At 35.1% G+C, this 144,179-nt stretch overlaps 13 protein-coding genes, 1 long non-coding RNA gene, 2 other non-coding genes and 2 pseudogenes across 23 annotated transcripts in view; 12 read left to right on the top strand and 6 right to left on the bottom strand.

The window, feature by feature from the left end:
- The first annotated feature begins 4,833 nt into the window (after nt 1–4,833).
- LOC109153100 (chaperone protein DnaJ) lies at nt 4,834–7,998 on the top strand. The gene is made up of 5 exons (XM_019300870.1): nt 4,834–5,262; nt 5,449–5,526; nt 6,235–6,310; nt 7,380–7,453; nt 7,568–7,998. The coding sequence occupies exons 1-5, from the start codon at nt 5,110–5,112 to the stop codon at nt 7,637–7,639; spliced, it is 453 nt and encodes a 150-aa protein (XP_019156415.1). The 5' UTR covers nt 4,834–5,109; the 3' UTR covers nt 7,640–7,998.
- Nucleotides 7,999–8,385: 387 nt separating this feature from the next.
- LOC109153098 (pentatricopeptide repeat-containing protein At5g18475) lies at nt 8,386–11,913 on the bottom strand. Of its 5 annotated transcripts, XM_019300869.1 has the most exons (4): nt 11,644–11,913; nt 10,431–10,664; nt 9,887–10,341; nt 8,386–9,628 (listed from the first exon to the last, which is right to left on the bottom strand). In XM_019300869.1, exons 3-4 carry the CDS (start codon nt 10,269–10,271, stop codon nt 8,721–8,723), a joined length of 1,293 nt encoding a protein of 430 aa, XP_019156414.1. In that variant the 5' UTR covers nt 10,272–10,341; nt 10,431–10,664; nt 11,644–11,913; the 3' UTR covers nt 8,386–8,720. The 5 variants fall into 5 exon arrangements, with proteins under 5 accessions (XP_019156414.1, XP_019156412.1, XP_019156411.1 ...); XM_019300867.1 differs by having other exon boundaries at nt 8,386–10,341; nt 10,431–10,599; XM_019300866.1 differs by having other exon boundaries at nt 8,386–10,341; nt 10,431–10,604.
- A 695-nt stretch (nt 11,914–12,608) lies between these two features.
- On the bottom strand, nt 12,609–14,970 carry LOC109152654 (protein CutA, chloroplastic). Its single transcript, XM_019300297.1, has 6 exons — nt 14,703–14,970; nt 14,504–14,601; nt 13,719–13,781; nt 13,097–13,128; nt 12,909–13,003; nt 12,609–12,824 (listed from the first exon to the last, which is right to left on the bottom strand). The coding sequence occupies exons 1-6, from the start codon at nt 14,861–14,863 to the stop codon at nt 12,740–12,742; spliced, it is 534 nt and encodes a 177-aa protein (XP_019155842.1). The 5' UTR covers nt 14,864–14,970; the 3' UTR covers nt 12,609–12,739.
- A 1,167-nt stretch (nt 14,971–16,137) lies between these two features.
- On the top strand, nt 16,138–19,271 carry LOC109152776. The gene is made up of 5 exons (XM_019300422.1): nt 16,138–16,986; nt 17,380–18,158; nt 18,410–18,607; nt 18,688–18,862; nt 19,200–19,271. Exons 1-5 carry the CDS (start codon nt 16,138–16,140, stop codon nt 19,269–19,271), a joined length of 2,073 nt encoding a protein of 690 aa, XP_019155967.1.
- Nucleotides 19,272–20,667: 1,396 nt separating this feature from the next.
- LOC109152777 (protein FAR1-RELATED SEQUENCE 7-like) lies at nt 20,668–30,995 on the bottom strand. Its single transcript, XM_019300423.1, has 4 exons — nt 30,320–30,995; nt 23,317–23,373; nt 22,160–23,225; nt 20,668–21,775 (listed from the first exon to the last, which is right to left on the bottom strand). Exons 1-4 carry the CDS (start codon nt 30,993–30,995, stop codon nt 20,668–20,670), a joined length of 2,907 nt encoding a protein of 968 aa, XP_019155968.1.
- A 3,065-nt stretch (nt 30,996–34,060) lies between these two features.
- TRNAL-UAA lies at nt 34,061–34,143 on the top strand. The gene has a single exon. It is a non-coding gene; the product is annotated as a tRNA-Leu (tRNA).
- A 9,458-nt stretch (nt 34,144–43,601) lies between these two features.
- On the top strand, nt 43,602–43,684 carry TRNAL-UAA. The gene has a single exon. It is a non-coding gene; the product is annotated as a tRNA-Leu (tRNA).
- Nucleotides 43,685–46,706: 3,022 nt separating this feature from the next.
- LOC109153240 (WD and tetratricopeptide repeats protein 1-like) lies at nt 46,707–58,146 on the top strand. 2 transcript variants are annotated; one of them, XM_019301094.1, is made up of 20 exons: nt 46,707–47,012; nt 47,136–47,204; nt 47,940–48,017; nt 51,723–51,857; nt 51,976–52,083; nt 52,180–52,308; nt 52,934–53,049; nt 53,131–53,248; nt 53,688–53,793; nt 54,137–54,279; nt 54,376–54,546; nt 54,634–54,744; nt 54,926–55,037; nt 55,427–55,767; nt 56,321–56,411; nt 56,500–56,595; nt 56,710–56,780; nt 57,133–57,201; nt 57,235–57,293; nt 57,614–58,146. In XM_019301094.1, exons 1-20 carry the CDS (start codon nt 46,926–46,928, stop codon nt 57,693–57,695), a joined length of 2,292 nt encoding a protein of 763 aa, XP_019156639.1. In that variant the 5' UTR covers nt 46,707–46,925; the 3' UTR covers nt 57,696–58,146. The 2 variants fall into 2 exon arrangements, with proteins under 2 accessions (XP_019156639.1, XP_019156640.1); XM_019301095.1 differs by having other exon boundaries at nt 54,926–54,929.
- LOC109153242 lies at nt 47,077–47,682 on the bottom strand. Its single transcript, XR_002049477.1, has 3 exons — nt 47,632–47,682; nt 47,265–47,381; nt 47,077–47,166 (listed from the first exon to the last, which is right to left on the bottom strand). It is a non-coding gene; the product is annotated as an uncharacterized LOC109153242 (long non-coding RNA).
- A 2,546-nt stretch (nt 58,147–60,692) lies between the features above and the next one.
- LOC109153241 lies at nt 60,693–61,742 on the top strand. Of its 2 annotated transcripts, none has more exons than XM_019301097.1 (2): nt 60,693–61,038; nt 61,239–61,742. In XM_019301097.1, the coding sequence occupies exons 1-2, from the start codon at nt 60,899–60,901 to the stop codon at nt 61,666–61,668; spliced, it is 570 nt and encodes a 189-aa protein (XP_019156642.1). In that variant the 5' UTR covers nt 60,693–60,898; the 3' UTR covers nt 61,669–61,742. The 2 variants fall into 2 exon arrangements, with proteins under 2 accessions (XP_019156642.1, XP_019156641.1); XM_019301096.1 differs by having other exon boundaries at nt 60,694–61,022.
- Nucleotides 61,743–90,613: 28,871 nt separating this feature from the next.
- LOC109153183 lies at nt 90,614–92,065 on the top strand (annotated as a pseudogene).
- A 12,336-nt stretch (nt 92,066–104,401) lies between these two features.
- On the top strand, nt 104,402–106,163 carry LOC109153184 (purine permease 3-like). Its single transcript, XM_019301007.1, has 2 exons — nt 104,402–105,123; nt 105,521–106,163. The coding sequence occupies exons 1-2, from the start codon at nt 104,413–104,415 to the stop codon at nt 105,881–105,883; spliced, it is 1,074 nt and encodes a 357-aa protein (XP_019156552.1). The 5' UTR covers nt 104,402–104,412; the 3' UTR covers nt 105,884–106,163.
- Nucleotides 106,164–109,942: 3,779 nt separating this feature from the next.
- LOC109152778 lies at nt 109,943–122,068 on the bottom strand (annotated as a pseudogene).
- On the top strand, nt 110,888–114,735 carry LOC109153182 (transport inhibitor response 1-like protein). The gene is made up of 3 exons (XM_019301006.1): nt 110,888–111,898; nt 112,917–113,418; nt 113,505–114,735. Exons 1-3 carry the CDS (start codon nt 111,318–111,320, stop codon nt 114,264–114,266), a joined length of 1,845 nt encoding a protein of 614 aa, XP_019156551.1. The 5' UTR covers nt 110,888–111,317; the 3' UTR covers nt 114,267–114,735.
- A 3,868-nt stretch (nt 122,069–125,936) lies between the features above and the next one.
- LOC109153186 (bet1-like protein At4g14600) lies at nt 125,937–129,391 on the top strand. The gene is made up of 4 exons (XM_019301008.1): nt 125,937–126,195; nt 126,360–126,483; nt 127,771–127,827; nt 128,992–129,391. Exons 1-4 carry the CDS (start codon nt 126,137–126,139, stop codon nt 129,151–129,153), a joined length of 402 nt encoding a protein of 133 aa, XP_019156553.1. The 5' UTR covers nt 125,937–126,136; the 3' UTR covers nt 129,154–129,391.
- An 8,924-nt stretch (nt 129,392–138,315) lies between these two features.
- On the top strand, nt 138,316–140,557 carry LOC109152622 (putative pentatricopeptide repeat-containing protein At1g02420). The gene is made up of 3 exons (XM_019300261.1): nt 138,316–138,358; nt 138,569–138,587; nt 138,789–140,557. Exon 3 carries the CDS (start codon nt 138,839–138,841, stop codon nt 140,429–140,431), a length of 1,593 nt encoding a protein of 530 aa, XP_019155806.1. The 5' UTR covers nt 138,316–138,358; nt 138,569–138,587; nt 138,789–138,838; the 3' UTR covers nt 140,432–140,557.
- Nucleotides 140,558–142,268: 1,711 nt separating this feature from the next.
- Nucleotides 142,269–143,922, top strand: LOC109153264 (probable glutathione S-transferase). The gene is made up of 2 exons (XM_019301130.1): nt 142,269–143,123; nt 143,420–143,922. The coding sequence occupies exons 1-2, from the start codon at nt 142,812–142,814 to the stop codon at nt 143,777–143,779; spliced, it is 672 nt and encodes a 223-aa protein (XP_019156675.1). The 5' UTR covers nt 142,269–142,811; the 3' UTR covers nt 143,780–143,922.
- The window catches only part of LOC109153261 (pentatricopeptide repeat-containing protein At5g27460), a 2,651-nt gene continuing 2,145 nt past the window's right edge, over nt 143,674–144,179 (bottom strand). For both annotated transcript variants that reach the window (XM_019301127.1, XM_019301126.1), the window contains exon 5: nt 143,674–143,775. The gene's annotated coding sequence lies outside the window, so the exon portion shown is untranslated. The remainder of the gene's footprint in view (nt 143,776–144,179) is intronic.

Here is a 144,179-nt window from a genome sequence, read left to right on the forward strand (position 1 = left end):
ATATCTTATTATGTGCATATTCAAATAAACTTATAGAGAGAATTTACATAATTACATTGATTTATTCTTAATTGTATTTCATCTATATTATAATTTTCACAATACGAATAATAACTAAGATAATTACATTTGAAAAGCAAATTTCAGATTTTGTATGAGTAAATTTAAACTCTAATTGAACACATTTTTTATATGATTATATAATATATAGCTATTTTATTTTTCAAAAATACATTTTTTATATAATTATATAATATATAAATATTTTATTTTTCAAATGTTGTGTTTTTTTTTATATAATAAAGGATGTTGTGGCATTAATTGTAACATTAATTACTTCCCAAACCATTTAGCTTTATTATAGTTAAGATTACATTGATATTTTCATTTTGTATAAAATTAATCTAATCAATATTTATTATTGATTTTTTTTTTAAAGAAACATCATATCGGTTGAGTTTTTTATGCATAATATTTCTATTGTGATTTGCATAATATTTATTATTAATTTTTTAATATTATGGTCCAATGGTACCAAGTTGCTCTCTTATATGAGAGGTTATGGTTTGAGTTTCGGTATGAAATTTTTTGTGCTTCAATAGGTTGAAAAAGTAATTATGAACAGATATTGTATTGTAACAGAATTACTAGTACTTGAATAAAAAATAAAAAATAAAAAAATTAAATTTATATAGGGTATATATTCAAATAAGGGGAAATGACACTTTTTCCCCCTGTATTATATGCTTATAGCACTTTTTCCCCCTGAGTTATTCATGCATTCACATTTGCCCCCTCAATTATTATAGAAGTGGCGGTTTTTCCCCCTGATAATATTAAATGGACATTTCTACCCTTAAAATAAATATTTTATTTATTTATCTTCTTCAACAAATTATTGCTTATACGTAGGGATGACCACGGTTCGGTTCGAACTGAACCAAACACTATAGCAATCAAATTAAAAAATTTCGGTTATGATTCATAACATAACCCAATATTTGGGTTTCCGTTTATTAAAATCGTGAACTGGAAAAAAATGGATCCTAAACCGTGAACCGGAGGTTCAAATCGGAACAATTACTAGCAATAGCTTAAATTAGAATTATAATTAGAATTATAATATTTACAAATAGTGTATGTTTTTTTCCGCATTTATATTGACTCTCACATATAAGTATATATAATCGCTGTTTGAGTTTTATTTTGAACTGTCGGTTCACGATTTTGGATTCAATTTGAATGGTTGGTTCAAACTTTCTTTTAAAATTTTATTTTTTTATTTTTAAAATATTCTAAATTCAACACTTAATATATTTTATTTTTTCAAATCGTGGTTATAATTTGTTGGAGAAGAAAAATAAATGAAATATTTATTTTAAAGGTAAATATGTCCATTTAATATATCAGGGGGAAAAACTGCCACTTAAATAATTTAGGGGGAAAAAGTACTATAAGTATATAACAAAGGGGGAAAAAGTGTCATTTTCCCTTCAAATAATGATTGTGAGTTATTGAGTTTCTAGTCATTAAAAAAATAAAATTTAAAAAATGTGAGTGAAAAGACAATGAGGTACGGTGGGGCCGAATTGGGGTATGGTATTTGATGAGAAATTGAGAATCACAGGCATGGCAAGATTTTAGATAGGGAGTTTATTGTATTTTCCCTTGGGTACTTCAACACTAGGATATTCTTTCTCCCCTTTGATTCCAAATCCATCTCCGTCACAACTCACAAATGCACAACACATTTTTCATATTAGTTTACAATCTACCCGAGAAATGTAATTTAACGATAATAAAATCGTACTTAACAATTACTTTTTTTATTCTTGAAATCTTTGAATTTTTGTTATGAATTATTCTTTATTAGAGATGGATTCATCCGTCCTCACACCAACAAAAAGTTTAGATATTGTAGTAGTTAAATGATAGCTAAATGCCTAAATCTTCTCTTTTGTAGTAGTTAAATGATAGCTAAATGCCTAAATCCTTTCTTTTGTTTCCTCAGTTGACGACCGCAACCGCGGTGATCGGCCCCCCGCACCAATAAATCCCGTCTCCGCCCCTGCTCCTAGCACCCCTTCCTCCTGGGCCTTGTCTTGCATTGCCTTGCATCCTACCTTGCACACCAGTCGCCACCCCCATGTAGGGAAGCCAGTCGCCACCCCCTAGTTGCCATGCATGCACACAGTTGCCACTCCTAGTCGCCATGCACATGTAGGGCTTCAATACTGCGCCCCACTTTCAGGGGGGCGACGGCGCCCCTATGGGACACCCCCAGCCCGCCTGGGTTCGATTCTATTTGGTTACTTCTCCCTTTAGCCTTTTGCTCCAAGCAATCCTGTTTGGGCTACCATGCCCTTCTAGCCTAACAAGATTTGGACCAACCTCTTTAACCTCTTTCCCTCACCACCTCCATTTGGGTTAAGACTTTCTCAAAAGAAAAGGGAGTCCCATGGCCTCATCAACTGTTAATCCAATTATCAAATCAAAACTTTAATTTTTGCGAAAAGTTGTATACAATATATATATATATATATATATATATATATATATATATATATATATATATATATATTACATAGTTCAAATAATAAATTTATGATACATGAAAAAAAATACTTATTATTTCTCAATAATAAATTTCAGAGGATATTATTGTTTGACCCCCAATATTAGAAAAATTCTTACAGTTCCCCATACCCAAGTTGACGAGAATATTTTTCTTTTTGCAGTTACAAAGCCTCCACATGTCTTACTCATGCTCGAGATGCAATGCTATGCATCAACACACCAAGCATAACAACTTGCTAAAAATCAACACAGGTGTGTCGTCAACATGTCACGACCGTGTCAACATTCCAAAAGGGAACACGTCCATGACACGACTGTATCGCCAATCTCCCCCCACCACGACAATTTTTCCTCCTAATCACTCTCTAACTGTTCTTTCCATGCTTGAGTGACTTCAACCACCACCCTCAACTCAACATACATCTTATGGTCCTCCGACACATGACTCGTGACTCCACAAGTAACAAAGCTCTAATGGCATACATTGATGACTCCGAACCTATATGTCACTCCCAAGCTGTAAATAGTCTTGAGTGACAAACAACAATTTACGAAGGATTCAATGCTCTCCTACACAATAAACTTGAAAGCTGGTTCCACATGAACAAGATATGAATGTCGTTGGATGCAAATGAGTTTTTCGAATCAAGAGACAAATTGATGGGATAATTGAACGATACAAATCCATACTTGTTGCAAAATGATTAAATCAAATTGAAGGAGATGTTATTTTGATGCTTTCAGCCCAATGGTTAAACCAACTACACTATGATTTTTCTTATCTCTTGCTAACCACTAGGGTATATTTACAACAATTTTTATACTCATGTCTGCAAATTACAAAAGTCTCTATATGATTTGAATCAAACACCACATGCATGGTTTAAGCGTTTTCATGACTATCTCCTCTCAATTTGTTTTGATATATCTAAAACTAATGTATCATTGTTTATCTATTATGCTGCTAATGTTTAAATTTATGTACTTGTCTATGTCGATACCATTCTAATAATGAGTAGCAACGAAAGTCTATTGGCTTCCATAACAAGCATATTAGTTTGAAATTTTAAAATTCAAGATATGAGAACTCCAAGTTTCTTATTAGGAATCGAAACAGATTACAACAAGGGGGCGATGGTCTTGTCACAACGAAGGAACATGCTTGAAATACTCAAAAGATATGGAATATAACAATGCAGGTCAATCCCTACTCCGATTCCAATAAACAACAAATTAAGTGCAACAAACTCATATAAGCCATATGACAATCCCACACAATACCACGACTTATAAAAGACCCAACTAACAAACATTTTCACAAAGTCACTAACCACAATAAGGTTCAATGATCTAAGCGACATGCTCAATGTTCTCTCTAGAGAACATTAAGCTTGAGCGGGCGTATTAGGACTTTGTATTCTAGTTACATTAGAATTCCTTCTCATTTTCTCAATATTATTGTGAAGTTACCTTTTATTATCCCTAACTTGAGTAATACTCTTTGCATTTTTATAAATATATATGTTCTTATACTTTATAGATTGAACTGATTAATAATAATTTTTTTTTTTTCAGAATTATTGTTTGCCTCAACTACTACCTTTTTTCATTATTGAAAGGAGAGAATAAGTTTTCAAACAAAAAAAAAAAAAACAAGAAAATACTAAATATTCACTTTTAGTCCTAGACTATTGTACATGTCTCAAATTTAACCACTGACTATTAATATTTTCAAATTAAGTGAATGACTATGTAATTTGTATCTATCACATTTGATCCTTAACTCTTATTATTTTAAAATTAGGTGCATGCTTATGTAATTTGTAACACATTTAATCATACTGTTTAATTTTTTGGCCAAGTTTATGGACAAATATTGCAGGAATTTCAACGATAAAAATAATATATTCTAATTAAAAGAATATTTTCAATCAAATATTGTCAAAAAATTATTTTTCTCGTTGAAATTTTAACAATAATTAACCAAAAAATTAGATAACATGATCAAATTTAATACCAATTATATAGTCATGCACCTAACTTAAAAATATTAATAATTAATAACCAAATTTGATACATACACAATAATCCGGAAATAAAAAGTGATATTCTTTTCAAAAGAAAAAGAAAAAAAGAGAGAAGATAAGCACTACGGAATAGACAAGTGTCCTGACCAAACAGTACATTCGTGGTAACACATCAATCTCATTTCTTCGAAAAAATACAAAATACCCAAAAAAGGAAAAAAAAAAAAAAAAAAAAAAAACCCTTGAAAAGCCAGAATCCGAATCCACAAACATCTCCAATTTTGTGTTTCCTCGTCATCCCTAATTACTCGCTGCATTATCCTGGAATACAACATTCCATAATTCTCCCAGCATTAAAATCAACAAATTTTCACCATTCTCTTGTTTACAAATTACGATTAATAATCGGATAAACCCATCCCCTCCACCCTGCTTCGCCGCCGCCGCCGACGGCCGAGACGCACGCCTCTTTCCGAACTGATTTTTTTTGGGTGGGGGGGAAGACATGATGTGGGATGAATGGGCAGAAGGTATCCAGGAACAGAAAAACATAGAAGAGTACGAATACGATGCTCAAGAACAACGACAAGACAGGGAGGAAGGCTCTTCTTCCTCTAACCTCAACTTCGATTTCTTATCTCTTGTTTCTCAGCCTAAGGTATTTTTTGTTTTATATAATAAAGATGGAATTTTTTCAGTTCTTGTTGGCTATTTCCTACGGATTGTTAAATGGTTTTTACTCTATTGTCTTCTTTACTTCAAAATTTGTTCCATTTCCGTGGGTTGTGAGTGATTGTTATGAGTATCTGTGGGTTTTGAAAATGGTGAATGTGTTTGGTTTTAGGATTATTATCGGATATTGGAAGTGGACTATGATGCTACGGAGGAGGTTATACGATCCAATTTTATTCGTCTTGCTTTGGTTTGTACATTCTCTTTGTTCTCAGTTCTGTTTCTGGTTTCATTTTTCCTTTTTTTGGATGACGATGGAAGACCCCAGTGGCAAAAGATCCAAGGAGATAAACCAGGTTATCCATAACTGACCAGCTAGCAGGAGTTAGACCCGCCTAGGTTGTCCATAACTAACCGACTCAAAGGAGTTAAACTAGTCTAGGTTGTCCATAGATGACCGGCTCACAGGAGTTAAACCAGTCTAGGTTGTCCATAGCTGACCGACTCAAAGGAGTTAAACTAGTCTAGGTTGTCCATAGCTGACCGGCTCGCAGGAGTTAAACCAGTCTAGGTTGTCCATAGCTGACCGAGTCAAAGGAGTTAAACCATTCTAGGTTGTCCATAGCTGACCGGTTCGCAGGAGTTAAACCAGTCTAGGTCGGTACAAAGGAGTTAAACTAGTCTAGGTTGTCCATAGCTGACCGGCACAAAGAGTTAAACCAGTCTAGGTTGTCCATAGCTGCCCGGCTCAAAGGAGTTAAACCAGTCTAGGTTGTACATAATTGACCAGCTCAAAGTAAGAGTAGCCTATTGGTGACCGGCTCAAAGCAAGAAGGCCAATGGGCTGATCTTGCTGGGAGTCGAATTTGTAACATTGTGGTTTCATTTTTCTTTGATTTTGCATTGGGCAGTTGTCATCTACTTTTAGTCTTTTGACGTTTGTTGTTTCCTTGTACAGAAATGGCACCCGGATAAGCTAAAAGGTCAGGACAGTGCTACTTCAAGGTTTCAGGAAATAAACGAGGCATACCAAGGTGAACTTCTGTTTCCATTTGCTTGTAGTTATGGCATCTGTTCCTTCAATTTGGTTCTGAGTTGCGATTGTTATATCTGGTTGGCTCGTTCTCGATTTGGGATTATGCATTGTACTTGAATCTAGTGGCTGAGGTTCTTTCTTGTTTGTCTAAAACTTAATGGATGAAGGTTTGCTTGAAGGAAGTTAGTTATTGACATTGCAACGAATAAGTGGTCTGTGAGTAGTATGGGTTCTACCCTCGACAGAGAGCAAGGTCGGGAATATAATGTGTATAGGGTGTGGACATGACTTAGAAGTGTAAATTCTTTGGGAAGTAGCCATGGAAGGAATAGGTATAGCTCTAATTGAAGGCTAAAGCTCGGGGGAAAAGGGCCTGTTTAATATCCAAGGGTCTAAAGAGAATTTCCGGGTTCATGGCAGAATTAGAATGTTGTGCATAGTTGCCTTTGAAGTTTCGAAGGAACTGTGTTTTGTATGAAAACTATAGTTTTGGCGTAAACAGGAGATTGGTTGGTAATGTACTTATGTACTATGCACAAAACTAAGGTTTCTATTTTGGTCCCTCACTCCCCCTCATAGGCTCTGTCGCTCTGATAATAAATGTTTAGTGAGAACATGAAAACCGGGGTAACCCTAGTCCCTAGCCGAGTTGGTCAGACTGTTGACTTATAACCACAAGGTTACAAATTCAACTCCATGCGGGAGCCGCATATCGGCCTTATTGGTTTGAGCAAGTCAATTGGGTTTGTTATGGAATATAGATATAGTATTTGGAATCTCTATAGATTAGACAGTCTTAGGGATTTAAGTAGGTAGGCATATGGAAACTTGTTTCCTATTCGAAGTCTTCTAGCACCTCTTTATAGGGCTTTGTATTCTCTTTTCTATAAGACAGTTTACGACAACATATTTAGAAATCCTTTCTTACTTTCGTAACAGGATTTACCCAGGCACATCCACAGGTTGACCTTTGATATATTCTAACGCGATGTTAACTGAATGGAAGGTTGTCCTTCTAGATTTGCGTTTATTTCTTCCACTGATATTTATCCGATTGTGTGATACAGTTTTAAGTGATCCACTGAAGCGTCAAGAATATGACAAGACAGCAGTATTACGTGCCTATGACTACAATATAGTGGTATGTTTTTTTTCGTTTTTGCTCCATATCTTTCTCACATGTCTGCCTGCATTAAAATCTTATCCAATTTATCGTCATTTTCTATTCTTAATCTTTCTACTGCTGTGATTGCAGGAATATCTTGACCGGTATAAGGGGCTTATTTTAACATGCAATGGTCTCGGGATGAAGCACACGATATGGTAAAACCAGGATAAGCACGTTCTCGTTGTCCGTAGATTCTTCTACCGGAGTGATCATAGTCCAGTGAATCTCGAGTTCATGATCGGATTCCTAGTAGTTCTTAGCTACTAAGTATAAATACAGGCTATTGCAGATTTGCATCATCTTCTGTTCAAATACAGAACAAAAATTGTAAGGGATGTGATATTTAGCATGCTGTCTATATGATTTTTACCATTTTACAGTGTCAACAGTGTTGATACCAGAACCACTGAACCAGTAGCCTGTTGTTTTTTTTTTTTTTTTTTTATCAGCAACATCTGGCATGTAATTGACTTGGGAAATTTTTATCAGCTTCATGATATTCCATGTGATTATTTCAATCCTTTGTTTTTTGTATCTCCAATTTTTCATTCTCCATCATGTTCTATTATCTAAAGTTATATGCTAATTACATGTAGGGGTGTAAATGAGCCGGTGCAAGTCGCTCAGGCTCGAGCTCGGTCAAGTTTGAGCTCGAGCTGATTCATTTCGTAATCGAACAGAGCTCAAACTCATGTTTTAGGCTTGTGACTCGTCGAGCTACTCGATCAAAGCTCAGCTTGAGCTCGAGTCTACTTGTATCATAACTAGCCGAGTTTGAGATTCTATTTTCGAGCTCAATCGAGCTTGAGCCTATTTATTATTTATTGAGTTCAAGCCAACTCCGGCTCGAGCTCGGCCCGGCTCGTTTACACCCCTACCCCTACTGATAAAATCTAAAAATAAGATTTTTCAGGAAGCGAAAAATTATTATGCTCAACATACAAACATTTTGAGGAACCTGTAAACCATTAAGTCAAATTTCACGATTTACTTTTTTCACTAAATCTTTGAGAAACTTGTAAACCGTTTGTAAACGGTTTACTTTTTCCACTAAATCTTCGAGAAATTTGTAAACCGTTGGAAACGTTTCACGATTTACTTCTTCTACTAAGGCTTCAAGGGAAGGGTAATGAAGGTTCTTGGGATTGAAATGCAATCCTTTTGTTCTCTGGCCTCAGTAAAGACAGATTAGTAACAATAGAGGGCAGAAAACCAATATGAGAAGTTCAGTCTAGAGAACTCAAAGATGTTGGGTTTCTGTGCTGATAGCTAACTCATCAAGTAGTTGAAATGCAGGCAATAGTTTTCTCTCTCGGCAACTCGAGTCAATTAATAGGCTCCATGTATGAGGCTCTGGCTTGAATCCCACATTCACCAGTCCAAACAATGCAATTGCTGCATCAGCTGCTTTTCCGGCTTCACAGAAACGAATTAATAGTTCGTTTGATGTGGCAATGTGAGGCCAAAACCCCTTGCTCAGCATCCGGCCCAGCAACTCCATGGCTTTGTCCAGTTCACCTTCCTTGCACAATATATTCAGTACAATACGGTAGCATTCCTTGTTAAGGTAAACACCATCGTTGGATAGCTTCCCGAGTAAACTTAAAGCTTCATCCACCCTGCACTCCCTGCACAATGCTGTTAGTATAACCTTAATTGCAACATCATCAGCTATGCAACCATTTTCTTTCATCTCGTCGAGCAACTTGATGGCTTCATCAATTCTACCACCCTTACACAAGCAACTTATATATGCTGTATAGCCAACCGTATCCAGTTTAAAAGCTTCCTTCATTTCACCAAAAACCTCCTCGGCCTCTTTTAATCTTCCTTGTTTACAATACCCATCCATCAAGGTTGTGTAGTTAAATGCATTTGGTTGGCACCCATTTTCTCGCATGAAGTCCATTATTTTCCTACCTTTATCAACTTCCCCTCCATGAGAAAACCATTTTATTAGGATATTATAAGTTAAAACATCAGGCAATATTTGATCTTTTGAAACCATTTCTTCAAGCACGGCAATTGCTTCTTGCAATCTTCCACATCGGCACAGGCCATCCATGAGTGTTGAGTAAGTAATCAAATTAGGATAAGAAACTTGGGACTTCCTCATCTCTTTAACCACTTCAAAAGCAGCCTCAAGGTCTGCATTCATACAATGATGCTTGACTAGGATGTTGAAAATGCATGTATTAGGCTCCAAATGGAGATTTTTCTGAACATGCAATAGAAATGCCTTTGCCATATCAATCTGGTTGACTTCAACCAGGAGATTGAGGCATGTGCTAATGGCTTTAAGAGATGGCTTCTCACGTACAATTGGCTCAATTGCATAAAACATTTCCAGTACCTTCTCATGAAGAGAGAACTTAGAGAAATGCTTCATGAGGTTAATGAATATACCTTCATGAAATTTGCAAGTCTCATAGGTCATCTGATGGAGGACAGCATCAACCATCTGGAATCTTCTGCATGCAGCAAGTTTGTGGAGAATAATAGCATAAGTGGAATTGTTGTGATTAAAACCCTTTTGAGCAGAAACCATGTTAAAAATTTCCAGTGCATGCTGTGGGTCCTTCTCGCGCTTTATTAATCTAATTGCCACTTCATGAGATATAAACTTCCATTTCTTCGGCACTTCATTGATGGTGACAGAGGTTTTTGTTGAGGCATTTCGTTTTCGGCAGGTCACTTCATGGTGTTGAAAATGAGAAATACATTGAAATGAAGATGATGACAATGTAGACAAAGAGGAGAAACATCGATTCTTAGTCGTGAAAACTTGCATCTGATTTGCATAGAATTCTTGAATAGAAAACTAATATTCGTCTGGTTCACATTTGCCACCCCCAACTGTTCTGAAATGGACCCACTAAGCAAGTGAGACAAAGGAAATGATGGGACATAGTGAAATATTATTATTGAAAGGAGATAAAAGATGTGCTACCTGTCAATGGAAGAGCAGAATCAGCAGCCTGTCTTACTCAGCACCTTCCCTGCCTTCTCTTCCTAAAAGCTTAGTTTATCTCTGAGATTGGCATATGGCAGGAGGTTCTTCAATGAGAGCTTGAGATTGCATCCAAATTCTTCAGTTCTTCACTGCTTGACAACGAAATCTGGTCTGGGATTATGGGCATCAGATTGAAATTGTTGATAACTTCAATCCAAAAAAGAAAATTTCCTAAACATATAGCAAAAACATTCTAATCTGACTTAGACAAAGCATTCCAAACAAATAACTTTCCCCTGATCAAAACATTCTAGCAAAACAGTCCATTAAATGTGAATCATCAAGAAATATACACCAGGAAAAGTCTCCAAATGGCCAAGCATTGATTGATGTCTACAGCCAGCACACAACACAGATAAATCAAGAGTCATTGAAATAGAACACAACAGCTTTGATGCAAAAGATCCTTTGCAATACTTAAACATGTCTGGGTTCAACAAATTAGAACTAGTCACAATCTCTTTGTTTTAGAATCATAACAAATTTAAAAAATTAGTACTCCCATATAAACTATGTGCTTTCTCTAAAACTAGTAGCTAGGACATACACCATGCTTCTACTTTTCTACATAAACCACATCATTGTTGAACAATCACTTCAATTTCTTCTTGTCTCTCCCACTCCATCCACTATCCATCCTTTCTCATTCTAAAGTTCCATTGCCCTCATTAGTGAGAGAACCATTTGTGTAAACATGCTCTAAATTATATTTTGAGCTTTCTCCTCTGCATAAAAAATAATTATCCTCACTAAAAAGAATATGTCATTTTGAGCAAATAATTTCACCATTTAACCAACTCGATTTTAATCCAAGAATCACTGCAAATAAACTCTCTAAGCTAAATTGTCCATAATCCAGATAGTAAAAGACAAAATTACAAAGCAGCATCCAGGATTCCAGCAAGTCATTTCATTTGAACGTTTCATTGAACACTTGGCAACACCATTGGAAACCAAAGCGAACCGAACTGATATTACAATCCCTATTGAAATTGATTGTATAATAAAGAAAATTTGCATTCTTCTTTTCTATTATGGAAGAGAACAGTTACATAATCACATAAGCAATAAAAAAGAAATGAACAAAGTAGCAGCCGCCATTGCCGGCGTGAGGGAACAACTGGAGTGTAAAGCGATTAACTTAAAATACCTAAAGAAGAAGCCAACGCCGGCGCAGCGAGGCAAGTATGACGCACGACGGAACAGCTGTAAGCAGCGTCGTATTGGAGACGTGAGGACGCTCCGACAGTGGCGATTCGGAAGAGATGGTGGCGGCCGCCGCGACGGTGGCTCAATTAGAGATGGTGGCACAAAGTGATGCGAGAGATGAATTTCAGAGTACAATTTCAGGATGTAATTTTGCCATTGAAGTTCCGCACATTTCTTCAAAGAGCTTTAGCTCAAATACTCAAATTTAGAGTTTTCACTTTCATAAACCGTTCTTTAGGGAAATTTTTTGCATAGTTTGCAATAATAATGATAGGGAGAATGGGCATTTTAATCCCACCATAAATATATTAAGGAGTAGAACTTTTTTGTTTTGTTTTTGGAAACAATAAAAACATTTCATTAACTTAAATAAGAAATCAACATCAACATGTTACAAATGATAGAAAGAGGGTTGTAGAACCACTCGATTAATCAGATACAGAACTAGACTGCCTAACAAGTACATGGGCCGTCTAGTTCGCTGATCTTCTAACAACGGAAATAAACACATTACAAAAAAGTCCTTTTAATATTACAAAAGTCCTTTTAGTATGGGTGACCACGGTTCCGTACGATTTTGGTTCCGATTTAGCCTATTTCACCCTTTTTCTTTTTATTTTAATTTTTTTTTCACTAGTTTGGATGTCATTATATTAAAATCAATTGCTTTAATTTTTTATTTTTATATTTTTAAAACCTTTATTGAGAGGGTAATCAAATCTCATAGTTGTGTTTTAAAAAATCATCAACCAAACACGGACAAATTTTGATTCTCATTCTTAATGTATAAACCCATGAACCAAATTCACCCTTATACTATGAGACCTTTGGATGGCTATCATTTTATAGAATGTTATTATACTCCATGTCTATTCTACGAACCAAACACCACGCAATAATCACATATGGGGAACTGAGAAATTTTCTGCCACTTTATTAATCCACCGTAGTACTAGTAACCAGTTCAAAGGCAGAAAATAGCATTACAGGAAGTAAATTTGTACAATGACTGAAAGACAATCTTATTTAAAGCAAAATCATTTCTCTCTTGTAGTGTTCTTGATCCATTCCAGGTACTGGGGGCTGCCACCAACTATGGGCAAGGCAATCACTTCAGGAACACTGCAGAAACAAGCAAAAACGATAATCATAATCCCAGATAAAACGACTATTTCGGGCAAAGAGGATTATGGAACAGAGTCTTACTCGTATTCATGGTTGGCATTCACATGTGCGGTGAGAGCTTCCAAGAGAGATTCCCGAGTTTTGATAATAAGCAGCTCTTCAGAATCGCTCTGTATCTGTTATCGACAATTTAGAAATATTTCTTAGAAACCAATGCCATATATTGAAGGTAGTGCCTTGTGATGATTCACAACGGGAATGAATATTACCTTTCCATCCCATTCATAAACTGACTCGACGCCTGCAGAGATTAAACCGTTAATACTTCCCACGGTTTTACTCATCAATAATATCAGAGTATTAATTTAAGACACTCTTTGTTGATCATATGCTGCAATGGTTACAAGTTCGATCCCAACGGGAGCGGCCTATTCGCCTTTTTGGTTTGAGGCAGTCAGTTATGTGCAACCTAGGTTAGTTTACCTCTTTCTGATCCTTTGTTGGTTAGGGTAACAAGGCGGGATTTACTCATTTACCCAGTGCACACCCTTGGATAGCGGTTGCGGGTTTCCCTCATCACCCAAAAAAAAAGAGAAAAGATCTATACGCCTAAAATTGTGTCAAGTTCATTATTGAACCATTTCGGTGCCATGTATTTCCAACTGATGAGAAAAGAAATTGAACGAAAAAACAAAAATTTGGAGGTCCAATTCAAGTTCTAGCTACAAAAGTAAAGAACTAGCATGATCCACATATGACTAAACGACCTATTTTAAACTCGTCTCTACCAAATGTGACGCATAAGATATGCTAACTTGCTAAAGGATTAACAGAATGTCTCTAAGCTACGTTTCATTTGCGTAATGAAGTAATACGGAAGAGTGCACTTGCCTGGAACTCGATTAACACATGCCGCAAGTTTTTCCTTGACTATGCTTTCAGCCAATTTCTTACCTACAAAGGAAGAGGCATTGCAATTTAAACATCGGCCAAAAACATAGAGATAGTAGAAGCAGCAGCAGAAAACCACGGGACATTATATTGTATGTAAGCACAGAATGGGTGAACTTCGATATGAATATACGAGTATAACTACTTTTACTAATCAAAATACATTCAAAAGGATTACATATCTTTAAATTGTTAATGCAACTAGTAAAAGTTTGTTCAAGAAAGGAAGGCGCATCTGAGACATGTAGGGAAACATTCCATCAAAAAGTTAACCCTGTTTGGTAAAAAATTGGCCTATAGGCCAATTTTGGCTTATTTAACCACTATTAATTGTTTGATTTAGTTAAAATATCAATATAAGTGTTTGGTTAATTAACTTTTTGCAACTCCAAAATGCTAAAATTCAAAAAACTACTCCAAACAACTTTTTCAATTAGCTTTTCCATAAAAGAAATTATACCAAATAACTATCAGCTACCAGCTAATTTACCAAACATTTTTCTACAACAGCCAATGTTATACCCATTAACACAATCAACTAACACGTTTGCAATGCATTTTGATTCAATTTGTTAAGAATCTGACAATTTTCAAGAAAAAAAAGGGAGAAGCTTAGTACAATTATAACTAGCAAATACAAATATACAATCAATTCTAAGGGTTTAATATCACTGCAGACCAAAATGATCAAAAGATAGGGATTTAAGACATAATTGAAGACTAACCAGCTTCTTTGTTAGGAACAGTGACATAGACTACGATACTGGGCACAGTCTTATCGCTAGCTTCCATTCTCACACTATGAACACTTCTACTCTTTGATCTGAAACACCAAAATCATCGCAAGATTAGCAAAATCCAGACCGCAATTTCACCATCAAACACAAATGGTTCAATGTGAAGCGGAGAAATGAAAGAATTTACCTGAAGAGAGGGGCAAAGGGGAGGGATTGAGCACAACCCGTTTTGGAGAAAGGGACAGAGAGATTGGAGAGGCCGAAAGTTAGCACACAGAAGGCTCCGACTAGAGGCAAACGGCGACGTATGAGTGTCGATGAAGCTATGGCCGAGAGTCGCAGTGCCATTTGGCGATGAAAATTGTTGTGGTTTTATAAGGTTTGATTTCTTGGTTCCATGATTATTCTAAACCCAAGAAAAAGCAAGGAATTGGCATGGCGTTTTGGGGTGAAAATAAGTTGCTAGTTTTGGGCTTTGTTTTTTCTTCAAGAATATTACAATCGTTATGCTGTGCATCCGGTTGCACCGTACTTGGTGCATCCGGATCCACACGACGTCGTTTAGGGAGTAACGGTGCCGTTAGTGGCACCGTTTCACTCCACCAATCAGATATTTTTTTTTTTTAAAAAAATAAAACAATGCTCCTTCGTTTCTTCTCCACTGCATTTCACTTCCCGCACTCCATTCCTTCTCCAACACGATACCCTCCGTAAACGCTTCAATCATCTCCATTTCCTTACCATTTCTTTAGAATTTTCTAGCTTTCAAACACACTCGTCGTCGCTATTGTCGCCGGCGTCCGATCATTGCGAATTCAACAGCGTTTTCTCTGTAAACCAGAGCTCATCATCATCCTATAACAGGTATAAATGCATTTTACGTTGATACATAATGCATTTACACAAAACAAGCATTCATTTTGAGTATATATTTATGAAATTTTAAACTAGGGTTTTATACTGTTTAATCTTGTATGAATGTATAGTTATTTGATTATTAACGTGCATGGTTATGATTATGGGTTTATGAGTATATTTATAAGTTTATGGAACTGTAGTTTTACAATTTTGGAAGTATAGTTGTACATTTATGGAATTGTAGACATACAGTTTTGGGTGTAGTACTCTGTTAACCTTACTCTGTGCACCAAACTGCATTCATGCCTTCTTAACATAATTTGCTTTGTGCGTATACTTATGGAATTGTAGTTTTACAATTTTGGAAATATAGTTGTGCGTTTATGGAATTGTAGTTATAGAGTTTTGGATGTAGTACTCTGTGAACCTTACTCTGTGCACCAAACTGCATCAATGCCTTTTTAGCATAATTTGCCTTGTAGGTATGCTTATGGAATTGTAATTGTACAATTTTGGAAGTATAATTATGCGTTTATGGAATTATAGTTATACAGTTTTGGATGTATTACTCTGTGAACCTTACTCTGTGCACCAAATTGCATTCAAATCCTTTTTAGCATAACTTGCCTTGTGGTATGCTTATGAGATTATGGAATTGTAGTTTTACAATTCTGGAAGTATAGTTGTGTGTTTATGGAATTGTAGTTATGAAGTTTTGGATATAGTACTCTGTTAACCTCACTTGATGTTTTTTATTTGCAGAAATGGATCAGTCAGGTGTGGCAGATGATTCTACACTTGGTCAATTTGTGAAGTCTGTAAAAAAGAGAACAACCAGAGCAGTATTGAGCTCACAAGCTGCTGAACTCACCCCTGCCCAGGAAGATCAAGCAGAGCCTTCGACAAGGCAACAACCAGCAGCTGTAAAAAGAAAGAGGGCACCACCACAAAAGCAAGAGAGAGTACGGGACCCTGATGTGAACTACTTCAGTACACGAATGGGTCCCAAGCAAATGTATGACCTTGTCCAGCGTCTAACACATGACCAAAAGGATGCTGTGATTGATATGGGTTTTGGAGGGCTGCTGCACCTACAATTTTCAAGCAATTACTCACAACTTGTTGAGTATCTCCTGCAAAGGTTTGATGTTTTCAAATCAGACTTCATATTGGATGGTGACCATCTACATGTTGGTGAAGAGGATGTTGAATACATCTTGGGACTCCCCCGGGGGAAGAGAGATGTTGAGGAAGGTACAAAGAGTGAGGAAAATTCTACAGCTGCATATAATAAGGTCCTGACTGAGTGGAGGAAAAGATGGAATGTCAGGTCAGGGTCACCCATAACAACAAAGATGCCTGATGAAATAATCAGGAGAGGTGACCATGGAGATGCCTTCAAGAGAGACTTTGTGGTGTTTGCTGTCTCATCTCTGCTCCGGGGAAATACAGGAAGATATGCCAACTATCGAGTTATCAAGTCATTGCTCAACATCCGGTCAATCTCAAGACTTAATTGGTGCAAGTACACGTACAATTCTTTAATTGATTCGTATGACATTTACAAAGACTCTCCTACCAGATCCTTTGGAGGTCCAATGGTATTCATCCTGGTAATATCCCATTATACATAAAATGTTCTAATTATGTAATTATATTCATGCAATTATGGAATCATAGATATGCAATTCTGTATGTGTGGTTATGCCCTTATGGATGTGTAGTTTTGTAATTGTGGAATTGTGGTTTTCCAATTATGGAATAATAGTTTTACAATTATGGAATTATAGTTAATCAATTATAGATGTGTACTTTATGGATTATGGAATTATAGTCATCCAATTATGGAATTATAGTTATGCAATTATGGAATTATAGATATGCAATTCTGGATATCTAGTTTTATAATTATGGAATTATAGTTATGCAATTATGGAATTATAGATATGCAATTCTGAATATGTAGTTATTCAATTCCTTAACATACTCTTCTGTACTTCTTGAAGCTCTTCTACTTTGACCGAGTACAGTTCAGAGGCATGACCGTCAACCGCACATTCCCAGCAATAAAAGCTTGGACAAAAAGCCTTGTACGCAAGCGAGTATCGGCTGAGATAAAATCAGGGGGTTTTGGTAAGGGCAAAGTTATCCCTCGATTTCAGAGACCTACTGCCATTGCATCTACATCATCACCCCGACCTGCACCTCCTCCTGCTGCAATACCAAGGCCAGTGTCCAGCCCTGCTGCTACACCAACTATTCCAGCTCCATCTGTGCCTCTGACAAATGTTGACCGAGTAACAAATGTGCTTCAACGGCTTACAGCAGATGTCCTTGAGTTCGGTCAGGTCATGTCTGACATTGGCAAGCAAGGGGCCCCGGTTGAAATCATGAAGAGGGCTTTTTCAGGAATATCAACAATGCTGAGTGCTGCAAGCACAATTCAACCGACTCCTAGCCCAACTGCCTCGCAATTGGATGACATCTTCTTTGGAAGTGAGAGCTTCACATCAGCAGTTGATTCTCTGGTAGCAGCTTTTGAAAAAACAAGAAAGGAAATGGAAATAGAAGTCCCATCATTTGAGCTACTTGGACGCTCTACACCAACCCCACCACCATCTCAACAGCAGCCTTTGGACACCTTGGTGGATAACATTGTGAGGAGTGCAGGAGTATCAACAGAGAAGGAAGCAACTCCATTGCTAATCAGAGTGCCATTCGAAAAGTCCACCACTCCTACTACCCCTGCTGCCCAAACTGCTGCTGAGATTGATGAATTTGATAAGTAGGTTACTGCTTTCTTATGCAGATTTAGACTATAAATATGGTTTTCAATTCATCAATAATTATGAATATTAAGTTTGATTAATATGAATATATTCTTATTCAACTAGTGACGTTGATTTCTTTACAATTATGGATATGTATTTCTCAAATTATGGACATATAGTTTATAGATTATAGAAATGTAGTTATACAATTCTGGAATTATACTTGTGGGGTTATGAACTGCCTCTGTTTTTTTCTGGACAACAGGGCTATGGATGAAAGTGAATCTGATGTTGAGGATGTTACTGTGAGAAAGAGACCTGTGCGCAAATTCAGGAACATCCCGCTTCATTTGAGGTCACCATATTGGAATAAGAACAAAGGCTCCATCAATAATGCAACTCCCAAAGAAAAGGTTTTTTCAAACTACGCATTTTTGGAAGCCTCAAGTGAGCACCCGGGAGGGTATGTTTCCATCCACCAATTTTACTTAAATTTTATTCATTAATTTATGTTCTTATATTTATTTATTTACTGTATTGTAGAGAGACATTGTTCAAATATGGTGATTACTACTTCACAAGGGATGATTTTGCAACTATGTGCAACGGTGAGCTACTGAGCAGCTTCCTAGATGTCTGGTCCCTACGTTTTACATTGCTGAACATGCCCCGTGCGGTTGGGGAGACAAAGCGGGTCTACTTCTCCACCCTAGTACATGTAAGTGTTCACAAATTATGAATATATAGTTTTTAGATTATGGATATGTAGTTATTCAGTTCTGGATGTGTACCTGTGAACCCTTGGTTTTATAATTTTGTAATTCTGGAATTATAGTTATGCAATTATAGAACTATACTTATGCAATTATGGAATTGGTTATATGCAATTATGGAATTATTGATATGAAATTATGGAATTATAGTTATCCAATTATGGAACTATAGTTGTACAATTCTGGAAATGTATATATATATAACTCTGTATGTATAACTTTAACATTTTCAACAAATATTATTTGGATTATGACTACCCATTCCTGCATTTGTATGTGCAGCTTCAAATTGATCCCAATGATCAGTGGATGAAGGATCTCCCAACTCACATAAAAAAAGAAGAATTTCAATGAGAGATTGAGCTATGAAATAACCAGCTTCGGGAACCTAGACATCAGTGATGCAGATCTGGTAAGTTCTATTACCCATGTCCAATTTGACTTTATCATGTCCAAAAAAATACTAACATTGCTTTAACTTTGAATTGGAATTAGATATTTTTCGCAGTTCATCGCCATGGTCACTACTTCTTGGTCTGCTTCAATGTGAAAGAACATAAAGTACAGGTCATTGACAACAAGGAGTTATCAGCTGGTGTTTCGGAGAAGGACAAATATGGCAACTGCCCACACTTATTGGTAATTTTGATAAAAAAAACTTGACATTCTTACCATTACCTATCTATTGACATAAAAGCATTATCAACACTAAACTAACTTTTCTGACCAGATTGAAGCATTCAGTGGTTACCTTAAGGCCGAGTGCCACTCCTTGTATGTGAAATTGCAAAAAGTTGATATAAAGTACCTTAAGTTGGACTGGGCAAACACTGAAAACGTCACTGATTGCGGGATCTATGTACTCCGTCATATGGAGACATTCCGAGGGACTCTACAAGACTGGCAGCCAGGATTCAAGAAAAATATGCGCTTGAATGTAAGACTACCATACATATTATAGTTTCAAAATACATTAAAAAATAAATAAAACTGCGAATGACTAATTACTTAATGTTATTTGTTTATAGGCAAGCTTCATGTGTGAATTGCGAGCGAAATATGCTGCGAACCTCATAAAGTGGAGAATGAATGAAGTCAGGGGGGAGGTTCTGCAAGCGGCCAAAAGAGTTTCGAAGAAGAATTGAATGAATATTCTTCAACATGTTGACTGAATTCTAAACAATTAGAAAGTTTTTGTGAACTACATTGACAATGTGACTTGTATTTTGTGAATGTAGATGCATGATGTTAATAGCTAAATAACAATTTACATCTGATCTATGCACCTCTTTCTCTTTTCTCTTCTTTTCTTTTCTTTACTTTTTTTGTTTTTTTTTTTGTTTTTGTTTTCATGTATCAAATCTATAATTGCATGACTACTATAAATCCAGAATTGCAAAACTATAGTTCCATAATTGCATAACTATAATTCCATAATTTCATAATTATAATTCCATAATTGTATATAAACAATTCCACAATTGCATAACTATAGTTCCATAATTGCGTAACAATAATACCATAATTGCAAAACTATACATCCATACTTGCATAACTAAACACCACAATTTCATAACTACAAATTCATAATTGCATACCTTTCATAATTGCATGACTACAATTCCATAATTGTATAACTATAATTCCATAATTTCATAACTACAGTTCCAAAATTGCAAAACTACATATCCAGAATTACAAAACTAAAACTGTATAATTGCATAAAATCAATGATAACAACTTGTATTTCTCAATCTACACCTACATTGTCATCTAAACCCTTACTAAACTGAACAAAATCTGAACTTGAAGAACTTGGATGTACAAGGTATCCATCCCCAGCAAGCTTGGATATGTTTTCCAACACCAAAGACTGAACAGCACCCTTTGTACTCAATGCAGCTTTATTTGCAGCACTCCTTCTCCCCCTTGCAAGACTGTACTTCTTTTCAATAACACCACTCCTCCTTTTGTTACGCTCACCTTTCAATCTCCGACTTGAAGGATTTTGAACACCACCACTTGAAGATGAAACACCACACTCTTCAATATGCACATGCCCAACCTCGGCTTCAACCTTTTTCTTTACATCATCAACAGCCTCGTCACACAGTTTCCTCGCTACGCTGCTATCTTGACTAGACACAACTAATCTTTGAAATTTTCTACTAATATCGAACACCCAAATTGATGGAGGAACACCAACATTATAAACCATAGAATCAATGTTGACATTCCTACCATCAATAACCTTTTTAGTCCATCTTTTAAGTATATATTTGTCGGGAATACTAGAAACACAATGTACGTGAAGAATGCGTATACAATGACAACATAGAATTCCCAACTCAGACATCAACTTGCAACTACAAGAAATGTCCAAGTTGGCTGCGTTAAAACTAACCTCATGCCTTATAATATCTATATCTGGCCGCCACACGTGATACTTCTGTTGACGGCCATCATTCAACACCATCTCTTGATGACACGCACTGCCTTTCATGAATTGTTCCTCAAACAGAAAATATATCTCAATCGTGTATACCTCTCTAGCATGTGAAAGAAGTTTCACATGCTCCATCATCATAGCGGGTACCCCTTGAGCACACCGAAAGTCTTCACCGTTCTCTTTACTTCTCCATTCAGAAATTACGCTTACAAACGATGAATAGAAATCACAAAGACCCGCTGTCTTGGACAACCTTCTAGAAATCGAATGATTTGTAGTTTCACTCCTTTGTGATGATAGAATGCCCCCAGAAAAATAGTCCTTGTTAAATGCTGGACACCACTTCTCCCTACAGTCATATAGCTTTTCTAACCAAGTATTCTTGTGACATTTATAGTCAGTCACCAACCTGAAAATGGTAAGACAAAATCCCAAATGATTATGAAGCAGAATATTAACAAGCAGCATCACCACATCTAACACATACTCAGAATTTCTATTGCTCTATATACATAATTGGAATACTATATGTCCATAATTGATAGACTATATATCCATAATCCATACTACTACATTTCCAGACACCACCAGTAAGTTCAACTGCTATATATCCATAATCGGTATACTATATATCCATAATCGGAATACTATATATCCATAATCCATATACTACATTTCCAGACACCACCACTGCTATATATCCATAATCGAAATACTATATATCCATAATTGATGCACTATACATCCATAATTACAAACGTAATGCAATAAAAACGATTAATTACTAACATACCTTGTCCAATAGAATTGAAATTCAGCTTCGGTCTCTGTGTATTTCAACACGTAGTTAAACATATCCAAGAAATCCTTATTGCTCCTTAACGTCTTGATATGCTTCTTTGAATTCTCACCGATATGCCATATGCAAAGACGATGACGTGATGTTGGAAACACTTTAGATATAGCAGCAGCCATAGCTGCACATTGATCTGTCATAATAGTCTGTGGAGACTTGCCACCCATTGATCTTGAAAACACTTTAAACAACCACAAAAACGATTCTATCCTCTCGTTCATCAAAAACCCGCATCCAAACATTACATTCATGCAATGGTGATTCATCCCTACGAAAGGGGCACAAATCATATCGTATTTGTTTGTGCGATATGTCGTATCATGCACTAACAAGTCCCCAAACACCTCGTAATCTCGTCTCATTTGACCATCCCTCCAAAAAAAACTGCACAACCTTGCATCCAAGTCAAGTTCAAAATCAAAGAAAAAATCAGTCTCGGTAGACTGCCTCCTCCTAAAAATTTCAATTAAAGAGTTAGAATCCGTTCCATCCAATCGCTTGACAGTATCCGCAGCCATTGAATTATAAGCATCTCTACTGGTGAAACCAACTAAAGGGGACCCCCCCGATTGGTGTTTTAGGAACCTAATACCATCTGCCAATGCAACACCACTGTCCTTCAAACCTTGTAAATATAAGAGCTGATTATCTCCGACACTCCTATGTGAACGAAGTAGATGACTCTTGTTGAACACACATAACTCGTGATTGTGCACTTTCTCGTGTTTCGTAACTGTCCACAACCCATCATCACCCACGTCAAATTGAACAAACGCTCCACACCCTGTCCTTGTGTCAATTTTGGAATAAGCCTTAACCCCACTGTTAGCCTTGTAACCAGCCTTAGAACAACAAAATTTCTTCATTTGAATTGTGTTCGAAGATCCCTTGTATCGTTGATGACCCTTCCTCACACTAAAACCAAGTGTATATGCATAACTGTTATACACCTCAAAAGCCTCATCAGCATTACTTACTACCAAACCAACCAAATCTTGATCAACTGCAAATATAACACAATAATAACCATTTCCATTAACACATAATTCCTAACCATAATTTGCTAATTAAAAGGTAAACCACTATGAATAAACCTGTAATTGATGAAGATCCATCAACATCTACTGAACCATCCACAATGCCTTCACTAACTACATTATATAGACATGGTGAACATTAATTCAAACAGTTCATCAAACAGAAAAAACAGAGTGTCTACAGATTCTGTATATATAGTTATATGATTATGGAAATATAGTTATACAATTCTGGATACACAGTCGCAACAAACTGCCAAAACAGAGTACCCCTAATTCTGAATATATAGACATGCAATTCTGGAAATATAGTTATGAAATTATGGAATTATTGTTTTCAAATTCTGAAATTGTTGTTACACAATTATGGAAATTACTTACGTGATTTTGCACAACTATTTGCAGATTCTAGACACAAACATCACTGCTAATCACATAATCATATAAAAAACCAAAAGGAACGATTGCAAAAACAATAACAAGATCACCTTGAATCGAATGCTAATCATCAACTGCGGAATTCGTCTGCTCTGTTCCATCCTCCATCTATCAATCACTTTGTAATTCCCGATTTCGATTTGCGATTGCGATTTGCGAATGCGATTGAGATTGCGATCGCGATTCCGGTGATATCGAATGCCAATACCACAGCGAACAACTGCCAACGATCGAGTTTGAAACTTGGAAACAAACTCAAAAGGAATTTGGAAGTAAACGCCGTTAACGGAATTTTTTTTTTTTTTTATAAAACCCCGCGTCATTAGGCTAAAACGACGTCGTGTGGATCTGTATGCACCATGCATGGTGCATACAGATCCACAGCATAATTTGCCAGAATATTATTCAAACTTTGTTGGGCTACCATGTAAATAATATTCTTAAAGAAAAACAATAGCCCAACAAAGTTTGAATACTATTCTAAGGAAGAAAACAACGCATCTTACGAAGGCAAATTATATCGTGCACCGCAATGCATAATCAATTATGCACCGCGCATCAAAACGACATCGTTTTATTTAATGAAAAGAAATAGAATTTTCGTAAAAAATAACTCTGTTCTTCAACTTCATTTTGTATACACTGCAGTTTCAGTTCAACACAACTACAGTTTCATTTCGATATAACTACAGTTTCATTCAATATTTATACACACAAATATGTGAAAATGTTATTTAATTTTATTTTATATACACTATAGTTTCATTAAAACACAACTACATGACCATTTCAATATAATTACAGCTTCATTATACAATATATACTCAAATATGTGAAATGTTATTCAGTTTCATTTTATATATACTGTAGTTTCATTTAACCACAACTACAATATCATTTTGATATAACTGCAGTTTCATTTGATAATATAAAAACAATACGTGAGACAATGTCGATTTAGACACACTGTAGTGTCACTCCATTATAACTGCAGAAACGGTGCCGTTTTGACGCGTGGTGCACGATATAAAGACTGTCTTACGAAGGAAAATAAAGCACCTTAAGGAAAACAATGCACCTTAAGAAGAAAACTCACGCACCTAAAGCTTTAGACCCCTTAAGAAGAAAAATCACACACATTAAGAAGGAAAACCACGCACCTAAAGTTTCAACAACTGACGCACCTTAAGCACACAAACCACGCACCTTAAGAAGGAAAACCATGCACCTAAAGCTTTAGAACGACACTTAAGTTTTCAACCATTGACGCACCTTAAACACACAACACAAAACCCACTCACTTTAAACACAAAAAACACGCACCTTAAATTTGATCTAGATGTAAATTAAAATTACCAAATTGTCACCATATTTTAAAAAAAAAAAAAAATTGTTAATCCTAGACGTTGATCTTGACAAGATCAATGGCTCTCATCTCACCCCACAATCGCACCGGACACACACAACTGCACGGGAATCCATATATATATATATATATATATATATATATATATATATATATATATATATATATATATATATATATATATATATATATATATATATATAGTTACACTTTTAGTCCTATGACTATTGGGGTCTTGTTAATTTCATTACTCGACTTTAAAAACTAACAATTTAGTCTCGTAACTATATATGCAATTTTTAACACATTTGGTCCACCCAACCAAAACACCGGCCAAATGTTGCGGAAAGTTGTAAAATCATTTTAATTTGTTTAATTCGAGGGCAATATGATCATTTCAAGGTTCATCCTTTTCTTTCATTATCCATTTCCAGTGGAAGCAAGAAATTTAAACGTTAAATGACTGTTTTGCCCCATGAATAAAAATTTAAAAAGTTTACGTTTCCCGGCGATATTTGGTCGGGTGGACCAAATTAAATGTTTTAAAAATTGCATAGTTACTGGACTAAATTGTTAGTTTTTAAAGTCGAGTACTGAAATTAACAAGATCACAATAGTCACAAGATCAAAGGTCCATAATGAATATAATATTAAAAAAATGTGATAACATTATGATAATTTTGTCTAATTAAACATTTTTTTTAAGAAACCCAAACATCATTAATCCACCAAAGCAAATACAAAGAAAGAGACGGGACCAAACCACTATTCAAAATGTACATTTCGATGCCCTGTGACTTTAGTTGACAAAAGACTACAATAAGATAAATCAATCTCGGTTTCATAACCAACCAGGTCGAACTGATTTTGTATTACATATTTAGTGCATGAATCTAAGGGGGAAATAGTTCTTTTGTGGCTTATATTGAGTGAAGCCACAAATGTATGAATGGAATTAATATATAAACAAATTTTTTATGGCACATTTCATAAATGGAAAATTTTTCATTTTCTAAATGGAAAACGCAAATTAGCAATACACGGAAGTTGGGTTAAGTTTCTTGTTTCTTAAAATTGTATATCAACTGTCAAACACCTTGTACTCAGATGTTATGTAGTCGACTCTCCTATGCACATAGGAGGTTATGAGATCAAGCCTCAGTGAAGGCGGTGTTGACTCTTTGTGCTTCAACAGGTTGAGAAAGTATAGATGAACAGATACTACAATGTAATAGCGTCATGGTGAATTTTAATAAACACATTATTTAATGATGTGTTGGGAATATTTGGTAAAATTAGTTGTCTATGATAAACAATTAACATGTAAAGAAAAACATATAAGAACATACCTATATTTTATTAAACAAATATTAATTACATAATTATTATTTATTATTAATATAAAATAATTCTATTTAATAAATAATAAAATGATTTTTTTGTAGATATTTAAACAAATAATTAAAAATAACTGTTAATTATCAATTATTTTAATTTTAAATAATAAATTATTATTATTTATATAATTAATATTTTTTTTGAATACTACTTACTCTATTACAATATAGTATCTATCCATACATATTTTCTACTATGAAAAGAATGCATGTATAATGGTTCTACAATCATTGCTAGCAATACCAACGTATGATCGGAGCTCAAACAAAGAGCTTGTTAAATTTCGATGTAGTGGTTAAGAGTTACTTGGCAACTTAATATAATTATAAAATGTAAAATAGCATACCAAACTAGCAAACTTATTTTTTTGAATGCTACTAACTCTATTACAATGTAGTATCTGTTCATATACTTTCTCAGAGCCAATAACGCCTCTACTGAGGCTCAAACTCACAACTTTCCAAATGAAAGTCCAACCCAGATACCATTAGATCACATAGTCTTGATATGAACAAACTTAGTATAGCAGACCATCAAAGTAATATTCAGATTAGCACCGAAAATGCTAGATACGTACTCTTATACTTACCAGTGGGGATCAAATTCATAACTTTTTATTTGAGAGAATCATCACTTGTTGGAGTTGTTGAGATTTGTAGTTCGAAAACTAGCAATAAGAGAACAAATTCAGTGTTGCTAGATACGTACTCTTATACTTACCAGTGGGGATCAAATTCATAACTTTTTATTTGAGAGAATCATCACTTGTTGGAGTTGTTGGGATTTGTAGTTCGAAAACTAGCAATAAGAGAACAATATCGTACGAATACTGTTAATGTAGGCTGGAAAATACGGAAGAAGAGGGAAAATAATTCTTGCGACGTGTTATAAGTAACACTGCATTAAAAGCATTTCACGACCAGGGTATCGTAGACTTTCGACTTGCAAATGCAAATTAAATAGCTAAATTAATTAGCTAAAAAAACTAATTAAATAGCTAAATTAAAGTCGGTCAAACATTTAAAAGCTAATCCAAAAATGTATTTACCCCCAATCTTAGGTTTTTTTATTTGAAAACGGAAAATTGGAAAATAAGAGAGCCTTTTCCACTTTGAAGAGAGAAACAAATTGGATATCATGCGTTTATCCATTTTTTTTTTTTAAATGCAAAAACACCCAAGATTTATTGCATGAATTCAAGAATATATACACAAATTGAAGATAATACTCTTGACTAGTGCGTATAGTACGCTCAAACTGAGAGAAAGTTGTCTTACCGAATCACATAAAGCTTGAACAAGAGACACACACTCTTCTAAAATACTACCAACATAGGATGAGTTAGCTAAACTACCATTAATATAATGCTATTTTCACTACGGGAAATTATATGCAATTTCGATAACTTGAAAGTGATATTAAATCAAAGTTGAAAATAAAAAGTGGTCGGAAATAGCAACAAAAATTTTTCCGGATACCAAAAGTGGTCGGAACAAGACTTTTGACTTGATTTAAGATCACTTTCAGGTGGTCGGAAATTCCATAATTTCCAGTAGTGTTTTTTTGTTTGAGTACTAAACAATTTAAAAAAGTATCATATCGTCTGTCTGCTCGGTACGTTTCTTGTGTCTAATATATATGTTATAAGGGGTAATTAGTTGTGAGTGTGGGATGGTGGAGAGAAGTGATATATGTTGAGATAAGGCAATTAATTAGGTAAAGCTCATTGTGTAATGTGTATTACTGGCCAAAGCATATATCCTTTCTTATTGGAAATGTTCACTAAAATAAAGTCTCCATCTCATATATGCATGCATCTACAACAAGTGATCCTTGGAGAGTTGCGTGCACTGGTTGCTCATATACACTTTTTGATTGATTATTTTCTTGGAGTGTTTGTTTTACATGTCTATCATTAAGCTAGCTAACTCTTAATTAGCGAGATTGCATCAAATGTTTATGGCGTGTTTAGTAACATAATTAGCTTATCAGTCAATTGTGACTTATTTAATTACTATTAACCGTTTCACGTACTTAGTTAAACAATTAATATAAGTGTTTGATTAATTAACTTTTTGTAACAGTTTATTGCTCAAAAACGTTAAAACTCAAAAAGCTGTTCAAACTAACTTTTTCGATCAGTTTTTTGAGAAAGTCATTTTGCATATAATCAGCTATCAGCTAACAACTAATTTACCAAACAACTTTCTATAATCAACTAATCCTATCAACTAGTCAAACTTACTAGTCACTAACACAATCAGCTAACGGTTATTGATCAAAAACCCTTGGAGAAACATTTTGTTACATGCAGATTGAATGTCAATGTACATTCTCGTTAAAGTTTATAAATTTGTGAGAGGTCGCCAAAGGGTTTATGCATGACTCTTTTTTCTGATGTTGTAAGCATGATTATACACAATTTTGTCTATATATATATATATATATATATATATATATATATATATATATATAATCACGTTCAGTTACGAACTGGCCTTTTCATGCGAATTGAAGGAATGCACTGCAACTACTCCAGTTCCGCGACTACTACATGAATGCACTGCAATTACTGTACGAATGCACCTCGCGCATGCATCCTCCATACATTTCTGTGAGTAATTGATGTACATTCGTGTAATAATTACAATGCATTCTTTTAACAATTTGCAAGTTCATATAAAAAGATTGATTCGCATTTGAGCACACACCTTCATTTTGTTGTACCACTTTTATGTGTGTGCATGCTTTAATAAGTTTTGATTAGATTATATCACTGTATGACCTTAATTAATTAGTTGAGAAAATTTGTGGTTTGACAAAAAATAAAATAAAATTTCACTAGATTTGCTTAGGAAAAAAATAGTCATCTCATCTTGACATCTTCAAAAGGATTGGAGGATGAAATCAACAATTCTGGTAAATTATATTGTGAATCATGGTACATATTGAAAGGTGAAATAAAGATAAATATTTATTTTTTGTATACTGAATTTTTATTTTTAATATACTATATGTCCATTTTTGATAATATATATATATATATATATATATATATATATATATATATACTAAAATGAACTTGTAGACACTAAAATGAGCATTCAAAAAATAAACATATATTTTTGGCCACTGAACTTATTATTATTATTTTTTACTATTTTAAATATTTTAAATTTGGGTGACCGGTTAGAAATATGAAAAACCTGTAAATTAGATTAATGACATGAAATGGGTTAGTTTAGAAATTCAATTGTAGTCTTTTTTTTTTTTTTTTTTAGGTTCAGTGACCTAATTGCATGTGACCTATTTAACAATTATTCCTATTAAAAATGAATATGCATGTTAGTGACGTGATTCACCTTCGAATATGGATTATGGTCAACCGTATAATGATTGAAAAATTCTTAGGAAGGATTACTGAATTGGTTGGGTTCACCAAAAAAAGAAACATCTTTCTTTAGATTTGTACAAAGTAGAAGCAAGAGATTGGAGAGGTAGTGGCAAAATTGCGGCTACTGCTAGTGTAGAAACAACCAATACATATACGATACAAACATCAATTAAATTGACACCAATATTAGAAACCACGTACATTATATTTTTCCCTAAAAACACATAATCACTTACTTTGTTTATATAGTATTTTCTATTTTTGTCTTATTTTCCTGGGTACATTTTTTATGACGGGGAGATCAGAGGATTGAGTTCAAATATTAATTCACATAAATGGATTCAATCTTTGATATTGCATATTTAGTATGATATATCTTTATAGGACTTATGTAGGCTTTTGAAAGAACTCCGCATAGCGTCCAACATGGTGCGAAGAAGGTCTAGATTGTGAGGAGATGTAACTTCCATCATGTCCCGCGCCTCGTGGGGAAGGTCCAGATTGCGCTACTTCTATGAAACTGTAACTTGGAACGTGTCTGGTGTTATGCGAATAAGAAGGTCCAGATGATGTCACCTTTGTGAGAGTAGTGTAACTTTGATCGTCATGTCCAGGACCACATGGGGAAGGCTCAGATTGTGCCACATTTGTGAAAGTGTAACCTTGATCATGTCCCGCGCCACGTGGAGAAGGCCCCGATTGCGCCACCTTAGCAAAAGTGTAACCTTGACCATGCCCAAGACCGCGTGGCGGAGAAGGCACAGATTGTGCCACATTTGTTAAAGTATAACCTTGATCATATCTAGCTGGTTGGAACTGGACATCCTTTATGAAATTGTAACCTTCATCATGTCTAGCATCTGGCGAAGAAGGCTTAGATTGTGCCACCTCTACAAAAGAGTTGCAAGCATGTCCAGGACCACATGGAGAAGGTCCAGATCGTGCCACCTTTACAAAAGAGTACTTCCCTTCATTATTACGATGGGTTAACGACCCATAGCTACTTCGAAAATTCTTCAACAATGGCCTAACATCCCTAGCTTCTATGGTGTTAAGCACAATAGAGCTCAAGAAAAGATGGAGAAAAGCAACAATAGCTAAATATTGATGAGCACCAATAATTGCCTTATTCACCACCATACTTGAGCTACTAGATTGAATTGTTTGAGAAGATGTATATATTTATGGAAGTATAACCAAGCTAGGGGTTTTGAAGTTGATATGCAATGAAAGGGTCCATGCACACATGCATTTATATAGACTTTAAGGACATATGGTGCATGCATCCTTAACAAGTTTGAGTTGAAGAGAATTACATTTGACTTTAATTTGGGAGGTTAGATTCTAGTACACACTCCACAATTAGATAAAGTGGGAGGATTGAACAGGTGGATTTAGTTAATATAAGTCAACTAAGTGATCACTTGAATTTGACAATTTTTTAAACCCTTTTTTTTTGGGGTTAATTTTGCATGCTAATAACTCATGACGGGTATATAAACAATGCACATGTATCACCAGCTTGGTTGACGTGAGTGACCGTGCACTCTCATTCCTTAAGAGAGGTCGGGAGTTTGAACTTCCTCTCGTATAGAAAAATGAATCTGTTTGTCCCTTAATTGGGCCAGCCCAGTGCAAATAGGGATTAGTCTGAGTCCTCATATAATTAGGATATGCTCAGAATATCTAAGTGAAGTATGATTTTTGTACATAAAAGTCATGTATGTCTTCTTAGTGCGGTTTACATCTCATATATAATTTATGAACTATTTAAATAGAATTCAGATCTATCAAATGTAAATTCTCAAATAGTAACTATAGATGTTTTCATCAATCAATCGAAAAAGTATATGTGTGGGGTCTGATTATGGTTGGCTATGCAGTCAAATTAAAGGTTATTGTTAGTCATTTTCCTCCACTTATTCATTCCTTTTGTCTTTCGTTTATTGGAGAAGTTCCAAGTTCCAAACAATATGGGACTTCCAAGTTCGATGTTTTTGACAAGGTTGCTACAAGTCATTGTCATTAAGGATAGTTTCTTTTAAGTAACAGCTTTAGATTGCACCTGCCCGCACTTTAAACAATTGTCATTTGATCGTCCACGTACAACAACGCCGTCCCAAAAAAATTAAAAATCGAAAGTAATGACCGAGTAGATAGAGCATGATTCTCATATTAAAAGATCACGAGTTTGATTCTTGTTAACACTATTTCGGTTGAGCTCATCTCATGGATATCTTAGTATGATTTATACACATTCGGATAGTGACTGCAAATTTCATTCATCACTCAAAAAGAAAAAAAGACTCATTAATTTTTCTTTTAAAAATGTTACTCCGTATTTATGTAAAAGAAATTATACTCCAAAATAAATGTTACTCGGTATGACATTTAAAGAAGTGTTAGGATCAAGCGTATGCTAAAAGGTATAGCTATTAGTGAAGATAAGACGCAACTTATTTCCTTATAGACCATCACCACATTGTTCGAGAGGTTGGACTTGGCCCTTCACGGCTTTATCGACCTCCGCCTAACAATCTCCCCTACCCCCCCCCCCCCCTCCCCCCGTCACCAGGTACTAGACATGACCCCTTTATCGGGCCCTACCCAACAGAAAGTTTATGGCGTCAATCAGTATAGTAGTAAAGAAATTTTGAAGAAAGTTTTAGGTTTTTGGGTACAAATTTAAAACCTTATCCATTCACTTTTGAGTTATACTTGATATAAGGGGCATCCTTTTGTAGTCAGAATACGGTCGGGGGAAGACTATCACTGACCGAGCTTCTCGCGACAGAAGTTTTTTTTGAGAATTTAAGAGAAGGTCACAGCGAGACGAGCCTCTGTTTTTTCTAGAACCTTGCCCACACGATTTTTTTTTTTAATTAAAAAAATTCTAAAAAATGACCGTACCCGATGCATATTACAATTTTCCTAACATTCTATATTCAAATTATTCATAATTGCCTATAAATTAATCAAAATTATGGTAGTTATATATTGGTGCACCGTGCAAGTAATATTATTTCTTAAAAGTATTGATTGACTTCTCATTATTGTTTGGCAAATCTCCGTTTCATGTGGCTTACAAGTGTACTAGTTTTCTCCAGAATCTTGTAATTAAGATTACGTTAGGCCTGTAGTAGTGTGGCCATGGCCATGGCCATCCAGATTGGCTCCTCAGCAAAACCTTTGAATATTTGTATCACAATATTTGTCTCCATCTCCAAAAAGGTTTTGACTTTTGTTAGCAGCCCCCACTCAAAGTCATAAGGTTGTATATATCGCACATGTTCTAATCACAAACAAGAATGATATGATACGCCAGAGCTTAACTCACTAATTCAATAGGTAATATTTAAAAGAAGAATTGAAGAATGATATGATATATAAGTAACGTAACAATAATAATAAAATATAGCGAGAACTTTTCTTAGCCAAAGATCGATGTTATGAATCTGCTTCATTTTGTGGGAATTGAAGCCATGTCCTGTTTGGTAAATGGTTGTTAGCTGTTAGCTGATTGGGTTAATTAGAGGGTATAATTAGTTGATAACATTACCTGATTGTAGAAAGATGTTTGGTAAAATTAGCTGTTAGGTATAATTTTCTTTATCAAAAGGCTAATTGAAAAATGTGCTTTGAGCAGCTTTTTGAATGTTAGCATTTTGAAGTTACAAAAAGCTAATTAACCAAAACACTTGTATTAATTTTTTAACCAAATCAAAAAGCTAATAGTGATCAAATAAGTCAAAATTGGCCTATACGCTAACTATTTTACCAAACAAGGCCTAATTTGTATTGAGTATATAATCATTAATGTGCAATTCAACTATCAGCTTAGGTTTTTAGTTGAGATGGAGAACATGCTTCAATTTGGTATCAGAGCCATACCAAAGGTAATGGGTTGTAGAATCTCTACGTCACCCGATAAGCGAATACATAATAGTATTTTGTAATGAACCTACATATTATATGTGGTGTGGTTTTTTTTTTTTTTTTTTTTTTTTTTGGGTGCATTTTTTGACATTTCATTATGGTGTATTCTAAAACAATGTATGGTGCATTTATGCATACCTAGTGGTATATGCCGCACTGACACATGGGAAGACTTGTTCTCACAGGAACAAATATATATATATATATATATATCCTTAGCAGAAACGTCTTGAAGTATAGAATTTAACAAACACAACTTTTAATTGATTGCTAGTTTGCCCGAGAGGTTAAGGGGGAAGACTTAAGATCTTCTGCACATAAGTGCGCATGGGCTCAAACCCCATAGCTAGCATCATCTTCATTTAAATGACTAGGACTAGTTACAAAATGAAGGGGTATGGGATGTTAAATCATGATTATGATACTAATAGTTCTCATTTTTAATATATAAACAAACCTATTTAAATTTGATGAAGATAGTTCTTTTTAATCTTTTTACTTTTATCAGCTTATCAAAAAGCTAATTTTACCAAACACTTTTAAACATAATCAACTAGTTTAGCAGTTCTTCAATTTTGGTAATTAAATTTATTTATTAGTTAGTGGTGCGTTATCAAACTCATTCGCACCCAATAAATGTATGCCACATTATGAGGAAAAGTTTAGAGGTAAAAATTACGAGGGAAAATGAGCATTTTCATTTTAAAAAGAAGGAATAAGGGTCAAATAGGCCATCGAACTGCACACGATAAAACAATTAGGTCACTGAACTTAAAAAACCAACAATTAGGTCCCTAAACTAATCAATTTTAAACAATTCTTCCAATTTGAAGGTTTCCAACAGGTCATGTTTCTAAATTAATTATTTTTTAAAATTTAAATTTTTAAAATTAATTATTTAAATTTAAAAAAAAATTTTAAAAAAACTGGTTCCGACCGGAGACGACCATCTTCGGCATGTTTCTTCGTCTCCACGGCCGGAGACGAAGAGTTTCTTCGTCTCCGGCCATGGAGACGAAGAGTTTCTCCAGCCATGGAGAATGAAACTTTCTTCGTCTCCGGCAGTGGAGACGAAGAGTTTCTTCGTCTTCGGCCATGGAGACGAAGAGTTTCTTCGTCTCCGGCCATGGAGACGAAGAAAGCCTGGATTCCAGTTTTTTTTTTTTTTTTTTTTTTTTTTTAATTTAATTTAAAATTAATTAATTTTTAAAATTTATTTTTTTTTAAAAAATAATTAATTTGGGAGATGACCTGTTGACCTGTTGGAAACCTTCAAATTGGAAGAATTGTTTGAAATTGATTAGTTTAGGGACCTAATTGTTGATTTTTTAGGTTCAGTGGCCTAATTGTTTTATCGTGTGCAGTTCGATGGCCTATTTGACCCTTATTCCTAAAAAGAAATTTTGTAATGAGTAACCACTATATAAAATAATTATAATAGTAATATCAATTCATAAAGAAACATACATATTTTCATAGTGTACAAAATACTATATATATATATATATATATATATATATATATATATATATATATATATATATATATATATATATATATATATATATATATATATATAGGCGGGTTCAGGTGCGGCAGTGTCTTACGGTGCGGTTATTTCTTACAGTGCGGCAACACCAATAGTTCACCAAATATGCACCATCAACGTTAGGAAATACACCACACAAAACAGAGTAAACAGAGCCCTGCATCACCAAACACACACCATTAGGTGTGAGTGAAAACACCATACACTGTTCGGAAATACACCATTGGGGGTGGTGAGTTATATGGTGTGTTTTTTTTGAGTCTGTGGTGTATTTTGTGATGTTTTATTACATTTCATTGGGGTGTGTTTTTATTACACTGTTGGTGCATATTGTTAACACTGTTGGTGTATTCTGGAATTTGACCGCACCGCCGCACCGTAAGACCCCGCCGCATATGAGCGCTCTTATATATATATATATATATATATATATATATATATATATATATATATATATATATATATATATATATATATATATATATATATATATATATATATATATATATATATATATATATATATATATATATATATATATCTACTATCTACTATACTAATAAGAGCCCAAGAGAGTTAGGCCTATAATGGGTAGAAAAAATGGCGGTCACAGATTTTAATCAAATGAATGGCTCAGATTGATTAAAAGATTGATAAGATTTAAATTTTACATTAAAATTTCTTAAAATACCCACACACCGTTACTAATTCCGTTAAAATTTTAAGAATTGCCGTTAGTTCACCATTAACTTATTCATTGATTTCAATAAAAAAAAAAAAGTCTTAGGTTCGAACCTCATCCCAAACAAAGTTGGCATAATTAGTACTCTATTTTACTCTTATTAAATTATATAAATAATAATTTAGTAGCTACAACAAAAAATTATAGATATGCATTTCTTTAATTTAGAATTATGTGTCCACAATGCTTTTATTCAAAAAAAAATATTCATTATCAATAAATTAAATAAGAGAAATAATTTTATTAGTTATATTGTCTTTATTTTTCTACAATATAAAAATTCTTTATATTCAAATTTATTAATTGATTATATTCGCTACATTGTCATTATAATGTCTTATTTCAGTGAAAAAAATTATTCATTATCAACAAATTAATTAAGAGAAATATTTTCATTAGTTATATTGTCCTTATTTTTCTCAAATGTAAAATTTTTTACATTCAAATTCATCAATTGATTATATTCACTACATTGTCTATTATCTTTTTTGTGCACTATTTTTCTAATTAAATATTAAAGTTATAATACAAAATAATGCTATATATTTATGTACCAAGTATTTTATTAATACCATGAAAAAATTAAAAAAAAATATAATTAATAAAGCCAACCATATTAACTACTTTGAGAGATTTTGTGACAAAGAGAGTATTCAAATCACACAACAAATTGAAGTGAGAACTACCTTATAATGTCCTTGTTTGACAATCAGCAGTTAGCGGTTAGCGTTAGCGGATTATATTAGCGGATTTGACCAACGAATTTATTTAATTATTAACATTGGGTAGAAAAAATGACCCCCAAATTATTAAATCAAATGAATGGTTCAGATTGTTCAGGCTTTAATTTTTTTCTTTTAAGTTTTTCTAATTTATCCTTAATTATATGATTATCCATTTAACTTTTCCGTTAAATACCGTTAATTCACCGTTAGTCTAATTCTAATATTAAAGTCTAATATAGAATTATAACTACACCATCAATCTAATTCTAATATTAAAGTCTTAATAAAACTTAACCACAAATCATAATGTCGAAATCTCCTCAAACAATATTAGTATATATTTAATATTTTATGCCCTAATTTTTATTTGTTCTCCCTTATGTCCCGTATTTGGTTTCAACCATACCTATACAATTATTTTATTGACAATTATAATCAATCTTGACTATATTAATTATCTTGCATTTGTAAACTTAGAACTACCTATTTAACCCGCACGGGCTTAGCTCAATGGTTAATTTAGCGGGCAGTATTTGGGAGAAGAGACCAAGGTTTGAACCTCGGCGGCGACAGTGCGGGAATTATGTCCAAAGTGGGCAGATTGCTTGTGCGCACCGACATTTGGTCCTGTCTGCTAAATCATTGAGTCACCGTGATTTACAACTTTCCACAATGCTCTGTCGGGTCGGAGTGTGGGGACCCTTGGGGTTGGGGACTCAACCTTTGGGAGAAGAATTACCTATTTAAATACGCAAATTCAACCTTCGAAAATAGTACAATCAATTGAATAAATCCCCACCAGAACATATTAACAATTTCAAATAATCTTGCCTTAATATACTTTAAAGTACTTATTATTTTTTTTTTTTTAAAAAAAACAAACATTGGACATTATCTCAATCGCGCAATGCGCGTAAAAAACTAGTATACTAATAAGAGCCCAAGAGAGTTAGGCCTATAATGGGTAGAAAAAATGGCGGTCAATTTTTTTAATCAAATGAATAGCTCAGATTGATCAGATTTTAATTTTTCCTTGAGATTTCCTAATTTATCCTTAATGAATATGATTATCCGTTAACTTTTCCGTTAAATATTATCTTTTCCGTTAATTTCTGTTAGTTCACCGTTAACTTACTCATTGATTTCAATAAGAAAGGTCTTAGGTTCGAATCTCATCCCAATCAAAGTTAGCATAATTACTACTCTATTTTAATCTTATTAAATTAAATAATGATTTAGTACCAGGACTATGTGGTCTAATGGTATCCGGGTTGGACTTTCATTTGGAAGATTATGAGTTCAAGCCTCAGTGGAGGCGTTATTGGTTCTTTGTGTTTCAATAGGTTGAGAAAGTATATGAACAGATACTACAATGTAATAGAGCCAGTAACTTTAAAAAAAAAAATAATGATTTAGTAGATACAACAAAAAATAATACATATGCATTTCTTTCATTTATGTGTCTACAATGTCTTTATTAAAAAAAAAATTATTCATTATCAATAAATTAAATAAGAGAAATAATTTCATTAGTTATATTGTCTTTATTTTTCTCCAATATAAAAATTCTTACATTCAAAATTGAAATTCATCAATTGATTATATTCGCTACATTTTTCCTAAACTGTCTTTATTAAAAAAATTATTCAATATCAATAAATTAATTAAGAGAAATAATTTCATTATTTATATTATCTTTATTTTTCTCCAATGTAAAAATTCTTTACATTCAAATTCATCAATTGATTATATTTATTACATTGTCTATAGTTAGAGCCAGTAACTTTAAAAAAAAATAATGATTTAGTAGATACAACAAAAAATAATACATATGCATTTCTTTCATTTATGTGTCTACAATGTCTTTATTAAAAAAAAAATTATTCATTATCAATAAATTAAATAAGAGAAATAATTTCATTAGTTATATTGTCTTTATTTTTCTCCAATATAAAAATTCTTACATTCAAAATTGAAATTCATCAATTGATTATATTCGCTACATTTTTCCTAAACTGTCTTTATTAAAAAAATTATTCAATATCAATAAATTAATTAAGAGAAATAATTTCATTATTTATATTATCTTTATTTTTCTCCAATGTAAAAATTCTTTACATTCAAATTCATCAATTGATTATATTTATTACATTGTCTATTATCTTTTTTTGTGCACTATTTTTTTAAAAATAAATATCAAATTTATAATACAAAATAATGTTATATATTTATTTACCAAGTATTTTATTAATACCATGAAAAAAATTTAAATTAATAAAGTCAATCATATTAACTACTTGAGAGATTTGTTGACAAATAGAGTATTCAAATCACACAACAAATTGAAGTGAGAAACTACAATGCAATGTCCTTGTTTGAAAATCAGCAGTTAGCGGATGATATTAACGGATTTGACCAGCGAATTATATCAACCGTTAGTAAAAAAATATTTGAAAAAATGAACTGTTTAAATTAACATTTAAAATGACCTAAGGGTATACATATAATAATAATAATAATAATAATAATAATAATAATAATAATTGTTTTAATAATAAATTTTTAAAAAATATAGATTTGTTTTTGGGAAATCATTCTAAAAAACGTTAAGTGAAAATATTGTAAATTGCAATGTTTGTATTTTCAGTGGTTTGGAACAAATTGTTGCTTCAAACTGTTGAATAACCAAAACACTTTCTTTAGCAATTTGATCTTTGGGTTACATCATATTTACCAATCACCCAATATCTTTGGGTTACATTTTAATTAAAAAATTTAAATTTTTACTACATCTAAATTCCTTAAATTAAGAATTTCTTTATCCATAATAATTTATTCAACAATAATGATTGAACTAAATGAGCACTGAGCAAAACACCTAAAGGACTGGTACTGTTGATTCATTCATTGATCTTGTATATATGTGTATTCATTAAATATATTTGAAGCCTTTGCAACAAAAATACTTGGTTACTATTTAAAAAAGTTTAGTAACAACTATAATGAATCTCATATATTACATTGTATTCATATACTATGAATTACATATTTAAATAAACAAATTAGACATTAAATTACTTATGTTAAACTTCTCATATATAATCTTGCATTTATATACTTTCAAATATTTATTTAATTATAAACATTGGGTTGCCCTTAGGGTTGGGGTTCAGCCTTTTGGAAGAATTATAAACATTGGGTAGAAAAAAATTACCGTCAAATTATTAAAGAAAATGAATAGTTCAAATTGTTCAGATTTTAATTTTCCTTAATTGAGATTTTCTAATTTATCCTTAATTATAGGAATAAGGATCAAATAGGCCATTGAACTGCACACAATAATGCAATTAGGCCACTGAACTTTAAAAAACAACAATTAGGCCACTAAACTAACAAATTTCTTTCAATTAGTCTAATTTACAGGTTTTGTAGGTTAGTAACAGGTCACCCAAAAAATTTAAAATACTTTTTAAAAAATTATTATTTAAAAATAATAAATTAAAAATTAAAAAAAAAAATGTTTCTCCGCTCGGCCGGAAACTGCTCGGTCAGAATCCGAAGTGTACTTGCTGAGACATTGTAGCTAGAATTCATGCATGGATACGCTAGTGTTATGATTGCTATCTGATGTATTCTGTCCCAATGGTTTTTACGAGGATCCCATACTGAAAATCCAAGCTCAAAATCCTCTATTTCACAAAGCATCAAGGGATTTGACCATCTCCACAGAGTATAAACCCGGTAGAACCGAGAAACGAGCATACTAGGAGATGCATTGGGATACAGTTGACACACTCGAGCAACAAGAAGAGCTCAATTTATAACTCCAAGAAATCAAATCATCTGAATGACCATAAGCACCCAACACCCAAGACCCAACAAGAAAAGTAAATTTGTATTAAGAAAACGAGAGACAGAAAATGGCAAAAGGAATGATGTCAATACTCAAAATAAAAGCAGGGGAAAAGATAATATGAAAAAGACTCACATTTGAATAAATGCCACGTTTATTAGCCCAAAACTTCACACATTGTAGAGTTGTCCTGAAATTCTAGAGTTCAGAAGTTCGAGATTAGTTCTATGGACATTTTTTAAAAAAATTACTCATTGTTTTATTTCCCATTTCAGGTTCAACATTCATATTTATAGAAAATTACCTCAACATTTGGAACAAGCTTGAGAATTTTATCAGCAACCCTGCATCCATTAAGGCTCCGTGCAGTTGGCTCATCAACATTGTACAACACAGACACATTGGATATGTCCAAATTCTGTTAACAATTAAGAACCACATAGCATAAGTAGAAACATAACAGGCTGCAAAGTGCAATTCATATTGAAAGAAATTCTATAATGCATGAAACTCTTCGTTTCCATGGCCGGAGACGAAGAAACTCTTCGTCTCCATGGCCGGAGACGAAGAAACTCTTCGTCTCCATGGTCGGAGACGGAGAGTCTCTTCGTCTTCGGCCATGGAGACGAAGAGTCTCTTCGTCTTTGGTTCTCTTCGTCTCTAGCCGGGGACGGAGAGTTTCTTCGTCTCCGGCCATGGAGACGAAGAATCTTTCTTCGTCTCTAGCCGGGACGAAGGAACTCGTCTCCGGTTAAACTTTTTTTTTTTTTTAATTATTGTTTTTAAATAATAATTTAAAAATATATAATATTTTAAAATTTGGATGACCTGTTACTAACTTGCAAAACCTGTAAATTGGTTTAATTGCATGAAAATGGTTAGTTTAGGGATCCAATTGTTGTTTTTTTAAGTTCAGTGGCCTAATTGCATTATTGTGTGCAGTTCGATGACCTATTTGACCCTTATTCCTTAATTATATGATTATCCAATCCGTTAACTTTTAAGTGCCGTTAATTCACCGTTAGTCTAATTCTAATATTAAAGTCTAATATAGAATTATAACTACAACATTAATCTAATTCTAATATTAAAGTCTTAATAGAACTCTAACCACAAATCCTACTGCCGGAATCTCCTCAAACAATATTAGTATATATATTTAATATTTTATGCTCTAATTTTTATTTTCTCTCCGAGTTTTTACCCATTTTGATCCCTTGACTATGGCTCATTCTCAATTTTGCATTCTGACTTTTAATTGCACCCAATGTGGTCCCTTGACTTTTAAAAATTACCCCAATTTGGTCCTCCGTTACATTTTCCATCAATTAGGCGTTAAGTTGGGGGTATTTTTGGTCCATTCATATGCTGCACGCCCACTCTTCTTTTCTCTCTGAGCTACACCCACTTCGATCTCTCTCCAAACAGCATACCCAGTAATAATCCTAGGAGGGAGATGAAACTAGATTTTGTTTTGGGTTTGGAGTAGAGAACATTAAAACAGGAATTCTTGTGTTGTATTTCTGGTTTTGTTTTTTGTTTTGTTTTGTTTTTTTTTTGTTTTTGTTTTTGTTTTTGTTTTTGTTTTTGTTTTTTTTTTGTGTTTTTGATTTTTTTGGGTGTGCTTTAATGACTGACAACAGCTATGATGACCCTGTAGCTTCAAGCATACTCTGTGCAGAGACGAATAGCCCGTGGTTTAATCATTCTGATTCTCCGGCAAAGGATGAGGTTGCAGCAGCAGCCCAAGAATCCAATGGTGATAAATGCTTGATCTTTGAGGTGGAAGATCAGAGCCATTGATGGAGGTGCCCAGTTTGAGTGAGGAAAGCTTTAGTTTCATGGTGGAAAGGGAGAGGCAGCATTTGCCTAGAGAGGGGTATCTGAAGAGATTGAGAGGTGGGGACTTAGAGTTGAGTTTGAGAACAGAGGCCATTGACTGGATTTGGAAGGTGATCTGAGTTCATTAAATTAAATGTATTTCATTTTCACTGTGTGTTATTTGAAGATTGAATAAACTAATCATTCTTATTATGTTTTTTACATTTGACGACATTCAGGTTCATTCCCATTGTGGGTTTGGAGACACTAGTCTGTGCCTAGCAATAAGTTACTTGAGTCAGCGTCATCTAATTGGGAGAGCTTCAGAAGCGCTTCGGCTCTTCAAGCAAATAGCTGCAAATTCAATTTAACAAAATCAGATAGTGCTGAAAACCTTTCCATGAATCATGTTTACCGAAAATGCTACGCTTTGAGCAACGCCCTTACTTGAGGAGATGCATCGACTCTGACGGAGGAAAAGGCAGTTGGTTTCTAATTTATGATTTGAGGCTTTTCTCTAATACTCAACGCAGTGTAATACGATGGACGGAGGAAAACGCAGTTGGTGAAGGCGCGCAGCATATGAATGGACCAAAATACCCCCAACTTAACGCCTAATTGATGGAAAATGTAACGGAGGACCAAATTGGGGTAATTTTTAAAAGTCAAGGGATCACATTGGGTGCAATTAAAAGTCAGAATGCAAAATTGAGAATGAGTCATAGTCAAGGGACCAAAATGGGTAAAAACTCTTTTCTCTCCCTTATGTCCTGTATTTGGTTTCAACCATACTCATACAATTATTTTATTGACAATTATAATCAATCTTGACTATATTATCTTGCATTTGTAAACTTAGAATTACCAATTTAAATACACAAATTCAACATTATTCAATTATCTATGCATTAACAATTCCAATATAATCTTACCTTGATATACTTTAAAATACTTATTTAAGAAAAACATTGGGCATTATCCCAATCGCGCAATGCGCGTAAAAAACTAGTATATATATATATATATATATATATATATATATATATATATATATATATATATATCCTTAACAGAAACATCTTGAAGTATAGAATTTAACAAACACAACTTTTAAATGATTGCTAGTTTGCCCGAGAGGTTAAGGGGGAAGACTTAAGATCTTCTGCGCATAAGTGCGCATGGGTTCAAACCCCATAGCTAGCATTATCTTCATTTAACCGACTGGGACTAGTTACAAAATGAACGGTGGATCTTTTTTGTTAGTTAAATAACATATGTATTAATTCCTTCCTTGTTAGTTTACATAAGTCTTTTTTAGCTCAGGTAAGAACACATTTGTAACGAACATAATCAATGATTGAGAACAAACAAAATCACATAGAGGAATATGTGAAATGAGAAAAAATGAATGAAAAAATCAAAAAGAGTTTATTATATTTTTTGTCCTTTATCTATGGTGACATTTTAATTTGTTCAACTTTAATCCTTATTTTTAAAAAATAAAGTAAAAATATTATGAACTAAGAATGAACCTCTTTTGAAAACCGATGTATCTTTGGATCAAAGCACTAATATTTTGGATTTTGGATGGTCCTTAGGGATGATAATGGGATTTCCTTAGCAGCCAAGAATATGAGTTTGTATGGTACGTGTGGTGCGAAGAAAGCAGAAGCTATGTGTATAAGAGAGGCTTTAAGTTGGTTTAAAGATACTGGCTTGGGTAATGTGGATATGGAGACGTACTTTCAGCTGATTTTCAAAGCTATTTCTAGTACTTCTTTTCTTTTTGCTTTTGGTTTGATTGTTGATGATATTAAAAATCTAGCATCTATGATTGATGGTGTTGATTTCTGTCTTGCTAAGCGATCTACGAATCGCACCGCCCACATTCTTGCTCCGGAGGTCGTTTCTAAGGGGGGTGTATTCAATCATGACTTTTGTAGAGTTTTAAAGACTTTTAAAATGATAGATTTTAATAAACTTTGATTGACTTTCATAGAGTCGTTCAAAACTTTTTAAAACTTTATAAGACTCTATAAAAGTCTATATAAAAAACATTCATAGACTTTTATCAACTTTTTATTTTAAAAAGTCTACAAAAGTCATTGAAATTCTAAATTGAATACATCCTTACAAACTTTCAGATTTTGATTCTTATCATTTATATAATTTTCTTACAAAACATTTATAATATATCATAAAATTTTCTTATTATATAGTTCTTCACCCACATCAACATTATTATTTATCTCCATAGTATGTAGGTTGAGACTTATATGCTAATTACTTATATATATTATTAATAAACATAAAAAAATTTTATTTCATTACAAATTCATAACAATATTGAATAATAAAATTTATAATAAAAGAATTGATCAAATAAAATATTTAAAAATATAATTACAAGTTGCATAAAATAAAAAAATAAAAATTTAATATATATATATATATATATATATATATATATATATATATATATATATATATATATATATATATATATATAATTATACTTGATATATTGCTAGGCACACGCAAAGAACTATTATTCGCAATAAGAGACTCCGAACAACAGGAAGGTGCTACTGTTTGCAACCCCAAATTGTTGTTGCGAACAGTAGTTCGCTATTCGTAGTAACTTGTTAAAAGAAAAAATATATATTACGAATATAAACATAATAAGAATAAAAATCAAAATATATAAGTATTTATATGAATATTATGAAATATATACTAAAATTTGATGATGAAAAATTTGCTTTGTTCATGTATTTAGAGAGAATTAGAGAAAGTTAGGGATAAAAAATTTATTGAAAAAATAAAAATCAATATAAACAAGAAATAATGAAGTAAAAATAATATTATTTCGAATTTTTAGAGGAAGATTGTAAAGTTTAGGAGAGAGAAAAAAAATTGGTAGAGTTTTAGGTATGAGGAAAATATGGGATAATGAAGAAAAAAATAATTTTATTAAATTTAGATAGGTTTATAAAGTTTAAATAGGGAGAAAAATAGAGTTTAAGTAGAGAGAGAAAACATTCAAAGTTGTTAGAAAGAAAAATTTGAAATCTTGGGGTTGATGGTTGGATTTCAACTATTTATATTTGAGAATGAAAAGTCTACAAAAGTCTTAAAATTAAAAAGTCTACAAAAGTTCATAACTTTTTGAATACCACATAACTTTCAAAGACTCTATAAAAGTCTTAATCGAATACTACACGACTTTTAAAGACTCTTTAAAAATCTTGATTGAATACCGCTTGACTTTTAAAGACTCTCTAAAAGTTTGAATTGAATACCCCCAAACTTTTAAAGTTCATAAAAGTCTTTAAAACTCTAGGAAAGTCATGATTGAATACACCCCCTTAAGTCAGGTTGCGGAGAGTGGTTTGATACCCCTCATTCTTTCCTTGTTGATTGTATTTTTGATGATTTAATGAATTAATCCTTTATTTTCAAAAAAAATAAAAATGAACCACTTTTTAAAATCGAGTAATAAAAGTCAAATAAATCAAAATTAATAAATATAAGTAACATACACAAAAAAAAAAAAAAAAAAAAAAAAACATTATTAGATTATCTCCCTAAGTTCATTGCAAAATATTCCAATTGAGTCACTTAATAACTAAAATAAACTTCAATGAAATACCCTAAATCAATAAAATAGTATACTTAGACCATAATATTATATATTCAATTGTTATTGTTTATGTGACACTAACTAAATTAACACGTGACAATACTCATGTGAACTTTAAGTGTATAGTTTTTTATTTTTAAATTTGTTAAACAACCACTAGTCGCCATTCAATGGTTGGTGGTTGTTTATTTAAAAGACAACCATTGGTTGTCAATCAACTGAAACCGCCATCGGCTATTGTTTGATGCCTGTTATATATATATATATAACACTTAAGATTTATGTGGGCATTAAAATGACACGTATTAGCCTAATCAACATCGAGTCAATGATAATCTACATAATATGTAATGTTATAATCTAATTATACTATTTTATCAATGTAAGTTATTTTATTTAATTCTTTTCAATTAAATGATCAAATTGTATTATCAGTTAAATTTATGACAACTTTAACGTTACTTCTTTAAAGGAGTTTTGCCTTTTAATGTGTAAATCCATGAACTAAACAGATTCTTAATATTGTTTATTTTCAAGTAAAAATGTGACCAAATAAAGTCGAGTAGGAATCAGAAGAAGACCCTCGTGACCAAAATGTGACCACTATAAGCAGGTGGCTTTATCTCTATAGGCCGACGTATTGGCGGTATTGCCCAACCGCCTTTCTAGTGCAACATCTGTTTTGATGATCGCACGCACGCAGATACACGCACCGATCTTCCTCATCACCGATTTGCCGGCGTTGTAGTCGTCTTGATCGAGCTAGGTTTCTCTACTCCCTATCTCTGAGCCGGTCACTCGATGATTCTCGGCGAAATGGAGTCCCTGTGCTTCCGCGATGGCAACATTACGGACTTCATCAATGGTCGCTCTCTTGACGTCCACCATGTATGTTCGATTGTCAGTTTTAATCCCCTTTTTGGTTTTAGTGAGTTAGACCATTATTATTTTATTGATTTTGTTCTATTTGTCTGTTACTTTCTGAACTCTTGAAATTTCTCTTGCAAACAGGACATTGATCACAGATTACAAATGCACTCATCTTTGGTACAAAGGCTGTCTTTAGAAAGAGAACTAGAGGTGAGTAGCCTAACAAGACCTCAACCTGTAACTGGTGTTAAATCAAATTATATGATTCACTTTTTTATAGTTCATAATAGACTTGCATAGGCTGTTCTTGAACCAGACAAGGAAAAATATTTAGATTCCAATGTAGGTTGAGGGATAAAATTTATATCCATACTCATGGGCTCGTGGCTATTCTGAGATGCATCTACCTTCACTGAACTCTAGACTAGGGGGGGAAACAGAATGGTATTTTGATATTCAGGTTAATAGCTAGGATTTTGAGATGATAAATGTAGTTGAATCCATGGATTTTCAACCTAGTTTTTCATTTTCTAGCTAAGTTTTTTACCCACTTCTTCATTCTGAAGTACCTATGGGTTGTCCAAAACTTCCATCGGACTGTCAGGCTTCTCCAGACTCCAGCAATCTTTGAATATACCTGTTCCATTAATTTTTCGGAGAACAGTGCTGTCAACTTTACTGGAAGAATGCTCAAAAAGAATAAAGATTATATACATGAATGTATTTAAAAAAAATATTTATAACTGGTACATTTTGGAACACATTGGTTGGTTGCACTTCTTAGATGATGATAATAATAATGATACAAGTAATTTTCTTCTATTAGGATAAGATTCTTCATGTGGTGAATACAATTATTTGGTTTCTGCTTTATGCATTTTCCCCAAATTACCTTGTTGGAATATTTAGTCATTTTGTCTCAAGCTGCTGTTTGATATCTTTCAGGATCATCAGGGTTGTGTGAATACTATTGCTTGGAATTCAAGAGGGTCACTTCTGATATCTGGATCTGATGATATGAGAGTATGATTATTTACATGAATATATTGCAGACTCATATATCTTCTGTTGACCTACACCCTATCCTCCTAAAGATAAAGAATAAACAGGGCCATGCTGTGAGAAATATGACTTCGTTGATACTAGGAATGTTTTGTCTGCAATATTCAATTGGCTTGAGGACTTTGATCATGCTAGAAGTTAGTCTACAATAGCAGTCTTTTGAATGCACTATGTTCTTGGTTTAAAGCAATTTGCCGATGAAAGAATAGGCATACTGTGATATTGTTAAAAAACATAACTGCATTGCTTGTTACCTTATGTGATTTGTTTTGATTCTTTAGAGGAAGCCTTCACTTTCAGCCTTTAATATGGCTTTTGTGCCTCCCCCCCCCCCCCCCCCCCCCCACCCCCAACACAACAAGATTTAGGATTTAGGGTATAGGTTAAATGCCTCCCTTTTTCAACACAGACAAATTTAGATTTGAAGGATGAAGCTAGAATTTTCTTATCTAGTGCTTGTTTGGTTGGGTTGGACTGTTGGACTTTTCTAGAAAGATCTACTTTGACAAAAGCAGTCTGGTGGAAGAACAAGTCAAGTAACCATGAACAGTTAAAGGCAAAGAGATTATTTATACTAAATTGTTGTTTAGAACCTGGAGGGATAATTTTTTAAGTCTGATACTCAGATATTCTCATTAACATTGTCTTTTTTTCCAGAGAGCTTTTTGGAAAAGCCTCTATTTGAGGCTTCAGAGGGACAAGCATAAACTCTTCTTATCTACTTTAAAGTTTTTTTTTTTTTTGAAAAAAAAATAATAATAAACAAAGCAGATAAGCCCCAAAATACTCCTTTAGCTTTTGGTTGAAGAAAATATAGCGCAGAACTTTCCGGTTTATTTTGGTTAAAGCATAAATGTTCCTCTGGTATTTTTCACTTTGAGTTTGCATGGAGAAGCACCTTACTGTTGCTAATGTTATTTGTTGAAATTGAGGGATTGATAGGTCTGGCGGGTGGAGAAAACCCACCACCCGCCAGTTAGGCGGAAGCAAAATATGTGAGAACCAAAGAACCAAGGTTTAAAAAGGCGGAGGCGTGCCTTGAGGCGTTTTCTATTTTGAGTCGAGGCGTAAGCCTCGAGGCGTATTGAGGCGTAAGCCTCAATTTTTAGCCTCAGAATATATTAGTAAGCTGTAAGCCTGTAAACATTAATATACTACTGCCAAAAATCCTATCACAAATATTAGTTATATTACTTATATACTTATATACATTATACATATATATAATACTCTAACAACACCTACTCAGCTTATTAGTTTAACCCAAAAAAAAAAAAAGAAATAAAATGAGAAATGACGCATCAGTGCATCACCTGTCGTTGGAGGGTTGGAGGTCGCCGGAACTTGGAGGTCACCGGATGGGGGAGGTCGCCAGATGGGGGAGGTCGCCGGAACTTGGAGGTCGCCGGAGGGGGGAGGTCGCGTCGCACAGTGAGTTCGCACTTCGCAGTCTTCCGCTATTCGCAAATCGCACTTCCCGTTTCTTTTCTTTGAATCTTTTCTTTGAATTATTACACTGACTTCTAAATTCTAATTTTAGTCTAGGGTTGATTGGGTCATTGGGTTGGTTTTTATTTTTTGTATTGGGCTTAAACAAATAATAGTTAGACTTTCTAACAAAAGGCCTTCACGCCTCACTTCACGCCTCAGACACGCCCTAAGGCGTGCCTGAGGCGTCCGCCTCTAACATTGCCTGAGAGGCGGACGCCTCAGGGCTATATCGGACTGCCTCGCCCTGAGGCGTACTGAGGCGCGCCTTTTTAAACCATGCAAAGAACAAGAGAATATAGAGAATATATTATAATGAAAGAGTACAATAGATTGTCTCTCTTAATGTCTATTCTATACTTTTATGGACCTCTATATATACTAAACTAGATACTAAATTAGTCTTAATAGGAATAGGAAACTACTAATAAGAATAGGAAACTAAGACAATTTTCCTATTATTCAACACTCCCCCTCAAGCTGGAACATCTGAAGTTCCAAGCTTGGATTAAAACAAGCACTCTACATCACTCAAAATTACAAGTGAAAATTAAATGCAACTAGAGGATAACAATGCGAGATGGCTTCGGAGGGACAATGCAACCCATGGGAATGAACACACCAGGGGCAAAGCTTGTCACGAACATCCTTGGGAATGGAGGCACCAAGGGAAAACACGAACACCATCACAACAATATAAGCACTCTGAGGATGGATGACTTCAAAAGAGATTGCGCTATGTCTGACCCTTCCTTGGGAATGAAGACGAAGGCACCAAGAACGGAGCTGAACACAATCCTTGGGAATAAAGACGAAGACACTAAGGACCCTTGGGAATAAAGACGAAGACACCAAGGACGAAGCTAAACACGATCTTGGGAATGAACACACCGAGGATAGAATTGAACATGAACCTCGGGAATGAAGATGAACACACCAAGGATAGAGTTAAACATGAACAACCTCCCGATAACACAAGAGAGCGGTAGAGGCAGAAAGGGAGCAAAGAATAGCAAAGGGAGCCCATAGTAGATAAAATAGCAAATAATAGTAAATGATAGCACACCAATTGTAGATAGTCACACTCCCCCTTACTTGAAACATGGGAAATAATCAAAGGCCTTTATAGTAGTGCTGAAACTGACCATCCATGGGATAAGGCATACCGGAGATAAAGAAACAAACACGGTTATACCAAAACACAAACACCATGGGAAAATGTTCGGCAACAAACCCAAAGAAGCCTTCAAATTTTACCAAAAAGTTGAAAGAAGGGCAAAACAACCATCTGAAAAATCTCGCCGGAGGCAGACTCACGTGCCGGCGCGTGACGGCGGCGGTGGCGCGTGAGGACGACGGCGGTGGAGGAAAGCGATGAAATTTTCCAGATAAGGTCGCAAGAGGGAGAGGAATCCATTGGTGTAGGAGGTGAGATCACAAAATCACTGGAGAAGAGGAGATCTGGCCGGAAAAGCGAAAGCACTCCCGACGACGGTGGTGGCGCGTGCGACGGTGAATGGCGACCGGATTTCAAGCGACGGCTCGCGACAAGGTTCCGAGTAAGGCTGTGGTGTTAGTTGCTTTGAACAACTAGAAGTGCGTCGGAACGAGAGAAAACAGTGGCGGCAGTGGTTACCCTCCGGTGGCGGGCAGCGGCGGCGGAAAGCTAGGGTTAATATTAGGGTTTTAATATTTGAAGAAAAACAGCCTAGGAAAGTTGGCTCTGATACCATGTTGAAATTGAGGGATTGATAGGTCTGGCGGGTGGAGAAAACCCACCACCCGCCAGTTAGGCGGAAGCAAAATATGTGAGAACCAAAGAACAAGAGAATATAGAGAATATATTATAATGAAAGAGTACAATAGATTGTCTCTCTTAATGTCTATTCTATACTTCTATGGACCTCTATATATACTAAACTAGATACTAAATTAGTCCTAATAGGAATAGGAAACTACTAATAAGAATAGGAAACTAAGACAACTTTCCTATTATTCAACATTATTATCCAATCTGAGATGAATAATTTGATTGATAGCCCTTATGGAAATGTATTTAATTATCACTTTGCATGGCTTCTCCTTGTTTGTATGATATAATGTGGTGTTTTCTCTTAGCTTTTGAATAAACTGCATTTAAAAATTTGTTCTGTTAGCTGACTTCATCATTTGCCACAGATGAATATATGGAGCTATTCAAACTGCAAATTACTTCACACTATTGAGACAGGCCACACTGCAAATATATTCTGCACAAAATTTGTTCCTGAAACTTCAGATGAACTAGTTGTTTCTGGAGCGGGAGATGCTGAAGTAATTTCTTGATGGGTCGATCATACATGTATAGCAGCACATGCAGATATAACTGTGCTGTCAATGTCCAGTAACTGGTTCTGTAAACTCATACTCTCCGGTGCTTTCTATATGACAGGTTCGCGTTTTTCATTTGTCTCATTTGAGCGGAAGAGGACGGGATGTGAATGTTGTCAGCCCATCAGCACTGTTTCAATGCCATACCAGGAGGGTCAAAAAATTAGCTGTAGGATCTTATTAGTTACTCCGTATTACAATTCCATTACCATCAATAAAATTAACTGATGTTCATTTGTTTGCTATACGGTGCTTACTCTTTTAGGTAGAAGTTGGAAATCCAAATGTGGTATGGAGTGCAAGTGAGGATGGAACTTTGAGGCAACATGATTTTCGAGAGCGTGCTTCTTGCCCCCCAGCTGGTTCTTCTCATCAAGAATGCCGCAATATTCTTGTACATTCTTCTAAACCATTTTCTCCTTTGGATTCTGTTTGGGGTGTTGCTGAAATGTTAAAGAATCCCATATCTGTTTAGTTTGAAAAATCTGAGAGTATTGATTTTCATGTTGCATGTGATGATTGCTCTCTAACCATGATTTGTGTGCATATTTATTTGCTTACTTGGTAAAACATGTTCTTAAGTGCTTGCTTTAAATTAATTGCCTTTATTTAGCTGGCTTTTTCTGATCCTTTGGACTGTGTTTGTTTGTTTCATTATTAACATGGAACCTTTGTTAAATTGTCAAACTAAGGGTACCTAGGTGGTGAGGTGTTGGTACCCATTTGTGGAAGTAAAATTACTGACTGATATGTATGATAGCATCTTTTGAGGTGGGAAAGCTTTCTTTACAAAGAGCATAAAAAATGTTCCTTTTTTATTTGTATTGTTTTGGGATCTTCTTCTACCCTTTGATCCTTGTGATTGTGCATGTTATGTTTGACAAATTAATAATGAACCTGCCAATAGAAAGGACCACCAGGATGTTTGGACTTTAATCCACTATATGTTCTCTTAAATAAGATATTTGTGATTGAACACTATATCTCATAATTTGATTTAATTTGATGTTTGATGTAAGCTTGACTTGCGCTGTGGAGCTAAGAAGTCATTGGCAGATCCTCCTAAGCAGTTTTTTTCTCTGAAGTCATGTGATATCAGCTCAACGAGGCCCCATTTGCTACTTGTTGGAGGGAGGTATGTTTCAGTACTGTCTTTCCTAGAAAAATGCTATTTATTTGTGTCAACATTCTGCTAATTTTAAATTAATCCTTGCAGTGATGCTTTTGCTCGTTTGTATGATAGACGAATGCTGCCACCATTATCTTCTAGTCAGAAAAAGTTTCCACCGCCTCCTTGTGTCAATTATTTCTGCCCAATGCATCTCTCTGACCATGTTAGTTTCAAACGTTCCAGCCTGCATTATTTGTTCTTGACCTTGTGAATTATATTGGTAGCGACATACTTCAGATTTCATACCTAACCTCTTCAATTTGAAGTTGTGATCTTTTAAGGCTTCTATATCCATGGTTGTTTATCTTGCATGTTCCCGAGACCTGAACCATAAAATTGCTTACTCCCGTCTATAGATCTCTCTTCTCTGTACTTTTTTGAGCACATATTTAATGGGAAATTCTTGCAAACTTATGTACACTATTCATATATAATAGTGAGCATGTTTATTCGCTTTTATTGAATATTTGTATGATTCAAAACAAGTGATTATATTACCATAAGCAGAAAATATACCTAGGAGCTACACATGTATGTATGTATCTATAATTATAAAAAGTGGAGCAACCTATTCAGATTCTTTTTTGTTTCCATCTCTTCAGAATCGTTCCAGTTTGCATCTTACTCATGTTGCATTCAGTCCCAATGGTGAAGAAGTTTTACTTAGCTACAGTGGGGAGCACGTTTATTTGATGGATGTGATCCCTGGTATGTTGCTTGGTTTGGAAGAAATATTAATTGTCGTGCAATATAAGCTATCTACTTAATTCTTGTTTTGCCTGGCCTTTCTGTGAGCTGATCTTCTCAAAATAGCTCTATTTTACTCTTTCAAAGTTATTTAGAAATTTGGGTTGCACGCCCTTGATGCTCTTTTAATACATTTATTTACTTATGAGAAGAAAAATTTATTTTCAAAAGACTCATGTTTGAAATGGTTAATAGTATTCTAACTATTTGATACACCTCTTGGTTCATTTCCATGCCAATCCATTTACTGAGCTGTGATTGAATTCAAAATATATCCGTATAATGTATGTATATGTGGGTGCAGCACGCGGAAGTTCTATTTGCTATTCCTATGAAGATGCTGCTAAGCTTTTGAACTTCAATCCTACAAACAATGGAGTGGAATTGCAATCATCAGTTACTGGGGACTTATTAAATGGATCATTAACAAGGCAATCTGCTGCCAAGGTGACTAAATTTTGGAGCCAATTACAAATTTTGATGACTGAAATTATCACTATTGTATTGGCTTGCATCAAACTAATTTCACACAGCTTTTTACAGCTTGATTCGTGCAGAAAGTTAATTCAAGCGGCAGAAAAAATATTGAAAGAAGAAACAAGTTTTTATTATGGCATTGAAGCTTGTAATGAAGTCTTAGATGGTTATGGGGATGAGATTGGACCTAAGCTAATTTCTGAGTGTTTATGTATTCGAGCAGCCTTATTGCTCAAGGTTTCTGCAGAATGCTTCTATTTTCATGGTTTCTATTTAGCTATTTATTTGTGGAAGCTATACCAAAACGTTTTTCTCTAATCACAGAGGAGGTGGAAAAATGATGCACATATGGCTATACGAGACTGTCATAGAGCTCGAAAGATCAATCCAACTTCGTTTAGAGCATTGCTGTTGATAGCTGAAGCTTTGTCCCAGGTAAATAAATAATTGCAGTGCATTTCATTCTTAACTAGTTTTGGAAAATTTAATTATAGATCTAATGATTGTGTACGGCATATACCTAACAAATTTATAGACATTCATAGATGCATATTTACTCTCGCAGAAACCTTGTCTTTTGAGATCTTAATACATTGACACTCGAGTTTGGCTGCAGATAGGTAAGTACGAAAAAGCTATGGAGTTTGCTATTGGTGCTCAATCCTTGGCTCCATATGAGACTGAAGTTGTAGATATGGTGGACAATTTAAGAAAACATATTGCTGTAGGTTAGTGTTCATACTGTTGATTTAACGGTGTTGAGATTTATATTCCTGGTTCTCTGGTGAACTTCATCCTTAATACACTGGTTCTTTCTTTCCTCCCTTCTTCAGAGCCAATGGCTATTTGTACTGCTGAAGTCCTTTGGTTATTTTCATGTTTACTGTAGATTGTTTTTTTCCCTACCTCTTGATTCACCAAGGTCATAAACACAAATAGAATTTTTTTCTTGATTTTATTCTTTGTAGAATTTATGCATTGAATTTTATTTTGTTTGTCTGACAGTACAAAAGCTCTTTTATATTAAAATCCTCTATCAAGGATTTTAATTCTCTATGTTGGATTACTATCTCATGAATTGATCTCATTGTTGATGCTTGGTTTCTTGGATGAGCAGCTGAAACAGAGAAAACTAAGAAGGAAAATGGAGAATCTAAATCTGAACATCCGCAAGGACGGCCTGTGTCATTAAGTGACATTATCTACCGTTCAGATGCAAATAGTGATGCATCACAGGATGGTCCCAGATCTGATAGAGGAGATTCTGATGATGAGGAGCTAGAATTGGCTTTTGAGACATTATCTGGGGACGAAGGTCATGAAATTAGGCCTAATGTTTTTCATGGAAGTTTAAATTTAAGAATCCATCGCAGAGGTGATACAAATTCAACAGGAAGAGTGAATGGCACTTGTGGATCACCAACATCATCATTCCAAGATGAGAAAGCATCGTATAAGGTTTTGCTTCTGATTGTTTAGTAAAAATTATTTCTTTGTATATCTTTTGGGTCTTCTGTAATGATCCAGGTGCTATTCTTTCAAAGAAAATGATGCTGCTCTAAGGTTTTGATCATACTATTTTATTATTATTATTATTATTATTATTATTATTATTATTATTATTATTATTATTATTATTATTATTATTATTATTATTATTATTATTATTATTATTATTTTCCTGGTCATCTTCTACACACCTCGTTATGCTGGGACCTTTGTGTAGGATAAATATGTAGGTGCCATATATATCACTCTTATAAAACATTCAGTTTTCTCCATAGAGGAATAATCAACAGCAAAAATGATTCTTTGCAGTTATGATTTGATTTGTAAAAGAATGTTGAATGCTATGACAAGCTAAGAAGTTTTGTATCATACCACTAGATAATTGTTATCATCCACCCTTGATTTCTCCTATAGCTGTGTGTTGAGAACTTACTGTTTTGGTAGTGTCTTAAAACGGTTCTCAAATTTTCATACTCTCAACATGTTCGTGTTCATCTTGCAGCCTGAGATGGCAGTAGATATGAAAAGGAGATATGTCGGCCACTGTAATATAGGCACTGATATAAAGCAAGTGAGTTTCCTAGGCCAAAGAGGTACTCCTTTTCCTCTTTGCTATGTTGTGCTCTTCTTCTAGTGTACTCCTCAGTCGAGTTGAAGCTCTTCTCAAAATGTTTTATGCAGGTCAGTATATTGCTAGTGGGAGTGATGATGGTAGATGGTTTATCTGGGAAAAGAAGACTGGTAGATTAATAAAAATGCTTCATGGGGATGAATCTGGTAGTTAATTTATTTTCTTAGTTCTCTGTTATGACTCTCTTTCGGAAAACCAAAAAAGTAGTGATTTCTACCGATTCCCTGGTTGTCTAACTTAGCTTTTCACCCATGCTTCAGTTGTAAATTGTATACAGTCCCATCCATATGACTGTGTTGTAGCTACAAGTGGGATTGATAATGCCATAAAGGTGAGAGACTGATGGTCAAATACTTCGATTTACGAGTTTATCGCACTTTTGGTCCCACGACTATAGTGGCATTATTAGGATTGATCCACGACTTTCAAACCTTGCAATCTCGGTCCACGACTATTGTTTTTTTTACAAAAATGGTCCTTCCGGCCTATTTTCCGTCAATTTCTCACCGGAGTAAGAACCATTTCCGACAGAAACAGACCGGAAAATTGAAGGACCATTTTTGCAAAAAAAACAATAGTCGTGGATCGAGATTGCAAGGTTCGAAAGTTGTAGATCAATCCTGATTTACTATATAAGATGCACTTTTTATAAAAGGAACTCACATACTTATTTATGCTTCCAGATTTGGACCCCAAGTGCATCAGCCCCTTCCATTGTAGCCGGTGGAGCAGCAGGACCTGAGACTTCAAAGGTTCTAGATGCTATGGGACCTGAGACTTCAAAGGTTCTAGATGCTATGGAAAACAATCAGCGCAGAATGAGTCGAACTCGCGAAGCGATTTTGTAAGACCTATGATCCCACTCTCTTCACTGGACTATAGTATGCTTAAAATGTTTTCCATGCTAACTTAAATAATAAATACAGCCTCCATCATATATTTCTCTTCACCATCTGTTCTTTAATTATGTTTTTTTCATAATTGAAGTCATAATCTTTTGTTTTCACAAGACTAAAACTTTTATTGAAGATACAATTTCAATGTAGGAGAGTGGCATTTAAAAATGTATTTTCCCTTTCTAGTTAGTATTATTACACAACATCTTATTGCTTTGCTTTTACTCTTTGTAGCACGTGAAAATTATATTGATGTGATGTTGTGCAGGCCTGTGGAGTTTCTGGAACGGTTTAGGTTGCATGAATTTGCAGAAGGCAGTATGCATCCTTTCGAGTGCACACAGAGTTAATCCGATCCGACTTGGCCATGCAAGGTGAACAGCATAATGCTACTCCCCCTTACCGCCAAACGCAAGATGTGTCTAGTCGTCCTGCTGAATACACACCATACTGGTGAAAACTCTCAACCGAATGCTCGCATTTTGATTCAGAATTTCAGATACTCTGTTGGATCGGAGTGTGAGGGGCCCTTGGGTTGGGAATTCAACCTTTAGGGAAGAGTGAAATGGTGAGAGGAGTGAGTGTATAGAATGTAAAGTAGAATTGAGTTGGATTTTATTGTGGCTGCTGAATTTTGAGGTCCTCAACTAAGATTGGGTAAAGCTAATTGTACTTTGAAAACAAAAAAAAAAAAAAATTTAAAAAAAAAGCAATTAATTGCACATTTGCACTCCGTAGCTTATGTTAATTGTATCAATTCTCCAGCGTTCCTCTTCAAAAGGTATCTTTTCTTTTACTTAATTAGGTTTTCTAAACCACCAGTTCCTGTTATTGAAAGAAAATTGTTCTTCTAAAAGTTATCTTTCACAAAAAAAAAAAAAAAAAGTTATCTTTCACAAAAAGAAAATTTCAAAATCATCTAGGAAATTTTTAGCGCATCGGATATCACGGGTCTAAATTAACGAAGCAAACTTTTTGTATAAAAAAAATATTCTTATTATTATTATTATTATTTTTTTATCATCCTAGAATCCAAAATCAAATTAATTTAGAGTTTAGTGTTGAGTTTCAAAATCAAATTAATTTGATTTACCATCTTATAGAGCTAAAAACTTGAAGTTATAAAAAAAATCATTTTTTTTATCATCCTAGAATCCAAAAAAAAAAAAAAAATTAGTGAAAAAAATAAGAAATTTTAAATTGAGTAGTTGAAAGAGAAAGGAAGAATTTACAAGATCTTTTTAATTAATTATTTTATTTACAAAAAAAAATTATACAAATGTTTTTAAAAAGAGTTAATTCTACTAGAGGTCAATGACAATTTCAAATTTAATCCTAGACTATCGTTTTTGTCATTTTACATTCCATTTTAGAACTTTAGGTAACTTATGATTTTTAATAATCATATTTTTCAATCGATTTTTAGTAAAGTACTAAACTAATTAAATCAATAGAAATCGAAAAAAAATAACAAAAGAAAAATATAAAAAGACAAAAATACCCTTACTAAAAATAGAAAAAATCATAAGAATGACTAAAAGTGTCCAAAAAACGATAGTTTGGAATGTAAAATGACAAAAATGATAGTTTGGGATTAAATTTGAAATTGTCACTAAAAACAAAGAACCTCTAGTAAAATTAACTCTTTTAAAAACTTTGTATTCATAGAATATATGTAAATTAACAAATTTTGTTATAAATAATTAAATGAAGTTCTATATTTAAAAAAAAAAAAAAATACAAACTCGTGTGTATTTAAAACTGATGAACTTAAAATATACATTACGTCGTTATCAAGTGTTTGTCACCCACAGATTGCTGAAAACGTTATAATCATCCTCGCAGCTCAATGCACATATTAAAAAAAAATTATCTTGTATTTCTTTTTCCATATTATATATTAAATAAAAATAATCATTTTCTTACTAGGCGTTCCATTTGCTTGGCAAGTTGACAGTACATTATGAGCCGATTATGTGGAGTCTTTTTCAATATTATATATTATGTGGAGTATTCCTAAATTCATATTACTTTTTGATTTAGAAGAAAATTTGCAGCCATTACAAAGATACGTTCTAAGAGCATCCACACCAAAGAAGATTTCACGGTAAACAAGAAAATTTGATCTACATGGAAGAGAAAGAGTGTAAGTGAGAGAATTTTGAGCTCCTCCTACAAATGTTGGGGAGAATGCAGAATTTGTGGGGCCTACTCAATTTATGCCACTGGTGACAGCCACGCGTGGCTGTCACCAATCCGCCTCTGGGCGCGTCAGGCGCGCCTGACAACCATAAATATTCACTTTTTTTTTTTCTTTTTTAAATTCTGTTTTGCAATTTTTTTTTTTTTTTCACTTTCCTCTCATCTTCTCTTTCCTAATCACTCTTACATTACCCCCCAATTCTCCCCAACTAATGTGGATGCTCTAAGTAAAACTCGTCTTTTAACCTTAATTAGTAAAGAATCACAATAAAATAAATCAAGGGAAAATGACACTTTTTCCCCCTGAGTTATATACTTATAGCACTTTTTCCCCCTCAATTATTTAGGTAAGCACATTAGCCCCTTCAATTATTCTAAAAGTGGTTGTTTTTCCCCCCTAATATATTAAATTGACATTTATACCCTTAAAATAAACATTTTATTTATTTTACTTCTCCAACAAATTATTGCGTGTACATAGGGATGACTACGATTCGGTTCGAACTGAATCGGACACTATAGCAATCGAATTACAAGTTTCCGGTTACGATTCAGATCTAGAACCCAATATTTGGATTTCAATTTATTAAAATTATGAATCAAAAAAATTGGATCCTGAACCGTGAACTGGCGGTTCCGGACCCGATTCGCGATTTTGAACCGTTTTTATTTTAAAATTTTATTTTTATTTTAAAAATAGTTTAAATTCAACAATAAATGTATTTTATTTTTTCAGTTCGGAACATGAACCGTCCGTTCCGGGATTTTAATAAACTCTAAATATCGAGTTTCGATTCTAAATTGTAATTGGAATATTTCGGTTTGGTTGCTATAGTGTTTATTTGGTTTGAACCAAATTATGGTCATAATTTGTTGGAGAAGAAAAATAAATAAAATATTTATTTTAAGGGTAAATATGTCCATTTAACATTTTAGGGGGAAAAACAGTCACTTGAATAATTGAGGGGGGGAAAATGTTATAAGTATATAACTCAAGGAGAAAAAGTGCCATTTTCCCATAAATCAATTTAGATTATTGAAAGATTCATATAACAACTGGCTGTTAAAATTTATAAAAGAAAAAAGTTAAAACTTTTTGTTTAGTTTTAGCTAATCAAGGGACACACGGTATATACCCACCCAACCCGGACACAGTTTCTGGGCATTTTCCTCTGCTACTATATCTATATTATTATATCAGCTTGACGTAAATATCCATACATACTCACTCACCTTCATACTTCACTGCCGTAAATATAATCCATTTATATCCACAAACATATTGAATTTGCAGATAGCTAGCTAGATCAGATGATATGATATGATATGATGCAGACAAACAGCAAAGGAGATGCCGGAAAACCACCATCAATTAAGCCTCCTAATAATCATCTCGAGTGCTGCATGTGTGGCGACCATGGCTTATCCTTGGAGCTCTTCAGATGCAAACTTTGTCAATTCAGATCTCAACATAGGTCTGTATGTATGTATGTGTTCAACAGATTCAATGTTTAATTTGGATTCAGTTCGAATCAGGCTCGCAGAAGTATATATATCTCGTTTTCGGATTCAATTCGAGCCAGGCTCGTAGAATTTGGGAGGGATTTTGTATTAGCAGAATGTTTATCTAGGGTTTCAATTCATATCTGTTCAAAAAAACCTGAAATCTTTTCAATTTCTTATGGTTACAGGTACTGCAGCAATTTGTATCCGAAAGCGGAGTCGTACGGCGTCTGCAACTGGTGCCTGACGGTGGAGAAGGGAGAAGAGGCGCAGAATTCGTCGAATTCGTCGTCGTCGTGCCGGAATTCCGGCGAAGAAAACGACGGGAAGGCGAGGAAGAAATTCGGGCCGGGGAATATAAGGATGGGGGGGTCGTGTTTACGGCTGAAGAATGCGCCTCCCAAACTGCAGGTGAAGAACCGTCCGGTCGTCAGCAAACAGAAATCGGTGTCGCCGGAGAGCTCGCCCGCCGCCGTGAAGGGTGTCGCCGCCGCCGCGGGGCGCGGTGGGATTGAAGAGAGGCTGCGGCGGACGAAGTCAGATAGTGGGATCGTCAGACACGTGTTTAGAAATAAGGTGAGGAGATATAAGCTTCTGGATGAAGTTTCTAGTCAATGATTCAATGAATGTGTATTTCGAGGATAATAATTATTGAAAAGTTATTATTATTAGTTCGAGTAAATTTTGTCTGACATGTTTCTTTTTTTATTTTTTTTATTGAATGATTGTCAGATTAAATTTTTTAAAAAGGGTTTTCAAAAAAACAAAATTTTTTAAAAGGAAATATATGATATTGATCATTAATATTAATATATTAATCACCATGTACTGGTATTTCAGATACCATTTCAAATAGATTTGGTTCTAAATGTTTGAGAAAGTATAAAATAGAACAGATACTACCTGTAAAAAATTATGAGTATTTCGAAAAAAAAAAGAGTAAAACATAATGTGCTTATTGCGGAGTACTATTTTACTACCCGAGTGGGTATACTTAATAAATTATACTTTTGTGTGATAGGTTATAAACATAAGAGCTAAACTACACTATGAAATGTGATTTCTTTATTATTGAGATGAGAAAATGACTATATCATTATAATTCATTGGTTAGAAATGTTATTTTTCTAAATTTTAGTGTGCTTATTATTGAGAGGAGAAAATGACTATTATATCATTACAATTCATGTGTTAAAAATGTCACTTTTTAAAATTTTAATTGAACATTTAGTCCATCAAAAGATACTGTATATCTTGTAGGTTTATCCAGTCACTCTTTATATAACATTATTTATAACATTTAGGAAAAAAAAAAACTTTTTTTAAAGATGTCCATTTGTACTTGTACTTTTTATACCGAATACAATTACATGTTATATATCAAATGACATAATAAAAGTGTTAATAGTACTAACTACAATCTAAATAACATACATAATTAAATGGGTACCTCCACCGATTGATGTCCTTAAATGTAATGTCGATGCGGTCGTCTCCAAACAAGGTATTTCTTACGGGGCAGTCATTCGCGATCATCTTGGGAGTTTTGTGGCAGCTCGCAGCGCCAGTCTACGCTGCAACCGCGATCCCTATTGTGCGGAAGCGATGGCAGCAAAAGAAGCACTTTCGTGGCTCAAGACTCAACAAGCAACAAATTTCATACTAGAATCGGATTGTTTAAATTTTTGTAAAAATTTCAATTCTAGTTGTCAGGACCTTTCGTACGTAGGAATGATCATTGAGCAATGTCGTGCCATTGCAAGAGACATTGAGAACGTGTTAGTTCACCATGTTAAAAGGCCAGCGAATCACGTGGCACATGTGCTTGCACTGCGATTTATTCCTATATCCTTGGAGTGTGGATTACTCACCCTCCTGGTTGTATTTCGGAATTAATTTAATATAATTTGGTTTCCTTCAAAAAAAAAAAACATACATAATTATATTTGATATAAAAACCAAAACATCGTAGAAATTCTCATAAATTACATTAAGAGTAAACCATGTGTGAGACCGTCTCACGAGTCTCAATTCGTGAGATAGGTGGGTCTTTGACTAATGGGTCAAATTTTTTATTAATGAGTCAAATCTTTGACCTCATTAATTAAAGATCGACCTGTCTCACAGATTAAGACCCGTGAGACGATCACACACTAATTTTTGTCAAACATTAATAGTTGTAAACTTAGATGGATGGCTACCAATACCATACACCATTAAGGATGATCATTTATGACCAAATGGTGTTGGAAATTTCAGTTTTTAGTCACGTCGCAATCGCAATTAATAACGTGTCATATTGGCGGTCCTTTGTGGAACAATCTCATCTCACAATTTAGATATTGAATTGATGTATACCTAACCAAACACACTCTTCTGAGCATCCGCATCAGTTGGGAAGATTTAGGGGAGAATGTAAGAATGATTAGGAAAGAGAATGTTGGAAGGGGAAGAAAAAAAAAAACAAAACTAAAAAACAAAAACCAAAAAAAAAAAAAAAGTATGTCAGGCGCGCCTGACGCGCAGCCGGGCGCATGCAATAAAAAAGGGGAAAAAAGAGAAAAAACATGACAAGAAAAGTAAAAGTAAAAAAGAAAAAAGCATATTTATGTGCCACGATAGTGCATCACAAGCACAAACTGCGCAAGAACTGTTTCTACGTAATTTTCCTAATCAATGGGTCGCACAAAAATTGTTATTTGTAGAAGAAAAATTTATCCAGAAAACCTCACTTATCATTAGTCAAAAACTCACTCAATTTTTTCTTCTCCAAAACTCCGGTTTGGGATGCAAGAGCAACCCTAGCAGGGTTTTTATGGTATTTTCGTTTTTTGTTTTTTGTTTTTGTTTTTTGTTTTTTTTTTTTTGGTTTTGTTTTTTGTTTTTGTTTTTTGCATTGTTTGCAGAAAAGAGAATGGCTTAGAGGAGATATGGGAGGAATAATAATAATAATAATAATAATAATAATAATAATAATAATAATAATAATAATAATAATAATAATAATAATAATAATAATAATAATAATAATGAGTTAATACCCAAAATCGTCCTCGACTATAGTGGTTTTTCTCAATTTCGTCCTAAACGACTTTGGTGACCTAATATCGTCCCAGACTTTTGTGTTTCGCTCAATTTAGTCCCAGACTTTTGTGTTTTTGCTCAATTTAGTCCCTCATTTGTTATTTTGTCCATTTGGTGTTAAATAAATAGACAATTTCGTAATTTTAATATTGACATCTCTTTACTCATAGACATGTGAACTGCGAAATCTTTTTTTTTTTTACGAATTACTCTCAGAATTACTCCTAAAATTGCGAATATAAAATTTGATTTGCAGGTCCGGGAGTAATTATGGGTGTAATTCGTACAAGAAAGATAAATTTCGCACTTCACAAGTTGAAAGTAAAGAGAGATCAATATTGACATTACTGAATTGTCTCTTTATTTAACACCAATTTGACGGAATAACAAATGGAGGACTAAATTGAGCGAAACACAAAAGTCTGGGACGATATTAGGTCGCCAAAGTCGTTTAGGACGAAATTGAGAAAAATCACTATAGTCGAGGACGATTTTGGGTATTAACTCTAATAATAATAATAATAATAATCCGGTAAATTGTAGGACTTGATTTTTTGTGGGTCTTACAAAATTTTAAAAATAAATTCCTCTCGTTGGTGTGCATTTAGCGCTCTAGCTGTTGGGCGCGTAAAGCATAATTTTTTTACATTAATTTTGATAGTGTTAATTGCCACGTAAGCAGTAATTAAATAAACACGAGACCAATTAAAGCAAGTAAATATCTTTATTGATCCCACTGAAGGCCCTAGGTACAATCTACTTGGTTGCTCTGAGTACCGACTGACTGCGGTCGGGATTCTCTAACAACAACCTATCGATCGTCCAAAAGTCTCTCCCACTGTAGCTATCGCGGGTACTTATAGCCGCGGCGCCGGAGACACAAATCCGGCCGTTCGGCATGCTTCCCACGTAGCCACCACGTGTCGCCGTCCCGGGTGCCCTGCCTGTCAACGCGTGGAGCCGCCACGTGTCTCTCGTCAGCTCTCTCGCCAAAGGACTACCACTCGGTGGTCGACACTCCCCCTCGGGCAACTCCTGGTCGGACCCCGACCGGGTTCTTCACAAGAAGCCCGACCTGTTACCTGCAAAGATAAGAAGACAAAGACAAAGGCACACCAGCCGGGATAAAATTATGCCGGTCGGGATATTCCCTACCAAATTTTTTTCTCCTTTTTTTTTCGCCTCCATATTCTCACTTTTAGTTGGCTTGACAAAACTATATAAAAACCCTACTCTTGAGATGGTCTAAAAGCAAACTCAATTGTTAAGATTTTTTGTCAAAATTTTTCACCACAAAGAGAGGGGAAGAGGAAAAAGTGGGAAAAAAACAAAAAGAACTAGAGAAAAAAAAAAACTATTAACACACCTAATGCACACGTGTCATTTGTTATTTTTTATTTTTTTTTTATTTACGGATCTTACAAAATACTTCACCTTTTGTGAATTTATTTTCTTTCTATCTTTCTTTGTCTTCCTTTCACCCCATTCTCTTTCCTCTCCACCCAAGTAAAAAAAAATCCCCAAAAATCTCTCTTGGATTGCTCCAATAGCTCTAGCATATTTCATCTACTGATGATTGAAGTTATAACATTTTTACAAAGTTGGAGTGACATTTGTAAATTCTAAAAGTGAAACCAAAATGATTAATTTCATATAATTGAGGATAAAAAAATTATTTGTTCGGCTTCTGTTTTTTTTTTTTTTTTTTTTTTTTATAACCAATGTGCTCTCTCAAATTTTATTACATTAACCAATCTGCACCAAGTCCACTACTAAACCCTGATCAATTCTATTTTATTGGTTATGGTTAATGCAATATGAGACACTAATAAATATTTATTTTAAAAATATTATATATACATTTTTAATGTAATAAAAGTCTGTTTTAAAATAATATTTATTTTTAATTTATTAATAATATATCTAAAAATACACCTTAACAGGCCGTTTGGTCGGAGGGAGGGAATTAGGAAGGAAAAGAATTGCAATTTCATGGGGATGAATACTGTGGAAAAAAGTGAAATTTAAATTCTAATGTTTGATTTTTAATAACATAATTACTAGGAATTTCAATTCTAATGTTTGATATACATGGAACTAAAAGAGAAGAAGTAGCATAATAGACTTTTAGATAAGAGACTTTTGAGAAAACATGCTTGATTGAGGTTGACCTATTGATTGATGTTTTATGTTGAAAGTAGAAGAAGACACACTATGATTGAGAAGAAAATGTCAAACATTAATTTCAAGTTAAAAAAGAGAGTTGTAATTTTGTCTCAAGGTTATATTTTTTTCTTCCTAAAAACCATGGAATTAAAATACCAAGGTAAGTATGAGATTCTAATTCTATAAAAATGAAGAAATTGCAATTACGAGATCAAACGAAAAAATTTACTTATCTTCAAAATCATATGGGAATGAAATTGTAATTCCCTCTTACCCAGCAAAATCCCTTGTTAACATTAAGCTCAAGAAATCAAAGGCAAGGTCAAACAGTTGGTCACTAGACAAGCTCAATATAAGCCATTAGTGCATTGTCCCCTCGCCGAGGAAGCGTTCTTATTCTCCAGTTATCCAAGCACCCTAAACGTCTATTTAGACCTTAATTCCACCAGAAAAGTTAGCTCAAAAGTGGATTATGAACTGCTCTAAGATCCCCCGAAAGGCCTCAAGAACTGATGTGGGTGAATCACTATAGAAACTCCATGTTTATAAACATGGATTCTAGTCATAGTAGTCGCTCCACAAACAATTTCTAAAAATAAATCTGTCAAGTGAAGATTATAAGTGCTTTTGGGAATATGGGGAGATGAGAATCATGAGATAATACATAGTACCCCCACTCAATAAGCATGAATGAAAATTTTACTATACATATTCTCATCCAAAGATTACAAGCCAGAAAAACCAAACAAGTTCATCTAATCCAATTGACAAGACAATTATTCAGAACCCACTCACAACAGGTTCAAATGAAAATATATAAATCAATGAAATAACTCCAACTAAAAGATTCATCACCTTAAGTTAATATAGAAAAATCCTAATCCACACAAATCTGGAAGTGTATAGCACTAAGAATTACTGACAATTTGCACTCTTATTAGTTCACTGTGCCTTTTAGAATCAATTAGCAATAGCACGCACGGGCAGTTCAATTGGTTCCTGACGGTAGATTGTGGGCAAACACGATCTAGCCCTACAGTCATGTGTAGGAGATACATTCAATATGGTGGGCTCCTGGTGGGTACCAGCATGGGTCCTCCCACCTAATGAGCGGAGTTATTGTGATTTACCCCCATAGGCCAGAGAGTTCTACTACATAGACTCTTAAATCTTACTCCCTAAATTTTACTCTTTGATGTGGCGCACTCTGATAAGCTACTTTTTCATGTGAGTCTCAATACAAATGTCTATATCAAAATTTTGTGTGTGAAAGTACAAGTTAGGAGTATGAAATGAGAGTACACATGGTATTTTCCTAAGAAAAATGTGATGCCTTGGGAATTTCGCTTTTTGTAGGCAAGAATCAATTACCAATAAATGGAACTAAAATAAGTTTTCTAATCCCCCCAAAAAGGGGAAGATTCATGAAGATTTTATCCCCCTCCTTTTTCAGCCTCTTTCTCCCTCAAACATCAATGGGCATTTATACACCAGGAAATTACTTCGAATAAGTAAGAAGGGAACTCCAAAATTCGACAATAAGCTGAACTTAGCGGACCCATATTCCATGCTGCGGAGGCTGAAGTGCTCGCACACGCCGCCATTTTCGATTCAATTTCTTTCTTGCTCAGTTAATTCATAAGTTACAAATTTAGTCTCACAATATTGTTTTTGTCATTTAATCTCTAAACTATTATTTTTAAACACTTTTAGTCCTTTCTTATCACTTATTCTATTTTTAGTAAGTGCATTTTTATCTTTTCATATTTTTTTTAGGGAAAATAGCACTTTTTCCCCCTGAGTTACATACTTATAGCACTTTTTCCCCCTCAATTATTTAGGTAAGCACATTAGCCCCCTCAATTATTCTAAAAGTGGTGGTTTTTCCCCCTAATATATTAAATTGACATCTCTACCCTTAAAGTAAATATTTTATTTATTTTACTTCTCCAACAAATTATTGCGTATACGTAGGGATGACCACGGTTCGGTTCGAACTGAACCGGACACTAAAGCAATCGAATTAAAAATTTTCGGTTATGATTCAGATCTATAACCCAACATTTGGATTTCAATTTATTAAAATTATGAATCAAACAAATTGGATCCTGAACGGCTGAACCGTGAACCGGGGGTTTCAGATCCGGTTCGCGATTTTGAACCGTCTTTATTTTAAATTTTTGTTTTTTATTTTAAAATAGTCTAAATTCAACAATAAATGTATTTTATATTTTCAGTTCGGAACATGAACCGTTCGTTCCGGTTCGCGATTTTAATAAACTTTAAATATCGGGTTTCGATTCTAAATTGTAATTGGAATATTTCGGTTTGGTTGCTATAGTGTTTGTTTGGTTTGAATCAAATTATGGTCATAATTTGTTGGAGAAGAAAAATAAATAAAATATTTATTTTAAGGGTAAATATGTCCATTTAACATTTCAGGGGGAAAAACAGCCACTTAAATAATTGAGGGGGGAAAAGTGCTATAGGTATATAACTTAGGGAGAAAAAGTGTCATTTTCCTTTTTTTTTTATTATTTTTCTGATTTCAACCGATTTAATTGGTTTATAATTTTAGGTAACCTCTGATTTTTTAGTAATAATATTTTTCAACCGATTTTTAGTAAAATCCTAAATCAATTAACTGGTTGAAACCAGAAAAATAACAAAAGAAAAATATGAAGAGACAAAAATGCCCTTATTAAAAATAGAAAAAGTCATGAGAATGTTTAAAAATGTCCAAAAAATAATAATCTAAGGATGTTAAATGGCAAAAACGATAGTCTAGGACTAAATTTGGAATTGCCACCAAAGACAAGAGATCCCTGGTAGAATTAACTCTTTTTTTGATAACTCTCTGTCTCTGGGCAAATTATGTTGTGGACACGTGCCCACCTTGCAAGGTAGGCACAGTTCTACGACGCTGTTCTAATTAAAAAAAAAATTGTTTTTCACTTGCTGTTAACGACGTTTCTCTCTACGAAATCACACAGTTTAAAGATTATGAATTTACTGTTAATACCCAAAATCGTCCTCGACTATAGTGGTTTTTCTCGATTTCGTCCTAAACGACTTTGGTGACCTAATATCGTCCCAGACTTTTGTGTTTCGCTCAATTTAGTCCTCCATTTGTTATTCCGTCAAATTGGTGTTAAATTAAGGGACAATTCAGTAATGTCAATGTTGATCTCTCTTTACTTTCAACTTGTGAAGTGTGAAATTCCTCTTTCTTGTACGAATTACACGCAGAATTACTCCCGGACCTACAAATCAAATTTTATATTCGCAGTTTTAGGAGTAATTCTGATAGTAATTCGTAAAAAAAAAAAAAAAGATTTCGCAGTTCACATTGTTAGATATACAATAATCTAACCATACTGAACTATAGTATACGAGAAACCTAACCTCGTATGATAGCGGAAGCGTAGCCGTGTTGATCTCCAGCCATAGTTGATGTTCCTGTTGTGTTGCCTCTTAACGGTAGACCGTCAGCCATGTTTTGCCTCAGACCTGACTCAAAACCCTAGATGGTGTATTGGTGTCTACTGAGCGGTGTGAGTACCGTAACTGAATGTGCTATCTAATCCATAATCCTGTATCCCATCAATCCAGGTTTATATTAGGCACAGAGTTTGGTTGACTAACAACTACTAGTTATTAAGTCCAACCAGACCACTTAATAAGCCTAGTCAACTTGCACCACTTAATTAAGGCCCTAATATATAATATATAATATATATTATTAGGGAAAATCTTACATTCTCCCACTTGGTGCAAGTACTAGCACAACCTTCATCAAAGAACAAAACACACGAATCATAGTGACATGTCCTCTATTTAATCAGAGTAGTGTCCATTATGGTCACATGCATTTTAATTCTCCAACTTAGGTCCTTAATGAACAAACCCTATGTTTATTCTCGGTACCTTAAGGGATGTTTCTCAAAATACATTATGTGCACAACTGAAGGAGAAAACGCATCCAAATTGTACAAAAGAGTACACTGTATGATCTCTAAAACTTTATAAGCATGCCTTAAGTAGAGATCTCTTAATGTTAGCATAATGCTAACTATATTCCATGACTTCTTTATAAGTTAACTTTAAGTACTATCTCTAACAGCTAAGAGCTTGGAGTTAACACGTCTGTTACTCCCACTCATCAAAAATAGCCAAAAGATAGTCAAGTCACAGAAGCATTTCAATAACTTAGACAAAAAACCAAAGGTCTAAGTCCATAAATTTGGAATCTTAATCATACACCATAACTTCCCAAATAACTTCAATGTCCACTTTAAATGAACTGAACATAATGAGTCTTACTTATACGTCCCACAAAACTGTTTTGAGCCTTACAACTGAAATGGCCCAGGATCAATTTTGAAGAAACTAAAGACTCTATTAATCACTGAAGAATTTATTAAATGACAGCGCCCCACAAGTTAAATGCTTTTGTTCTAATAAATTTCATAATATTGTTGCAACATTTTCATAAATATGTTGCACAACCGAATGTTCAATAATTTGAACTTATGAATTTATATGAACAAATACAAGATTAATACTTGTGCAGTCTTTTAGACTTATTGTTTGACATACAATCCAATATGGGATGTATGAATACAATAATTAAATCCAAAAACTTTAGTGGAGTATCTTAATGATCTTTTTCTAAATGATCACTCCCACTGATTAAAATATTCTTCAGCGAAATTAATAAAATGAACTTAATAATATACATACTCATAATTGATTTATTGACCAACTAACAAATGAAGACATAATTCCCCACCATTAGTTGGACATACTAAATAATCAATTTTTGGTTCCAATTAAAGTCCAACTAAATAATGAAGATATATTTCCCCACCATAGTTAGACATACTAAAAAAACAAAATACATCTTTCAAAACCAAGTTAGAATTTGGCTCAAAAGATACATTTTATCATTATTGGAATCCAAAAGGTATGTCAAATCACGTAACTTACTACAGTTAGTCCAAAAAACCGAGCAAGATTCGTGGATTAATTAATAAAAGTTGCTAAATTTTGGGAAGTGACTGAATACATGTTTTGCCAATGCAAACCATGAAACTTAGAATTATAATTGAACTGAATTTATAACTCTAAGAAATTGTGATAAAATTATCATCTAAAGGGTGGTGGGATTTATTGACATAAAACTTGCCTTTGGGCTAAAATTTTAATTCTATTAAATCCAATTAAACCCTTATGATAATATATTTTTCACAATTACTAAAGAGCCAGAAGAATCTAGTGACATAAAACTTACCTGTGGGCTAAAGTTTTACTCAATTAGATCCAACTGAAAAATTATTTATGATGAAACCATTATCAAATGAGTTGAAGAATCAAATGACATAAAACTTGCCTGTAGGCTAAAGTTTTAGTCAATAAGATTCATTACAACCATTATGATAAAAAACTTAAGAGATCATGTTCCTTTTCTTAATCCATGTGGGCAAATTAAGAAATATGATCTAAAGTTTACATCATAAAATTAAACTTCATGATAGAATTGGAAATTATTTACAAATAACCATAAAGTAAATAAATAAATTTATTTCTATCGTCACTGATAAAACTACTAAACTACATTCCGATACATAATTGCCTGTGGGCTAAATTATGACCGTAGTCCAGTATTTCATCCTAATTAATTATACAAATATAACGAAATTGCCTGTGGGCTAAATTTCATCATATTACATACAATTAATCACAAATGATATGTCCAAAACTTTATGTGATCAAAATAAACCGCTTAATATATAATTTTAACAGATTAAGGATGCTGTGGCTACTCCCAAACCAAATTAAAATTATAAGATCACTAGACAATTATCAATTCCTTGCCTAAACTTTATGTGATTAAAACTTAATAATCCTAGGTAGCTGAATATGCCGTAGCTATTCATTAATTAACCAAGATTGAAAACTCAAGATATTTCAGTAAATTAAAGATGCTTTGGCTATTCTTTAATAAACCGAAATAAAATCACATTGGCAAGAAATACTTAAAATTTTGACAAACAGATTATACCAGATTGTGATGGGAAAATCTAAATATACTCCAAGGAAAGGTGGTTAGAGACTAAGTCTTACTGAAAACCTATTCCTTAAATAGAGTATCAATTTAAGGAGACTAATGGCACAAGATGTTCTTAAGTCATGGTCATTAAAACTAGTATGCCTCACCGATTCATATATACTTAATGTATAACTGTTTGGGGTATAAACCTGTAAACTGTATGGTATACACCAGAAAACTGTAGGGTTCACCTATGATTAAAGCTTAAACGGTGAACTAAATTAGCGGACTAAACGTGCTTAAATTCAGGCACTACAGCAACTAAAGTTTATGCATAAGTCCAACTTAATAAGGAACTACTATAATTCCATCCCAAAGTATGCATTGCTAAAGGCATAATAAAATTGCATAATTTAAAAACATAATATTATGCGGTGGACAAATATGCATAAAGTTAAGCATTAAACTCATATACTCCAAATAAATTGCATAACTTAAAGCAATTTACAATATGAGATTTTAAAGTATAAACTTAATATTCAAACACCGATGAGTCCAAACCAAAAGAGACCCAACATTTTGAATAATAATGTACTGAATATATACTTTAAAATTTTTTAAAATGTAAGCCCATGGGAAAATGTTTTAATGCATAAAGATCAAATTTATGAGAAATAACTGAATTTACAAATTCAAACAATATCAAACCAAAAGGATATGCTAGCATTTGTAAATCAAATTCTCATGAACCCTAATTGCATAATTAAACTTAATATTATGCATTTAATGTGATCGAATGCATAAAACAATCTAAAGAGTATGAACCAACTAAAGGATATGAATTTAAACAAAATATTCATTTATTCATACTTAACCAAACATGGGCAATCAGAACTAAAATCATAATTCCAAGAACTAAATGAATTATGGAATTAATGGCAAAAGTCAATTGCCTAGAAAATATGTTTTTCCAAAATTACTAAATTGATTCAAAATCACTCTCCATAACTCAGTTAATAATATTATTATTATTAATGGCAAAATTGCAAAAAAATCAAAATAGCAATAAATAACCATAATAATATTATCACATTAAGTAGGAGACTAAATATGAAAAAACAATGGTCAAAACCACTAACACTTATAAATGTTTTCGGATAAAATTTTGAAAACTTAATAAAATTTAATGTCCGAAAAATATTAATGTCCAGAAAATTATTTTTTGAACTGGAGTATTGTCACATAAATTTATTTGGAAACAGTTCAAGGTGCATAACTGAATACCATAAAAATACTAATGTCATCATTAATCATTAATTATTAATAGTAATAAGTAACATTATAATCACTATTAACATTAATAATAACGACAAAGTAAAGTATGGTAATGCACCTTTAAATGTTTTCCTTTTTCTAAAGATAAAATATGTGACTAGTCCAAATTAGCGGTTTAACTATAATTGTAGCACTAATTATCAATAATATAATAATCATAAAAGATAATTAATGGCTAACCTTAATGATGCAAACCGCATCTGCCCATTGTGCTAACAACGATGACGATCCACAAGAGAAGAAAAGACTCCAGAATTCTCCCAATCTTCACTATCGGTGTCAATAAACTCGATGCAGCGTCCAATGGTACGTTAAAAAATTTATTGGTAGGACTTAATTACCAACCTTAATAGTCATGTAAAATGAAGTGGTAATCATGCCAATGTACCAAATATAGCAGATTACCATGAAATAATAATTATCATGAGAGGTAATAAAATGAGATTAGCCCCCCTAAACTTAATAACAGTAATTAATAATGCCAATTCATTACAATACAGGCAAAACTGTAATTAAGGGATGCCAAATACTAATCTCAATTTACCACATAATAATTAACCATGACTATTATGATACTTAGGGAGACTGAAGTTAGGTAATAACCAAATTACCATTATTCTAACAATATACCAATTATATTACTTTTGCCATAAATTAAAGACTTAATATTATTATTAAGGCCCTGAAACTATTGATAGATTAAAAATTAATCAACTTAAACAATAGTTTGTAATTCTTAATGGCCAAAATAACAATTAAATCCTTAATCCTTAATGTCTCAAAATAGATCAAGACGATAATTATAGCACTTAATTACTCAAATTAGGCTCATAAACCTCAATGGCCTAAGTGAATTATAACATGAATGATAAATGGTCTAAGTACTGAAATAGACCCAAAACTTAATATTATTACCAACGATGAATACCAAAATATGATAGTTAGTAATAATTAAAACTTAATAAACATGTTATAAGGTGCTATAATTATTATTAAAATATCAATAAAAATGGTGGGATCCATACTTTAATGACCCAAGATAGGTCCCAAATCGTTTGTTCAAAATAGGTTCTAAAGTCCCTGAGACACATAAAACAAAAATGTGCTCAAAATTAAGGGGAAACCAAACAAACTGATTTAGTAGGTCATAATACCTAAAATTGACCTAAGGATCCAAAATTAAATGATATTATAAAAATGAATTTATGAGTTAATAATATGCTAAATCCAACCTTAATGCATGCTATTATGAATGTACAACAATAACAATAATTTATGAATATACGTAGCATGCTTGAATTTGCATATTAATATATTATTAACCCATATATCTTAAATAAATTGCAATACTTAAAGCAATTTAACTTGCACCTTAACATTAAATTAAAATTCAAATAGCAAATTAAAACTTAATATTTGCTCCAAAATTGAATGATAATTTAATAATAGCTGAAAGATGAATTAATTTGAATAATTAACTAGAAGAAGTCCAAATATGATGATGGAGAAACTGAAGCAAGCCCAAAATGCTAAATAGGCCCAGTTTTTTTTTTCTATTGGACCAGGTCTGCCCAAATTGGGCCAGACCCGGCCCAAACCATAAGCCATAAACATCATCATCTTCTTCACTAATTAATCAGCTGATGCAAGCCGCCCTAGCAGCCATGGTGAATCGGCAGCAGCAGCCATGGTTAATCATCTTCTTCACTAATTAATACTCCTTATTTCTTAATGTTGAAATTGAACAGTAGCTCAAAAACAACAAAATTAATCCTAGCCATCCTAAATAATCAATTACAAATAATCCATCCAAATTCCAAAATATACATAATCAATTTGCTCAATTATATCAAACGATATATTTTTTTTATATGTATATTTTGAATAATTAAAGGATTGTAATTGGAAGCTAGATGAACATATACCAAAACTTAATGTATATGAAAAACTTAAAGTTGATTTTAGGCAATACAATCAACTAGGCAGAGATTATAAAGGCTCTGAAACCAAATGTTAGATATACAATTGACGGTAATAATGTTACCGAAAATATAATATAAGAGTAACGAATAAGAGAGTAACAATAGTTGTATTGCCTTTGTCTCAGTATAGAAAGTACAGTGTCCTGCTCAGTACCAGCAATGAAAGCACCAATGACGGTAATAATGTTACCGGAAATATAATATAAGAGTAACGAATAAGAGAGTAACAATAGTTGTATTGCCTTTGTCTCAGTATAGAAAGTACAGTGTCCTGCTCAGCTGAGGGAAGTTCTATTTATGCTAGGTCCTAACGGTAACAACATGAAGAGACATCCTTGGGGAGCTGAGCTATCGGCAGGAATATGAAGAGTCATGAATGAGGCGTTGAGGCTTTAACTCTCTCTCATCAATGGTGGCATCAATGGTGGAATCAATGACATTAGATGTGACACCTGTTGGAATTCTAACCGTTGGAGCATCCATGCGGTGTCGGGTCAACTATGGTGCCAGGTCAAATGCACACTTATGATCCGGGTCGGGTGCTAGCCCTATTATCCTGTCACCAGTCCCCCCTACTCCTGAGTCTACGAATGTGTTTGAGTTGACATGGGAGTAAGGCTGAATCAATCGTGATACTGTGCCATCCTGATTGAGTTAGGATATGCGATTTTGTTTTCCAGATCCCTTCCTGCCTAAGCAATTTGAGCACCTTTCTATCAGCTCTTGTCACCATCCGTCGGTTTCTGCGGTTTAACATTACCTTTTTTTTTTTTTTTTTTTTTTTTTTTTTTTTTTTTTGCGGCGTGGGCTAGCTTCGGGTTGGGGCGCCGCCTCAGCCTGGCTGAGGCGGGTGCCTCGCCTTGTGGCCGAGGCATTGCGCTTCGGCCACGGCCGAGAGGCGCACTTGGCCGAGTCGTGCGCCTCGGCCGGGTGGCTGAGGCGTCGCCTCAGCCACTTTCCCGAGCCGTGGGCCCCGGCCATGTGGATGTGGCGTTGCCTCGGCCACTTGGCCGAGCCATGCACCTCGACCCTTTTTTTTTTTTTTTTTTTGAGTGGGCGTGAGCCCCGGCCATGTGGCTGAGGCGTCGCCTCGGCCAAGTGGCCGAAGCGTGCGCCTCGACCAAGTGGCCGAAGCGTGCGCCTCGACCCTTTTTTTTTTTTTTTTTTTTTTTTTTTTGAGTGGCCGAGGCGTCGCCACGACTAGGAGGCCGAGGCGTGCGACTTTAACCTTTTTTTTTTTTTTTTCGAGTGGCCGAGACGTCGCCTCGACCAGGCGGCTGAGGCGTGCGCCTCGGCCTTGGGCTGAGGCGCTGCCTCGGTCATCTGGCCGAGGCGTGCACCTCGGCCTTGGGCTGAGGCGCGGCCTCAGCCACTTGGCCGCGGCGTGCGCCTCGACCCTTTTTTTTTTTTTGAGTGGCCGAGGCGTCGCCTCGACCAGGAGGCCGAGGCGCGGGCTCAGCCGAGGCGCTACCTTGGCCATCTAGCCGAGGCGTGCACCTCGGCCTTGGGCTGAGGCACGGCCTCAGCCATCTGGCCGAGGCGTGTGCCCCGGCCACGTGGCTGAGGTGTCGCCTCGACCCTTTTTTTTTTTTTTTTTTTTTTTTTTCGAGTGGCCGAGGCGTCGCCTCGACCAGGACGCCATGGCGTGCGCCTCGACCAGGAGGCCGAGGCGCACGGGCTGAGGCACGCCTCGACCAGGAGGCGATCATACCAGCACTAATGCACCGGAAATATAATATAAGAGTAACAAATAAGAGAGTAACAATAGTTGTATTGCCTTTGTCTCAGTATAGAAAGTACAGTGTCCTGCTCAGCTGAGGGAAGTTCTATTTATGCTAGGTCCTAACGGTAACAACATGAAGAGACATCCTTGGGGAGCTGAGCTATCGGCAGGAATATGAAGAGTCATGAATGAGGCGTTGAGGCTTTAACTCTCTCTCATCAATGGTGGCATGGAATCAATGACATTAGATGTGACACCTGTTGGAATTCTAACCGTTGGAGCATCCATGCGGTGTCGGGTCAACTATGGTGCCGGGTCAGATGCACACTTATGATCCGGGTCGGGTGCTAGCCCTATTATCCTGTCACCAGTCCCCCCTACTCCTGAGTCTACGAATGTGTTTGAGTTGACTTGGGAGTAAGGCTGAATCAATCGTGATACTGTGCCATCCTGATTGAGTTAGGATATGCGATTTTGTTTTCCAGATCCCTTCCTGCCTAAGCAATTTGAGCACCTTTCTATCAGCTCTTGTCACCATCCGTCGGTTTCTGCGGTTTAACATTACCTTTTTTTTTTTTTTTTTTTTTTTGCGGCGTGGGCCGGCTTCGGGTTGGGGCGCCGCCTCAGCCTGGCTGAGGCGGGTGCCTCGCCTTGTGGCCGAGGCACTGCGCTTCGGCCACGGCCGAGAGGCGCACTTGGCCGAGGCGAGCGCCTCGGCCGGGTGCCTCAGCCACTTTGCCGAGCCGTGCGCCCCGGCCATGTGGATGTGGCGTCGCCTCGGCCACTTGGCCGAGCCATGCACCTCGACCCTTTTTTTTTTTTTTTTTTTTTTGAGTGGCCGAGGCGTCGCCTCGACCAGGAGGCCAAGGCGTGCGCCTCGACCAGGAGGCCGAGGCGCACGGGCTGAGGCACGCCTCGACCAGGAGGCCGAGGCGTGCACCTCGGCCTTGGGCTGAGGCGCGGCCTCGGCCATCTGGCCGAGGCGTGAGCCCCGGCCATGTGGCTGAGGCGTCGCCTCGGCCAAGTGGCCGAAGCGTGCGCCTCGACCCTTTTTTTTTTTTTTTTTTTTTTTTTTTTTTGAGTGGCCGAGGCGTCGCCACGACTAGGAGGCCGAGGCGTGTGACTCTAACCTTTTTTTTTTTTTTTTCGAGTGGCCGAGACGTCACCTCGACCAGGCGGCTGAGGCGTGCGCCTCGGCCTTGGGCTGAGGCGCTGCCTCGGTCATCTGGCCGAGGCGTCGCCTCGACCAGGGGGCCGAGGCGTGCACCTCGGCCTTGGGCTGAGGCGCGGCCTCAGCCACTTGGCCGCGGCGTGCGCCTAGGCCTTGGGCTGAGGCGCGGCCTCAGCCGAGGCGCTACCTCGGCCATCTAGCCGTGGCGTCGCCTCGACCAGGAGGCCGAGGCGTGCACCTCGACCTTGGGCTGAGGCGCGGCCTCAGCCATCTGGCCGAGGCGTGTGCCCCGGCCACGTGGCTGAGGCGTCGCCTCGACCCCTTTCTTTTTTTTTTTTTTTTTTTTCGAGTGGCCGAGGAGTCGCCTTAGCCACTTGGCCGAGGCGTGCGCCTCGACCCTTTTTTTTTTTTTCGAGTGGTCGAGGCGACGCCTCGACCTGGAGTGGACTGAGACGCTGCCCGGCCCCCTTTTTTATTTATTTATTTATTTTTTATTATTATTTTTTTTTTATCGAGGCGCCGCGCCTCGGCCTCAGCCGATAGCCGAGGCACCACGTCTCGGCCTTTTTTTTTTTTGAGTGTAGTCTCGGCCGTGGTTGATTGAATGTGGTTTTGAAAACCTTTTTATTTGAGAGCGAAGTAACCTGGGCGGACCATGATTACTAAATATTGTTTACAGGTCTGGGCGGGCCACGACTACATCGTATTACTGATAATATCTAATTAAATTTTCTGAGTTCCGTACCCGATCGATCATCCTTGCAAATGGTGTGGACTTGTGGATTCTTTCCGCCAATCTTTTTGCATGCTTTTACGTAACAACTGCGGGCTGCTCGCTGGTTTCCTCTGACGACCCCTATCCCATTCGGAGTAGGGAACTTCATACACAAGTGTTCCACCGACACTATGGCCTTGAGGTCCTCCAGTGCCGGCCTCCCCAAAATGATGTTGTGCGCACAAGTGAGTCTTACCACGATGAATTCCATGTCAAGTTTGCGAATGTTAGGGCTCGTGCCTATCTCCACTGGTAAGGCCACCGACCCCTCCGTCTCCACTGAATCACCCGTAAATCCAGAGAGTGGGGTACGTACTTCTTTGAGCTGGTTCCTAGGTATCCCCAACTTGGTGAAGGCATCGTAATACATCACATTGACTGAGCTTCCCGTGTCGACTAAGATGCGGCGGATAATGACATCGTTGACGTCCATCTCAATCACCAGGGCGTCACGATGGGGTAGCGGGCCCTCTGGGAGGTCATCATTAGAGAAGGTGATGGCCTCCTGCCTCTGTTTCTTTTCTCTACGAAGACTCGCCACTTCTCCCACGTATATCTGTCGGCTCCACTTCTTTCTTTCTGCGGGCGTGTCGCCCCCTGCGGGTCCACCACAGATAAAGTGTATGGTGTGCTTCTTTTGTCGTCTGGGCGCCACCTCGGTTTCTTTCTCGCTATCATTCTGCTCAGATATTTGGTCGTGGTCTCTTTTTTTGGCGTTTGAGGTGGACGGCTCGGTGCCATCCTCATTCATCCAGACATTTTTTGGTGGATTGTGTTGCGGCTGTTGCTGCTGCTTGGATCGCTTGACGAAATGTCGGAAGTAGCCCTGCTGGATGAGGTCTTCTATTTGTCTCTTCAAAACGTGACACTCATCCGTATCGTGTCCGGCATGCCTATGAAACCTGCAGTACTTTGTTTGGTCTGCCTTTGTGGAGACCTTCATGCACTCCTCGGGGAATTCTACCATTCCCATCTCCTCAGCTTGCTTTAGAATGACACTGACGGGATGGGTAAGAGGAGTTAAATTACGCAAGGGGACCAGGCGAGGTCGTTCGTAGTCTCGGCCCTTCCCTGCGGTCGGGTGGTTCGAGAGTGGTGCCTGGCTGGGCGGACCAGCTTTCCCAGGTTTCCCGTTTTTCCTGTCGTCCTCCTCATCTTTCTTTTTCCTGTCGACGTCCTCTGCCTCGGCATAGCGGCTAGCCGTCCTCATCAAATCTTCGTAAGAACGGGGGTGGTGGGCGTTCAGCTGCTTGTGGAAATACCCTGATCTTAAGGCATGGATAAATATTGGGATCGCCGCCTTGGAGTCGAAGTCGTAGACATTATTGACTTCCTTTTTCCATTTGATTAGGAAGTTTTTTAGGCTCTCGCCTCTATCTTGCTTCACTACACATAGGTGAGAGAAGGGTTTCTTACGTTGTATGCTACCGGAGAAGTATGTTAGGAAGCTCTTGGACAACTCCCCAAAGTTTTGGATCGACCCATCTGGGATGGTGTTGAACCAGTCTTGGGCCGCTCCATCCAGGGTGGATAAGAACGCTCGGCACATGATGGCGTCCCCTGCCCCGATCATTACCATAGCAGCCTTGTACCTCGTCATGTGGACACGTGGGTCAGTGGCCCCCGTGTACTCCTTGATAGCGGGCAACCTAAAGTCCCTCGGCAAAGGTACGTCCATGATGCTTGGGGAGAATGGTGCTGTCATCCGTACCTCGGGTTCCGGCGACTGCTCCCGTGTCTCCACCCTTCTTGCTAACTCCTCGATTCTTCTCTGCAGCCTCTCGACCAGGGCCGACTCGTCAGGGTGCCGGCGCGGGGCCGGCTGCCGCTCCTCCATGTGTCGTCGTGGAGCTAGTTCATCAACGCGTCGCTTTCCCGCCGAGTGCCGTCGCGGAGCCGCCTCTTCGACGCGTTGCTCCTCCAAGTGTCGACGTAAGGCCGACTCATCAACGTGTTGGCGTGGGGTCGGCTCCCGAGACTCGCCCACCTCCTCTGTGGGTGATCTCTCGGCTTCTCTGTTTTCGTGTTGGCGAGGACCTCTGGTAGAGGATCCCTCGGCCCGTGATCCTAATCTTTGCCGCACGGGCGCCCTTTGTCCCAGTCGTTCTGGTGCAGATTGGGAAGGGCCTGGTTGTCGTCTGGCCGGTGCACTTCTTTGGGTCTCCACCCTTATTTCCTGGGGCCGCGGCGGGGGCACTTGACCTTGCAGTCCCACCGCCACCTGATTTAGCGCCGCCGTCACTGCTTGCTGAATGACATCGGTAGTCGCCTGGAGGTTCATGACTTGGTTCGCCCCTCCATTGTGGGGTTGGTCTCGGAGGTCTCCTCCATTGTTGAGTTGATCTCGAAGGTCTCCTCCATTGTTGAGTTGATCTCGAAGGTCCCCGGGCCTCCCGTTGTTGAGATGTTCTCGGAGGTCCCCTCCGCGATTGTTGGTGAGTAGGTCACGGAGGTCACCTGAGGCGTTGCCATTGTTCACGTTGCGAGAACCGTGGGAGCTGCGGGACGCCATTCTTTCAAGCTTGCTGTTGAAAGAGAAAAAAAAGTTGTGTTGTAGCCTGCTTGAGTATTGGACTCAGGCTCTCAATGAAAGCACCAATGACGGTAATAATGTTACCGGAAATATAATATAAGAGTAACGAATAAGAGAGTAACAATAGTTGTATTGCCTTTGTCTTAGTATAGAAAGTACAGTGTCCTGCTCAGCTGAGGGAAGTTCTATTTATGCTAGGTCCTAACGGTAACAACATGAAGAGACATCCTTGGGGAGCTGAGCTATCGGCAGGAATATGAAGAGTCATGAATGAGGCGTTGAGGCTTTAACTCTCTCTCATCAATGGTGGCATCAATGGTGGAATCAATGACATTAGATGTGACACCTGTTGGAATTCTAACCGTTGGAGCATCCATGCGGTGTCGGGTCAACTATGGTGCCGGGTCAGATGCACACTTATGATCCGGGTCGGGTGCTAGCCCTATTATCCTGTCAACAATAATCTAACCATACTGAACTATAGTATACGAGAAACCTAACCTCGTATGATAGCGGAAGCGTAGCCGTGTTGATCTCCAGCCATAGTTGATGTTCCTGTTGTGTTGCCTCTTAACGGTAGACCGTCAGCCATGTTTTGCCTCAGACCTGACTCAGAACCCTAGATGGTGTATTGGTGTCTACTGAGCGGTCTGAGTACCGTAACTGAATGTGTTATCTAATCCATAATCCTGTATCCCATCAATCCAGGTTTATATTAGGCACAGAGTTTGGTTGACTAACAACTACTAGTTATTAAGTCCAACCAGACCACTTAATAAGCCTAGTCAACTTGCACCACTTAATTAAGGCCCTAATATATAATATATAATATATATTATTAGGGAAAATCTTACACACATGTCTATGAGTAAAGAGATGCCAATATTAAAATTACTGAATTGTCTATTTATTTAACACCAAATTGACAGAATAACAAATGAGGGACTAAATTGAGCAAAAACACAAACGTCTGGGACTAAATTGAGCGAAACACAAAAGTCTGGGACGATATTAGGTCACCAAAGTCGTTTAGGATGAAATTGAGAAAAACCACTATAGTCGAGGACGATTTTAGGTATTTATGAATCTACAGTATAGACTATATGTGACCTATAGTTTTAGGTCACATATAGTCTGGAGTGCACTCGTCGCCAATTTGTTCTTGACCTATTTTATTAATTTTGGTTATTGGTTAATTTACATTCTTAAACCTTGGATTACGTTTTGTTCAAATAATTCTAGAATTAGTTTTTGGAATTTAGTTACTTGTTGGATCAAAGCTTAATTCCAGTACGCTTTCTATGATTTTACATGGCAAAGATATAATAGTTGCTCTAGAAAGATCTGGCATTAGATGAGACAAATAATACCTCTGACATTTGCCCGTGTTGTTTGATATTTTAGATCACTAATCTGTTCTTCTGCAGCTTTCCTTAAAATAGTTTCATTTTAAAGCAACCTCTTAGGATGCTAATCAACAACAGGTAAATTAGAATGTGTTGTCAGTTATTGCTTTATTAAAATTGCTCTTAGCTTTATTATATTGCTTTATTAAATTTGTGACTAGCTTTATTATATTTGCTTAATTAAATTTGCTTTTATCGGCTAAGCTTCATTATATTTGATTTTAAGAGTTGATTTATAAATGATTGGTAGTATTAGTGTAGAATTTGCTTTTATTATGTTGCTTTGTTAAATTTGCTTCGCTTATATTTTGTAATGCACTAATTTAATGTGGAATGTTGTTGTGGTGCTCCAGGTCAGGATGATCGCCATCAGGTTGTTTTTAGTGACGACGATAGTGATACAGATCAGGGGTTTCAAACACCATCAGAGGATTTTGAAGATATCGAGGATGCAGAACCGATGCATGGTGCGGCGGCCCGTGAAAGTCAGTTGTTCCCCCTCAAAGATGCACAAATGTACTACTTACTCGCCCCCGCATACAAATACTCTTAGGAATACCAAATGCACTATTTATTTTATATTTTATGCACCCAACAGTGCACACATAAACACAGTTAGGAATGCACAAAAATCTAATAGACTTAGGCAAACAAAAATCTTACACCATGTTTCGTCAATTTTATTTTAACTCTTTTCAAAACAGTCAATTAAAAAAAAATGTAATATTGTGCATTGCAATGGGTATCATTGGCCAAATATAAAGCACAACTCAAATGAATTAGTAGAATGGACCAAAACTCTAATGGCTTTATTCATAACCATGAATGGGTGATATAAATATATAGTTAATAGAATGGACCAAAACTACAATGTCTTTACTAATAACCAGTGATGACGGACAAAAATATATAATTCAAATGAATTAATAGAAAGGACCAAAACTCTAATGGCTTTATTCATAACTAGAAATGGGTGGTAAAAATATATAATTAATAGAATGGACCAAAACTACAATATATTTACTAATAACCATAAATGACGAACAAAAATATATAATTAATAAAATAGACCAAACGGGTGCACTAATCACTTCAACGGACAACTGCAGGCATTATGATGCGTGTACTCGCCGCACACCCCGCACTTTCGGCAGGACTTGCTACGTCTCTCAATGGCTAACTCTCATTGGCTTTTAATTCGCTTGCCGATCCCTTTGTTTTTTACTTGAACTGGCGGTTTAATGGTAATGCATGTCGAAGGCTACACACCACACAAAGCCGCAATGGCAACACCATTCCCCTTGCCATCTATAGTAGGAGCATGTACAACATCATGAAGGAAAAAAAACTAGAATTAACTTGCACTAATTTGCACTGCACTGCTTGTATGCTTTTATTAATTAGCACAAACAACCGTTTATAGCCTAGGTATATTAGCATGCACTTTAGATACGCAACATAATGCACTGTGTTGTGCTAAGCTAGCAAATAATGGTATGATTGGTACACACATAGAATTGTAATTTTTTTTTTCTTATTCTATTAGTCAGTAACCAAAATTTAGGGTGTGTTTGGTTGGTGGGTTTTGCCCATAGGAATGGGTATGAAAGTAATTGTTGTTGTTTGGTTGATAGGTTTTTAGAAGAGTTAATACCCAAAATGGTCCCTCTACTATGTCATAATTACCAATTTGGTCCTCAACTACCATTATTACCCAATTAAGTCCTCAACTATGTAACTTTTACTCAATTAAGTCATCAACTATACAATTCTTACCCAATTTAGTCCTCAACTATACAATTCTTACCCAATTTAGTCCTCTGTATTAATTTGACTGTTTGTTGACTGTCAAAAGTCGGGATAAAATTATAATTTTACAAGATTTCTCCTTCCTCTCCATTTAGCAGCGCCAAACCATGCAGCAATACACTCCGATCAGATTTCGATCGTCAAAAAATCGTTGGAAATCAAATTCATGGGCTATCTGATGCATAACCACTACTTCGATACTGACAGGTTTAGAATCCAACCGGAGCTTATTGCTACATGGTTTGGCGCTGCAAAATGAGGAGGAAGGAGAAAACTTGTAAAATTACAACTTTATTTCCACTTTTGACAGTCAACAAACAGTCAAATTGACAAAGGACTAAATTGGGTAAAATTGTATAGTTGAGGACTTAATTGGGTAAGAATGATAGTCGAGGACCAAATTGGTAATTACGACATAGTCGATGGACTATTTTGGGTATTAACTCTTTTTAGAATACTACTATGGGTTTCGAATACCCCATCAATTGAAAAACTCATATCCAAATACAATAAGGGTTTCATTCTTTTATTCATTCTCAAGCACTACTATTAGTAATCATTCCTATTCCACTCTACTACCAAACATGTTAAATACTTTCACCAAAACCCATTACCATTACCAAGTATTTAATACTGATTCCGATTCCGATTCCGATTCCGATTCTGATTCCTATGTGCGAACCAAACACACCCTTATATTGTTCCTTGTTTATCAAAAAGTATAGTATTCTTTCTTGTCAGAGTAGAGTATTCGGAAGCGCACCTGTTGACTCTCCCATATGATCACCACGGTGTGGTTGCAGCGGCGTAACTTCGGGCTCGCGACAAAAATGGCGGCTGGATACGGTAGTCGCCGGTTCGTTACTGCTCATCGCTACGCCAAGTCGATTAGGGGCTGCTCATCGCCACCGCAAAAAAAAAAAAAAAAAAAAAAAAAAAATGCACGCTTAGTAACCAGGAAACACAGTTAGAATTTCAAATTTGGTTATCACAAATTCAAAAGATGCACACCTACATGACAGTGCACGCAAACTACAGTACCTCCTATTTTTCACCATCAGATCGCCCGGATCAGTGCACCACATCCGTCCACTCATTCACATTTAAGTAGCTGTGTGTACCAGAAAAGCACCACATATATATATATATATATATATATATATATATATAATCGCACTCAAGTGCGAATGTTTCGCCCAGGAGCGAAATAGGAATGGATTCTGTCCGTCCACGTGTCCAGATCTAATGGATGAAAAACACTGATTTTTTTTAAAAAGCGCGGTGGCATTTTCGTAAATAATTAAACATCGAAGTGCAAGTAAAATATATTACAAGTGCATGTAAAATGTATTATAGGTGCAAGTAAAAATTTACACTGAGCATCAATACTAAGTGCACCTATAGTTATAAGTAGTTGCACCTATAGTTCTAAGTAGTTGCACACATAGTTATAAGTAGTTGCACCTAGGTGCATGAATGTTTGCGGGTGATTTTCAGGGGTATTACTACCCGTTGAACTCAGATCAATGAATATTAACAAGGCAAAATTACATGCACTTATAGGTGAAAGTAGGTGCACCTATAGTTATAAGTAGTTGCACCTATAGTTATAAATAGTTGCATCTATAGTTATAAGCACACTCAGATGCATGAATGTTTGCGGGAAGTGAATGCTAACAAGGCAAAATTACATGTACTTATAGGTAAAAGTAGGTGCACTTGTAAGTGATTTTACTTGCACTTCGATGTTCAATTATTTACGAAAATACCGCCGCGTTTTTTTAAGCTATTAGATCTAGACACGTGTCACTTATTCCTTCCTGGGCACTTATTTACACCTGAATGCATCCCTATATATATATATATATATATATATATATATATATATATATATATATATATATATATATATAAGTACTGGGCAGTATGCTATTTATATACGTAATGAATATATAATTAATGTTGTCATTGTACTGTATATATAAGTGCCAGTATGCACTGTACTATATAGTATATAAACATTCAGAATACAACGCTAATATATATCACTGTACTATATAGTATATAAACATGCAGTATACAACGCATAATATATATAAAAGTACTGGGCAGTATGCTATTTATATATGTAATGAATATATAATTAATGTTGTCATTGTACTGTATATATAAGTGCCAGTATGCACTGTACTATATAGTATATAAACATTCAGAATACAACGCTAATATATATCACTGTACTATATAGTATATAAACATGCAGTATACAACGCATAATATATATAAAAGTACTGGGCAGTATGCTATTTATATATGTAATGAATATATAATTAATGTTGTCATTGTACTGTATATATAAGTGCCAGTATGCACTGTACTATATAGTATATAAACATGCAATATACAACGCATAATATATATATGGTAATATCTGTTTTATACTTTCTCAAATATTTTCAATTCAAAAAATTTAAGTCCCCACTATCAAGATTTGAACCTTTGACCATGTACTTCTTCCAAAAGGTTGAACCCCAACCCTAAGGGCCCCCCACACTGGGCCCACACCCTATAAATCATGGAATCATGGTGACTCAACTGAACATTAATCACAGAGCTCGATCCCTGGCCATTCTTCCAAAATTTCACCTCTATGACCAGTTGAGCTACCCATGCGGGCCCTTTGACCATGTACTTGAATAAATAACTGGGATACCATATATATATATATATATATATATATATATATATATATATATATATGTATGTATATATAGTGAAAGGTTCTCGTGCGGTTGAATGCTTTCCGTGCGGATGATTAATGTGTGTGAGATTTGTATTCAATGTGCGTGAGTGTTGTGCTTAATGTGCCTGAGATTTGTACTTAATGTGCCTGAGATTTGTACTTAATGTGCGTGAATGTGTAAAATGCAGCAGAAAATATGGATGTCAGCTTCTTCTCCATCCCCAGTAGCCATTGCCCCCTCCCTGATGATGATGATGCGGAGGCGGCTATGGTGGTTAAGAATTATGGGAATAATACAACAGAAATCACACTTAGTTAGTGTACAAATTTTGTTGTGCGTGCGTCATCTATATAAACATTCAAATGCACTAAAGGTAGCTGATAATCCAGAATCCATGGCCAAATTGGAGGAAGAAGTAACAAGAAGCTTGGGCGTTAATGTGCGTGAGTTTTCTGTTCTGGTTCCTTCTGGGCTCGTAATTCTGAACTACTTACGCACATTAAGCACAAATCTCACGCAAATTAAGCACAATACTCAGGCACATTAAGTACATAACTCACGCATATTAACATTACGCACATTAAGTACAAATCTCAGACACATTGAGTACAAATCTCACGCACATTAAGTATAAACCTCACGCACATTAATCCACCGCACAACCGCACGGGAAGCCACAAATGCATCTGATCCCTTCCATATATATATATATATATATATATATATATATATATATATATATATATATATATATATATATATATATATATATATATATAGGTAAAAGTTCAGGTGTGAACTTATAGTAATGTGTGCACGTGTGCACTCATAGTGACCGTGTGATTGTGTTGACCTATGGGTGCAAATTAGAGTGCACCCCGCCACATTCACCATTTGTTAGTGGCGCATTGTTGGGGGGGGGGGGGGGGGGGTGGCTCTGTGGAGGCGTCGTTCTCGCGAGGTGGCGTCGTTTACGCGAATGGCTCGGTCTGGTGGCAGCCGCCGTTCTAGGAGGGGTAGGTCCCGACCTTCGTTCTCACCGTCGGCTTCGTTGCACAGGGTTGTGGAGGCATCCCGAGCGTTCAGACGCCGGCCCGGGCGTCAGTCTCCGGCGGCGTCCGATCGCGTCAGCAATACATGTTAACATGTGAACTCTTTTCTTCTTAGGCTCCATATGTTGGAAAGAAAAAATAAATTTAAGATCACGAGCTACTGGTTATTGTGTGAAAACTCTCGACAATAATTATTATTAATATAATTGGACTGATGTATTATTGAATGAAAAATACTACTCCTATTGTACTCTCAAATTTTACTCTTTAACTTTTATTCCCTCTTTCAAAATTTTGATGTTACATTTTCTTGAGCTCATAAAATGAAGATAACTTATCATTTTTTACAACATCACAGAGTAAAAGTGAGAGAATAGAGATAGATAGGGTATGTATGTAGTAGAATTCTTATTGGATTACCTCTCTCCTTACCCTTTATATATCTCACCAAATTGTAGTTTTGCATTGCCATCCAGACTTTGAAATTCCAACACATACATTTATTGATGCAACCATTTGCATTTGGGTTTGGGTTTAAGTCTTTTCATATTAAGAATTATACTTTTGGAATCAAATATTTAATAATTTAATTAGATTTTAAAAAAAGTAGTTTGATCGTTTGGTATGAAAATTGGAATCAGAATCAATATTTAAGAAAATTATGTAAAAGTATTATTATAAAAACGTCAGCTAAAAATTCTTTAAATTTAAAATTAAAGAATGGCAATGGAATTTTGTTTTCTCTTTTTTTTTTTCCCTTCATTCTAGAATATAAAAATTAATGCAATTTATCATTTCAATTAGGGATGACAACAGGGCGGGACGGGGGCGGAGAGTATACTCCCCGTCCCCGTTCCCGTGACCCGGTCCCCATCCCCGTCCCCGCGACCCCGTCCCCATCCCCGTCCCCGTCCCCGACGGGGAATTGGAAATATTCTCCATCCCCATTCCCGACAGAGAATTGGAAATATTCTCTATCCCCGTCTCCTCGGAGAATTAGGCGGGGACGGAGATTTCCCATTCCCCGTCAATTCCTAGTTAAAATGTCAAATAATTGTAATTTTTTTATAATAAAAAAATAAAATCTAAATCCTAGTTTCAAAAATTAAAATACTAAGTCTATATATATATGGGGACGGGGCAGGGCGGGGTTCCCCGCCCCCGCCCCCGTCCCCGACGGGGAATCACACATATTCCCCGTTCCCAAAAATCTTTCCTATCCCTATCTTCGTCGGGACGATGATCTATCCCGTCGGGGATGAGGACATTGACATCCCTAATTTTAAAAAAAAAATAATAATAATAATAAATATCATTTCAATATATTAAAATTAGGCAAACAAATGTAAGAATCTAATTTTCATGTTTAAACAAACGCTTTTGATTTGTTTTGAGGTGGTTGTTTAAATACATTTGATTTGAACACTTTACCAATACAATAGCCTTTGACCTTATGGAACTTGTGAATTTTATAGGTTTAGTTTTGATATCACATCATCCTTGACTTTCCACTTGCACATTTTTATTATCATTATATTATTATTATACAAAAAATCTAACCTTCCAACTTTCTATTTGAGTTGTCCCACCTAGTAGTTTAAATAATCGTCCAATCAACATTAATCTTACCTTTAGCGATAGGGTAAAAAGAAAAGCTAAACATTCTCTTTTGCCTTAAAAAAAATACATTTAAAAGAATGCTAAACATTCTCTTTTGCCTTAAAAAAAAAAATCAAAACCTAATAATACTCGATATTAATTATATGAAAAATTAGTTATTCCTTCCCAACAATCAATAGAAGTAAAGTCTCGTTTGGATCTCTTTATATTTCTGTTTTTCTGTATCCATTTACATGTAAACTTTTGATGGGTTATCTTTCACGCAAGATTGAAGAGTCATGCAATTTGTGCCACTGGAATTACTTGAAGAAGAAGAAGCTCAAAAAGGCTCATCCAAACAGGCCCTCTGAGCTCACAGAATTTTCTTACTCTCAGCTCCACGCCGCCACTAACGGCTTCTCCAAACACAACCTTCTCGGTCAAGGCAGCCACGGCTTTGTCTACAAAGCTCAGCTTCTTAACGGCCGGAATAGTTTCGTCGCCGCCGTGAAAATGACCAAACAGAGTGAAATCAACGGCGGCGGCGCCGCTGAGAACGAGCTGCGAATACTGTCGCGGGTTTATCACCCGCGGCTCGTGAATTTGCTCGGCTACGGCTTCGACTCGGCTAAGAACATATTGACGGTTGTGGAGTTTATGCCGAGCGGTTCGCTGTACGAGTTGCTCCATTGTTCGACCAGACCGCCCGGGTGGGACCGGCGGGTCCGGTTCGCGTTGCAGATCGCGCGAGCGGTCCGGTTTTGCCACTCCCTGGACCCGCCGGTTATTCACAGGGATATAAAGTCGTCGAACGCGTTGGTCGACGAGAAGCTCCACGCGCGGCTCGGGGACTTCGGGTTGGCTCTGATGGGGAGGTCGGCGGCGCCGCCGCCGCCACCGGCGGGGACGTTGGGGTATCTCGACCCGGGCTATCTTGCGCCGGGTGACGTCAGCACCAAGTGTGACGTCTTCAGCTTCGGTATATTGCTGCTGGAGATCATGACCGGCCGGAATGCAATCGACGTGAATTACAGTCCGCCGTCGGTGATGGATTGGGCGGTGCCGCTGATTAATTCCGGCGACTACGCCATGATTTTCGACCCGAGAATCGGTACACCGGAGAACTGCTCTTCACTGCGGCAGCTTGCGGAAGTAGCCGCCAGATGCGTCACAAAGGCGGCTGCAGAGCGGCCGGCGATGGCGGAGGTTGTGCGGTGCATGAAGGCGGTGTATAAGCGGGTGAGGATGCCGCCGATACGGTTTAGCATCCGGTGGCGCGTGAATTGTGTGCGCGAATCATCGCGCGTGGATAAACATGAATTTTTAGACGACAGCAAGGAATGGTCAAGATTTCCATGGTTGGAAGCAGGAAGACCTGGAAAGTATCTAATGTGTCAACCGTAGAATTGGTATAGTAATATGATTGGTTGTTTCTCTGAATGGGAACCTAGGCGTGTGCTCTATAGTGTGTAATTTTGAGTCCTTTGTTTGGGGTTAAAAGACCGTAAATGGGAACAAAACAAAAAAAAGTTGTCAAAAATATGACACTTTTGAAAATTGGACGAAAATAGGAAAATATATTTGGCAAATGTGTTTGTTATCATAATTTTTTTTTTTCACGGTTAAACAGACACATATTGTATACTAGACACGCAAGTGGAACTTGCATATATGTTTCCAAGATTTGAAGAAGTTGCAGCAGGCGAGGAGGAGGGACTGAGGGAGTGTTATTGAACAAGAAAGGGTACATGGCGGCGGGGTTGGAAGGGTGTGGGTAGTGGAAAGGAAGCGGTGGTGCGGCAGTGGTGGGTGGAAATGAGTTGAGGTGTTCTTCAATGGGGATTTCAGGTGGAGGGGGAGGAGGTTGAGAGGTTGTAGTGTAATAGGAGCTACCAAGAAAATCTTCCAACTTCGAACTCTCCACCATGTTTTTCTCGTACCTCCTCCAATCTACAATACGCACACACTATGGCTGGATTTTGTGGCGTACAAGATGGGCAACATCACATGACTTCAATTTTTAGACGGCCTATATTTATTTTTGACCTAACTACTTAAAGAATAAAAAAATCTACAATTAATCCTAAAACTCTCATCAGTTTTTTTTCCAAATCACTTCTCTCTCCTAATTAATTAAACATGACAAAATCATTCTCTAACTGGAAAAAAAAAAAAAAGTCATATATTTTACTGTATTAATTTTAAAGATTGCGCTTATACTTATAAGAACGAGACCACACGCACGCATGCACCAAAGATAAAATGAAAATGAATGGAGTGTGAAAAGAGGCAGGCACGACACCTTGGTCGAAAAAGCCATGAGAAGGCAAACACATGAGAGTAGCTAAACAGCCACCTTCACCTTCTCGTTGTTGCCCAACATTCTTTGTAGCGGTTGTTTCTCTTCTTCTTCTTCTTCTTTTTCTTCATTTCCTGGAAAATCTTGATTACCATCTTCCTCCTCATCATTATCTTGAACGACAGAGAATCCCAACCAACTACTCATTTTTATTTTTTATTTTAAAGAGAATCCCACGGGTGCTACGTATGAGCTCAAAGTTCAAAACTGGGGAGAGGCAAAGAACAAACAAAAGGCTAGAGAGGGAGAGGAGTAAATGCTATGCTAGTGGGGAGGAGAGTTTGGTTTCAGGACTGGGGGTTGCAAGAGGGTGGTGGCAGCAGCAGGGTATTTGGTCGCCTTCTCCTTCGTAAGAGAAGCCGGTTGACTAACTTAAAAAAAAAAAAAAAAAAAAAAAAATCAATAAGTGGGACAATAAGGGTTCGTTTGGTTTGCGAAAAATATTTGAAAGGAAATGGAATTGAAATTCTATGGAAAAGGGAATATGGATTCCATTGTTTGGTTGGTGAAAAATGAGTTACTGGGAATACAGATTCCATTGTTTGGTTGGATTTGTGATTATAAGGAATAATGTGTATAAAGACCTAAATGTCCCTATACAATAATAATACTTAATACTAATTAAGAAGAAAGCATAAGGATAAAATAGTCCAATCAACTCAATCTTTCTTCCCTTCAACCTTGGAAATCAAAATACCAACCCTATGCTAAGATTTTGTTTTCCTCATATTTGAGGAATTAGTTTCCATTGGAAAACAATTTTCATGAACCAAACATAAGAAAACTCTTGTTTTCCTCAAATTCTAGGAAAATATTTTCCTTGGAAGTTCTTTTCCGCAAACCAAACAAGCCCTAAGAGACAAGTAAGTCACACTTGTGTTTCTATTTGACCACTAAAAAAAATAAAAATAAAACAAAATTTTTTGACAACAAATTAAACGCATTTGTCAAAGGATCTTTTCATATTTTTGTTCAGTTTCAAAAGTATCATATTTTTGTCAACTTTTAAACCCTTTGTTTGATACTAAAAGTTATACATCGCACTTTAAAATGGAAAATGGTAAAATAAGTCCCTAAACTTTACTTAAAAAATCAATTAGGTTCCTAAATTTTTAAAAAGTGTCACTACATCATTTAACATGTTAAATTGAGTCAATGAAGTCCAAGAACTAGTAAATTACCTGCTATTATATGTCATTTCTATTTAGGCATCACATCCGGCTAAATTTCGGTGACAAACCGTCGTCGATCGCCAACTACCAGAGAAGGCGACTAGTTGGTCGCCTTCTCCATAGAAGGCAACCACTGGTCGCCTTCAGTCGGGGAAGGCGGCCAGTTGGTCGCTTTCTACCGGAGAAGGCGACCAACTGGTCGCCTTCTCTGGTAGTTGGCGAGTCATTGCTGGATGTGATGCCTGAATGGAAATGACCTGTAATAGAAGGTCATTTACCGATTCTTAGACTTTCTTGACTCAATTTAATATGTTAAATGGTGTAATTGTACTTTTTAAAAGTTCAGGGACCTAATTGACTTTTAAAATAAAGTTTTGGTGTTTATTTGACCCTTTTTCCCACTTTAAAAATTTTTCAAAAATTATTTATTTTTAGATCAATGGGACGAATACCACCTAAAAGAAACATTCTAACTATATAATTCTTCTATTCAATTTTATATGTCCTACTTATTATTAAGGGATAAAGTACAAATAAGTAACTGAACTATTTGGGAAAAAGCAATTAAGCCATCGAACTCAAATAACCCCCAAATAAGCCATTGGACCCGGAAAAAAAAAAGCAATTAACATTTTTAACAGCTTAACTCTAGGATTTTACTGACTGGATTGCCAAATGTTTATTTTATTTACGTTTTTATTATTATTATAATCCATCTACATAGTAATATATTTTAAAGTAATTATAATCAAAGTAGTTTTGTCTTGTCTAGATCTAATTTATTTATTTATTATTATTTTTTAAACAAAAGATCTAGTGAAAAAATAATAATAAATAAACAAATCAAATCTCGACAAGATAAAACTATTTTGATTATAATTATTTTAAAATATAATACTATCCAAGTGGATAATATTAATAAAAAAATAATAAACGTAAATAAAATAAACATTTGGCAATCCAATCAGCAAAAACTTGGAGTTAACCTATAAAAAATGTTAATTGCTCTTTTTTGCAAGGTTCAATGGCTTATTTGCTCTTTTTTTTCCGGATTCAATGGCTTATTTGATGGTTATTTGAGTTCGATGGCTTAATTGTTGTTTCCCAAATAGTTCAGTGACTTATTTGTACTTTATCCCTATTATTAATTGGTGAAACTGTGAAACCAACTTTTTCTTCTTTGCTTATTTCTATTAGCATTTTCTTATTAATTTTTAAATTTTGTTTTTGTGTTTAATGGTATTTTTTTAATTAGTTTCTAAATATATAAATTTAAGATACTAATTCTAAATTTAATAAAAAAAGTTTTTACTTTTTGTTGTATGACTATTGACATATTGTCAATTGGGGTCCACCAGTTTGTCATGAACCATCATTGTTAAGCTATTGTATGGGCGTATGTCACTTGTATTCATCCCTGAGCATGTCCATTAATGGTGCCAAAGAGTCAAACTTCAATTCACCCTCTTGTGTGAACCAAACACACCCCTAATGTATTTGTTAACTCGGTCAGATTGGATTGAACCGTCAAGTAATAATCAAGTGGGATCATTCATAACTGAGAAATACAAAGCAGTTTTGGCTGGAAAAAAATTGACAGAATAAGTTGTGGTCAAAGGGAATTGTGCAGAGTTCATCAACTCTCACTTCTTATTCCCAACTTATAATCTTACAAATTTTTGATATAAACACTTTTTTGAAACTCACATAATAAAAATATCGAGTTAATATCCAAAATCGTCCTCGACTATAATGGTTTTTCTCAATTTCGTCCTAAACAACTTTGGTGACCTAATATCGTCTCACACTTTTGTGTTTCGCTCAATTTAGTCCTCCATTTGTTATTCCATCAAATTGGTGTTAAATAAAGGGACAATTCAGTAATGTCAATATTGATCTCTCTTTACTTTCAACTTGTGAAGTGGGAAATTCCTCTTTCTTGTACGAATTACACCCAGAATTACTCCCGGACCTGCGAATCAAATTTTATATTCGCAGTTTTAGGAGTAATTCTGGGAGTAATTCGTAAAAAAAAAAAAAAGGATTTCGCAGTTCACATGTCTATGAGTAAAGAGATGCCAATATTAAAATTACTGAATTGTCTATTTATTTAACACCAAATGGACAGAATAACAAATGAGGGACTAAATTGAGCAAAAACACAAAAGTCTGAGACTAAATTGAGCGAAACACAAAAGTGTGGGACAATATTAGGTCACCAAAGTCGTTTAGGACGAAATTGAGAAAAACCACTATAGTCGAGGACGATTTTGGGTATTAACTCTAAAAATATCCTATCATTAGTTACCACATCACAAAGTAAAAGTGAGGGATCGGAGTAGAATTTGAAAGTACATGTAGTAGTAAAACTCAACCAATAATGAATTTTGCCTTTCGCGAAAGTTTTTGAATAACACTGTTACCGCTATGTGAGGAAAATGCTGACGTGCTAAAGGATACGTCTTTTATAAATTCTTAGCCATAAGTTGAAAAAAAGAGTTAATACTCAAAATCGTCCTCGACTATAGTGATTTTTCTCAATTTCGTCCCAAATGACTTTGGTGACCTAATATCCTCCAAGACTTTTGTGTTTGGCTCAATTTAGTCCCAGACTTTTGTATTTTTGCTCAATTTAGTCCCTCATTTGTTATTCTGTCCATTTGGTGTTAAATAAATAGACAATTCAGTAATTCTAATATTGGCATCTCTTTACTCATAGACATGTGAACTGCGAAATCCCTTTTTTTTTTTACGAATTACTCCCAGAATTACTCCTAAAACTACGAATATAAAATTCAATTTGCAGGTCCGGGAGTAATTATGGGTGTAATTCGTACAATAAAGAGGAATTTCGCACTTCACAAGTTGAAAGTAAAGAGAGATCAATATTGACATTACTAAATTGTCCCTTTATTTAACACCAATTTGACGGAATAACAAATGGAGGACTAAATTGAGCGAAACACAAAAGTCTGGGACAATATTAGGTCATCAAAGTCGTTTAGGACGAAATTAAGAAAAACCACTATAGTCGAGGACGATTTTGGATATTAACTCTTGAAAAAAAAAACAATTATATAAATTGTTACAGATTGTATTAGTAGATAAGTGAATATTTGTCTACATGAACAGCTCAATTGGTCTCAGAACTTTGTTGATCAGTTGATCCCTCCGCAATTTTGAGAGAACATTTGAGAAGGACGATTCCATCTCAAATGAATACTCTCTAGTAGATACAAAGAGTGTATTTATAAATCAAATGTTATATAAGGCGTAGTCTAGCTTAATCACAATTTTTTTTTTTTTTTTTTTTTTAAAACAGTAACGAATGGAATAAGGGTTAGTTAGTTTATGGATTCAATTGTAGTTTTTTTAAGGTTTAATGGCCTAATTGTATTATCTTGTGTAGTGACCCTTAGGCCTAATTGTACAATCGTTATGCCATGGAACCGTGTTCACCATTCATGGTGAACACGGTTCCAACGGTATTAGTACACCGTTATTTTTTTTTTCTCCTTAATTAATTGCGTGACTTTTCTTCTTCATTTTCACATTTCACGGTTTCACTTTAATTTGAGGTGAGTAATGATTTCGGATATTCATAAATTATGAATTCATGCCTGCACATTCACTTTGGAACCATGCCTACACATTCCCGTCCGAAATCACGGACATTCATAAATTATGAATCCATGCATGCACATTCACTTTGGAACCATGCCTACACATTCACTTTGGAACCATGAGATTATGAATTTTCAGTTATGAGATTATGAATTTTCTGTTATGATATTATGAATCTACATTACATTCATAATCTCATAACAGAAAATTCATAATTTAATACATATTTTACTTTTATGCAATTATGAATTTTCTGTTATGAGATTATGAATTTACATTACATTCATAATCTTATAACAGAAAATTCATAATTTGATCAAACGCGCGCCGTTAACTCCACATCCGCGATTTTTTTTTTTTTTTTTTTTTTTTTTTTGCGTAAAAACGACGTCGTTTGGACTTGTGTTCACCATTCACGGTGAACACGTTTCCAGGGCATAATTTGCGCTAATTGTATTATCTTGTGTAGTGACCCTTATTCCAAGAATTATTGTTGTTGAGAAGGGGAGAACGATAACGGATTGTCTAAGGTTCATTGTTGTGCTGTTGTGCAGCACAAAGAGTCAATACCGAGTATTTGTTCATAACTACTTTCTCAACCTACTGCAGCACAAAGAGTCTATTAAGCATGATTATATTTTATCTCCAGTAGAATAGGTCTAGAACTATTACTAACATTTCTTCTATTTATACTTTGTACCGCCTCCACTGAGACTTAAACTCACAGCCTCCCATATGGGAGAGCAACTTGGTGCCACATGCCATAAGATCATTAGCAAAGTTCATATCTAGTTAATTCCTTATAAATGAGCAATATTTAGACTACCGTTAATATAAGTTATAACGGGTTGGCCCACAAATACTTAAAAGGCAAATTATACTATGCACCATGATTCACTTGTGAACAACAAATAAAATAAATATTTCTTTTCAATAGTAAGTATATTTAGGAGTATTAGCGAACAAACAAAATTATTATACTATCACAATTTGAAATAAAAATAAATAATAAATATTTAAATAAAAACATGAAGCATGTAATTAAAGTTAAACACATTTCATAAAACTAATTAAAAGATAATCAAAAAAATAATCTAACAAAAACTAATGTATATATTCACCTATAATAAATATGCTTAAAGCATAAGATTTTTGTCCCAATGGCATCTTAATTATCTGGGTATAATAATGTAATTATGCTTAAAGCATAAGGTTCTTGACTTGACCATTGCACCCAGTTAGCAGTCCACTCTAAGGCTCTAAGCTCTCAGCTCAGCCATTGTATGTGCGCATTATATTCGGTAGGAATAGGCAAATATACACTAATTCGAATGTTTAATTTGCAGCTACATTCTATATATGCATATGCATATATACATAAATAATGGTTTTGCAGTTTTTTTTTTTTTTTTTTCAATTAAAAAGAATATTACTCCCCCTCCGAGCCTGATGGATATCTTTCTTGCCCGGGGTCTCATCCCCTCCATCCGATCAAAAAAAAAAAAAAAAAAAAAAGAAGAATATTACTCCTATCTTTTATTAATAAATATTATTTTATTTCCACAATTATTATATTGTATCAATACACAAATCACACACAAAAAAAAAAAAAAAATACTGAAAAAAAAAAAAAACAAAAACAAAATTTTAAAATATGTACAATTATTTTTTTAAGAGTTAATTTTAAGAATCATTCATTGATTATTGACATTTATCATTTTTTATCATTGGTTTTCAATTGGACCATATATGATCCCTTGATTATTGAACTTTATCAGCTTTCATCATCGACTTTCAATTTGGCCATAAATGGTTCTGTAACTATTGATTTTGTTCCAAATTTTATTATCCATTTAGTACGTAAACATAAAATTTAAGAGTAATAATATAAAAATTGACTTCTTGTTGATATGGATAAATTGAGTTCATAAACTTAATACATTGAGTTCATAATTTATAATTAGCGGGAATGCATGTGAAGAACCAAATATATATAGTTAATACATGTTTAACCATTTGAGTATAATAGTTTTTTTACTTTTGATTCTTAAGTGGTCAAGCGGCATAGCTGTGGCCCCTCAAATGAGAGGTGTCAGGATTAACTCTTTGTGCTTCAGTAGGTTGGGAAAGTATGTATGAACAGATATTATATTGAAGACAAAAAAAAAAATGACAAATTCACTATATTTTGGAGAAATAAAATTTGCATTAGGAGCAAATATCAACTTTGGTCCCAAAAAGATTAGGGATGACAATGGGCGGGACGGGGGCTGGAAATGGGTATCCGTCCCCGTCCCTGAAATATATTCCCATTCTTTGTCCCCGCCCCGTTCCCCGACGAGGATGAGGAATTATCCCTCATCCCCATCTCCGGAAGGATTTTTCGGGGACGAAAAATCCTGTCGTGTTTTCTGAATGATTTTTTCAATAAAGTATTTATCTTGATCTTAGTGCTCGTTACAAGAAAATAAGACAAAGTAGCTACACTTAAGTACTTAACACCATCTTTTCAAGAATTCTTGATGAATTAATTTGCATTCAGAATTCTACATATTTCAAATTTTCAAAATTAGTATCATTTATTCACAAATCATGTATTAAAATTTAAAAGCATCATATCTCAATAACTTCATGCTTTGATTCCTTGTATGCCTATTATAAACAATAACTATCATCCAGGGAGGGAATTAAGAATAATTATGAATTAACGTCCTGATGAGACACATTCGTGAAGTGAGCTACTGTTATGGGGAATCAGGGATCGGGGTGGGGATGCCCTTCCCGTCCCCGGCAGAGATGGGGAAATTCTCCCCATCCTTGTCCCTATTCCCGAAATTTTTTTTCAAACATGTCCCGTCGAGAACGGGTTGAATTATTATTCTTAACGAGTATTAGCAAAATGAGATTTTGGTCAACATGTTTAATTCCTAGTAATTTTTATCCATGAAACTATTGTTTTATTACTAATTTTCATCAATGATTATTATTTTATTATTTGCACAAAATCATTAAAGAACCATTTCTGGTCAAATTGAAAGTTGATGAAAACTATAAAGTTCAATGATCAAGAGACCATATATGGTCCAATTAAAAGATAAAAATTGATAAATGTCAATAATTAATGAATCATTCCTAAAATTAACTCATAAAAAATAATTGTACATATTTTGAAATTTTGTTTTTGTTTGTTTTTTTTCTCAATATTTTATTGTGATTTATATATTGATACAAAATAATAATTGTGGAAATAAAAGGCACAAGTGTCAAATATGTCCATCTACTATTGCGAAGTGCTCAATTATCACTACGAATTAAATTAAGTGTCAAATAGTCGCATCTACTAGCTAAATTTGTTCAATTAACTTTTTTTACAGGTTACCAACAGGTTACCTATTTATTAATTATTAAAAAAAATAAATAACTAAAATAATTTAAAAAATTAAAAATTAAAAAAAAAAGATAATAGCCACAGCTGTGCGGCGAGGACAACCGGTGGCTGCCCATTCACATACAGTTGTGGCTGTCCGGCGAGGACAGCTGGACAGCCACGGCTGTATGTGAATGGGCAGCCACCGGCTATCCTCGCCGGACAGCCGGTGGCTATTATTTTATTTTTTTTAAAGAAAAAAATTTTAAAATTGTTTTATTTATTTTTTAATAATTAATAAATAGGTAACCTGTTGGTAACCTGTAAAAAAAGCTAATTGAACGAATTTAGCTAGTAGATGGGCCTATTTGACACTTAATTTAGTTCGTGGTGGAAATTGAGCACTTCGCAATAGTAGATGGACCTATTTGACACTTATGCCGAAATAAAATAATATTTATTGATAAAAGATAGGAGTAATATTCTTTTTTTTTTCTTTTTCTTTTTCCCATCGAATGGAGGGGGAAGACCCCGGGCAAGAAAGCTTACACAGTAGAAATAACACGACGCATGACAGAAACTCCCATCATATCACTTGCAATGATATCCATCAAGCCCGGAGGGGGAGTAGTATTATATTCTTTTTAATTGAAAAAAAAAAAAAAAAAAACTTCAAAACCATTATTTATGTATGCATATGCATATATAGAATATAATGTAGGTTCAAACATTAGAATTAGGGTATATTCGGCTATTCCTACCCATATACAATGGCTGAGCTTAGAGCTTAGAGCTTAGAGCCTTAGAGTCGACTGCTAACTGGGTACAATGGTCAAGTCAAGAACCCTATGCTTTAAGCATAATTATATTATTATTCTTCCCATAATTATATTATTATAACCAGATAAGATGCCGTTGGGACAAAAATCTTATGCTTTAAGCATATTTATTAGAGGTGAATACATTAGTTTTTGTTAGATTATTTTTTTATTATCTTTTAATTAGTTTTATAAAATGTGTTTAATTTTAATTACATGCTTCATGTTTTTATTTAAAATATTTATTTTATTTTTATTTCAAATTGTGATTGTATAATAATTTTGTCTATAATATTGTTTAATTATTTTGTGTAGTATCTAATGTTTAATAAATTTTAATGATAAAATTAATTTTATTTTTTGTTATTTTAATATTCTTTATAACTCAATTTTAATTTTTTGTATGCATTATTTTACATTTTTATAAAAATATAATGAATTGATTTTGAATCGCTAAAAACTGTAAAAACACATTAAAATCACAATAAAATGTAAAAAAAAAATTCATTCCATTTCAATCCAATATATATATATATTATTTTATTTTGCTGACTTTCCGTGACATTCCATATCAGCGAGTGTTGCGGAAAGTCAACATACTAACTCTCCACGGCATCTTCTTTAAACCGGTACACTTTTTAAACAAAAGTGTAGCGTTTTCTTATATATTTATAATGTATTTATACTTTTGTCACTGCACTATTTGTTAGGAACAAGTGTATTTAGATTTTGGTGATACCAATCTTGCTAGGATCGTAGACCCCTCTTTTTAATTTCTTCATTTTAGAACTTTCGCGTTAAACGAAAGCAGTAGCAACTCACCATGTGATTCGGTTTAGATACATACACGAATCTGAGTTGTGTTTACTAGTTTAGGTCTACGAGAAGAAGTGAAGAAGAAGAGAAGACCGAGAGAACAACACAGACCGAAAGATGGAAGGGTCTAGCTCTCGTGTAAAATGATAAGGAAAGTCATCTTATCATTAAAGACAACGAAAGACAAAGACAATCTTTCGTGTGACACTTCTGAGACAATTAAGTCTAAGTCAGACTTTAAAAAAATAAGACAAATTTAATAATACATGAGCAAAAGGAATGTTGTCTATGTCTCTCAGTGGGCAATCATCCTAGACAAAAGAAGTCATAGGAATGATATTCACAAAATCAAGGAGCATTAAATGATTAGTACTTGTTGTCAGAGGAAAAGGACAAAAGCCACAATGCTTTTTGGACTCCAACGGCTAAACAGTACAGTCGCAATAAATGCTTCATGCCCAATGGTCAATACACGCTGGTTAATAGGTTCGAAATTTTATCTCCCTCCAACGGATGAATTTTTCTTCACCTATAAATACCTCTCATCACCACTGAAGAAGGTGCTGGTTGATCAACTGATTTTATCTAAGAAAAGCTCTTCAAACAAGTTCATCCAAAAGCTTTTCAAAATCAGTGTGTGATTGTGAAGTTTTCAAAGAAGCTCATCCAGATTTATTCTTTACAATCATCAAAGAAGTCTTGCATCTTTATAAGAAGATTCATCCGATCAATCAAGTCAAGACTTCAAGCAGTTGGAGAAACACATCAAATCCATCCAACTCTCAACTCTGAAGAAGAAGTTGAGAGATGCGGAGTAAACTGTAGGAGTTGAAAAACCTATTCGAGTAGTAGTGATGTACTCTGAAAATTTATATAATATATATGTTCAAAATTCATAATATTTACCAAATTAACACTATATTTTTACCGTACTATACCCTAGCACCTTGTCTTCAGATGACATGTAGGGTGTGTTTGGTTCGCACATAAGAATCGAAATCGGAATGGGTATCAAATACTTGGTAATTGTAATGTGTTTTGGTGAAAGTATTTAACATGTTTGGTAGTAGAGTGAAATGGGAATGGTTACTAATAGTAGTGCTTGAGAATGAATAAGGGAATGAAACCCTTATTGTATTTGGGTATGAGTTTTTCAATTGATGGGGTATTCGAAACCCATAGTAGTGTTCTAAAAACCTATCAACCAAACAATAACAATCACTTTCATACCCATTCCTATGGGCAAAACCCACCAACCAAACATACCCGTAGTGATTCTCCCATATGGGAGGTCATGAAAGTTCATAGCTTTCAAAAAATATTTTTACCGTACTATACCTTTGAACCGTTGATAGATCATCTTAAATCAACGGCTGTCATTAATATGCATTTTAGATCAAAAACATTATTCTTACTTCAACATGCTTCTATATATGTATATATACTTATCGTACTTAGTTAATGTCTTTTCCTGATTGAAAGCTTGCAAGCGTGGAAAAGGCAGTCTTTCTGTACCTTTATTTTTTGTTTATTTTCATTTTATTATTATTAAATGTAATGTAGGTGAAAAGTTAATCAAAATGGCATAAACGTAAAGAATTTAAAATAGTGAGAGAAATTGATAATTTAATGGTGGCCAAGTGAGAGTTGTTACGTTTAAAATTGATATACTATTATATTGCAACTATAAAATAATCATAATATTTCACAGGAGTGCTGTCCTGCGAGTATATAGTAGGATGGTTTAAAGTTTAATCTCCAAATTGAAGTGAGAAATGGAAGCATCTCAAGGGAAGGGAAGTATGAGGAGGAGGAGGCTATTCCTTTTCCTCAATTGCATTATGATGTTCATCGGCAACGGCGGCGGCCCTCTCCTTATTCGACTCTACTTCATCCGCGGTGGCGACAGAATATGGTTCTCCACTTGGATTTCCACCGCCGGATGGCCCATCAACTTCATCCCACTCGCGGCAGCTTACTACACGCGCCGCCGCAAAAGCACCACAAGCTTTTTCACGATTACTCGGAACATATTTTTGGCGGCCGCGGCCGTGGGCATCCTGCTCGGCATAATCAACTACCTCTACACCTATGGCGTCTCGAAGCTCCCCGTCTCCACGTCCTCTCTCATCGTCGCCTCCCAGCTGGCGTTCACCGCCGGCGCCGCATTCCTCCTGGTGAAGCAGCGGTTCACGGTGTTCACGGTCAATGCGGTCATGCTGTTGACCATCGCAGCCGGGGTGCTGGCTGTGGGGTCCGGCGGAGACCGCCCCGCCGGGGAGTCGGAAAAGGAGTACGTGGCAGCGTTTCTGATGACCCTTGCGGCGGCAGCTTTGTCTGGGGCTCTTGCGCCGTGTATAGAGTTGACTTACACCAAGGCAACCCAGTCTTTAACCTATACTTTGGTTTTGGAGTTTCAGATGGTTATGACCCTCTTTGCCACTGCTGTTTCTACCCTCGGAATGTTGGTAAACAAAGATTTTAAGGTAATTACAATGACCATATTTGGTAACATAATTAGTTTATCAGTTAATTTTGATTTATTTGATCATTATTAGTTGTTTGAGTTGATTAAACAGTCAACATAAGTGTTTAATTAATTAACTTTTTGTAACAGCTTATTGCTCCAAAATGTCAAAAAACTGTTCAAAGTAACTTTTTCAATAATTTTTTGAAAAAATTATTTTGTATGTGATCAGCTATCAGCTAACAGCTAATTTACCAAACATTTGTAATCAGCTAATTCAAACAATATAAATAGTTATAATTGAAAAAAAAAAAAAAAAAAAAAAAAAAAAAAAAAAAAGATATGTAGAATTTCCCTATAATTTGCATGCTAAGTATGGTATATCACAAGTCACAACAATATAATGGAACGTGCAGGCAATTTGTAGGGAGGCCAGAGGATTTGAGCTAGGAGAAGCAAAATACTATGTGGTTGTAGTGTTCACCGCCCTTATGTGGCAGATATACTTCATCGGAGCCGTCGGAACCATCCGCTATGGATCGTCTTTGCTCTCCGGCATTATCCTCGCTGCATCACTGTCTCTCACGGAGGTGTTGGCGGTGGTATTTTATGGAGAAAAATTTGGGCCGGAAAAGGGGATTTCACTGGCGCTTTCGCTATGGGGATTTGTATCTTATTTCTATGGAGAAGTGAAGAATAATGGTGATAATAACAAGAAAGAGGAACTGCAAGTTCAAGTAAACAATATGGAAGCAAATCATGAAACTCTTCCTATGTAACATTCTATTGAATTGCTCCATCCTTCTATCTATGGAAAAAAAAAAGAAAAAAAAACTTAGAAAAGTTTAATAATAAACTGGTCATAGGAGTGAAGTTTGGGAAGAATGACCAGGGATCTCAAAGTGAGAGTCAGAGGGCTCCTTGTACGCAGTAAGCAAAGGTCTAGCCACTGGTTCAGTTGAGTTATCATGACTTACATCCTCCCAGATACTCTGTCGCGCCGGGATGTGGGGCCCTTAGGGTTGGGGCTTCAACTTTTTGGGAAGAATAAAATGTTTTTTTTTTTTTTTTTTTTTTTTGGTTAGACCACGCTCATAGGATGCAATGGGCCGGCCAATTAAGGGGTAAAGAATAAAATGTTTTTTTTTTTTTTTTTTTTTTGGTTAGACCACACTCATAGGATGCAATGGGCCGGCCAATTAAGGGGTAAAGTGTTAGTCATATTAATTTTTTTGTATGAGAAGCGATTTTGAATTCCCGACTGTTAGTCATGTTATTATTTCCATGTTGTTACTATTATAATTGTATTTAGTAATTCTGTGGTAATGGCTTAGTCTCCTTTGTCTAGCCTATTAGTTAGGAGCTTTAGTATAAACTCTCTTTAGTATTGTAATTGTTAATCTGACTGTAATTGATCATTGGAATTAATCACAAATCTCATCTGGTATTAGTTAGCCAAAACAATCATTTTCCTACTTTCTCTCCCAAACACCGGCTTCCTCCGATCACCATGTCCACCAATAGTTCAGAGCGGACGGTCACGGCAGCCACCACTGCCGCTCCGGCCACCACCCAAAACACCATATCCTCAGCCCATCACTTCATCTCCACAAAACTAACCTCCCGCAATTTCCTATTTTGGCGTACCTAATTGGTACCGTTCCTCTGTGGTCAGAGCCTCATTGGCTACGTAGATGGCCAAACGCTGTGTCCACCGCCCGTCATCGACACCGCACCGTCCGGCGACTCAACCTCCGGCACCACTGCCGTCTCCACCGCCAATCCCGCCTTTGCAGCTTGGGTGCAGCAGGATCAATCGATCCTCTCACTCCTTATTTCATCGCTCTCGGATGAAGTGATGCACTTAGTGGTCGGAAGGAACACTTCCCGGGAGGTATGGCAGTCGGTCACGGCTGCACATGGATCATCCACTCGAGCACGTTGCCTGACTCTACTCGGGCAATTACAGTCCCTTCGCCAAGGCAACAACACTCCGGCAGAGTATCTTGGGCGCGCTCAGCTAATTGTGGAGGCTTTAGCACTGGTCAGTCGTCCCCTCTCCCTCAATGAGCAAAACATGTACGTGTTCCGGGGGCTCCGTCCTGAATTTCGGGCGATGGCTACCAATGATGAAAGCACCAATGATAGATTTAATTAACCTGGGTGTTCTGAATTATTAAACCAGATAAATAAAAGATAATGTAAATGGATGGCAAAATAGGCAAAGTGATAGGAGAACAATCGATAAAGGTCCCGGAGACCAAATATTACATTAATTTGTAGTTGCAAAGCTATTACAAAGGATGTGTAATGCTATTACAATAGTAAACTAGGACAATGATTGTGAATTTTTCTTAATGAGACAATTGCAAAGCTATTTATATATAAGAAACCTCCTAACCGTCCCCTTAATGCGGTGGGGACGATTACAACCTCCTTTGACCGTGTTCGGTCGCGAGACCAGACCTATGGATTGACCGGCCAAGGCCTCGTGGCTGAGGCCTCATGGCCGAGAACTCAGGTGGAGCCCTCATGGTCGAGCCCTTATGGCTGAGGCCTCGTGGCTGAGGCCCCTTAATTAGCCGAGGCCTTGCCCTAGGGCAGTCCGAGTCAAGCACGGGGCTCAACCTCGGGGCCCCGGGTCTGCCCGAGTCCTCCTTGCTCCGTCTTTCCGAGTCAGTTTGCTCCATTTCTAATATATCCATCAAAGGTATTGACAATTATCAATCGTTATGCTGTGCAACCGTGTGCACCATGTTGCGAACGACGCTGTTTCACTATGGTGGAGTAACAGTGCCGTTAGTGGCATCGTTTATCTCCACCAATCATTTTTTTTAACTCCAATCGACAGGATTTACACCATTTTCGGTGTGGATATATAGTTCACTAATTCTGGATACATAGTTCACTAATTCTGGATATACAATTCATTAATTCTAGATATATAGTTCACTAATTCTGAATTTATAGTTCATTAATTCTGAATACACAGACATAGCGAACTGCTATAAGCCAAAATAGAGTACCAGTAACCTGTGTGGATATATAGTTCACTAATTCTGGATATATAGTTCACTAATTCTGGATATATAGTTCATTAATTATGGATATATGGATATATAGCACAGCATAACGTCATTAACGGTAATCGAAAATGATTTTTTTTTTAAAAGTCGAACGCGTCGTTTTTAATTAAAACGACGCCGTTTTTGCAGGGTGCACACGATTGCACGGCATAATTTGCGGACAATTAGTCTATAAATTAATGCATTAGGGTATTAAGTAATTACGTAGTTAGAGGGTATCTAATTCTAAAGTTGTGTTGTCTACTCCCTGAAAGAAACGTAAAGCAGAACATCCTTTTAGTGGGGTGAGATTTATGAAATTTTGAAATCGCAATAAATGGAAAAATAACCAATTGAAGTGAACAATGATGTAGAAGCTGGCCGGGGTGACAATGAGGGGATACATTGGTAACAATGATGTAGAAGCTGGCCGGGGTGACAATGAGGGGATACATTGGTAATATATATGTAGTGTTTTAAAAATTGAGGGTCAATATTTATACTATTAATAATTCAGGAGAGATATTGATAATTGACATATTATGGAGGGACATAAATAATAATTTTTCATAATAATAATAATAATAAATAATAATAATAATATTATTATTATTATTTTTATTATTATTATTATTCAACTTGCACTACTGAAAATTATGAAATTTCAGACTACCTGAAAGTGATCTTAAATCAAGTCGAAAGCTTTGTTCCGATCACTTTTGGTATTCAAAAAAATCTTTGTTGCTATTTCCGACCATTTTTTGCTTTCGACTTGATTTAAAATTACTTTTAGATGATCGAAAATTTCATAATTTTCAGTAGTGTTGATTTTTTATTGAATAATACACAATGACACATCAACTTTTAAAGCACAGATGAAAAGTCATGTCAGCTCACTAAATCAGTTAAAAAATAATAATTAACTAGTAGTTACCTTAACGGTAACATGTAAAATTAATTACACTTTTCTATAAATTCGAATATTTAATTGAATTTAAAAAAAAAAACAAGAAATTAAGAATTTTTTGTGAAACGAAGAAATTAAGAATTTAATTACACAACTTTAGAGTTTTTTGCATTTTGATCCCACGACTATAGCGACATTATTAGAATTGATCCACGACTTTCAAACCTTGCAATTTTAGTCCACGACTGTTGTTTTTTTTTGGCAAAATGCTCCTTCAGACCACTTTTTCATCAAAATTTCACCGGAGAAAATTTTTTTCAGTTTTAGGAGGGCTAAAATGGCTAAATTTGCCTAGTACAAAAAGTGCAGAATATGCTTTTATATAATGTGTATTGCAAACTTGGAGTATTGATGTTGTTATTGCAAGCGAAATGTCAAATTTAGCCTTCTTAAAATGAAGAAATTTTTCTCCGGTGGAATTTTGACGGAAAAGTGGTCGGAAGGACCATTTTTGCCACAAAAAAAAAAAAAAAAAAAACAATAGTTGTGAACTAAAATTGCAAAGTTTGAAAGTCGTAGATCAATTCTGACAGTGTCACTATAGTCGTGAGACCAAAAGTGCAAAAAACTTCACAACTTTATATTTTTAAGAGTTTATTTAATTCTCTTCTCTAAAAATAGTAATTAAACATACAATTGATTTGATAAATAAACAAGAGTTTAAAAAAATACAATATCTCCCATTATGTTTGGGAAAATTAAAATCCTAATGTAGTATATGTTCTATTCATTCTCTATCTGTTGCTGTCTAAAGAGTCAATATCCCAGCGTTGATGTTCGATCTCTATCTGTTACAGCTCAAAGGGTCAATACCCACCACCGAAATTCAATCTTGTGATCTTCCCTCATGAAGAACTATAGAGGTGTCATGCTTGATTCTTTAATAAAAGGGAATGAATTATGATTTTTTTATTCTGTTCTTTTACTTCCTCCAATAAAATTTAATCACTTGATAGAGTTATATTCTATGGAGTCCATCTACCACTTTTCTTATAGAATATAGACTGCAAAAAGGAGTTAAAGTTTTATGAAAAAGACCCCAAAAAAGTAGTCAAGGTGGATGTCAATAATTTTATTCTAAGACAAAAATTCTATACTATTTTATCTCTATTTTTAAGAAAAATATACACTTTTTTTTTAGAGGAAAAACTTAATTCATTGAATCAGAAGTAAGAATATTAACAAGAAAAGCAGGAGGGGAGTCAAATCGTTCCCCGCAATCTGACATAGAAACGGTTTCCCTGACAACAGCATGAGCAGCACGATTCGCCGATCGCCTAGCGAAATAAAAAATTACATCGGGAAATTGAGATGCAACTTCCTTAATATCATCTAAAATAAACCCAAAAGACGAATTAAAAGATTCATAACATAAAGCATTAAAAGTAAGCTGAGAATCAGTCTCCACATCGACATGCCCAAGATTCAATCCTTTCAGCCAACTGAGAGCCTCGTGAATACCGAACGCTTCCGCCTCCTTAACAAATAATTAAAAAATCATAAGTTCTTTGTAAATAATTGAGAGACAAAAAATATTAACGATATAATTGATGGACTAAAAAGCATTATTTCCTTACAATACATGATGAAAATTGTCACTTTCCTTTGTTTATTAATTCACCAACTTTATTATGAAAATTCATATTTATTTAAAAGGTAGGTAAATCAATAAATAAAATAAAATAAAATAAAAATAAAGTACTAACTTGTATAAAATATACAATGTAACATTATTCACATGATGCATAATCATTCTCCATGCTTTATCAAAATTCAGTAAAAAAAAAAAAATGCTTGAGTGCACGAAATAATGGAAGCAGATGTGTTGTGACATACTGACTTGTGAGCCACTAAAAAAAAAAAAAAAAAAAAAAAAAAAAAGCTTAGAAGTAAAGGAACATGGAATTCCCCTCCATGATCACACACAGCTCAGCTTGCGTTGAACCTGTTTACTTTCAGTCTCAGTCCACTCATAATCTGAAAAAGATGCGATTTTTAAATCATTTCTTGTCTGGGTAGAGGTATGAATATTTGAAGGTTTTGATTTACTTAATTAGTTGTTTATATAGATTTCCAGGCACCCTCTGGGAATGTTGTTGATGAATCATTGAATCTGGGGAGAAGGAATTGAAGAAGAAGAAGAAGATTTGTTGAGTGAGAAGTAGTGATTTTAGTGGTAGAATGGGTGCTGATGTATGCTCAGAAATGTCGCCGGAGGAAAAGGCGCCGATCCCGATACCTTCTTCTTCTGATTCCGATCTCGGGGACGACGGCGCCGGCGCCGGAAACCACTACTACGCGCGGCCGTGCCCGGATCAGGTCCTGGAGAATGTGCTGGAGAACGTGCTGTGCTTTCTCACCGACCGGCGCGACCGCAACGCGGCGGCGCTGGTGTGCAAGGCGTGGTACCGGGTGGAGGCGATGACGAGATCGGAGGTGTTCATCGGGAACTGCTACGCCGTGTCGCCGCAGCGGGTTTCGCGGCGGTTCGGGCGGGTGAAATCGGTGAGCATAAAGGGTAAGCCCCGGTTTGCCGATTTCAGCTTGCTCCCGCCGGACTGGGGCGCCTACTTCTCCCGCTGGGTCGCCGCCATGGCCGAGGCTTATTGTGCGCTGGAGAAGGTGTACCTTAAACGCATGTTTGTTACGGACGATGATCTTGTCGTGCTGTCTCGCTCTTTCCCCAACTTCAAGGAGCTGATTCTCGTCTGCTGCGAAGGATTTGGTACCAGTGGACTCTCCGTCGTTGCTAGTCAGTGCAGGTCAGTAAAACACCTTCTTTTTTATCTATTCATTTGGGTTTGAAATTTAAAAAAAAAACACCATAGATCTGGGTTTTCAGATGTTCTGTTTTTAAATTCTTCCAAAGTTGTCTCCTTTTTCAGCCTAAGATTTGTTTGTTTCTGTCTTAAACTTTTGGGTATCCATGGAAACTCACAGCTACTACTCGAATAGATAAATCCCGCCTTGTTACCTAGTCGGACCACAAGGGGTAAACCAACCTACGTTGTCCCTGACTGGCTCAAATCAAGAAAGTCTAAGCTGCTCCGATTGGGAGTCAACTTGTAAACTTGTGTTTACCAAGTCAACAGTATAACTAAATCCCGTCTTGTGACCTAGTCGGACCATAAGGGGTAAACCAACCTACGTTGTCCCTGACCGGCTCAAATCAAGAAAGTCTAAGCTGCTTCGATTGGGGGTCAACTTGTAAACTTGTGTTTACCAAGTCAACAGTCTGACTAAATCCCGTCTTGTGACCTAGTCAGACCATAAGGTGTAAACCAACCTACGTTGTCCGTGATCGGCTCAAACCAAGAAAGTCTAAGCTGCTTCAATTGCGAGTCAACTTGTGATTACCAAGTCAACAGTTTGACTAAATCTTGCCTTGTGACCTAGTCAGACCATAAGGGGTAAACCAACCTATGTTGTCCCTGATCGGCTCAAATCAAGAAAGTCTAAGCTGCTCCGATTGGGTGTCAACTTGTAAATTTGTGGTTACCAAGTCAACAGTCTGACTAAATCTTGCCTTATGACCTAGTTGGACCATAAGGGGTAAACCAACCTACGTGCGGCACAAACCAAGAAAGTCTAAGCTGCTCCGATTGGGAGTCAACTTGTAAACTTATGGTTACCAAGTCAACAGTCTGACTAACTTGGTTGGGGTTGCCCCTAGTGTCTTAAACTTTGGCTTGACTAGTGAGGGTTTACAAGTTCAGTGTGAAATTTGTGTCATTTACTAATATTTTTGCCTTATGTGTAATGGGAATGCTTTGATGACAGGCAAATAAAGGTGCTTGATCTACTGGAGTGTGAGGTTGTGGATAATGAAGTGGATTGGTTTTCATCTTTCCCAGAGGACAAAACTTGCCTCGAGTCTTTGATCTTCGACTGTGTTGATTGCGAGGTGAATTTCGAGGCGTTGGAGCAGCTAGTAGCGAGGTCGCCATCCTTGAAGAAACTTGGACTGAATCGCTTTGTTTCGCCCGAGCAGCTCTATCGACTTATTGTTCGAGCTCCACAGCTTACCCATCTGGGCACGGGGGCGTATGGACCCTTTGAAATTCTTGCTACGGTTGAACATGAACCCGACTATGCTTCCGCTTTCGCTGCCTGCAAATCATTAGTGTCCCTCTCGGGATTCAGGGACTTTTTCCCGGATCATCTTCGTGCAATATACCCGATTTGTGCCAACCTCACCTCTCTTAATTTCAGCTATGCGAGCATCTATTACGAGCAAGTCATAGAGATCATTTCTCACTGCCACAAACTCCAGGTTTTCTGGGTACGTAATAGGAATTCTGCTACCTAGTCTCCTAGAAAACTTGTGGGGATTTTGTTTTATTTACCTTAAAATTCTGTCCTGCCCAGGTACTTGATTCGGTTTGTGACGAGGGACTAAAGGCTGTAGCTGCAACGTGTAGAGATCTTCGAGAGCTTCGGGTTTTCCCTGTTGATCCTCAAGAAGCTGCAGATGGCCCCGTTTCTGAGGTAGGTCTGCTAGCAATTGCTGAGGGTTGTCGGAAACTTCAATCCATATTGTATTTCTGCCAGAAAATGACTAATGCTGCTGTCGTAGCGATGTCGAAGAACTGCCCCGATCTTATGGTATTCCGCCTCTGTATTATGGGGCGACACAGGCCCGACTACCTGACAGGTAAACCGATGGATGAAGGGTTCGGGGCTATTGTTAAGAACTGTAAGAGCCTTACACGCCTCGCTTTATCTGGCCTATTGACCGACCAGGCTTTCGGTTATATTGGACAATACGGGAAATCGTTGCGCACTTTGTCAGTTGCGTTTGCTGGAGGCAGTGACACGGGGCTAAAGCACGTGCTCGATGGCTGCCCCAAGCTGCAGAAGCTCGAAGTCAGGGACAGTCCGTTCGGGGATTTGGCTTTGCGTGCTGGTTTGCACCGTTTTTACAACATGAGGTTTCTCTGGATGTCGTCTTGCAAGGCAAGTCGGGAATGTTGTGAGAAGATTGCTCGGGAATTGCCACGCCTAGTGGTGGAAGTGATAGATAGGGACGAGGAAGGGATGGATAGGAACAACGAGGTTGATACTTTATACATGTACCGGTCCCTCGATGGGCCAAGAACCGATGCACCCAAGTTTGTGCATATCTTGTGATGTTAGAAGAGACCGAGTTTTGCCCCGAATATGTTCCTGGAGAGTTGGCTTTCAGCAAACCGCGCATTCAAGTAAGGGACGGGATGGTTTTAAGGTTTACTCGTCGTGATTGTTATTCTTCCTCTCTGCCAAACATAAACGAGGCCAGCTAGCTAGCTTACAGATTTTGCTGCAACCCCATCGTGATTCTTCTTCTTCTTTCCCGCTGTTTATTTCGAATAAAGAAACCATCGACATTCAAAGTGAACCGAGATGTTTGCCCCTCGCGATATTCTCTTGAAGTGTGTGTCCTGGAGAATTCGAGATTCAGAAGCAAAAAGCTCAGAACAATCTTTTTGCTTATATTAGTTGAATTGAGCTTCTCTGCTCATCTTTTATGCATTTTTAGCTGAGAATTTGAACTGTTAGTAGGCAATATTTACTGCCAGGACAATACTTGTTTTAATCAGCTGATATCTCCTTCTGTACTTTTCATATATGTTTTCTGAGCTGTATAGGTATTGTCAACTTTCGTCTTCACAGTACCCAGTGTAATCAGACATATCATGCATGATTATTTAAATATCTGGTACAAAAGGTACGCCTGGTTACCCGGTATAATCAGACATATCATGCATGATTATATAAATATCTGGTACAAAAGGTATATATACCTGGTTACCCAATATAAAAGGCACCGGAGCCATAACAATTCTCATATTCGTAGAGAATTTGAGGTGGGATACAAATACAAAAATACAAAATGCAGCCCTCATTCATACATATTCATGAGAGAATGGGGGCATAAATGTTGAGAGGCATAATGACCCATTGGACTATACTATATGAAATGATGTGTAGGCTAAAGAGGAATTGAGGGTGCTCCATTATGTGTTACATTCTTGATTTGTTTTGAGTAGGATCTTGTGTATGGGTGAGGGTGGACCCTAAAAATCCCTAATTGTCCATCATGAATTTGTGCTCCATTAGCATTGTAAATTAAAGCAGTCAACAGCCACTCCATCTCTTGGGGAAAGTTTATTATTACTTTGTTCCATTTTGAACTTTCTTTGTATTATAAATTCAGCAACCATGATGATACTCATAACATTTTCTTGTAGCTGGAATCAACTAATATTTAAAAAAATCGTGTACTACATTGTCTTTGTTTGTGCGAAGAGTATCCTCAATAGTTTAGTTTTTAGGAGCCAAGTAGAAAAGAGGAGAGATGGAAAAATAAAAAATAAAAAAAAAGAAAAATAAGTTTTCAAAAAAAAAAAAAGAATGGTTAAACGTTCGGCTGGACGCTTCTGGTGCACCTGAGGCGCACCGGGGAGCTTATTTGTTTTTTTTTTTGGTGAGGCGCACTAATCACAAAAAGGCAATTTATATTCTGCACCAGGGTGCATATTGCATTGTGCGCCCTGGTGCAAAACGACGTCGTTTTGTACTTTTTTTTTTTTTTGAAATTTCGCTTTCCGTGTCGATTGGTAACTTCTTTAAAAAAAAATCTCATGTTTCGAAAATGTACATAATTGTATAATAGAATGTACATAATTGTATAATAAAATACACATACTCCTTTTTGAAAAGATAATACACATAATCTAACATAATACATAATACACATAAACTTTTAACTCTTAAAAAAAATTCACTGTTTCGGATGTCATAATTGTATAAAAGAATGTACATAATTGTATAACATAATTATATCTACTATCTACTATCTACTATACTAATAAGAGCCCAAGAGAGTTAGACCTATAATGGGTAGAAAAAATGGCGGTCATAATTTTTTAATCAAATGAATGACTCATATTGATCAGATTTTAATTTTTTCTTAATATTTCCTAATTTATCCTTAATGAATATGATTATCCGTTAACTTTTCCGTTAAATATTATATTTTCCGTTAAGTTCTGTTAGTTCACCGTTAACTTACTCATTGATTTCAATAAGAATGGTCTTAGGTTCGAACCTCATCCCAATCAAAGTTGGCATAATTAGTATTCTATTTTACTCTTATTAAATTAAATGATAATTTAGTAGCTACAACAAAAAAAATACATATGCATTTCTTTAATTTAGAATTATGTGTCTACAATGTCTTTATTCAAAAAAATTTATTCATTATCAATAAATTAAATAAGAGAAATAATTTCATTAGTTATATTGTCTTTATTTTTCTCCAATATAAAAATTATTTACATTCAAATTCATCAATTGATTATATTCGCTACATTGTCCATACAATGTCTTTACTAAAAAAAAAATTATTCATTATCAATAAATTAAATAAGAGAAATAATTTCATTAGTTATATTGTCTTTATTTTTCTCCAATATAAAAATTATTTACATTCAAATTTCAAATTCATCAATTGATTATATTCACTACATTGTCTATATCTTTTTTTTTGCACTATTTTTTAATTAAATATCAAAGTTATAATACAAAATAATGCTATATATTTATTTACCAAGTATTTTATTTATACCATTAAAAAATTAAAAAAATATAATTAATATAGCCAATCATATTAACTACTTGAGGAATTTGTTGACAAAGGAAGTATTCAAATCGCACAACAAATTGAAGTGAGAACTAACTCGCAATGTCCTTGTTTGACAATCAGCGGTTAGCGTTAGCGGATTATATTAGCAAATTTGACCAGCGAATTATATCAACAGTTGGTAAAAAGATATTTGAAAAAAATTAGTTGTAACCGCTAACTGCTAACTGCTGATTGTCAAACAAGGACATTGCGAGTTAGTTCTCACTTCAATTTGTTGTGCGATTTGAATACTACCTTTGTCAACAAATCCCTCAAGGAGCTAATATGATTGGCTATATTAATTATATTTTTTTTTAATTTTTTAATGGTATAAATAAAATACTTGGTAAATAAATATATAGCATTATTTTGTATTATAACTTTGATATTTAATTAAAAAATAGTGCAAAAAAAAGATATAGACAATGTAATGAATATAATCAATTGATGAATTTGAAATTTGAATGTAAAGAATTTTTACTTGGAAAAATATAAAGACAATATAACTAATAAAATTATGTCTATTAATTAATTTATTGATAATGAATAATTTTTTTTAGTAAAGACATTGTATGGACAATGTAGCGAATATAATCAATTGATGAATTTGAATGTAAATAATTTTTATATTGGAGAAAAATAAAGACAATATAACTAATGAAATTATTTCTCTTTCTGTTCATATACTTTCTCAACCTACTGAAACACAAAGAGCTAATAACGCCTCCACTGAGGCTCGAACTCATAACCTTCCAAATGGAAGTCCAACCCGGGTACCATTGGACCACATAGTCCTGGTCTCTTATTTAATTTATTGATAATGAATAAATTTTTTTGAATAAAGACATTGTAGACACATAATTCTAAATTAAAGAAATGCATATGTATTTTTTTTGTTGTAGCTACTAAATTATTATTTAATTTAATAAGAGTAAAATAGAATACTAATTATGCAAACTTTGATTGGGATGGGGTTCGAACCTAAGATCATTCTTATTGAAATCAATGAGTAAGTTAACGGTGAACTAACAGAACTTAACGGAAAATATAATATTTAATGGAAAGTTAACGGATAATCATATTCATTAAGGATAAATTAGGAAATCTTAACAAAAAATTAAAATCTGATCAATCTGAGCCATTCATTTGATTAAAAAATTATGACCGCCATTTTTAATACTCATTATAGGTCTAACTCTCTTGTGCTCTTATTAGTATAGTAGATTCAATATTTTATGCCTAATTTTTATTTGCTTTCCCTTATGTCCCGTATTTGGTTTCAACCATACCTATACAATTATTTTATTGACAATTATAATCAATCTTGACTATATTGTCTTGCATTTGTAAATTTAGAATTGCTTATTTAAATATGCAAATTTAACATTCAATTATCTATGCATGAACAATTCTAATATAATTTTGCCTTGATATTTACTTTAAAGTACTTATTTAAAAAAAATATTGGACATTATCTCAATCGCGCAATGCGCGTAAAAAACTAGTAACAGAATACGCATACACTCTCTCACGTCAACTCCCCATACAAATTAACAAAACGACGTCGTTTTGGGAGGCGGTATAACGATTGTCACAAAAACCAACATCTCCAGCAAACACTCAAAACCTTCTCTCTCCTCCACATATGCTTTAAAACCTGTAAAAAAAAAAAAAAAAAAAAAAATTGTTCCAAAAGGTTAAATCTCCAACTCCAAGAGGCCCGACCCGACAGAGCAACTGGGAAGATGTAAATCGTGATAACTCAGCTGAACAGGCCCCTCACTTTGAGAGGTTATACTGTCGCTGATAAGACTTGATCCTGAATCATTGTTTCAAAACTTTACCTTTATGACTAACTGTAAAAACCATTGAAGAACTTCCTACTGGGGATGCTCTATGTGTTGGCGTACGTTTTCAAAAATTAAATATTTTTCAACAAATGGTTGTCTACTTGTCGCAGTTATTGTGGGCAAGATTTTGCTAGTAATTGATCTTTCTCTCACAATAAAAAAAAATGAATAATTTTTTAATCAATGAATTTTATTAGATGTGTAATATAAAATAACAGAGTTATTTGTAATGTTTGTTTTATGAAAGTAACATTTTAGAACATACTAAAATTAAAAGAGAATGTGGACAACTATTTTTTGGGGTATAATGATGTCCTGCAATAGGGTAACCACATTGACTTGACTAATTTGACATTGAACTATTCTTTTTTTTTTTTTGGCTCAAGTGCCATTCCGCACCATGAATCAATAGAGATTTGTCATGTCGCACCATGACCTTTCATAACTGTCAATTCGATGCACAAACTAAAATTTTTTTATCGTCTAACATTTTTTACAGATTTCCAGGTAAACCTAATGACATGAGCCAGTAGTATTGACATGTAAGCATTTTTTAAACTGACACCACCGTAGCCTTTCGCCTCTGTCATCCCTTTTGTTCTCTTTCTCTCTCGTTGTCGGGCGTTCCTTTCCGGCGAAGCAAGTAGCCAGCGACAATGGCCAGCTCCCCTCCCTTCTCGTGCTTCTCTCTTTATCTTCGCCCCCTCTTCCCCGTTAATGGTAGCATGGCGCCAGCAGCAAGGCAGATCCGACGACTTCTTCCCGTGAACAGATCCGACGATAGCAGTGGATGGCGGTGGTTGGCGGCGTCTAGAAGCAGCGACGGGATGAGCTCCGCCTTTTCCCCTCTCCTCTCATCTGAACCGGTTGTCTCCAGAAATCCTCTGTGTGTCTCTGGTCACAAGGAGTTCATTGGCAGCAAAACCAAATCCAGTGATATCGTGAATTATATTCCGTTCTGCTCATCATTGGTCCAGTTGTTGATTTAGCCATGGATTTTAATCTGATTCCTCCAAGTGTTTAAGAGCCAAAGAAGAAAGTAAAACTGAAATGGCCATGGCCGCCGCTGCCGCCCCTTCCCTCCTCCATACCTGCACAGTTCAACAACCTCGAGCTATACTCAGTAGAATCCACGCATGTTTCCACTTCGCCGCCATTCTCGCTTTTCTCTACTACAGATTCTCAACCTTCTCCCATGGCGGCGTTCCGCGGCTTTCATGGACGCTCGTCACCTTCTCGGAGTTCATCTTCACCTCAGTATGGGTTTTCACGCAGGCGTTCCGGTGGCGGCCGGTGGCGCGGTCCGTGAGGCCGGAGAATCTGCCTGCCCGGAGCGAGGAGTTTCCCGAGGTGGACGTGTTCATATGCACAGCGGACCCGAGTAGGGAGCCGGTGGTGGAGGTGATGAACAAGTCAATAAAAAAACATATCCACATCAGCAACTTATAACCGGAAACTTAAAAGTAACCTGTAAAAAATGCTAGGTGACAAAAAAATTTTAGTTTATGCATCGAATCGGCAGTTATGAAATATCAGGGTGCGGCATGACATATCGCAATTGGTTCATGGTGCGATTTGGCACTTTAGCCTTTTTTTTTTTTTAAGGTATGACATTGAATTATTCTATAACTCTATTTGAGAGAGTTCTTAACTTCTCTTATATACTGAGTATTATTCAATTTACAATTTTTTTAATTTATAGAAAACTTAACGTCATTATTTGAAGGTGCATTATTGGTGAAGTCCGCTTCGTGATTCTTAATTTACAACTCTTATAAATTATTAATATGTGAATAGTCATTTTGAAATAAAGAAAAAAATTGTTACGATTTTCCTATGAATTTTGTGAGGCAAATAAAAATGCCATTTGATTTCAACAATGATGTTGAAATCACAACCAAATGACGAATTTTCTTGTTTACTAAAATGAGGTACTATAAAAATGCTATTAATAAGAATCAAACTTGATAATTTAAATAATAGAGTTTTTTCCACTTTTGGTTCCTCGACTTCACTTGTGGTGACAAATGGGATTCACGACTTTTATTCCGGACATAATAGGTGCTCAACTTCAATTTTTTTTTCACATTTGGTCCCATCCGACCAAGAACCCGGCTAACCCACCGGAATTAGACTCAACCCTTGTTATGTTAAGGGTATTCTAGTCATTTCTAACCCACTGTGTGTCCTCGAATTCCATTTCTCCATTGACGACCTTTATCTCCACCAGCCATAGCTCCAGCGCCACTTGAAGAATTTCCACCATTAACGTTACTCTTGGTTTTACCAGTCTGATTCCCCCTTCATTTCCCCTCTCCACCCTATACCCTGCTTCACTCCCGATCTTCTTTACCTTCTCCTCAACCTCTCCTACCTCGGAATTTGTGGTGAATCTCATTTCTTTCTTGTTCAATCCTGCCTGGAATAGCCCTGATAGATCCAACCCGGGAGACATTGAAATGATATCGAATGCGTTCATTTTGGTTAAGTGTTTGCAATCTTTGTCGAACTCTTGGTTCCTGAATTGATGTTCGTCTGTCAAACACGGGAGCTTCATCAGTTCCTCGATGGACATTCTGGTTACCGGATTGGGATCGAGCAGTCGGAAAATTATGCTCCGGGTGGGCTTTGTGATCCAATCCGGGAACTGAAACGCGTGGCTTCGTATTGCACGGTACATGTTTGATATATTGCTGTCGTCGAATGGGAGGTACCCTGCGAGGAAGGCGAAGAGGATGACGCCGCAAGACCACGCGTCGGCCTTGGCGCCGTCGTAGCCTTTTCTGATCATCACCTCCGGGGGTGTAGGCCGGAGTACCGCACGCGGTGTGGAGGAGGCCATTCCGGATCTGCTCCGGCAGCGCGGAGAGGCCGAAATCGGAGATCTTGAGCTTGCCGTCCTTGTCGAGGAGGAGGTTCTGGGGCTTGATGTCACAGTGGGTTAGAAATGACTAGAATACCCTTAACATAACAAGGGTTGAGTCTAATTCCAGTGGGTTGGCCGGGTTCTTGGTCGGATGGGACCAAATGTGGAAAAAAAATTGAAGTTGAGCACCTATTATGTCCAGAATAAAAGTCGTGAATCCCATTTGTCACCACAAGTGAAGTCGAGGGACCAAAAATGGAAAAAACTCTTAAATAATAATTTAACTTGAGAATTTGATGTCCATATTCTCATCCTGAATAAGTTCCTATAATCTAAGCATTATCCTTCACTTAAATAGGTATTAGAACGCTTCTTACAACTTTTTTTTAGATCAATAAGGAGGGGAGAAACCCCAGGAATAAAGCTACTGGTTCATATCTCAGGTTACTCTAAGCCAAGAGCGGCTCAAATGATCATCTTCAAGCAAGTTTCGAATCCTCGCCGGAGATCTGTTAAGCTTCGTGGTAGTGCCCACACTAAATCTCGCCATTTTGGCACTGCCATCAGCCACCCTGTTTTGTATCCCAGAAAATGTGACTCACTCTAATATCCTAAGCTTTATCCCTCCAAGCCTTGGATTTCTCCACAATCTCCTTCATACACCCCCTTGGGCTAGAACCTCCGTTAATCCAATTGATAGCTTCCTGTGAATGCTATTAGGGTCTGTTTGGAAACCCGGAAAATGACTTCTGGAAATCATTTTCCGGGTTTTTGGTGTTTGGGAAGGCTGAAAATGAAATAGTCAAGGAAAATGCTAGCTAGTCAATGGAAAATGAGGGCTAAAATCTAGAAAATGACTTCCCCTTTTTTTTTGGCGGAAGTCATTTTCCATCTTTCAATCAACACATGCAAGCCTTCTTCTCCCTTCACTGCTTCTTCTCCCACTTCACCTCCTCCTTCAACATTCAACAGAGAACTACTAACACATCTCTTCGAACAATCCACAACCACAAAAGCTTCACCAACACTAGAAAAGCTACATATCATTTTTTTAATTCTTTTTTTCAAATATTATGGCTGGGAAACCAGTGAGTCTGGTTTTTCGCATCGAAAATCAGATCTGGTTTCCGATGCGGAAAACCAGTCACTGGTTTCTGATCGGACCAGTGCAGTCATTGGTTTCCGATCGGGAACCAGTGACTGCACTGGTTTCCGATTGGAAACCAGTGAATGGTTTTCCGCATCGGAAACCAGATCTGGTTTTCGATGCGAAACCAGTTGCAATTTTTTTTTTAGACTTTTTTATGCATGTTTCTCAGTCGAATATTAGTTCTATTACCTCCTTTCTTCATTATAATAAACTTGGTGTGCTTGTTTGATTAATGATTTATGAACCTCAATTAATGTCACTGTTCCTTTTCTCCCTTTTTTTTCTGATGTGTGCTCATGTATCAAATAAATAGATCATAGATTGTCAAATTGATATGAATGAAGTCATGATCATAGAAAACATGGCATTTACAGTAATTCATACTTCTATACAATTTTGACTACATGCTTTCTCTACTTATTTAGAATCCCTTAAATCAGCCTTCATTTTTACTCTGATTTCTCAACTTCCTTTCTGAACCTGAGCAAATATTTGAAGGGGACTTTTGAGGTTAAAATCATGTATTGCATTTGTATTTATGACTTATGAGGGTTTCATAGAACTGTCACCATCCAGAAGGAAGGAATAGATGGGCAACATATTTATAGATAACTGATGATTGACCTAGCCATGACTTCTTTGCAGCTGAACCCTCCCACTTCTGAAGCTCTAAAACTAATGCATAAGCTTGCTGCAGGTCCAGGAATTGTGGCAATTATGAATATTGTGACAATAGTTTTAGTACTAGAAAGATAGAAAGCAATGGCATTAGAATTAAATACAATCAAAATTTATGTTGCATATAATTTGTAATAAAAATTGTTATATTCTACAAACAAAAATAAAAATATATTATTCGGTATATAATAATCAAAATGTTTAAGTATGCCATTCTGTTCATTTTCTGAAAAATAAACCAAACACCAAAAGACAGTTTTTCATCATTTTCTGGAAAATGAACCAAACACCAAATGACAGTTTTCCATTGTGCAGCCAAACACAGGAAAGGAAAATGACTTCTGGAAAATGACTCATTTTCCAGAAGTCATTTTCCGAGTTTCCAAGCAGACCCTTAATCTCAACCTACTCAATGCATAAAATTTGCATTGTGGTCCATGTAGCAGTATGTATCATAAAACAAAACGACATCAGATTATTTTAATTACACTTCAATTTTATTTGACAATATTGCTATACTTTTTAGTTTCATTTTTCACGCACACTAGTTTCATCATAGCAACACTAAAGTATCGTTTTAATTTTACTAGTTTCATTTGACAATTGCATGACCTCTACTTTTTTTTTAGTTTCATCTTCCACACACTAGTTTAATTATAGTAATATTGAAGTATAATTTTAAGGAATAAGAGTCAAATAGGCCACTCAACTGTAATTAAGCCATCAAACTAGAAAAAAATGTAATTGGATCCTTGAGAAATACAAACTAATGTAATTCAATCGAAAATGACCTGTTTACCTGAAAGTATACTGACGTAGCGGTTACTAATTTTAAAAATAATTTTAAATAAAATAATTAATTAAAATTAATTTAAAAAAAAAAAAAAAAAAACAACATTTGGCTTCGTCTCCATGAACAAGGAGAGTAAGGGACCTTCGTCTCCTGGAATTAAGTTTCGTTAATGGAACCAACATGTAAAATGAGATAACATAAGTAATTATTATGATAGTCTTATACTTTTTTTTTTTTTTTTTTTTGCATTTAAAAAATTTTATGTAAAAAGTAGTATTTTTTGTTTGTTGCTTTTATTATTAGAGAAAAGGGTCAAATAGACCCCTAAACATTACCCTAAAGGTCAATTAGCCCCCTAAACTTTAAAAAATGTCAATTAAACACTCAAACATGCTAAATTTGGTCAATGAAGCCCAAAAATCGGTAAATGACCTGTTTTTACCGGTCATTTTAATTCCGGCGACGAAATCCGGCCACCGGTGAATTTTTCCGGCGGCCGGCGAATTAATTTTCTGGCACCTTCTCCAATGGAGAAGGCAGCAGGCGGCCGTCTGCCGCCTTCTCCAGTGGAGAAGACGACCAGATCTGGTCGTCTTCTCCAATGGAGAAGAAGTCCGTCTGGTCGTCTTCTCCATTGGAAAAGGCTGGAGAAGGCGGCCGTCCGGTCGTCTTCTCCGGTGGAAGACGACCGGACGGCCGGAAAATTAATTCGCCGGTCGCCGGTAGCCGAAATCCGTCACCGGTGGCCGGATTTCGTCGCCGGAATTAAAATGACCGGTAAAAACAGGTCATTTACCAGTTTTTGGGCTTCATTGACCAAATTTAGCATGTTTGAGTGTTTAATTGACCTTTTATAAAGTTTAGGGCGCTAATTGACCTTTAGGGTAATGTTTAGGGGTCTATTTGACCCTTTTCTCTTATTATTAATATTTTTTTAAAGAGTTAATTTCAGCAATGGTCCTCCGACTATATTGATTTTCTAAAATTAGTCCTTGACTTTTAATTTGGACACTTTAGGTCCCTTGACTTTCAATTTCTTTCCAATTGAGGTCCTTTCGTCAGAATACGGTTAATTGAATTTTAAATGAAGGGGTAAACTCATCATTTCACCTGCCTATGTATTATTCTTAGTATTTTTCCATTGTTTACGCGATATATATGAAAATAATCTTAGTCGAAATCCTAAAATGTTCCTCGTCGTTCCCTATTTGCTGACTACTCGTGTGTGCGTTCCTCTATTATTGAGATGTTTACAAGGTATAACAGCGAAATACGAAGGGAGAAATACGAAGAATAATACATAGGCAGGTGAAAGGACGAGTTTACCCATTCATTTAAAGTCTAATGAACCGTATTCTAACGAGAGGACCTCAATTGGAAAGAAATTGAAAGTCAAGGGACCTAAAATGTCCAAATTAAAAGTCGAGAACTAATTTTGAAAAATCACTATAGTCGGAGGACCATTGCTGGAATTAACTCTTTTTTTAAATATATATGAAACGACTTATTTTTTTTGGAGTTTATTTTTTTTTTAAAGAAAAAGTTCAAAAGAAATATGTCTGACGTGTCAAATTGGATTCATACGTGGCAGGAAGTTATTGGTTTGAACAAGCGAGCACAACTCTACTCTAAACATACCTTCTGTCATGTAGCAAACTAACAACCTTGTTCTGACCGCCCGATGCTTGAAATGAACGGCGGATGAGAATTCTTACAACGTCATAATTTATATTTAATCATCACAGTCAGGAACAAAAATAAAGTATAAATAACAAATACTGTAAATTTATTTTCAGTTCAGAAAAATATTTTTTTAGAAAATGAAAAAAAGAAAATAAATTATCTCCGCGTCGTTCATTTCTTTGTTGAATTCTAAGAGAGAACAGTCCGAGAATTCTCTGATCCTCTTAGGTCCTCATCGATTCAATTCAGCAATATTTTCATTAATCAAATATTTTAGAGATTTTTCCCCCCTTTCATTCCTGCAAATTGCTTCAATGGCTTCAAGTTCTCACAGAAGTGGTGATTTCTACGGTGCCGCGCCGTATCGATCAAGGTAATTTCAGACTTTTTTTTTTACGATCTTTTTGAGTGATGTTTTTAATTAATCATCTAATTGTACTTCTGCAAAAGGATAGTGACATTTGAAGTGCGAGTTGAAACTCTGCAATTTGAAAGGAATACTAAGAATTTTGTGTGATTTGTGCTTAATCTGAACAGAGAAGGATTAAGCACGAGACAGGTAGGCGGTTCGGATGAAATACAGTTGCGTATTGATCCGATGCATGGAGATTTGGATGACGAGATCACTGGTCTTCGCAAGCAAGTTAAACAGCTTAAAAGTGTAATTAGTTTTCTTTTTCATTTTAAATTATGTAATTAATTTCGATAATTCTTTTGTGTGTTTTATTTGTTTTGATATTACACTATTTATGAAGTGAAGTGACTTTTGGCTGTGTACTTAAATGCTTAGATATGTAATGTATTGGAACTTGGCATATTAGGGTTTGGAGGTTCCTTCTAATTCTTAATCAGGAGTAGATCCTTCTATTCAAATTGGTGTTTTTAAGATTAAGCTAGATGTCAGATTAAATCAGATGATTAGGAAGTTTATGCTTTGATTATAATGATGGTGAAGGGATTCGCTTGTCATTATCTTGTTAGATGTTGCTAACTGTAAGCTGCATGCTAGCTTAGACAGTGAAGTGCCATGTCGATTGAAGCTAAGAAGTTTTATAACCATTAGGCTAAATTCAGTCCACCTTATTGGCTAGTTAATTGGGAGGAGAAAGCATTTTTGTCTCTACGTGCTTGGTGCTTCTTGTGTCATATACAATTGGATGAAATAGTGGTGATCCACTACTTGCCAGAGATGTGGAAGCAATAAGAGAATAAACCAAGAATGAGGGAAATATATTTTATGTATTTCAACAGAATTGAATGTATTGAGTTGTGTGTCAAATTTCAATGTTGATGGTATTTACACCAAGTTTTGGTGCACATAATAGGGAACCTAGAATTCCTTCCATCTCTAGAATTCCTAAATTACTAGGAATGTGATGTAATCAAGTGAACTCCTAATACTTATAATATTTCTAACTTTGTAGATAACCAACTAATCTAAATATAGGGACACTTATCTATTCTTATTTGGTTGTGAAGAAAGACATGGTAGTTAAAGGAGTCATGATCAAGTTAGTGCTAAAGAGGAGCTGAGTGGAGAAATAGAAACAATGGGGTTTGCCCAATCTAAAGTAGGATGCACAGGAAATTCATTGTTAATACTATGTATACTGCTGGCTCAGTGGGAATAGATGTCTCTGAGTTCTGTTGTTCTTTCTAATGGAAATTTAATCAACTGGCTATTGTTATATTGACCACTTCACTGTTGTAGTAAGAATTTGTGTGTGCATGTGAGTGCCAATAGGAGAACTCTTCTAAATATCTTTGTGTTGATTTATTATTATTATTTTTCAATGTCTCTATTTTGATTCTGTTATGAAAATTGGTTTTGCACGGCAAACTACTTTCTTGTTTCAAGGCTACAATTTATTATTCTGTTTATCTTAATCCTTTTAGATTTGCTTTGCCATTCCTCTTTGCAATTTCTTAGTTATGTGTGGTATTGCAGGTAGCTCAGGAGATTGAATCAGAAGCTAAATTCCAGAATGACTTTATTAGCCAGCTGGTATGTGTCATGCATTGCAGAATATTTTCAGCCTTGAGAATTATAGCTTTTATAATAGTGATTGCTGGTGGCATTATCTTTTTGAATCTATCTATGTTTACCATCTTCACATCATACTTGTCTGCATTTTGAAATATTTTTGTGCATTATAAAACATTATCACAAAGTAGGAGAAACCAGACGCATGACAGACTAAGCTTTAGAAATGTGTATGACTGTATGCTGTAAGATATCAAATTAAAACCTATATATTATTTTTTGTGTATAACCCCCCCACCCAACCCCACCCCAACACACACCACCACCACCAAACAAAAATGTCAAAAGCTATTCTAGTTATTAGCAGTGTTGCAAAAATCGCGCCTAGGCGCCGCCCGGCCGCGGCGAGGAAGGCCGGAATCGGCCTCCTCCGCGGCCGGCGATTATTTTTTTTATTTTTTTATTTTTTTAGGGTTTAGGGTTAAAAACTTTGCGAAGGCATAACTTTTGACTCGGTTGTCCGTTTTGGACAAATTTTTTTTTCAAATCGCGTATTTTTTCGAGATCTACCCACCGCAAACTGCCAAAGGTTGTTTGCCCCACCAATTTCTCAAAAAGATGCTTCTTTTTGCTCTTAATTTTAGTTTTTTTTTTTTTTTTTTTTTTTTTTTTTTTTAAATGTATTTAGATGGTTTTAACAATATTTTAAACAATTTTATAGCCACTTAAATAAATAGTTTGTAAGAAAAAACGATGAGAACCTTGTGTTTTATTAGTGAATTTTGATAATTTTTAATTTTTAATTTTTTTACATTTAAAAAATTTAAAAAAAAAAAAATTAAAACAAATTAAAAATCGGTGCCTAGGCGCCTAGGGGGCACCTAACGTGTTTTGCAACCTTGGTTATTAGTTTAATACTCTGCATTCCTGCTAATATTAACCTGCTGTAAAATATTATTTCAGCTTTGCTCATAAGTGCATGGGATTTGTTCTTTGTAGCAAAGATAGCCAACCCTACATCCTTTTTTTTTTTTTTTGAATACCAACGGAATAACTTCATTAAATGCTCAATAAATCAACGATACACGAGGGCGGGTTAGCCAACTACATCCTTTAATTTGTCATGATATATGCATTCTGGGCCTTTTAGTCATTTTTTGTATATGTTCTTTGTCCATTCCACAGCAAATGACATTGATCAAAGCCCAAGCTGGAGTGAAGAACAATATGAGGCGGCTGAACAGGAGTATCATCCAGGAAGGAGCAAACCATGTTATGCATGTGGTTCTTTTTGCGCTGCTATGTTTCTTTGTCATCTACTTATTGGCCAAGTTCTCACGGCGATAGTGGGAGTCTCTCTCATATTCTCTGGAGAGGCTAAAGGATTCTCCCTGCACACCAACTTGCACAATTTTGTTCAAGCCCCACTTTTGCCAGAGATTGTTGCTGACTGAGCAGAAACATATGTACTTAATTAAGACACATTTGAATTCTGTGATCTGTACATATTATTGGGTGAGGAACTTACAACTTTGGATTGCAAAGAATTGAACTTTTAAGTTTTCAGACATGAACTGTGGAAGAAGAAAGGGTGTGCAGTATATATATATATGTATAACCTATCTGCATTTTACCAGTTTCCTCCACCGTCCTCAACTCGAGGTAGGGGATATTATCAAAATTACATCAATTCCTATTATATGCAATACTTGCCATAAGCCCATGAATATTCGAATTTAATTTTTATAAACTAATTTTCCATGAATATTTGATATCTTACTTGGGGTGAGGGAGGATGGTGGAATTCATTGGGTGTTGATTGTTGAAGTTGAAGGCGTAACTTTGATGATGGAGGAGTGTATGAAGACGGTTTTGGTGGATGACAATGCGAAGGCTGGAATCAGACGTTATGCCATGGAACCGTGTTCACCATGAATGGTGAACACGGTTCTAACGGTGTTAGTACACCGTTATCTTTTTTTTTTTTTTTTTTTTTTTAATTAATTGCGTGACTTTTCTTCTTTATTTTCACATTTTGCGGTTTCACTTTAATTTGAGGTGAACAAAGATTTCGGACATTCATAAATTATGAATTCATGCCTGTACAATCACTTTGGAACCATGCTTACACATTCCCGTCCGAAATCACGGACATTCATAAATTATGAATCCATGGCTGCACATTCACTTTGGAACCATGCCTACACATTCACTTTGGATCCATGAGATTATGAATTTTCTGTTATAAGATTATGAATTTTCTGTTATGAGATTATGAATTTTCAGTTATGAGATTATGAATTTTCTGTTATGCGATTATGAATTTTCTGTTATGAGATTATGAATTTTCATTACATTCGTAAATTATGAATTCATGCCTGCACATTCACTTTGGAACCATGCCTACATATTCCCGTCCGAAATCACGGACATTCATAAATTATGAATCCATGCCTGCACATTCACTTTGGAACCATGCCTACACATTCACTTTGGAACCATGAGATTATGAATTTTCTGTTATAAGATTATGAATTTTCTGTTATGAGATTATGAATTTTCAGTTGTGAGATTATGAATTTTCTGTTATGCGATTATGAATTTTCTGTTATGAGATTATGAACTTTCATAAAATTCATAATCTCATAACAGAAAATTCATAATTTGATCAAACGCGCGCCGTTAACTCCACATCCGCGATTATTTTTTTTTTTTTTTGGCCTAAAAACGACGTCGTTTTGCCTTGTGTTCACCATTCTCGGTGAACACAATTCCATGGCATAATTTGCGGGCTGGAATTTAGTCATGTGGACATTAATTTTATTTCATCTTTTCAGTCGTTGGATTTTTCTCCTATCAATTGTTGCGAGTCTAAAATTGTATGGTAATTATTTCTAACGTGAATTGTTAGAGGAATCTTAATGGTGAGTTGCACAAAACAAAAAAAAAAAACACAAAAAAACCAACCCCTACCCAATAGTTAGTATGTATCATTGACTGTATATACAAAGATATATGTTTTAGTTAATTACGGAGTATCATACTTATTTCCCCGTTAGTATGTATCATTGACTGTATGTACAAAAATGTATGTCTAAAGTTTGATAGAATAAGAATAGTACTATCAATATGAGTTCAACTCGATGGGTCAAACTTATTTAACCCGTATTTTAAACGGGTTGAGTCGGAGAAATTCTGACTCATTTCATACGTGACTCAACTCATTTAGCCCGTATTAAATACGGGGGCTAAATAGGCAATTTATATCCTACACCACGGCGCGCGTTGCACTATGCGCCCAGATGCAAAACGACGTCGTTTTAATTATTATTATTTTTTTTTTGAAATTTCCCGCCCCAGTGAATGGCAGTAGTTTTTTCTTAAAAAAAAAATCCGCTGTTCAAGAATGTACATAATGTTATACCAGAATACACATAATGTTATACATGAATGTACATAATTATATAACAAAATATACATACTCTTTTTAAAAGATAATACACATAATCTAACATAATACATAATAAACATAAACTTTTAACATAATACACATCAACTCTTAACATAATACACACAAATTTTCTGATTCGGATGTACATAATCTATATATATATATATATATATAAGTAAAATCCTCTAAACAAAATTTCCCCCCAAAACTTTTGTAGTAAAACTTATTTGGTAAGTAAATGTCAAATAGGAATTAAATAAATAATAATAATAATAATGTTATTACCTTAAATAAATAAATTATTATACTTTCCCTTAAATAAATAAATTATTATACTTTCCTTTTGAATTAGTATTTTCTACCTATAAATACAAGAGCTTCTTCAATCAAAGAATCTCAGACTCATCTTTCTGCTTTCTTTTTGTATGAATTTTCTACATTTTTCTAACTATATTCTCACGTACTTCAATATGTTTTGCAGTTTGGACATCATGAATAGCTTCATCAACGATATCTTCTTGAAGCTCGCCCAAGAGGTGACTCGCTTGGCCCACTACAACAAGAAGCCGATAATCACTTCCCGCGAGATCCAGGCTGGCATGAGATTGGTTCTTCTTGGCGAATTGGTAACGCACGTTGTCTCTCTAAAAACACTAAAGCAGTCACCATATTTACAAGCTCTTAGATGAAATCATTTAAATCTATGTTTCGTTTTATATAATCTCAATTAGGGATTAATAGATGTAAAGTAACTTGAATTTGAGTTTAATTTCATATTATTCTTCCAAAAGGTTTAATTTCATATTATAAGTATTGTTATCTACCTTCAACTATCAGTGAATCGATTAGCATTCTCAAAAAATAAAAATAAAAAAAATTGAATGTCTATATCTATGTGCATTTAAGATGCAACATGTGTATAATTCATTAGGCTTTGAGGCAGGAGAACACATCTGGGTACATTGGTGGATCTGTATCTCATTGCAAAAAAAATATCCATACAATTAATTAATTAATATAATTACAATTATCTTTATTCTAATTCAAAAAAAAACTAAAGAATTAATTGTAATAATGAAATTTGTTATTAATATTCTGTTACTAATTGACACAGAAATCAGACTAAAAGAAAAACGAAATTAATATTAAAAATGGTCTCGAATTAAAAAAATGTGTTTAATAAGTAAATAACTAATTTGCTAGACAGAAAATTAGGGTAAAGGAAAAAGAAAATGATTATTAAACATTGTACCAGATTGTTTTTATGATTGAAAATGAATATTACAAACGTACCAGATTGTTTTTATGACCAGAAATAAGAATGAATTTTACACACGGGAATCTATTATTAATATTCTGTTATACTAATAGGCATGGGAATCATGCCAAATGAAAAAATGATTTAATATTAAAAATTTATTGGAAATATAACACAGTTTTCCCTACGAAAAATTAGTAACCACCAAATGAAATATTAGGAAAAAATTATGAAGAAAAAATAAATGGAAACAAATATTAACTCTTTCTATGAATGAAAAAAGGAAATGAATATATCCATATTTCACTTAAAATATAATCAGTAATTATATTATATTATTATAATTATATTAATTATTTATGAAGAAAAAAGGAAATGAATATGAAAGGAAAAAATAAAATTTAGACACGAAAATCTATTATTAATATTCTGTTATACTAATAGACACGGGAATTAGGCCAAATGAAAAAAAAAAAGATTTAATATTAAAAATTTATTGAAAATATAACACTGCTTTCCCTATGAAAAAATTAGTAACCACCACGTGAAATATTAGAAAAAATTATGAGGGAAAAATAAATGTAAATGAATATTAATTCTTTCTATGAGTAAAAAGGGAAATGAATATATTCATATTTCACTTAAAATATAATCAGCAATTATATGATTATGATTATAATTATTATAATTATATTAATTATTTATGAAGGAAAAATGAAATGAATATATTAATAGTTTACTGGAAATATAATTAGTAATTATATTTTTTATAATTATATTACTTTTTAATTATGTGGAAATGTGGAAATGAATATTAATTCTTTTTATGAACGAGAAAGGAAATGAATATTTCACAAAGAAATCTGTTATTAATATCATGTTACTAATCGACATGGAAATCAGGCCAATTAATCGACAATTATTAGAAAAATGAATAAAAATCAATATTAATTCTTTATATGAAGGAAAGAAAAAAAGAAATATATATATTCAAAAGGAAATGAAATATGAAGAAAAACGAATGAATATGTTTATATTTCACTAAAAATATAACACAGCTTTTGGCACAGAAATCGGACCAAAAGAAAAAATAAATTAATATTAAAAATGGATTCGAATTAAAAAAAAAACGTGCTTAATAAGTAAATAACTAATTTGCTACACAGAAAATTAAGGTAAAGGAAAAAGGAAATGATTATTAAACATGTATCAAATTGTTTTTGTGATTGAAAATGAATATTACAAACATACCAGATTGTTTTTATGACCAGAAATATGAATGAATTTTACACATGAAAATTTATTATTAATATTATGTTACTAATAGGCATGGGAATCATGCCAAATGAAAAAAGGATTTAATATTACAAATTTATTGAAAATATAACACAATTTTTCCTACAAAAAAAAAAAAAAATAGTAACCACCAAATGAAATATTAGGAAAAAATTATGAAGGAAAAAGAAATGGAAACAAATATTAACTCTTTCTATGAATGAAAAAGGAAATGAATATATCCATATTTCACTTAAAATATAATCAGTAATTATATTATTATAATTATATTAATTATTTATGAAGGAAAAAGGAAATGAATATGAACAGAAAAAAATGAATTTTACACACGAGAATCTATTATTAATATTTTGTTACTAATAGACACAGGAATCAGGCCAAATGAAAAAAAAGATTTAATATTAAAAATTTATTGAAAATATAACACCGCTTTCCCTACGAAAAAATTAGTAACCACCACATGAAATATTAGGAAAAAATTATGAAGGAAAAAGAAATGGAAATGAATATTAACTCTTTCTATGAGTGAAAAGGGAAATGAATATTACTCATAATGAATAAATATATGAATTATTATACATAGTAGCATGAAATTAATTAGTAGGACAATTATATTAGGTAATATAATTAATAATTTACTTTTTAAATTATATTCCCTTTTTAATAATGAATATTTTCTTAAAGTATATACACAGATTATGCTTATCAATATAGAATTAAAAGTGTATAGATGTATAATATTATTAGTACAATATCAATTATACTTGCCTTAATAATTAATTATTAATATTATTGCCTAATAATTATGTGTTGTCACCTTTTTCGGGGTAATTATTATGGTAATTTATATACATATATATTTTTATACTTAATGTATAATATTATTGGGCACAAAATAAATATACTTACCCTAATATATATAGATTATTTTTAATATAATTTCCTAATTTATTAAAGGTAATTATTCTCATAATTTTTCTTTCATTCTTTTGTGTAATTACTATGGTAATGTATTTAAATATTAGAAGAGAAAAATGTTATAATTAATATAATTAATGAAATTAATATTGTAATTGCCACAATACTTGGTAATTATAAATAATATAATTAAGAAATTTGAGAAATATAAGATTTCTTCCGTAGAAATATTTGTGACAATTTCATTAAATTATAATTAATAAAATATGAAATATAATTAAAGAAATGAAATTATAAAATTAACAAAACATGAATATTTATAATTTTTTTTTTAAATATACATACATACACTTTTTAAATTTCTAAATAATAATTTTTTAAGTATAAATCTATCAATATAAATTAAAATTAATGAAATTATATTATAATTTTCCTATATACATATTAATAAATATTATGTGTATATACAATGTGTTATACAATCATATAAGGATATGCGTCCGATTAGAGTTTATATTTGTTCATACAAAATTTAGAATTTAAATTTTTATTGATTTCTAAGTACAATTCTCTTAGTTATTATTATTCATATTTTTAGAATTAATAATATATATATATATATATATATATATATATATATATATATATATATATATATATATATATATATATATATATAAAATACAATTTGAAATAAATCAACTTAATTATATGAATTTTTTCTATAAATTTATCTAAATATGTACATGATTAGAGATTATATTAACCATACAAAATTTAAATTTAAATTTTGTATGTTATGAAAATAGATACTTGACCAAATATATAAAAGTCCAACTATATTATTATATTGTACATTTTAACATTTTTTTATTTTTATTTTTATTTTAAATTCATAAAAACAAAAAAACAAAAAAAAAATTCCGTGCAACACACGGGTAAAACACTACATTTAAAAAAAAATACAATTTCATAAATATCATAAATTAATTAGTACAATATCATTTATATTTATAACAATTAAAGAAAAAAATAAATAATTTCAAATATATGAACCAATGATTTCAAAATCAAACTAATATACAGTTACAAATAAATATAGTATGATTAGATTTACTTTAATTTGTTTTAATTCCCTTAATCATATGACTTTTCTTTATCAGTTTTTTGGGAGAGACTAAGGGAGTGTTTGAGTTGCTGGAAATTATTATTATTTTTTGAATACTTACTAATAAAAAAAATTAAAATATTTTTCCCCCCGTCCCCTTCCCCCCAATAACATGTGTAAATCTTATATTTTTTAAAATTACAATTTGATAAATATTATAAATTAATTAGTAGAATATCATTTATGTTTATAAATTATAATAATTAAAAAAAATTCATATATGTGAATCAATGATTTCAAAATGAAATTAATATACAGTTACAAATAAATATAACATGATTTGATTTACTTTAATTAATTTTAATTTCCTTAATGAAATGGCTTTTCTTTTATCAGTTTTTTATGGGAGGCTAATGGAGTGTTTGGATTGCTATAAAATATTTTAAAATAAAAATTCATACTAATAAAAAATCATTTTAAAATGTTTTTTTAACCCCTCATAATATGTGTAAATTTTATATTTTTAAAAAATACAATTTGATAAATATCATAAATTAATTAGTACAATATCGTTTCTGTTTATAATAATTAAAGAAAAAATAAATAATTGAAATATGTGAACCAATTATATCACAATAAATCTTTCAAAATTTAAAACAAAAGAACGAAAATTAAAAATAGAACGAAAATATTTCAATAATAATATTCTACATCATCAAGTAAAAGTAAATTAAAAATGAAAAGATAATATTTCAATAATAATATTCTACATCATCAATAGTAAATGCATATTTTAAACAATAGTAAAGGTAAATTAAAAATGAAACGGAAATATTTCAATAATAATATTCTACATCATCAATAGTAAAGGCATATTTTAAACAATAGTAAAGGTAAATTAAAAATTGAACGGAAATATTTCAATAATAATATTCTACATCACCAATTAAAAATAAAACTGAAATTAGGTAAAAATACCATTGCATATGATATTCTAATTGATTAATTGACGGAAAATAAAAAGAATAATTGGTTGAAAATGAATATGATATTACTAATTGACTGATATTTTACGATGATATATTTTCACCCGAGTCACCCATTCTAATGGACTGAAGATGTTAGCTATAGACGATGATGGACAAGATTATGTTGCTACTACCAATGTCGTCTACAATATGAGGTTTTAATAATGTGTAAATACAATTGGTGATATTATGTTTTTTTTTAATGACAAAATTGCTATATATCTACACACAAAAAAAATAAAATTTTTTAAAGCAATTTAGACAAAAAAAAATATTTTTCATACAAATGAATTAGGATAGCAATTCATTCCTATAACTGAGTTGCTAAAGAATAAGCACGTTTGCCTAATTTATAAAAATACTAAACAATGATAAATAAAAGCTTCAAAGTTACAACACTGCATGCGTATATCTACACATTAGCTATTAATTTGAGCAATTATTTGTTTAAATTCAAGCAACGATAACATCAAAACATATAAACGATCCAAACTATATCTTCAATTGCACTATATAATATTTATAATGTTCTAATTTAAATAATTATATATCAATCCAGATATTCTTAATATATTACAACAAATTCACGGGCGAAACCATATATTTAATTGCACTATATAATATTTGAGTTATTACTGAAAATATCAGTCTTTAATCACGGTTAATTGTATGTTACTTTTTTCCGAATCACCCATCCTGATAGTCTGATAGTTTTAACTTTAGACGATGATGGATAAAATTCCGTTACTATTGCAATGTCGTCTAGCTATAAAGAGAAAATGACAAAATTGCTATATAGCTGATCTACATAGAAAATATATCTTCTGTATAAATAATTTATATAACTGAGTTGCTAGACAACGAGCTAATTAGCCCAATTAATACAAATTATAAACATTGATATATAAAATCTCTAAAGTTGCAACACCGAATGCGTATATCTACACGTTAGCTATTAATTGGGCAATTATTTATTCGAATTCAAGCATTGATAACATCAGAAAACATAATCGGTGCAACTCAATTCTTCAATTATATTATATAATATTCGATTTTATAATTTATACAATTGTATATCGATATAAATATTTTTAAAATTTTATAACAAATTCATTCCGTGCAACGCACGGGCACAAATACTAGTTGTATAAAAAGAATTTACATAATTGTATAAAAAATACACATAACTGTATGAACCAATACACATAACGTTGTGAACAAATACACATAATCTCAGCAACTTCCTACCGCGCCTCCTAACACTACCCTTAAACGACGTCGTTTTGGGAGGTGCGCGGCGCACAGTGCTATGTGCGCCGTGGTGTAGGATATAACGATTGGGCTAAATAGGCTGAACCCGGATAATCCACGAGTTACCCGGCCCCCATATATAATAAAAAAAAATAAAATTTAAAGTTATTTTTATATTTCACATTTTTTGTGACCTCCTTCTCCGCCTATTCCCTCGCGTTTCACTCCTGCGGCTGCGACCAGCGAGTCTCACCGACGGGCGACGGCGAGAACCTCGACCTCGACCAGCGAGTGTCCACTCCAGCCCTGCTCCGTGAAAACCGAGAGGCGAGACCGCGACTGCTCTACGCTACTGCTGCTCGCCTGCTCTCCACTCCACCGACTCTCCTCTCGGCTGCCTGCTGCTCGTCTGCTCCACTGGACGGCTGGACCACCGCTGACTGCTCTACGCTACGCCTCTACTGCGTACTGGTAATATAATTATTTTGTAGTAATTTATATTTTCTTTAATCTTTATGATTATTGTTAATGAATATGATTTGATTGTGAATAACTGAATATGATTTGGTTGTTGTTGACTCGCTGGATTAGTGTTACTGTGAATAGGCCTTATTGTTGTTGCCTATACTGCCTTTAGTATCATGTTTTTAATTAAAGTTAAACTTTTTGCAGCAAAATGACATCTCCTAGTTTGAACTATAGTGGTAGTGCTACTGGATTTAATGCCCAATTTGATTCACCAGTTTAGGATCTCTGAAAAAAACATGATGTTCTCACTCAAACCCACTTCAATTTCTTCTTCAACTACGACGAGGAGAATTATAAGCAGCTATTTTTGCCCTGTCGCAATTTGGCGTCTCCTCCATACTCACCCCTCATCTCTCCAAAATGACGATGTAGATGTAATCTTTCGCATCGTTACTACATCAAGAACTCCAGAGGACATGAAACAGTCCTTGAAATCATCTCAAATTTCTATCTCAAATGAATTGATTGACGGAGTACTCAAAAGGGCAAGATTCTCTCACTCGAACCCATTGCCAGTCCTGGAGTTTTTCAAATTTACTTCAAAGAGACGTGAGTTTTTCCATACTGCTCTTTCTTATGACACTATGTTGTATATTCTGGGTAGAAACCGGAAATTCGACGAAACATGGCAAGTTTTAGCGGAAATGAGGAGAAAGGACCAGTCTTTGATTACTCCCAGAACTGTTCAAGTGGTTTTAGCTAGGGTGGCTAAGGTCTGTTCCGTCACGCAGACAGTTGAGTCGTTTTGGAAGTTCAAGAAACTTGTTCTCCACTTCGATACCCAGTGTTTCAATGCTTTGTTAAGGGCATTGTGTCAGGAAAAGAGTATGGTTGATGCTAGGAATGTGTACCATAGCTTGAAGAGGGACTTCGAGCCTAATTTGCAGACCTTTAACATACTCTTGTCGGGTTGGAAATCGTGTGAGGAGGCCGAGGGGTTTTTCGCAGAGATGAGGGAATTGAGTGTGGAGCCAGATGTTGTTTCGTATAATTGTTTGGTTGATGTTTATTGTAAGGGGAGAGAGGTTGACAAGGCCTTCGAGGTTATGAAGGAAATGAGGAAGAGGGATATTGATCCAGATGTGATAACTTATACGAGTTTGATTGGGGGTCTAGGGCTAGCAGGGCAACCCGATAAGGCCAAGAAACTTTTGACCGATATGAGGGAGTGTGGATGTTACCCTGATGTTGCTGCTTATAACGCTGCCATTAGAAATTTCTGTATTGCGAAGAGGATCGAGGATGGATTTAAGCTAGTGGATGAGATGGTAAAGCGGGGGTTGAGCCCAAATCCGACTACTTATAATGTGTTCTTGAGATCGTTTCATTGGGCAAATGATTTGAAGCGTGCTTGGAGTTTGTATGAGAGGATGAAGAGGACCGGGTGCATGCCCAACACGCAATCATGTATGTTCTTGATCAGGTTGATTAGGAGGCAGGAGAATGTGGAGATGGCACTCGAGTTATGGAATGATATGGTGGAGAAAGGGTTTGGCTCGTATACATTGGTGTCTGATGTTTTGTTCGATTTGCTTTGCGATTTGGGGAAGCTGAAAGAGGCGGAAAGGTGTTTCTTGCAAATGTTGGAGGCGGGGCATAAACCTAGTTTTGTTGCTTTTAGGAGGGTGAAGGTTCTTATGGAATTGGCTAATAAGCACGAGGCGATTCAAAACTTGTCGGACAAGATGGCTGCTTTTGGTTCCGCAATTAAACTCAGGCTTGAGAGCGAGACCAAGTTTGAAACATCGGCTTCTGATAAGTTTCTAGAATCACATACGATGCGTTGAGGCATTTTCCTCACCACAACCCCAAAATGAAAGGAGAAAATCAAAATTTCTCTCCCACCTTATATGGAATATGTGTTTCCCATGTTCATGGAAAATAATCACTTTTCGATTAACAAATTGGCATCACAACATGATTCCGAATTCTCTTCCTTTCCATTCTTCATCTTTCTTATCAGTGGGAGTACGGATACGTTGTCATGATGTTGCTGCTTATAATGCTGCTATTTGCATTACAAAGCACATTGGGAATGCACTTAATAAAGGAGTCGAGGAGATGGTAAAACAATGATTTGAAACAATCTTGGAGTTTGTACGAGGACGAAGGCGACTGGGTGCTTGCCAAACACACAATTCTGTATGTTTTAAAATCAGAATATAGGAGAATATGGAGATGGCACTTAAGTTGTGGAATGACATGGTGGACAAAGGTTTTGGCTCACATACATTGGTGTCTGATGTTTTTATTCAATTTTTTTTTTAATGATTTGTGAAAGCTGAGAGAGGCAGAAAGATAGTTTTGCTTTCAGGATGACAAAAGTTATTATGGAATTGGCTAAATTTGTCAAAGAAGATTTCTGCTTGACTGCTTGGTATTTAACAATATTCTTTCAATGTTGAGCTGGTATAGTTTTCAAATTTCAAAACAATCTTTTTCTGTGATTGCAGTAAGTAGTCATGTTGACAAAGTTCTCCGACCTTCAGCTTTGTCCATTAATTTGTTTGTTTTATTATTTTTTTAAAATTAAACTAAAAATTTTAAAATTCAATAGTAAAACATAAGGTAAAATGGACAATCGAGTCAAAAGTTGTGCCTTGTCAAAGTTTCTACACTTTTCAATACCAAAAAAAAAAAAAAAAAATCCGGCCGGTTCAGGGCGGCTGCTTAGCCGCTTGGCAGCGGAGGAGGCCGACGCGGCCGGACGGTGCCTAGGTGCGATTTTTGCAACACTGGTAAAAGTCTTATTTATTTTGAAAATCAATTTCTCTAAAAAATGCATCACTATTTTGTCATTAATTTAGTTATGAATTGAATCCATAGCTAAACTTGTTGACATTAATGTGTTTTCTTGTAGTGTATATTATGCAAAATATTTTTGGATTCAAAATTATAATTATTTTTATTTATATGATTTACCACTATAATGATATAATTAAGTATTTCTCTTTAATTTTACAACTATATCAAACCAACATTACAACCTGATGCGAAATGGACTCTATGTCTAAGCTCGATTGGGCTGGGGAGCAGAAGCCCAAGGATTAATTAGGTCCAGAGGATGGCTAGAGGGTCGTTATATCGTGGACCGCGATGCACGTGCATCGAGGTCAAAACGATGGCGCGCCGTTAGTGTTAACGGAGCACACATTTTTTTGTATGTTAATTACCAACTGACACTGCAGTATATCTAAATCAACACTGCCTCACATATTATTTTTATATTATCAAATGAAACTGCAGTTATATCAAAATGATACTATAGTTGTGGTGAAATAAAACTGCAATGTATATAAAATGAAACTGAATTACATTTCTCATATTTAAGTGTATATTGTACAATGAAGCTGTAATTATATCAAAATGATCATGTAGTTATGTTTTAATAAAACTATAGTGTGTATAAAATAAAATTAAATAACATTTTCACATATTTGAGTTTATAAATATCGAATAAAACTGTAGTTATATCGAAATGAAACTTTAGTTGTGTTGAACTGAAACTGCAGTATATACAAAATGAAACTGAATAACAGAGTTACTTTTTGCGAAATGGTGTGAAACGGCAAGAAATGGATGTTGTTTCTTTTTATTAAACAAAACGACGTCGTTTTGATGTGCGGTGCATAATTGATTATGCACCGTGGTGCACGATATAATTTGCCATGGCTAGAAGTCATGGGCAATTTGGGGGACCTATGTGAGAAGGGGGGAGGAGTTAGGGGTGCGAATTTGGCTAACGATCAAAGTTAAGGGGGTGAGAGTGTACATAAAGAATAAATGGATGGGGTATAAAGCGAACAAATGGAAAAGTTTAAGGACTAGAGTGTGACAAGACTAAAGTATATGATATCAAGGTGCAAAGATTGTGAATGGGGGCTAATTGACAAATAATGGGAAAATAGGGTCTATATGGTAGATATTTATGATTGGAGGGTCTATATTGAAAAGTTTGACCTCAAAAATTTGTCCACTTCATCAAGAAAAAGTCTAGACATGAAGACAGTTGAGTATCATTAGTCATTACTGCTGTCTTCTGAGTACCCAAATGCAGCAAAACTAAAGAAAAGTCAAACTTGAGTAATTAGACAGACTGTTATTTTGAAACTACTCTCCATCACAAGTTTACTTATCTATTTTCTGCTTCGAAATCAAGAATCGAGCATGGCAGGAGGAGTAAAGCTGCTAGGAAACTGGGCAAGCCCTTTCGCCCTGAGGGTGAGATGGGCCCTGGAACTCAAAGGGATCAAATATGAATACCACGAAGAAGATCTAACAAGCAAGAGTGCATTGCTACTGCAATACAATCCTATTCACAAAAAGGTTCCGGTTCTGGTTCATGATGGAAAGGTTATAGTGGAATCGTTGGTTATACTGGAGTATATTGAGGAAACCTGGAAGAATACCCCCCTCCTCCCTGATGATCCCTATGAAAGAGCCATGGCTCGTTTCTGGGTTAAATTTGCCGATGACAAGGTAATTGGAGGATTTAATAGAGAGCAAATGAGTCAATTTCGATTTGTTTGGTTCATAAGGTGTTGATCAACATTGGTGCTTTTTGCACAGAGTGCAATCATGTATGCTTTTGGAATTGTACCAAAATTCACAGCACTTGCTGCAACCCTAAAAGCATACGTGATTGAATCCGGTACAAAAGGTGTCAGTAGTAGTTCCCCCTAACATGCTACCCAAAGATATAGGAGCCATGCCTGCCTTGCATGTTTATATTCCTTGCTCTACATACCTGATACTCGCGGTTTTTCTTATTCCAGTGTTTCCCAGCGATGAAGGGAGTTTTTTTCAGCCAAGGAGAAGAGCAGCAGGCTTTTGTCAAAGAAGTTTGTCACAACCTGAAATTTCTTGACAGTGCTCTCAACCGCAACTGCTGCTTTGGTGTTGCAAAGATCGGTTTTGTGGATGTCGCTTTAGCTTGGATTGTATGCTGGGCTCAGGTGATTGAGGAGATTGTGGGTGTGAAACTCATCCTTGATGAGGAAATGCCTTCCCTTGCCAAATGGCACCAGAATGCCCTTGAAGCTGCCCCTGTTCTGAAAGAGTGCACACCGCCCCGAGAAAAACTGGTGGAGCATTTCAAAGGCTTCCGCAAGATGCTTGCAGCTGCATCAAACTGAAATATTTTTTCGATTAGTATGGCTTAAGTACTCAGAAAGTTGTTGTGAAATTAGTAAATTACAAACTAAAGATGCAGTGTACTTCTCAGTTCATATACAGTATGGTATAAATAAAATCAACAAGCTCCTATATATTCATCTAACTTATTTATTTATCATGCCAGGAAGCAGTATCGGCACCATTACGAATATAACAACCCTTTTTTTTTGTTTGTTTTGGTCAGACCACGAGGTGACCTGAACAAGCCCTAACTGTAGGAGGCACCTTTAAACCCGTACCATACTCAGACTGGTTCGCACCGGGCCGGCCCAATTAAGAGGCAAAGTGTTGGCCAGATTGGTTTTTCCATATGAGAGGGGATTCGAACTCCCGACCTCTCTTAAGGGACGAGAGTGCACG

This window comes from Ipomoea nil, unplaced genomic scaffold (assembly GCF_001879475.1).
Source record: "Ipomoea nil cultivar Tokyo-kokei standard unplaced genomic scaffold, Asagao_1.1 scaffold2480, whole genome shotgun sequence".
NCBI classification, from domain to species: domain Eukaryota; kingdom Viridiplantae; phylum Streptophyta; class Magnoliopsida; order Solanales; family Convolvulaceae; genus Ipomoea; species Ipomoea nil.

Excerpts from the sequence above, each read along its gene's own strand:
- LOC109153100 (XM_019300870.1), top strand. The coding sequence starts at position 5,110 with ATGATGTGGGATGAATGGGCAGAAGGTATCCAGGAACAGAAAAACATA. Across the intron at positions 5,263-5,448 it reads CTCTTGTTTCTCAGCCTAAG|GATTATTATCGGATATTGGA; the intron begins GTATTTTTTGTT and ends GTTTGGTTTTAG. Across the intron at positions 7,454-7,567 it reads CCTATGACTACAATATAGTG|GAATATCTTGACCGGTATAA; the intron begins GTATGTTTTTTT and ends CTGTGATTGCAG.
- LOC109153098 (XM_019300867.1), bottom strand. The coding sequence starts at position 10,271 with ATGCAAGTTTTCACGACTAAGAATCGATGTTTCTCCTCTTTGTCTACA.
- LOC109152654 (XM_019300297.1), bottom strand. The coding sequence starts at position 14,863 with ATGGCACTGCGACTCTCGGCCATAGCTTCATCGACACTCATACGTCGC. Across the intron at positions 13,782-14,503 it reads TGTTCCTAACAAAGAAGCTG|GTAAGAAATTGGCTGAAAGC; the intron begins GTTAGTCTTCAA and ends CTTCCTTTGTAG. Across the intron at positions 13,129-13,718 it reads ATGTGTTAATCGAGTTCCAG|GCGTCGAGTCAGTTTATGAA; the intron begins GCAAGTGCACTC and ends TAATCTCTGCAG.
- LOC109152776 (XM_019300422.1), top strand. The coding sequence starts at position 16,138 with ATGGATCAGTCAGGTGTGGCAGATGATTCTACACTTGGTCAATTTGTG. Across the intron at positions 18,159-18,409 it reads GAGATTGATGAATTTGATAA|GGCTATGGATGAAAGTGAAT; the intron begins GTAGGTTACTGC and ends TCTGGACAACAG. Across the intron at positions 18,608-18,687 it reads TCAAGTGAGCACCCGGGAGG|AGAGACATTGTTCAAATATG; the intron begins GTATGTTTCCAT and ends ACTGTATTGTAG.
- LOC109152777 (XM_019300423.1), bottom strand. The coding sequence starts at position 30,995 with ATGGTGGTGAATAAGGCAATTATTGGTGCTCATCAATATTTAGCTATT. Across the intron at positions 23,374-30,319 it reads AGGCGCGGGACATGATGGAA|TTAGTGAAGGCATTGTGGAT; the intron begins GTTACATCTCCT and ends TATATAATGTAG. Across the intron at positions 23,226-23,316 it reads TGGATCTTCATCAATTACAG|TTGATCAAGATTTGGTTGGT; the intron begins GTTTATTCATAG and ends TTATATTTGCAG.
- LOC109153240 (XM_019301094.1), top strand. The coding sequence starts at position 46,926 with ATGATTCTCGGCGAAATGGAGTCCCTGTGCTTCCGCGATGGCAACATT. Across the intron at positions 47,205-47,939 it reads CTTTAGAAAGAGAACTAGAG|GATCATCAGGGTTGTGTGAA; the intron begins GTGAGTAGCCTA and ends GATATCTTTCAG. Across the intron at positions 53,249-53,687 it reads CAATGCATCTCTCTGACCAT|AATCGTTCCAGTTTGCATCT; the intron begins GTTAGTTTCAAA and ends CCATCTCTTCAG.
- LOC109153241 (XM_019301096.1), top strand. The coding sequence starts at position 60,874 with ATGATGCAGACAAACAGCAAAGGAGATGCCGGAAAACCACCATCAATT. Across the intron at positions 61,023-61,238 it reads CAATTCAGATCTCAACATAG|GTACTGCAGCAATTTGTATC; the intron begins GTCTGTATGTAT and ends TTATGGTTACAG.
- LOC109153184 (XM_019301007.1), top strand. The coding sequence starts at position 104,413 with ATGGAAGCATCTCAAGGGAAGGGAAGTATGAGGAGGAGGAGGCTATTC. Across the intron at positions 105,124-105,520 it reads TGGTAAACAAAGATTTTAAG|GCAATTTGTAGGGAGGCCAG; the intron begins GTAATTACAATG and ends TGGAACGTGCAG.
- LOC109153182 (XM_019301006.1), top strand. The coding sequence starts at position 111,318 with ATGGGTGCTGATGTATGCTCAGAAATGTCGCCGGAGGAAAAGGCGCCG. Across the intron at positions 111,899-112,916 it reads GTCGTTGCTAGTCAGTGCAG|GCAAATAAAGGTGCTTGATC; the intron begins GTCAGTAAAACA and ends CTTTGATGACAG. Across the intron at positions 113,419-113,504 it reads ACAAACTCCAGGTTTTCTGG|GTACTTGATTCGGTTTGTGA; the intron begins GTACGTAATAGG and ends TGTCCTGCCCAG.
- LOC109153186 (XM_019301008.1), top strand. The coding sequence starts at position 126,137 with ATGGCTTCAAGTTCTCACAGAAGTGGTGATTTCTACGGTGCCGCGCCG. Across the intron at positions 126,196-126,359 it reads GCCGCGCCGTATCGATCAAG|AGAAGGATTAAGCACGAGAC; the intron begins GTAATTTCAGAC and ends TAATCTGAACAG. Across the intron at positions 126,484-127,770 it reads AAGTTAAACAGCTTAAAAGT|GTAGCTCAGGAGATTGAATC; the intron begins GTAATTAGTTTT and ends GTGGTATTGCAG.
- LOC109152622 (XM_019300261.1), top strand. The coding sequence starts at position 138,839 with ATGCCCAATTTGATTCACCAGTTTAGGATCTCTGAAAAAAACATGATG.
- LOC109153264 (XM_019301130.1), top strand. The coding sequence starts at position 142,812 with ATGGCAGGAGGAGTAAAGCTGCTAGGAAACTGGGCAAGCCCTTTCGCC. Across the intron at positions 143,124-143,419 it reads TTAAATTTGCCGATGACAAG|TGTTTCCCAGCGATGAAGGG; the intron begins GTAATTGGAGGA and ends TTCTTATTCCAG.